General features: G+C 34.9%; 6 protein-coding genes and 1 long non-coding RNA gene across 11 annotated transcripts in view; 3 read left to right on the forward strand and 4 right to left on the reverse strand.

The window, feature by feature from the left end:
* Positions 1-15,517: 15,517 nt before the first annotated feature.
* Positions 15,518-18,810, reverse strand: LOC125656831 (uncharacterized). The gene is made up of 3 exons (XR_007363093.1): positions 18,456-18,810; positions 16,342-16,506; positions 15,518-15,858 (listed from the first exon to the last, which is right to left on the reverse strand). It is a non-coding gene; the product is annotated as an uncharacterized LOC125656831 (long non-coding RNA).
* Positions 18,811-23,210: 4,400 nt separating this feature from the next.
* On the reverse strand, positions 23,211-68,238 carry LOC125653751 (gelsolin-like protein 2). 3 transcript variants are annotated; one of them, XM_056144002.1, is made up of 15 exons: positions 67,890-67,989; positions 60,492-60,541; positions 51,082-51,214; positions 38,545-38,625; positions 36,501-36,574; positions 35,870-35,944; positions 35,305-35,376; positions 34,373-34,500; positions 31,862-31,970; positions 31,106-31,216; positions 29,967-30,053; positions 27,221-27,309; positions 25,702-25,780; positions 25,095-25,190; positions 23,211-23,717 (listed from the first exon to the last, which is right to left on the reverse strand). In XM_056144002.1, exons 3-15 carry the CDS (start codon positions 51,086-51,088, stop codon positions 23,622-23,624), a joined length of 1,104 nt encoding a protein of 367 aa, XP_055999977.1. In that variant the 5' UTR covers positions 51,089-51,214; positions 60,492-60,541; positions 67,890-67,989; the 3' UTR covers positions 23,211-23,621. The 3 variants fall into 3 exon arrangements, with proteins under 3 accessions (XP_055999977.1, XP_048739301.1, XP_048739303.1); XM_048883344.2 differs by lacking the exon at positions 60,492-60,541 and having other exon boundaries at positions 67,890-68,238; XM_048883346.2 differs by lacking the exons at positions 29,967-30,053; positions 60,492-60,541 and adding an exon at positions 29,810-29,896 and having other exon boundaries at positions 67,890-68,004.
* Positions 68,239-75,859: 7,621 nt separating this feature from the next.
* Positions 75,860-81,700, forward strand: LOC125654832 (uncharacterized). The gene is made up of 4 exons (XM_048884920.2): positions 75,860-76,168; positions 77,431-77,661; positions 78,396-78,470; positions 80,491-81,700. The coding sequence occupies exons 1-4, from the start codon at positions 75,871-75,873 to the stop codon at positions 80,976-80,978; spliced, it is 1,092 nt and encodes a 363-aa protein (XP_048740877.2). The 5' UTR covers positions 75,860-75,870; the 3' UTR covers positions 80,979-81,700.
* Positions 81,701-89,753: 8,053 nt separating this feature from the next.
* Positions 89,754-96,555, reverse strand: LOC125656890 (uncharacterized). Of its 2 annotated transcripts, none has more exons than XM_048887512.2 (2): positions 96,535-96,555; positions 89,754-91,791 (listed from the first exon to the last, which is right to left on the reverse strand). In XM_048887512.2, coding segments are annotated over exons 1-2 (1,683 nt in total). In that variant the 5' UTR covers positions 96,537-96,555; the 3' UTR covers positions 89,754-90,110. The 2 variants fall into 2 exon arrangements, with proteins under 2 accessions (XP_048743469.2, XP_048743470.2); XM_048887513.2 differs by lacking the exon at positions 96,535-96,555 and adding an exon at positions 94,607-94,738.
* Positions 96,556-107,953: 11,398 nt separating this feature from the next.
* LOC125654329 (NEDD8-activating enzyme E1 catalytic subunit-like) lies at positions 107,954-131,464 on the reverse strand. 2 transcript variants are annotated; one of them, XM_056143995.1, is made up of 16 exons: positions 131,340-131,464; positions 130,967-131,063; positions 129,701-129,781; positions 127,878-127,960; positions 125,735-125,815; positions 125,009-125,052; positions 123,812-123,876; positions 122,661-122,816; positions 117,665-117,767; positions 116,237-116,350; positions 115,241-115,294; positions 113,776-113,812; positions 112,751-112,832; positions 109,761-109,861; positions 109,114-109,232; positions 107,954-108,291 (listed from the first exon to the last, which is right to left on the reverse strand). In XM_056143995.1, exons 2-16 carry the CDS (start codon positions 131,054-131,056, stop codon positions 108,194-108,196), a joined length of 1,308 nt encoding a protein of 435 aa, XP_055999970.1. In that variant the 5' UTR covers positions 131,057-131,063; positions 131,340-131,464; the 3' UTR covers positions 107,954-108,193. The 2 variants fall into 2 exon arrangements, with proteins under 2 accessions (XP_055999970.1, XP_055999971.1); XM_056143996.1 differs by having other exon boundaries at positions 131,195-131,349.
* A 108-nt stretch (positions 131,465-131,572) lies between these two features.
* On the forward strand, positions 131,573-135,883 carry LOC125654328 (PRA1 family protein 3-like). The gene is made up of 3 exons (XM_048884270.2): positions 131,573-131,804; positions 132,897-133,114; positions 133,344-135,883. The coding sequence occupies exons 1-3, from the start codon at positions 131,626-131,628 to the stop codon at positions 133,481-133,483; spliced, it is 537 nt and encodes a 178-aa protein (XP_048740227.1). The 5' UTR covers positions 131,573-131,625; the 3' UTR covers positions 133,484-135,883.
* A 4,994-nt stretch (positions 135,884-140,877) lies between these two features.
* LOC125655965 (centromere protein P-like) overlaps positions 140,878-144,179 on the forward strand; it is a 22,184-nt gene continuing 18,882 nt past the window's right edge. The window contains exon 1 of the mRNA XM_056144004.1: positions 140,878-141,219. Coding sequence (XP_055999979.1) covers positions 141,164-141,219 — 56 coding nt within the window. The 5' untranslated portion in view covers positions 140,878-141,163. The remainder of the gene's footprint in view (positions 141,220-144,179) is intronic.

Below are 144,179 nucleotides of genomic sequence, written 5' to 3' on the forward strand. Positions count from 1 at the left end.
TACTTAATACCCAAGGACAGAGAAGAAGATTTTCAAAGAAATAATGCATTTTCACTATATGACTTATAGAGCCCCACCCTAGCACCAGAACCCCTGATCCAGGGGCCATGAATTTCACAATTTTTAACAAGAGGTACTGTGAGCAATGCTCACTAAGAATACCCCCCGCTTAACCCAATCTCCCAAAGGGTGTTGGTAATAGGTATAAACTACCTCTTTTCTGAGTGTTGCTACTTCGATGTCCAGTGCGCATGACGTTTGACCTTTTGACCCCAAAATCGATAGGGAACATCTTCATCCCATGGGTAGTCCATATGTATGATATGGTGACGGTAGGTGGAAAGGATAACGCTTTAGAGCCCGGAAACCATATTGCTACTTCAATGTCCAGTGTGCTTGACTTTTGACCTTTTGACCCCAAAATCGATAGGGAACATTTTCATCCCATGGGTAGTCCATATATATGATATGGTGACGGTAGGTGGAAAGGATAATGCTTTAGAGCCCGGAAACCATTGCGTCTACAGACGGACGGACGGACGGACAGCCCGATTCCAGTATACCCTCCACAACTTGTTGTGGGGGTTATAAAGAGGCATCCTTGCTCATCATTACCATGCTATTAATTTGTCTACTTAATACCCAGAGACAGAGAAGAAGATTTTCAAAGAATTTCTACATTTTCACTATATGACCAATAGAGCCCCACCCTAACACAAGAACCCCTGCCCCATGGGCCATGAATTTCACAATTTTGGTAGAGGGCTCAACGCTCATTATAATTATGCCCACAGTTTGGCTTCTTGATGTCCAGGAGTAAAGAAGAAGATTTTTTAAAATTACACTCATTTTGATGGTTTTTGCCCCACCCCTCAGGCCCCAGGGGGGCAGCGACCACGAATTCACAATTTTTGTTCCCCTCCACCCACAGATGCTATATGCCAAAATTGGTTGAAATTGGTTCAGGGGTTTCAGAGAAGAAGCTGAAAATGTTCAAATGTTAACGCACGACGCACGACGAACGACGACATACAAAAACAGATAGCAATAGGTCACCTGAATGAATTCAGGTGACCTAATGATAATTTTACGTGCGACGGAAGCAGAGAACACCGACAGTGTTTTGTTTTCAGGCAAAAACTTTCCGACCGTCAAAAACTGTGTCAGTGTAACGTTCTCTGTTTCTATCGCACATAGAACTACCATTTAAGTATAGATTAACACACACATACACTACCCACAATAGATTAAACAATTAAATGCTTTCTTTGTTGTTTCATCGGGTAATGAGGGTAGCTAGCACTATGTAAGCGGGTTATGCAATTTTTTCTGCAATGATTGCTACCTTCATCACCCGATAAAACAACAAAGAAAGGCTTTTTATTGTTTATGTTCATTTTTCATGTATTATTTAAAGATATAAACTAGAATTAAGATTTAAAATATTATATGGTTGCCGTATCTGTCACGTAAAATTGAACAGCAAATGCACCCTTTGACCTTGGTGACACTCCATATTTGGTAATGATTACACAGACAGATGGTACTAGAAAACCGGATCGAACTAGTTTGCAACAAACATGCATTTATTGTATGATGAAAGTAATGTCAATTTCAAAAGGAATATAAGAGAAAATATTCAGTGAATGTAAATATTAAGTATGCACATGTTTTTACACATTCTGGCATGGAATATATTCAATATAATGAAAAAGAGCCGAATTCAATGTGTATAACTTTCAATTCATCTCAGTAAAATAATCATTTAAGGGCACAACTTCAATATATGTGAAACAATAATGGACATTGATTTATTCAAGGTGAAAAATCAAAGGGTTATATTAAATTACACATCAAATACACCATAATATGTATTAGTAATTAGTTTCAAATGGTTTCAAGTTAAAGACCCAAAAATAATACCGTACTGTTGCTTCACGGATCACTGGATGTGGGCGGAGCTCATCTATGGTCATTGTTATTTACCTGGCCAAGAGATCAGGGTGCTGTGTATATCTTTGATGTACACAGGAAGGGTCACAGTGCCGTCTGCAGTGTTTCCATGGTCATAGTGTTTGTATAATGGTTGTATCCCTATGGCTAGATGACACAGTCTACATCACCCCCTCTTTCTCTCCTTTACTCACAGTAAATGAATAATGAATAATTTCTTTTATAAATATAGAACTATCATAAATTGATAATATGAATTATTTCAATGAGTCACAAGTTTTAGAAATTAATGGGCAAATTATTGTTTGATTTCTGATTGTGTAATTTATAATACATGTATATAGAGGGGGAAATTACAATGATATTAAAATTGTGTTGTTCAGGGGTCTTTTTAAAAACAATTGAATTACAAGAAAATAGTAGTTGTGGACAGGTCAATGCTATCAAAACCCTAGAATACAGGCCTTCCTCAAGATCTAAAGAATGCATCTAGGTACTGGCTGTTATTGTTATGAAAACACCTCTCTGGGGTAGCTCTAGCTGCAGATGTCACTCCACCCACCTGAGATATATTGTTAAATGTTTGATTGACAGACGGCTAACAATTTAGGGTGTGAACTTAAAGTTGGGTCTTTAAGGTTTGCATAATATCTCTTTTGGGGAATTCAAATATTCAGAAAATCAAGTATTTTGATTGAAAATCAGGATATATAAAGTTAAAAGCTTAATGTCATCTACTTATATGTGAGAGTTATGTATTTTGCATCAAAAGATTTGTATCTCTGATGTAAGTAACTTACATTTTGGTGAGTATATACTTATTTATGGTGGGCAGTGTATATACACACAACACACATACCTATACACAACACATACACATACATACATACATACATATACACAACACACATACATACGTGTATACACAACACACATACATATACACAACACACACACATATACACAACACACATACATACATATACACAACACACACACATATACACAACACACATACATACATATACACAACACACATACATATACACACATACATACATACATACATATACACAACACACATACATACATATACACAACACACATACATACGTGTATACACAACACACATACATATACACAACACACACACATATACACAACACACATACATACATATACACAACACACATACATATACACAACACACATACATACATATACACAACACACATACATATACACAACACACATACATATACACAACACACATAAATACATATACACAACACACATACATATACACAACACACATACATATACACAACACACATACATACATATACACAACACACATACATATACACAACACACATACATATACACAACACACATACATACATATACACAACATACATACATACATATACACAACACACATACATACATACATATACACAACACACATACATATACACAACACACCTACATATACACAACACACATACATATACACACATACATACATACATACATATACACAACACACATACATATACACAACACACATACATATACACAACACACATACATATACACAACACACATACATACATATACACAACACACATACATACGTGTATACACAACACACACACATATACACAACACACATACATACATATACACAACACACACATATACACAACACACATACATACATATACACAACACACATACATATACACACATACATATACACAACACACATACATACATACATATACACAACACACATACATATACACAACACACATACATATACACAACACACACACATACATACATACATATACACAACACACATACATACATATACACAACACACATACATACATATACACAACATACATACATACATATACACAACATACATACATACATATACACAACACACATACATATACACAACACACACACATACATACATACATATACACAACACACATACATACATATACACAACATACATACATACATATACACAACACACATACATACATATACACAACACACACACATATACACAACACACATACATATACACAACATACATACATATACACAACACACATACATATACACACATACATACATACATACATATACACAACACACATACATACATACATACATACATACATATACACAACACACATACATACATATACACAACATACATACATATACACAACACACATACATATACACAACATACATACATACATATACACAACACACATACATACATATACACAACATACATACATATACACAACACACATACATATACACAACATACATACATACATATACACAACATACATACATACATACATATACACAACATACATACATATACACAACATACATACATATACACAACACACATACATATACACAACATACATACATACATATACACAACACACATACATACATACATATACACAACACACATACATATACACAACACACATACATATACACAACACACATACAAACAACACTAACATATACAAACATACATACACGTACACACACAACACACAATGCGACGTCAAAGTGAGATTTATTACATGTTACTAGATTATCGGTGTTTTATTTATATCATACAGTGAACAGTTAATTAGATGTCATTCAAAAACGAGAAAACTCTATTCCAGAATGATTTAAATCCTTAAAATGCAAACTTGTTTCCTTTATCTGGGGTTATTGTCGCTTGACGGTCATTATATCAAAATTCTGCAAGAGATTTAGTCACACTTATTGCAATGCTAATGAAACTTAATGACCCTTATCATTTAACATAGTAAGAATGTGTTGCACTTCATCGATACCCTCAAACAAACCCATACAAAAAAGTCCTTACTACAGGACTGGAATGACTTATTTTGATTTCAAACAAGAATGTGTCTATATACTAGGGATGTTTGATATGCAATGTGTATTGCACGATATCTCAAAAGCATTCGACTCAAATAGTGAAATGAATATTACATCCCTTCAAAGTATTCTCCGCGGTTTGAAATACATAATTTCAATCTCTGAATCCATTTCTGAAATGCGTCACGGTACGCTGATTTAGGTAGACCTCTGAGGCACTGACTGATGGCTGAGCCAAGGACTTGTCGGGACTTGTAACGACGACCAGATAAGAACTTTTTAAGTTTTGGAAAAAGGAAAAAGTCGCATGCGGCTAGATCTGGAGAGCATGGTGGGTGTGGCAAGACGGTAACCTTCTCCGACTTCAAAAATTGCTTCACACGCTCAGATGTATGTGATTTAGCAATATCATGAAGTAGACGAACATGCCTAAGTCCTGACACAGGGCATCGTTTATGATATTTCTTGAGCTATTAAGTATAACATCTCGGTAATACCGACCTGTAACACTTTTGCCCATAGGCACCGGAATTTCTACGGTTTTACCATCACATGAGAATATGCAATAAAGAACCTTCTTTGTACTTATGGTTCTTTTGGCAACTACAGACCTTCTATCGTGTTTAGTTAGCCATATTTTGTTTCCAATTTTTCTTACTGGTTTGAAATAGTGAATCCATGTTTCGTTACCAGTAACAATGTTTGCAAATTGTCTTGATTGGATTTGGTAAACATTTTGAGCAATTGTTTAGCGGTCTGTACTCGTACCCGTTTTTTTGGTCATCTGTCAATATATGTGGTATCCATCTGGAAGAAAACTTTCGTAATTTTGTAATTTCAACATACGCTTCAAAATGAAATGCATCCGCGATAGCGATATGCCAACAGCTTTGCCAATATCACGAATCGTGTATCTGCCACCACTTTCAATTGTTTCCCTGACTTTTGAGACATTTGCTTTGCCTGTTAGTCACTGTTCGGCCAGATTTCGTTGCATCTTTGACAGACTCTGTGCCAGTCAGAAATGTCTTTCTCCACCTACGAACTGTCTCATAAGATACCTTATCAGACCCATAAACTTCCCCAAATTCAATAAAAACCTGTATTACCGAATGACCGCGTTTTGTACGAACTTTTATATCAGCTCTAATTTCTTCAATATTCTCAACCCGTTACCCAACCATTTTTACAACAGTGGTCAACAACTGGCTCTATTGAAATAACTAACTGTTTAAAACTATGTGGAGCTGAAGGCTCGTGTTTATACCGTTGGAAAGGTATTGAATAGAGCTATTCATGCGTACCATCACGCACGAAATTGTGCAAAGCGTTATCGCGCTATGGTACAATACACATTACATATCAAACAGCCCTCATACTCGAGACGTTTTAAATTTTAAATCTAAACGAAAACTTATGCAAAATTAAGGTATTATTTTTCTGAGAACGTTATTTGATTACCTTACCCAATTAAACGTAGCAACATCCGCACGCATGTATTATTTCATGACGAGTTGTTTCCCGAGTATCAGTAAGTATAGTGATGGACAGTCAATATATACTGCTGCAGTCATACAGAGTCAATATTATAATGAACCTGAATTGCTGACAATTCGTTGATAAAATCGTCATTCTTCCGCGAGATCCACAAGCTGGACACGATCTTAACAACTTAAGAAGAAGGTAATCTAATTCTTTACAACTTTTTTTTATTATCCTACTGTAAAATATGATGATATTGGTATAAAATATGTTAACAAGCAGTTAAACCCTTCCCTACCGCACCGGTCGATTTGACAGGTAGCGCATAAAAGCAAGATATCTTTGATGTTAGCTCTGGCACTGTCTCCACTATTCTTACTGAACATTTGGAAAAGAGAAGAGTTATAAGCTAGATACCTAGACGATAAAGCTAGAAGGTGTCATACGCTGTGTGTGGAATGTAGAGGAGAATATTTTGAAAAATTGTGAAACGCAACGTTATGACGTTGTGTTTGAGGCAAGGATCCTCCTTGGCCAAAAAAAATTTCCATTTTCAAAATTATATATCACGGGTACTATTTAATCAAATAGAATGAAACATCCAACGTCGATAAAATAAATGATTTTAAATCCCACAATGTGTTGAAATCTATTTTGCAAGAAAATATATATACGAGCGAGATATTGTTTACATATTTTAATGACCCTCGTATAGGTATGTCGTTTATTAATGATGAAAATCAATTTTCTTTTTTATCATTAGCGGATAATACTGTGCATATTTTCCAATTTTAATTTTTACCATTAATAGACAATCCGACAAATATTCTTTAAAATTTATCATAAGTGAATTTTATGCCATTAATGGTTGCTACAATCGTGCGCAAAAACAACTGCTTTGTAAATCGAAGATGTAAGCGGTGGAGGGGGGGGGTCAGTTTTGTGGTGATTAACAAAATTAGCTAACTCATCCTACCTTTCTATATCCGATATTTAGCATAGTTCCATAAAAAACCAGGCTGAGGGTAGTAAGTTGAATGCCTGGGATCATTTCGTGACCATGGACTTATCACGTAAATGCGATATTGTCTGATTTTTACCAGGAATCACACTTAATATTAAGTCTATCATTACTTTTCGTGCATTGTGGATCAAACCATTAAACGAATTTGCTCACAACAAACACAATAAATATGTAATCTGCAGTGTGAATACGTCCACACAAGTCGATATCTTATAGCGGTATCTCACACTGTAACCTATCGGGTGTTGTTGGAACTTAGAACTTCTATCTCTCTATCGACGCTTTTTATAAAAAAAAAAAAAAAAAAAAAAAAAAAAAGTTAATGACCTTAATCCACTATGCGAATCCGACACTTCTAGGTATCGGGTGTTGTGGGTTTTTAGTGCTGTTTTGTATCATTATTCATCCAATGCATCATCTTGATCCGCCTGTATACCTATTTTCCTGTTTGTTTCATAGTTTGTCTCGCCCCCTCTCCCCTTCCCTTCATTTGTTTGCCATGGTTTTCGTACATGTGTCGTTTGACTTGCATTTGTTGGTTGACTCGCCTTACTTTATTTAATGCCTAACATAATATAATTGAACGTACAACTTATCTTCTTTGGTTTCGGCAGTGGGTGCTGACATTGAGTTTATTCGCATTAGTATAATTAACTGCTTGACAGGAAGGTGTCAACCTATTAACAATGTATTCATAAAATCTACCTTAAGATAACGAACAGTGATCAATCTCGTAACTCCTATAAGCAATACAAAGTAGATAGTTGGGCAAATACGGACCCCTGGACACACCAAAGGTGGGATCAGGTGCCTAGGAGGAGTAAGCATCCCCTGTCGACCAGTCACACCCGCTGTGAGCCCTATATCCTGATCTGGTAAACGGAGTTATCCGTAGTCAAAATCAGTGTGCCAAGAACGGCCTAACAATCGGTATGAAACATGTCAGACAGCATTTGACCCAGGTTGTATTGACGAACTAGATGGTTATAACGACCATAGAATTTGCAAAATGCTGACTTTAATCGAGACTGTTGAAACCCCTGTACCATCAACTTATTTGTCAGTAGCTTGCCTTGATTTAAAAACTGACTATATGCAGAACAAGCTCTTGCATATCAAATCAGTTGAGAGATATAAACACCATATGCAGGTGATAATGGAATATTACTACATAAATATGGGAAGTTGACGATAGAGAAGCTGAAATCATCCCGTTTCTCATACAGTTGAGTTGTCAGTTTGCCGTTAATGTCTACTTTCAATAAAATATATAAGTATGAAGCAGAAGTGGACGACTCTGTGGTGTCTTTTATTTCGAGCTCACATGGGTATATCGATTCGACATATAAATGAACGCTATCATTGTTAATAGACAAAACGTCGTCGACATATCTAAATGTCGAATTGAAGGCCACAGCAAGAGATTTCTTCTCGCGTATAAGTTTTTCAATAAATTCTGCTTCTTATGAATATAGAAACAGGTCAGCTAATAAAGGAGCACAATTCGTGCCCATGGGAATTCCAACAGACTGTTGGAAGACCTGATCACCAAAGACCACGAAGATATTGTCAATGAGGAACTCTAGCATATTTTTTATTTCAACTTCAGAGAACTTGTGCGTGGAATCAGAGTGGTGTTTGACAAAGTAAGTTTTTGAATGACTGATCACTAGATATGAATATTTCCTTTTTCCATTTTTGTTGAAGAAGCAACTGTCTGTGGTGTCAAAAAGCCTAGTCTTTAATTCATCGTGAGGAATGGTTGTGCATAGTGTTGAAAAGTCATAGGTTTTGATGTTGTTGATTTGGGAAAAGTTTTGTGATTTCAAGTTTACTAAAAGTTCTTTAGAATTTTTAGAATCCACATTTGATTAATTTTGGCATATGTAATCGCACAGTAAGTTTGAAGTTTCTCCTTCACAGCTGTTAATATTTTCGTGAAGAGCAAAGTTAGGGGCTTGGTAGAGCACTTACTGGATCCATCAATGCCTCTTTATGTAGTTTAGGACTCCACATGCACATCTTTGATGATCTTAGAATCTCATGAAAACCGGAAAAGACGGTGCGACGTCAAAATCATTGATTTTTGTGGTTTTGAATAGTAAAGAGTTCCACATCATGGCAGCATCTATAGGTAGCGGGAATTTCAATTTTTAACGTTTTGAAATTAGTACTGAAGTTTTCTAGGCCGTATATCAAAAGAATAGTATGACAAATCTTTATCATTTAATTAATCCCATCATTATAATGAAAAAATAGTTTTTTCCCTTTAACTGTTCGTGACTTGTCATGTTTACAGTGCTGCTGGTGAACAAACCGGAACCGACGGTATGACGTCATAAATTAAACTTCAATGGCCGCTCTCTTAGCGGCGGGTAATTTAAATTATATGATACATGTAGATTAATTTTGATTCAATCGTTAAGCAAGGATTTTTGTTGTTAAAGATCGTTATTTACGATATCAGTAAGTAGTCCTTAATTCATTTATAAAAGCAACAATGTGGTTAGGGTTGCCTTTCCCTTTAATTCCAGAATAAAAACTTCACTAAGATGGAAAGAACAATTTCTGAAAATAGTTCACAACAGTCTACATGTACTTTGAAACCTTACAAATAGCCCTAGGGAACAATCAATAGCTATTTGAATTAGCTGTTAGGACATTAAAATGATTAATCATGGCCTACAAGCTAAACTGTCAAAAAAATTACTCGAATTTTCATTCCATCTTTGAATTCAAAAAAATGATTTCAGTCATCCTGGGCAAATCCTTGACCATATTCAAATCGGATTAATTACTTACTTACTTAGGCCTGTCGTTCCGTGAGGAACATAGGCCATCGACGACAGTCCTTCAACGAACACGATTCTGGGCTGTTTTTGCTGCGTCGATTCAAATCGGATTGGTAACACTATATGTTCCGCTGCTAGGTTACATTTTCCGCTAACTAGTACATTTTACCGCTTGATGAAAAAAATACCGTTCGTGTGAAATTCCCTCTCTCTGATAATCCGAACATGCACATTAAATTACACAAGATTTCAAACCTGATTATCACACCCTGTAAACTGAATATCACGAGTTTTCACACCAGATTACCACAACCTGGCAATATTATAAAACACGAGTTGTCACATCTGATAATGAAATACTCTGTAAACTAAATCAGTAACAGTTCACAAGTTTAACAATTTATCTTATATTTAGAAAACAAATATTGACAAAATAGCAATTTCTGTTGTAGAAAATTTATATGTCAAACTATGCACTCTTAAACATTTCCAAACGTTTCAGAAATCAACTTTCTCAGTTTAGTCCATAAAGGGGCATGGGCACGATTTGAGATGAAAATTTCCCAATTTTGTTTTTCCATTTTTAATGTTTAGACTGTTTCAATAAGGTATTCCTAATGGTCACCAAAAATTTGAATGTCAGTTCGTGAGATGCATGGGAGATACAGAGCTAATAATTTTTGTTATGTAAACAAGGCTCGTGCCATGTGTTTGTTTACATAGGTTAAATATACCAGTGAAACTTTCGTTTAAAGCTGATTTTTTTTTTTAATTACAAGTTAATTCTTAACACAATTAAACAGTTTCTAGTGTTTGACACATCTCATTTTGTTTTAAACATGATATTTCCCATTGAGCAATATATATGTAAATAAAAACATGGCACGAGCCTTGTATACATGACAAGGTCTTGTGACTGCTGTATCTCACTTGTAACTCAACAACTGATGTTCCAATTTTGGTTGACGATTAAAAATACTTCAATTAAACATTGTAAACTACTGCACCACTAAACGACAGATTGTCTACTTTTTAAATATATAATGTAAATATGTTCAGTTTTATCCCAACCGGTTATAAAGCCTTGTGTTCTTAGTGGAAGAAGAAAGCCTGACACTAGAATACACCCCAGGGTGTCTCAGTAATGAATGTGTGTGTGTACAGTAAATGTAATAGAATACACACAGTAAATGCAATAGAATACACACAGTAAATGCAATAGAATACACACAGTAAATGTAATAGAATACACACAGTAAATGCAATAGAATACACACAGTAAATGCAATAGAATACACACAGTAAATGCAACAGAATACACACAGTAAATGTAACAGAATACACACAGTAAATGTAATAGAATACACGCAGTAAATGTAATAGAATACACACAGTAAATGTAATAGAATACACGCAGTAAATGTAATAGAATACACACAGTAAATGTAATAGAATACACACAGTAAATGTAATAGAATACACACAGTAAATGTAATAGAATACATACAGTAAATGTAATAGAATATATACAGTAAATGTAATAGAATACACACAGTAAATGTAACAGAATACACACAGTAAATGTAATAGAATACACACAGTAAATGTAATAGAATACATACAGTAAATGTAATAGAATACACACAGTAAATGTAATAGAATACACACAGTAAATGTAATAGAATATATACAGTAAATGTAATAGAATACACATAGTAAATGTAATAGAATACACACAGTAAATGTAATAGAATACACATAGTAAATGTAGCAGAATACACACAGTAAATGTAATAGAATACACACAGTAAATGTAATAGAATACACATAGTAAATGTAACAGAATACACACAGTAAATGTAATAGAATACACACAGTAAATGTAATAGAATATATACAGTAAATGTAATAGAATACACACAGTAAATGTAATAGAATATATACAGTAAATGTAACAGAATACACACAGTAAATGTAATAGAATACACACAGTAAATGTAATAGAATACACACAGTAAATGTAATAGAATACACACAGTAAATGTAATAGAATACACACAGTAAATGTAATAGAATATATACAGTAAATGTAATAGAATACACACAGTAAATGTAATAGAATATATACAGTAAATGTAACAGAATACACACAGTAAATGTAATAGAATATACCCCAGGGTGTCTCAGTAAGGAATATTTGTATGTGCAGTAAATGTAATAGAATACACACAGTAAATGTAATAGAATACATACAGTAAATGTAATAGAATACACCCCAGGGTGTCTCAGTAAGGAATGTTTGTATGTGCAGTAAATGTAATAGAATACACACAGTAAATGTAATAGAATACACACAGTAAATGTAATAGAATACACACAGTAAATGTAGTAGAATATATACAGTAAATGTAATAGAATACACCCCAGGGTGTCTCAGTAAGGAATGTTTGTATGTACAGTAAATGTAATAGAATACACCCAGGGTGTCTCAGTAAGGAATGTTTGTATGTACAGTAAATGTAATAGAATACACTCCAGGGTGTCTCAGTAAGGAATGTTTGTATGTACAGTAAATGTAATAGAATACACCCCAGGGTGTCTCAGTAAGGAATGTTTGTATGTACAGTAAATGTAATAGAATACACCTCAGGGTGTCTTAGTAAGGAATGTTTGTATGTACAGTAAATGTAATAGAATACACCCCAGGGTGTCTCAGTAAGGAATGTTTGTATGTACAGTAAATGTAATAGAATACACCCCAGGGTGTCTCAGTAAGGAATGTTTGTATGTACAGTAAATGTAATAGAATATACCCCAGGGTGTCTCAGTAAGGAATGTTTGTACAGTAAATGTAATAGGTCCATGTCTGTCCTGTCAGTGTGCATTACAGGCTGTCCAGCACTCTCTAACAAAAAATTAGGGCTAAATAAAGGGCTAAAATTATGAAAATTTAGGGCTAAAACTAGGAATTCCATAACTAGATTAACTTACATTTGAAAGAAACTCACAAAACAAATAATCTGCGTGCAGGAAGGGCGTTTTCAGCAATCATTGGCTATAACTTTAATAGTCACATCTTTGTCACAAAGTCACAAGCAATAAACAGCTTGACACATGGATTAACTGGACAAATTTAGTTTGAATGTATTTTCAAAATTGCTAGAATAGAAATTTTTTTTTTTAAATAGGAATAGAGAGGGAAAATTAGAGCTTCTTAGGATCTCCCCCTGAATTTAAAATTTTTTAAGGAATTTTAGCAAAACTAAAAAAATTAAGGGCCGCTGGACAGCTTGGTATTACAGTACAACGGGTATTTTCTGCGGCTGTCCATGTTTTGTGTAATTTTGCGGATAGGAAAATTCCTCAAAAATCACAATCGCAAAAATACATTCACATAGGTACATACAGGTAGAGTCCAACTGCAAAAATTAGAAACGCAGTACATAATTTGCTACATTTATCGATCAAACCGCAAAAATTTCCAACCGCAAAAAATATCCGTGATGCAATATTTGTGAGTATGTTAAAAGTGTAGATTTATTGTGTGTACCTATTGATAAATACAAGTTAGAAGTTGGACCCAAGTTTGTGTTACATATGGTGCTCACTTCTGCGTCTTCAAATAACCAGAATGATTGACTGATTGATTGTATCTTGTTTAACATCTCTCTAGAAAATTTTTACTCATATGGAGACGTCAGCAAGACCTGTGAAGGGCTTCAAATTTAGGCCTTTGCTCGGCGTTTATGAACACTGTGCAGTGTAGGTCCTCTGGCGTGCCACACCTACTGCGACACGGGACATCCGTTAATTTTTAAGGTCATCTCCGAGGACCTGTGGCATTCGCAAATGATACTGAGCGTTTGGCGATGGAACTGTCACTACCTGTTTTTAATGACTTAGGTCTGTCTCGGACGGGATTCGAACCCCGGCCTTCTGCATGAGAGGTGAAAGCTCTAACCTCTACTCCGCCGCGGTGGTAAATAACCAGAATGAAGCTTAAGTAAAGCTCAAAAGTGGAGATTTATATTGCTAATTGTAGCTGTTGAGTCGGGGAGGAGCAATGAACACCGAGAACATCCGAACTTCTTCTATTGATTGATATTCCAAGGACAGTCGAACGTCTTCTGTTGTTTGAAAATGTAAGGGAATTCTAACTACTGGAGTAGACATTAACAAGTTGTACAAGACAACAAAAAAAAAACAAGTGCACACCTCTATATGGTGAATAAAAAGTGTACAAATTTTCAGAACATGTACAGACAAAATATCTTGTCTACAGACATACAGACGGATATGGGGATTCCAATATACCCCTTTCTAGACTTAAACAGTCGTCTCTGTGAGAGAAACATGTCATTATAAAATCTAAAACAAAATTATTAAGTCCATAAGGTTGAAAAAACAAACATTCACTTGTAATATGAAGAAAAACTGTCCAATGATAAGGAAAATCATCCACATGACAAAATCGTAGATGTACATGCTGCTTCCAATCAGACGTAACTCTGCAGAAAGGTTTTTTAAAAAAAAGGTGGAAGGGGGTCTGGGGATCCAACTCCAGTGGGGTATCTAGGTCAGGGGGCTTTTTTTTTGTTATGTAAACAAGGCTTGAGCCCCGTTTTTGTTTACATATAGATTGCTTGATATAAAATATCGTGTTTACATCAAAATGAGATGTGATAAACACTAGAAACTGTTTAATTGTATTGTAAATTGAAAAAATCTGCTTTAGTTTAATGAAACTTTTACTTGTGCATTCTACCTATGTAAACAAAAACATGACACCAGTTTTGTTTACATAGCAAAGAATTGTGAGCTTTGTATCTCTCATGTAACTCAACAACTGACATTTAAAATTTTGCTGACCATTAGAAATACCTTACTTAAGCACTGTAAACATTAACAACGGAAAAATAAAATTTGGAAAATTTCAGCTATAAGATCGTGTTCATGTCCCTTCAACACCGCTGTCGTATCTTTGTAACAATAAGCGCGGACATTTTTGCAAGGTCCACATATTTAAAATCAGTGTACATTCTGTTGATTGGGTGATATCGTAATGATTCAACCAATCAACAAGAGAAATACAATGAGGAAATAAGGACCACTATGTAAAATTTAGACTCAAAACCGCATATTACAGAAAATTTATTGAACCTAGAATTTTCCGGAAGCGGAATCATTATAGAGAACAGAGTTTTCCAGACCGGAGAGTTTTCCAGTCCAGAGAGCAGAATTCCACTTTAAAGCAGAGAAAAATCATGTCCGTCCAATATAACACCCAAACTTCATCTGCAAGGGGATTGATTAACTTTAGGTAATAATGCATTTAAACATGTAGCATTGCCAATAGGACAGTCGTGGAGACTTAGTACTTTTGCATACTTTTCCAATGATAAACTAGATGAAAGTGATCATCTAGTTTCCGGTTCTAGTATCAAAGTTACAGATATTCTACGACAATTTTAATTTGTCAACATTCGATTGCACAAAACCAAACCAAACTAGTGGTTCCAGAATGTCCTCGCGGTCAGCAGCATCCATATAATCACACGGTCTGGTATAGGATACAGTAGCTTTACTGGTCCCCTTTACTGCTCCCTTCTCCACTATATCATTATAATGCGCCTGATTAATCCGCAGGAAGGGGAGTATGACCTGCAGTAAAATGAATTCTTTAAAATGAACATTTTCAATGTTCTTTTATAATCCGTTCACGTAGATTGCTGAACGAGTGTTACCCTAACCTTAATCAAACACTATCTAGTTTATCGATCTGTGCAAGCAGATCAAAATGTCTTAGTTTAATCAAACTGGGCTTGAATTAACTTGAAATCAAACTACATGGAGATGTTTGTATTATAAATTGATGAAATGTACCTTTGTTCTTGAGAAAAAAATATTTAAATATATAAACATCACTACATAAAATCTTAACCTCAATAATGCCACATGCCAATATCTGTCATAAAACACATAAATTTGGCCAATTAGAATTTGAGAAGGAGTTGAAATGCTGACACAAAACAACAAAGAAACCCAATGTCAATAGTATCCTCTTAATGACCTTTGATCTCTGACAATCGTGAAATCCTATTCCTATCGACATAGTACTAGCTGAATTTACAACATAATACTTACTTTTGTTCCAATACACAGAAAACCCACTACACAAGGGAAGAAGGAGGGATTTTTCCTTTCCAGGAGGAGCTGGATTCCATGTTGACCTATCACCTGCTTCGACACATCGTTGATGGTGAATGTCTGTTTGTTGTATTTGTCTATGAAAGCATCATACTGCTTAACCTGTCGATTCAATTAACATGATGAATAGAATATCAGGTCAAGAGGTCAATGGGCCACATCGCTCAACTGAGAAGTTGCACTTACTGACATTGGAATTCAAAATTTAATTATGACCACCCCTGACCCTGGAAGTCTCAGTGTGAACACACACTGTGAGGTTGCTTAATACCAGCTTGACACATCATAAAGCCAGTTGTTTTTATGGTTTAGGGATTTATGATCAAGCATGGACAATCAAATGGTCAAAAAACAAGAGGCCCACAGGCCTTATCCTTCAAGAACTACATGTAGTTAACAGTATTAATATAGCTCCAAGGACTATGAAATCTGTAATAATTTTCCAATTCTGCATATCTAAGCTAAATTCTAATATTCATTAGCAATATAAAAACAAGATGATCTAAAATCACACATGCTCCCAGAGAGTGCCCACACTGATGAAATAATTGACATAATAGTTGACTAATCTAGATCAGTATCATTCTATAGTCAATCCGGGGGTTGTGAGATCCTCAATCATGGTACATCCCTTTCTGTTTTTCCTAAATATGCATTAGTTTTCATATAATATCAGCAAAATTAAAAGTTTGTAAAATGAGAAACACATCGAATTAATATGACCATTTTCGTTCCACCTTGGTACCAAACCCTGACCCTGGGATTTTGAAATATACAAATTTGGTAAATTGATAGTAATGTTATAGGATGTGTGACGATGACAGTAAAGTTCTAGGATGTGTGACACATTGACAACAATGTTCTATGATGTGTGACACATTGACAGTACTGTTCTAGGATGTGACAGTAATGTTCTAGCATGTGTGATATTGAAAGTAATGTTCTAGGATGTGTGACACATTTACAGTAATGTTCTAGGATGTGTGACACATTGACAGTAATGTTCTAGGATGTGTAACAATGACAGTATCTTCTTTTACTCGAACAATGTACGACGGTGAATCCTATCACACCTAGATAAGTATATGAAAATTGAAAATCGTCAGAAAACGCGCTATCGTCATTATTTTGAACGGTATCACGACAACTCGACCCAGGTACAACTCGATCCCCTTTTTTCACTCCTATTTTTTTTTTTTTTAAAGAAAACTCATCATTTCCACTGAAAAAGTATTTGTATTTCTTTAAATATAGCGTCTTGTTAACATATTTGAATATATACAACCTGTACAGCTACTGAATCTGTTTCATAGAAGCTAACACACACACACACACACACACACACACACACACACACATATATATATATATATATATATATATATATATATATGACAATCTGAAATATGTAAGGACTCTTCTTTATACAAAAGTTACTGAAAGAGTACAACACAAATCGTATGGAAAATGAAAGTAAGGATTACATCTGAACAATCAGTTACAATGGATCCTGTTTATCATTTCTGCAGTGTACAGCATCTTTCATATTTACCATGATGAGTGAGTTCGATTCAACTTTTTTTTTAAATGGATTACTAAATGCTTTATTTTGGTGTAATTAGTTCAAATAATTGAAAGATAATAATGACCAAATCTTAAACAGCATGTATGCAATGATAGATATTTCTTGCTTACATTTTACATATCATTTGTACTGCACCCATTCTGTAACTTTCTAGCATGTAACCTAGGGTACAAAAGTATCGCCTAAAAACGGATCCCTTATTTCTTGCCAGAGAGAGAGAGAGAGAGAGAGAGAGAGGTCTGAATTTTGATATTGATTACTCGAGTTGTTGATTATGATGGTATTACTGACTAAAAGATCGTTTGGCTGAAAACGTACGCTTATATATGACTACCCTTATTAATTCTGACTAATTTTACCTTTGACACAAACAGGTTTCCTGAAAATCTTAAACAAGCAGAAGTTTTATCCCCTTTTTTGTTTTGTTTATATGAAAAACGGTTCTTTCACGAGCAGAATTACAAACCTGTTAATGTTTTATCTATACTACTTCCAAACTTTATGAACGGGGCATGTATGCGAGTGACCCAAAAAAGTTTTCTTTGAAAAGTTGTAGTCCTTTCCTGACGGCCTTCATCAGGAGATTCAGATGTCAATTACACGATCTTCCTATTGGTCTGGTCGAGGATTAGAAATCAGCCCTAGATCAGCACAAATATCAAGCTCTTATTTTGATGGATTAATCCAAGGCGTTCCACTGCCTCCACCATAGGCTTCTGCTAACAAAAAGGAAAGCATATGGCCACGGTTTCTTCAGGCTCCTTGGTAGCTATAAAATTGACTCACATACACCAGTAAATTGAAGATTCTCGTGAAAGAACACCCCCCCCCCCCACACTCCGGGGGATCCTCACGCTTAACGTTTTCTTGAATGATATATTTTATTTTGTTGACGAATTCGCATTATACAACTGCACGTGCGCGGATGACACATCATTGTCTTACGCACACAAAGAATGCTCTGTTGTTGTTGTTTTTTAAAAACTGTTTTAAAAAAATTCCGTGAAACAACAACTCTATGAAGGCTAACCTGGATAAATCTAAGGATATGTGATTTTGGTAGAAAGCTAGTGTGAGTAAAATACCTTTAATAATTGTGAAAATGATGTGACATTGAATTTTAACCTACTTTAAAGAAAACCTAATCTATCTTCAAGTCATGTTCTGTATATAGATTTCTCATGACAAGACTTTTTATTTCATACCTTGATGTGTGATCTTTGACCATTTCCAGAACAGCAAAGTCACGTTGAAACAAGTTCGGTATATTGTCGTGACCCTCTCAGGTTAGGTTGGAGCCACAAAGTTCCATGGGAATAAAGATTGGGAAAAAAAATCTTTTAAAAATCACAAGAGCAGAGCGAAGGTAACCCAGGTGAGTGATGTGACTGATGGGCCTCTTCTTTTATCTAGTGTGTTTTTATAGTGTTTATAACTTGTATTTATATCCATTTTGGGGCGTTTTACTTCGTCTTATTGATTGCTGCAAAGGGATTGCCCTGACCGCTAAATTGCTCCTTAATCTTAATATTGTACAAATTAAAGCATGTCATTAATTTATAGTACTTAATCTTTCTTACTGCAGTGCAGTTGTGCATATTGTTGTGTTCTCCTCGACTCTTTTAAAAAAGCAATATTAGCTTAAATTTTATTTTGTTGTAAAAATATGCTATTATGATAGTTTTTTCTGTAACTTTAACCATAAATCATTCATGAAATTAAAACTAAGTATGATATTTTATCAAAATAAAGATTTCGGTTCTATTGAATATATAGCATAAAGAAAGGGATGACAATAAGTTGTGTGTGTGTCAGTGTGTTTTGCTTTTGTTTGTACAATCTTCTTTTATTTAATTATATGTCTGTGATATTTGTATTTTTATTACTTTACTTGTGATTTCTTTGTCAAGAACAAGCTCTTCACAGCTGTGTCTTCGAGGATATTCGTTTTAGATGTATGTTGTTTTTCCGTATTTTTCGGATAGATATTCTCACATATCTACTCAACCATTTGTAAATTCCCACCTCTGGCAATTCCAGGGGTCCGTGCTTGTCCAAGTCTCTATTTTGTATTGCTTATAGGAGTTATAAGATTGATTACTGTTCGTTATCTTCACCTTTATAGGAGTTATAAGATTGATTACTGTTCGTCATCTTCACCTTTATAGGAGTAATGACATTGATCACTGTTCGTTATCTTCACCGTTATAGGAGTTATGAGATTGATCACTGTTCGTTATCTTCACCTTTATAGGAGTTATGAGATTGATCACTGTTCGTTATCTTCACCGTTATAGGAGTTATGAGATTGATCACTGTTCGTTATCTTCACCTTTATAGGAGTTATGAGATTGATCACTGTTCGTTATCTTCACTTTTATAGGAGTTATGAGATTGATCACTGTTCGTTATCTTCACCTTTATAGGAGTTATGAGATTGATCACTGTTCGTTATCTTCACTTTTATAGGAGTTATGAGATTGATCCCTGTTCGTTATCTTCACCTTTATATGAGTTATGAGATTGATCACTGTTCGTTAGGTTCACCGCTATAGGAGTTATAAGATTGATCACTGTTCGTTATCTTCACTTTTATAGGAGTTATGAAATTGACCACTGTTCGTTATCTTCACCTTTATAGGAGTTATGAGATTGATCACTGTTCGTTATCTTCACCTTTATAGGAGTTATGAGATTGATCACTGTTCGTTAGGTTTACCTTTTCAATAAATTACGTTAAGATTTGTCTAGTTCCATTTTGTTTTGCGTTTTACCAGCTAGCGAGATACACTAGCATTCAACAAGTCTAGTGTTTAAACATCAGATAGTGGTATATCCGTAATGCAAAATGGTTGCCAACATTTATAAAATATTTTTCAAGGGCTTTTCGCCAGACTGCAGTTTTCTTTTACATCGATGAATATGAAATCAGAAAAAACAACTCTAAATTTCTTTTATTTGTGGAAAACAGAAAGTATGTTAGTAAATTGAAAGTTAGAGAAACAAGAAAAAAAATCATTTGAATTATATGCAACAAGAATTGTCATTTTTTCCGTTGGCGATATACTGCTGGATTTACGCGTACTGGGAGAAATGATTGTTTTGGGAGGAAATATGATACACTCCGATACGTCATGCATTTAAATTACAACCCATATGCTTGCATTACATAGCTGATGTTTTCAATCCTGAATGAAAGTTATTTATTGGTCATCCGTCTATCTACAGACACTTCACACATTTTTCGCTTCTTCGGAACCACGCGCCAATTTCAAACAAACTTGCCTTAGCATCCTTGGGTAGTGATTGATTGCATCTTGTTTAACGTTCCACTCGATAATTTTTCACTCATATGGAGACGTCACCATTGTCAGTGAAGGGCTGCAAAATTTAGACTTTGCTCGGCGCTTACGGCTTTATAGGAAGGAGGGATCTTTATCGTGCCACACTTATGTGACACGGGGCTTCGGTTTTTTGCGCTCTCATCCGAAGAACAGCCCCATTCAGTCGCCTCTTACGACAAGCTTGCAAGGGGTACTGCAGATCTATTCTAACCCGGATCCCCACGGGTAATGTGATTCAAAACTATTCAAATGAAGGGCTAAATCTTTTTCATAGGGGAGATAATTAAGAAATAGTGATATTAAGTTTAAGTATGTAGATTCAAAATGTGTCAAATCATTACCCCCAGTGGTAGGGTGGGCCACAATAGTGGATCAGTTTTAAATTGGGATATATATAGGAAAACATTTTTAAAATCTTATTCTCAAAAGCAGCAGGTTTAGGATTAGTCGTATCAATATACATGCATCCTTCAGGGCAGTGCAGATTCAAATTTCTTCAAATCAATACCTTTGGGGAGGTTTGTGCCACGATATGGTTTCAAAGTTGTACATGAGAATGCATGGGACAAAAAATCTTGTTTTAAGAATACAGACAATGGGGTCAGGGTAGGGCTAGAATTGGGATAAAAATTTACATGATTAAGGGAATATAGGGCATCCCTTTGTTGTGTGGATTCAAGTTCAGTTCAGTTATGACCCCATTAGTTGTGTGGATTCAATTTCTGTTAAAACACGACCCCATTGGTTGTGTGGATTCAAGTTTAAGTCATAACCCCATTGGTTGTGTGGATTCAAGTTTAAGTCTTAACCCCATTGGTTGTGTGGATTCAAGTTTAAGTCATAACCCCATTGGTTGTGTGCATTCAAGTTTCAGACATGACCCCATTGGTTGTGTGCATTCAAGTTTAAGTCATAACCCAATTTGTTATGTGGATTCAAGTTTAAGTCATGACCCCATTGATTGTGTGCATTCAAGTTTAAGTCATAACCCAATTTGTTGTGTGGATTCAAGTTTAAGTCATGACCCCATTGGTTGTGTGGATTCAAGTTTAAGTCATAACCCAATTTGTTGTGTGGATTCAAGTTTAAGTCATAACCCAATTTGTTGTGTGCACTCATAACCCTGTTTGGCTTAAGTGGAATCATAATATGGGTTCATATTTTTCGTGGTAATACAGAGGATAAAAAAACATTCATTTTTAAAATCTTCTGAAGACCAGAAGATGCAGTTTAAATCGGGTGAGCATAGTGGCCCAGGGGCCTTCTAATGGTGATCTGAGAATTGAAGGTATTTTGGCAAAGCAACAAATGGGGATAGAAAAGTGAATGATAAAGATCAATAACTTAATAAATATCTACATAAGCACTGCAGACTACCTAGGTCCCAGTCGAAAACAAGAATATCAGTAAAACTGATGGATGCTTCTTGAACTGCATCTACCCAATGAACTACTTCATATGGCAAATGACAATGATCAATAACTGTTGAAATATTGTTGAAATGAAGGTGGGTTTTTCCCTCCATATATAAGGTATATGTTGAGTGACCTTGACAATTACAAAATGACCTTGAGTGACCTCTGTCTAAAATCAATTTGCCTATTTTACTTGTGTGAGTGTGATACATAATCAATACCTGTTGGAAAACTTGAAATAAGGAACTTTTTCCCTGTATAAGGTTTATTTTCTGATGACCTTGACATTCCAAAATGACCTTGGTCCAAACGTCCCCTGTCCCAAGGAATATTTGTGATCGATTTTGATCAATTTCTGATTTAGGTTTAGGAGATAGGAGCTCAGAGGGATGGATGGACACGATAGTGATTATATGCTCCCCGATAAATTTTCGGGGAGCATGAAAATCAACAGAGACAGAGTACATGTTTGCGATAATATATTTCTAAATATTTAAGATTAACAAATAATTGTAACAGATATTGCACATAAAGTAAATAGTACTTATTAACAGACCAAAGTCATGAAGTCTGTTCACCTGAATCAAAACACATAAATGATATGAGAAAAACAAATAACTTACTGGAAAAAAGGAGAAATGAATTCAGGCCTGTGTCTAAGAAAAGCTTTGAATAAAGTTGGTTTTTCTCTCAGTATGGAAAAAAATCCATAAAATGCATAGAAAAACTAGATAGTATTGCTACAGTACAAAAATATTATTGCTGACTCGTGAGCATTGAGGGCTTTGGCTGTCTAGTCCACTATTCTGTCTTCACTAAGATGAGTCCCGGGTTTTAATTCGGCTACCACATGTCTGTATACGACTTCCGTGACTAAGCACTGAGGGCGATGCGGATTTGTTTGTCGTGTTTACCTTCAGCCAGACAGGTCACACTCAGAAGTGGGTGGTCGGTGTTTTGTAGATATTTCTGGAAACATAAATGAACATGATTTGTCTCATTTCTATTCTGGATCCATATAAATGCACACGATTCATCTCAATTCTATACACAGATCTTACAAAATATCCACAATGCTCGTGTTTTAGTTAATATTACATTCATAACTATTTCCACTGAATAAACAAACTGCTGCAGAAAAAGGGTTTAAACAAATGAGGCTTAGATATCTATAATGATTCTTTGGTTTCGGAACACAGACTGTTCATTATCATCCCCCCCCCCCCCCCCAGCATTCACTGTAATAATTAAGACTGGTCCACATGTTAATCCTCAGGGAGGTGATTGATGAACAACTTAACTCGGAATCTTGTATCATAGATTTGACCTGTACAAGCCTATTCATGAAAATCTATATCAAATCTTGTTCTGGTATCCAATGACCTTGACATGTACACAATATAGATTTCCTAAAATCCAATGGATGCTACTAGCAATAGTGAAAATTGATTGTGCAATTTCTGAGATGTTAAAAATTTACAATAGAAAGTAAGTGTCATATGACACTCCACATTAATGTGTCACATAACACTCATGCATGGACAAGTGTCAATGATACTCCATGGATAAGTACAGATAGTAGTATTAGTTGGCTGAGTGACTATAGTGACCTAAACAATCATAAATCGTATTGTTCACTATAATGAAGCATAAACTGAATTTTCTACACAAGAAAACAATCACTGCAAAGACATGTGTACCGGGTACCCAATGTTTATTGCTGCTACAGACCATACTCGTGCATACAGTTCAAATCCTCTACAACTACCACAAAGTCAGCTACCATAAAGATACCGTATAGCAGTGTTTTTTCCACAGGTCTAGAATTTGGCGATTTGCTGGCTCAAAGGTATGCTAATAATTCTAGCGGAATAAATTTTGGTGGACAAGGAAGAGTTATCTCTCTTGCAAATACCGAAGTCACAGTTGGGTACATATTTGGCAAATAAAATTTTGGCGGAAAGCTATTTAACCGCTAAAATAAACCAAATTATCACTCCGCGGAAAAAAAACGCTATATGGTATCTCTTGCACTAGGAAATTCTGACCTCATGGAGCTATTTTTTCTCACAACTCATTACATTATTTTACAGTTTAAAAAAAAAATTATTTGCATGGCCCTAAGACATTTATTTGAATAGTAAAAGATGCTTATAGCGAAGTGCTGGGGAAAAGCAATTTTGATTCGTTATAAACGTAATTCATTATATCCAATGAGTTTATTACACGTTTTAAAATCATAGGGAATAAAAATCACTTCACTCAAAGCAGGAATTCATTATAATTATGTTCACTGTATCCGTGTAATACTGTACAGAGTTTCAAACAAAACCTATCACTACTCACATGGGCATAAGACATGGCATTCTTTCTTTCTGCCTCCGATGTATCCAGTCCAATCCAGACATACACGGCTCTTTTGGTGTCAACAATAAACACATCCTACGTACAGATTGATATATAGTGTTAATCTGAACAATAAACACATCCTACGTACAAATTGATCTGAAGAATAAACACATTCTTATAATGTACAAATTACTATATAATGTTAATTTGATCAATAAACACATTCTGTGAACAAATTACTATATAGTGTTAATCTGAACAATAAACACAAACTATGTACAAATTATCATATAATGTTAATCTGAACAATACTAGTAAACATATTCTATGTACAAATTACTATATGGTAATAACCGATCAATAAACAAATTCTTTGTACAAAAAAAATTGCCTAAATAATAATGACATCCTAGTTGTATGTTCAAATTCATTATTAAGTCAACAATAAACAATTACGATAACAATATCGAGAAATTTTTCATTTTACATTACAGATAGATGAAAGTATGTCATTAATGTGGGTGTGTTCAGTTATTATTCGTAACACTGTAAATATCCTTGATTAGATATGAAACAACATTCACCGATTTACCCATGATCTTACCTTGCTGTCCAGGTCTGACGTGGCAACTGATCCCGTTTTCTCCACATTAAATGTCATTTTCCCTGAGGCATCAGACAGTCTGTTTGATAAAGTTAAAGGAAAAGATCAATGATCAATCTCATAAATCTTATAAAAATCACAAAATCAAGAACAGGGCATAATATATAGAAGAGGTGGAATCAGGTTCCTGGGAGGAGTAAACATTTCCTGTAGACTGGCCACACCCACTGTGATCCCTCCGTCTTGGTCCAGATAAACACAGTACACTGTGGTCTAACTCAGTAAGAAAAGAACAGCCTAACAATTGGTATCAAACATACCAGACAATATTTGTCCCATAAATAGGTTGTATTTTCAAGCAAGATCATTGTAAAGACCATAGAATTTTTAAAATTCTAAATTTAAACGAAACTGTTGAAACTCATGTAACATCAACTGATTTGTCAGTATCCTGCCTTGTTTTAGAAATTGATCATTGGCAGAACATGTTCTTGCATATTGAATCAGTTGGGAGACATAAGCACCATCACACAAACTCCCTATTCCTGTCAACTGACTCCCTACAATAATCCTGTTAAATTGAATCCCTAATCACTTTGGTAATTTATCATTTAACTAGATAGCTTGTGCCGAGTTGACTTTCGTTTCTGCGAGATGAAACAAGATGCTATGCATAAAATTACTTCCTTCTTTCATTGATGAAACAAAGATGTTATGCATACAACAAATTATTTCTGTCTTTCATTGATAAAACAAGATGTTCACATAAAACAAATTAATTCCTTCTTTCATTGATCTACTTTCAAATTATATTGCATATTGTTTTCCAGATATACCTTATACATACCAAGATTATACTGAAACACCAGAGATACCTTGAACATACCGAGATTTTACTGGAACAGAAACAGCTGCTTAACAATAAGCCAAGTCCTTAAAAAAAAAAAAATTTCAGGGGGAAGTATCCCCAAAATCAAGAATTATGTGAAAAAAGACCCCTGAAAACCCCCAAAGGTAAGATCAGAAGTCTAGGAGGAGTAAGCATCCCCTGTTGACTGGTCAGACCCACTATAAACTGTCTGTATTGATCAGGTAAATGGAGTAATCCGTAGTCAAATTCATTATGTAAATTAAAAATTAAAGAACAGCATCATACTTTCGAATAGGTAAGAAGCACATCAGATAAAATTCAACCCAACAACAGACTACTTGTAAACCAGATCATTAAATAATGACCAAGAATTTATGATGCATCACAATGCAAGAAATCAAATGTGACTCCTTCACAGGGGTCAAGGAGAACAGATTTTCATCTACTCTTCATTTAAATGCATGCATATCTTTTGATAAATTGTATCCATTTGGCTAAAAGAAGATCTTTAGAGAGTTGTCATGCCAATTTCCAGACTTTAGGGAACTTCAGAACTCTCTCAAGTTTTTTTTGCAGTCCTGTGGACTTTAAATTTTCAAGGGTCAACAGCAAAGATGAAAGTGATAGACTGAATTTTCCTTCCCTGACCTGAAGAGTTCCACAGTGAGGTCCTTGGGCTTCATATTTTCTGCTTCATCAGGAACATCTTCTTCTGTAAGTGCATGGTAGAACTCGTGCTGTGTAAAAATTACCATTAAACATCACAAAAACCATTAAACACCACAAAAACCATTAAACATCACATAAACCATTAAACATCACAAAAACCAACAGGAATTGAGATAATAGGAACAATCATTCAAACAATTTCATAGAGACATGCAATCACAATACTCTTACCCATGGAATAATATGCAAGTATTAATCAATACCAGCTACTGTAAATGCTTAGTATCAAAATACCCATGTTCATAAGTATCAATTCTTGCATCAAAACAACTACATGTAGTATCAATACTGCCCTTTGTAAATAGCTATTTAGCAGTATTGCCCTCTACATCAGTATGGTCATCTAAGAATGCTACCATCAATATGCTCTATAGATATCTAATATAAAAATATTCACCTCTACAAAATGCTAGCATCAATACTGACCTCTCATAATAGATAGCATCAATGCTGTCCTCTATAAATAGCTACCATTCACACTGTCCTCTATAAATAGCTAGCATCAATACTGCCCTCTATGAATAGCTAGTATCAATACCGTCCTCTCTATATAGCTAGCATCAATATACTGCCCTCTATAAGTAGCTAGTATCAATATTGCCTTCTATAAATAGCTAGCATCAATACTGTCCTGTATGAATAGCTACCATCAATACTGCCCTCTAAAAACAGCTACCATCAATGTCCTCTATAAATAGCTATAGCATCAATATTGCCCTCTATAAGTAGTTAGCATCAATACTACCCTACATCAATAATTAGCATCAATACTGCCTTCTATAAACAATTAGTATCAATATTGCCCTCTATAAATAGCTAGCATCAATACTGCCCCCTATCAATAATTAGCATCAATACTGCCCTTCACAACTACTGACCTCTCTATAAATAGCTACAGTCAATACCCGCTATAAATTGCTATGATCAATACCTTCTTCAATAAAAATTTAAAATGCTCTCTGGGAAACCTTTGGCAAGTTGGGCAGAAATGATTTTTGAAAATTCTCAGTTATAAAATTGATTTACTTTTTATCATTTAGTCATCAACAATTTCCATACTGTTACAATAAAAATCAGCAAAACCTATGCAAGGGTAAAACACCTTTTAACTGGTGCACAGAACTTTTGAACATTTAACATCATATAACATAAATATTGTCATTTCACTGAATATAATCTTATTATGAAATTTATACATATTTAAATAAAATCATACAAAAAATAAGATATAAATACAAATACAGTAAAACACACTTATAATGAACATGCTTTTCACGAATTCATGCCGATTACGAAGTGATAATTATTCCCCTATGAAGGAAGATACCAAAAATATGATTTATTAAAATGAATATTGGGTATAATAAAGTGTTCTTCGCTGGCCCTGGAGGTTCGTTATAACTGTGTTTTACTATAAAATGAAGTTTGGTTACAACGAAGTGCTTTTTGCTGGGCCTGGGGTTTGTTATAACCATGTTTTACTATACAATGAAGTTTGGTTATAAAGAAGTGTTTTTGCTGGCCCTGGGGGTTCGTTATAACCATGTTTTACTGTATACATCTGTTAGTGTTTGGCTTGGTGTGTATACATTGTATACATGTTTCGTGCTGTCCTTCAATCAGTAATCAACATACATACACATATACACAGTTATATGCTCACACCAAAGTTAATACATCAGCCTGATGTACACAACGTGTGTAAATTACAAATAAATGGTTTAGCCTTTTCTACTTTTTAGCATAAACTACATTACCATATTTGCCTATATAAGTATCCTTGCTACTTTAAATTGTAGTATTTAAACAACGAATAGTAAACAACTGCACAATTTTTTCATATAAATTTTTTTTTATAACTTAATATGTTTTAATATATGTACCAATTTAACTCCTTAGATATTATTTCCATCATTGATTTTGTTTCCGCATAATCGTTTTACAGGTATTTGATATTTCCCAAAACATTGAACTTCCAAGTCAAATATTTATAGACGTAGAAATCACATATATGGGCAAAATTGGTAATAAACACCCGTCCAATACTGTGAGTTCATCATTTTTTGTTGGAATCAAATTCTGTAGATTTCTCAAAACATAAGTTTCATTGATCTGGAATTAAATTCTGCAGATTTTAGAATGTGCAATTTCGTTGGACTTACAGAATCATGTGACAATGTACTCTGTTCTTCTAATTGTTCTTTCAAAATGAGCAAAACTTGTATTTCATGGATCACTTAATTCTGTCGTCTGGCAGCACCGCAAAAACATCGAAAATTGATTCAACAAAAAATGATGAAACGGCAATGCTTTGTGATAGAAACAAACCTGAATAAACCCTGGTTAGTACGCAATATGTGCTGAGTCGCTACAAGACTGGCAATAAACATAAATGTAAGGGAATATAAACAAGACAAAACCCAATAAACTGTAGTTAGTAGTGTGCCACTACAAGGCCACACAAGCAGTCAGGGGTATGACATTTGCTACGGAACCCGCCATACTCACGCTCTTCGACATAATTCCATCATCGAGGACTTCTGAGCGAGCTTTCCCATTACGCTCGTCTTTCAATTTAATGATGTACTGCATAGCCTACACAATGACACATAACTACAGAGTTATTTATAGATCAGAGAGGCGTTTTACTTTCACCATTACTTACACTTTTGGACAATCCCTCTTCTTCTAGGACTTCCGACTTTGCCCGTCCTCGGCGCTCGTCTTTCAAAGCAATCAGATACTGCATTGCCTGGCGTGTATTGTGTTAAAATAGGAACATCAGATGTTTCTCAGAACTTATCAAGAAAATCCTTTATTTTCATGTATTCAGTGCACAGTGATCAGTGTTAATCTGAAGCTTTAAATCTATGAACTGAGAAGGTATGAAATGACAAAAATTATAATCTACCACAGAAAAAAATAGCTTTCATTTGAAATAAAGTTAAGAGTGATTTTTTTCTGTTTTGCATCTGAGGTTCGAATTGAGAAACATATCAGTGTACAGCATAAACACAGCATTATCACAGCTTGTCCTATGACAAGCATTTTGAGTATGTATATCAAATTGAAAACGTGATCTTGTGTCATGATGGTAGATTATCTACATTGAAAACAGCAACTTCATCCCAACATTTTAACAAAATACATTCACCTAAAGGTCCTTGGAATACAAGAAGTGCAGATAGCAGAGTTTTTGAAACCTGACTCTTGCATGCTGTTCATTTTAATAAATTTACCAGTAAAAAAAAACTGTCAAAAAGACTGTCACCTTCTGTTTGTCTAAAGGAATTTTAATGAACAAAACTTTTGAACTGGCAGTTTTAAAAAAAATCTTTTTTTATCTAAATAACATTTTATTCAATATTGAATAGAATATTGCTTAAAAAAGACAACACAAAAGAAAAATTACTTTGAAGAGAAATATACTTGTTTGTTTTTCAAACCCCAGATGCCTACATGTAAATGCAAAACAGAAAGAAAAAACCTTGCCCTGGTTGCTCTGATTATTCACTTATTCCCTTGAAGATTATTTACATATAAATTCCTACTGGTCCCAAAACCCTGCACAAACTACTCTCATTAACCCCGTCTCTGGGCTTTGAAAACATAAATAACTCATAAATAAAATACAGTTGATAATCATACTTAAGTGAATTGCTATCAATTTTTCTAAACCAGAAACTAAATTATGACAAAATTTTATACCATCAAAGTGGAAAATGTAAAATTTATTTTTCACAAATGTCTGATAAACTGGTCCCTAATCACATGATGTAATCTGGTACCCAGTCCGAGACCTACCTTCATCCTTTCATCCTTGTTGCTGCCTCTGCCGTTCCACTGGTAAATAGTGAGACCCAGATCCAGAATAAATACATCACCACTATCAAGGCGACTGGCGGCCCGCGGAACCTGCAGCAGAAGTATACTCAAACCTTAGTTATTACATTTATAATGGGAAAGGGAAAATTGACAAAAGAACTGGATTCAAACCTAGGGCCACCAAATTTACGAACTTAGCCATCTGCTCAGCACTGATCAGATTAGTCTGACCGCCACAAGTGGTGACAAATACAGATTCCTGACCACTGCTTTCTTTTGATATTGATATCCTTTTACATCAATAACTCAACTTGATAAAATATGATTTACAAAATATATATTCAGCCATCACCTACATCATAGAATACTTCTTACGAAAGAGAACAAGAAGTGTTTGTGAAACACTGATGACCCCAGATTACATAACAGTGGAAGTAGGTCAAAGGTCAATGTTGATGTCGCCACATCAACAATTTTGCATAATTGGTGTCAATGGAAAGGTCTTGCCACAAGATAAATACATGCACATACCAAATATCAAAGCTGTAACTCTTAAGATGAAAAAAATATGACCAAGATTAAAGTTTTTTGCCACAGACACAGACAGACAGGCCAAAAACTATATGCTCAAGAATCTTTGATTCACATTATAAACGGTCCTTGCATTAGTCGTCATTACATCACTAAACCGTCCCTGCATTAGTTGTAATTATGTCACTAAACAGTCCCTGTTACCTGTCTGACTTCCACAAGTTTCTTGGTGCCACAGAAGTGAAACAGACGAGCTTCGTATTTCTCTGGGGTGACCTTGTTAAATCCACTTTCTGCTCCACCATCTAGGATTCTGTCAAATTTTACAAAAATACTGTAAACATATTTACTTTAGCCACATTCTTCATTTAATACTGTAAACATATTTCTTTATTTTATTTTTAGTCACTTTGTTGTTTACATACTATAAATGCATTTATTATAGAGCTAATTAATAGTCTATTATAAAATCTGCGTAAAATCTAGAGAATGTTAGCGTTCAATATCCTGAGAATTTATTGAATGCTAACTTTGCATTGCGTAAATTGTGTGCGCCCGAAACATTCCGAATATGAGCGTTCAATATTGATGTTACCGTAACAATGTAAACAAGCCAAAATGGCAGACAGCGGTCCTCCGAATCTGACAGAGCCGGTATTTGATATTTACTTAAACAAAATGTTTAACGGTACATAAATGATGTTGTCCCCATTCACAAAATCAGTTTGCTTCATGCATCAATGACAGGTTTAATATTGAACAGTTAAGAAATGCACGCTGATATTGCACACTCACTTTAGATGCCAATATAGGGATATAATTTAACAACTATATACTTTAGCTATATAATAAAAGGGTTATTGAACTTATATTGGTGAATATTGGCACTCGTTGGCTGTCAAAATGCACTCGCAAGCTCGTACATTTTCACAGCCAACTCGTGCCAATATTCACCAATACAAGTTCAATAACCCTATATTATTTTACCTGAATTCTATTTTTTCCCTGCTCTATAGTCTTGCTCTAATAAAGTCAATATACATCACTATGACACCGTTTTACATCTACATACATAATTTTGCAAGTGTATATATGATTGTGTGTATCAAATTCCAAAATAAAATTACACGGTATATCATTGCACTGTCATGTTGTAAAGTTTGCTAAACTTCTCATTGACAATAGAGTGCGTGACCCATTAAACAATACAATTTGAGAGCAAATGCAAAGGGATATCACTCTGTCATAAAACACAGTCTGAGAAAATTCACAGGACTTCCTTAGTAATTTGAATGAAGAATGCATTGATGCCCTCGATAGTGAACTTGATGCACTAAACTGGGATGTCGTTGATCAGAAAACAATTGAAGAGGAATGCAACTAGGTAATAAAATTAGCTGAGCACTACTTCAAGTGGGTATGTTTATAGTTCTTCAAATCAAAATGCTAATATTAAGTAAACCCTGAATTCATAAGAAATGTTATATAAAGCGTAAAAATTATCACAAAGCTGAGAAATAAAACTGGTGTATCAAAACTGCAGAGTCTGAAATTAGTTTGATTTGCTGTAGTGAAGAATATCTAAATATAACCAAGAAGTATGTGTTATAACAAATACAGGTAAACATTGACCACTAAGATTAGGAGGCTCCAAACAGTGACCCCGAAATCATTTCGCTCAGTTACTGACAAGGTGGACACGGGAAGAAGAGTTACTGAAAACAAAGTTATAGCCTTGAAACTTTTTTGGGACACTTTAAAAATTTGAATACAAAAGTAGTTGATGATGATTTCAGAGTTTTAGACATTGATAGCACATCTAACTTAAATACTGATTAAATAAAGCGATAACACCGAAACAGGCTCTGAGAGGTGTCCAGTCTTTAAAAAACAACAAGGCTCTGAGAGGTGTCCAGTCTTTAAAAAACAACAAGGCTCGGAGAGGTGTCCAGTCTTTAAAAAACAAGTCCTCTGGCAATTCCCTTATGACTGAACAAATTTTAGAAAAACTCTACTACAAAAATGGTATGCATCTTCACAAAAAGAATTTTAATATTCTAGGTAAAACTGGTTTTATCCCTATCTGTAGGAGTTATCTGTGTTATTTTACAAAAATAAAGGGGACACTAGTAACCATGACAACTGTCGTAGTATAACACAACTCTCAGTTGCTTTAAAACTGTTTACCACAATTCTAAATAACAGCTTGAATACCTTGACAGCATGAATCTTCATGTGAAGAACAAGCAGGTTTTACAAAAAACTATAGTACAGCTGATGACAGCTTTAGTTTGTATCTGTATCATAGAAAGCCTCTATACTTTGCATTTATTGACTATAAGAAAGCATTTGATTCGATAAATAGAAATGCTTTGTGTCATAAGTTATTGTACCATGATATTAACAAAAATTTCCTTAAGGTTAAATTAATCCTGAAGGTTATATTCATTCTGTGGGGATCCGGGTTAGAATAGGTCCTCAGCACCCCTTACTTGTCATAAGAGACCACTAAGTCCTTCGGATCAGACAACAAAACCCGCATTAGCAGGTTATGATTTTTTTCTGCAATGCTTGCTACCTCCAATACCCAATAAAACAACAAAGAAAGCATTTTATTGTTTATATATCTACTCAGGGTAGCTTATTCGATTTATGGGTTACGTGATGAGAGATATAAATGATAATGAGAGACTTGTGAGATAATGAGAGACTTACGTAATTGTATCGAAGTAAGACTTGAAGAGATCGGACTCGAATCCCTGGACTTCTCGGTGCTGGATTGGTTTGTCGTCGAGAAACGTGTCGAGTTCTACTGTTTTGTATGCTGCGGTTCCGTACTCATCCTGCAGACAAAAGAAGACGCTATTCACTCAGACTTAACAGCTAGTGTGCTTATACAATGTCATATTGTCTTCTATGAAAACTTGTCTAATTCAGATGTTGTCAAACCTACAAGTCCTAATTACAAACATTAAATACAGACTTGTAAAAGTGTGTCCTAATACGACTCGTTTAACTATGAATACAGACTTGTAAAACCATGTCCTAAAACAAATCGTCTAACAATAAATACAGACTTGTAAAACCATGTCCTAAAACAAATCGTCTGACAATTAATACAGACTTGTAAAACCATGTCCTAAAACAAATCGTCTGACAATTAATACAGACTTGTAAAAGCATGTCCTAAAACAAATCGTCTAACAATAAATACAGACTTGTAAAAGCGTGTCCTAAAACAAATCGTTTAACAATTAATACAGACTTGTAAAACCATGTCCTAAAACAAATCGTCTGACAATTAATACAGACTTGTAAAACCATGTCCTAAAACAAATCGTTTAACAATTAATACAGACTTATAAAACCATGTCCTAAAACAAATCGTCTGACAATTAATACAGACTTGTAAAACCATGTCCTAAAACAAATCGTCTGACAATTAATACAGACTTATAAAAGCTTGTCCTAATTACGACCCGTTAAACAATGAACACAGACTTTTAAAAGCGTGTCCTAATATCATAACTCGTACGACACTAAATATAGACTTTTAAAAGTATGTCCTAATTACGACTTGTTAAACAATGGACACAGACATGTAAAAGCATGTCCTAATTACGACTCATACAAAACGGAATACAGACCTGTGTACTGTATTTTCCGATCCAGAAATGAACGTCGTACAGGAGCTCATCACTGCTTTCTTCCTTGTAGGTCTGGAAAAGGAGCAAATGTATCAGTCAGTCATACATAATAATTCTGTCTATACGTGAAATCTATAGTCATTATCAGTCAGTCGTACATAATAATTCTGTCTTTACATGATATCTATAGTCGCTATCAGTCAGTCGTACATAATAATTCTGTCTTTACATGATATCTATAGTCGCTATCAGTCAGTCGTACATAATAATTCTGTCTTTACATGATATCTATAGTCATTATCAGTCAGTCGTACATAATAATTCTGTCCATACGTGATATCTATAGTCAAATGACAATTTCTGTTTCCATCATTTGGCATGATTTGATCACCAGATACAGTAGGGTCAATGTTTTGTAGTTTGAGAAACATAAACAAATCAAAGGGGGCTTGAACTCAGAATTGAAGAGTTGTTACTCTTTGACGAGGATTAAAATTTGCGGATATGACAATTCCCTGAAAAGAATGAAAATAAAACTGCCACATACATTAATACTCTTACTTACATTCAGAACAATATAGGAATCACCATTGTAGAATTTCCCATAATCCTCTTTTGGCCAGGAGGCTACCTTGAATTTCTAAAAATTTAAAAGAATCAATTAGTAATCATCAAAGACAATTCAAACATCGAAGTCTTGATCCTCAGTATGTTTTTAAATGAATCTCTATCAAGACCTAGTGACCTATACGTGAGGTGGTAGAATACTGGCACATTTAATCCTCTTACCTGGAGGCAGTGGTTCCTCATTTGTTTTGTTCATTCAGATAAAATAAATGGGTATTTCCCTAATTTTTAAGTTTTATTTATGTTAAAGTCACATGATTTCCATTTCCTGTTACATGACTAGATTGCCATCACCCCACCCCAAAAACTATCATAAATGCAAAATATAATCTCCTGCCCTTATCAGAACATCATACCCAATTACCACGACATAATCCCCATTACCAAGACATAATATCCCCCTGACCAAGACACAATAACCCCCCCCCCCCCCCCCCCCCGGACTAAGACATAATCCCCCCATTCCCCAGGGGCTAAGACATAATCCCCCACCCACCCACCCCGGACTAAGACATAACCCCCCCCCCCCCCCCTAGGGGCTAAGACATCATTCCCCACCCATTACTGACCACAATCCGCCAGATCTGGACTCCTGGCTTCTGTCCAATTCCTTTCCATGCCGGCTCTGATTCCGCAGACTCCTCTGTAACAAACAACCAGACTGTAAGTGACAGGTTTAATGCCATGTGATACAGAGAGTTCATAACTAGAAGAATTATCAACTAGGAGAATAATTAACTAGCAAGAATAATTAACTCTGAGAATAATTATCCAGGAGAATTATTACCTGGGAGATTAATTAATTAGGAGAATTATCAACTAGGAGAATAACTAACTCATCATCGCTAGCCACGGTTACCGAGTCCGTAGTGTAAACGGAGTCAATAGGCGTGGCTTGTGACAATTTCAGCTAGGAGAATAATTCACCAGGAGAATAATTAACTAGGAGAATTTCAGCTAGGAGAATAATTCACCAGGAGAATTATTTGCTGGGAGAATTAACTAGAAGAGTTATCAGCTAGAGGAAAAATTAACCAGGAGAATAATTAACTAGGAGAATTTCACTAGGGGAATGATCAACAAGGAGAATGACTATAACTAGGAGAGTTATTAATTTGAGCGTAGATGTCAACGGTGAACTAACACAATTTTAAGATAAACGGGATGACTTCAGCTTCTCTGTTGTTAAACTTCACATATTTGCAGTGTACCAATATTCACTCATCACTTGCATATGGTTTTTATGTCTCTCAACTGATTCAATACATGAGAGCATGTTCTGCATATGATAACTTTTAAATTGTGGCAAGCTACTGACAAATAAGTTGATGTTACAGGGGTTTCAACAGTCTTATTAAAGTCAGCATTTCACAAATTCTATGGCTGGCTATTAAAATAAATTCCATTTTACTTTCTTACATACCATACTGACTCAACAATTTATAACATTGGTAATTTGAATGTCTGAAAAATGACAAGGGTCCATCCTGGGATAGGGGGTGCAGGCATCCAGCTCTGTATAATGTATAAGGCCAAAATAAATATGAATTATTTGGTTCTCAGGCCAATTTCTTCAAAAACAGATGAGGGCAGGCAGGGGTTTTGTCAATTTCATCAAATAAAAAACAGATGAGGGATTTCCTTTTAAATTCAAATTAAATTCACGACTTTTAAACAGTTCCAACTTGGAGCAAGTATCGGAAAAACCTCCCACGGTGTGCCACAGCAGAATAAACGTTGAGCCTTTTCGTATCTGTACAGATATTGACATCATCACGATGAAATATTAGGAGCTTATAACCCCGGAGGCCATTTGCAAAATTTGATCTCTTAACGCAAATGTCTGGATGACCCAGACTTAGTCAACTTTTTACAGATCAGAGTATTTAACATGTGGTCAGGGATTCTGGATTACTTTTTTGCATCAGAAGAGTGCATGAGAGAAATTCTATTTTATTTATTTTTAAAGAACAAAAATGGCTATGCCACATTGTTTAAACAGATGCGGGAGGGCCTGAGAACCAAGCAATTAACCTATTTTTTTGGAGGTCTAATGACTATCTCACAATGAATCCAGGTCATAATATTTCACAATGAATTCAAGTTATGATATCACACAATGAATTCAGGCCAAGATACCTAACGATGAATTTAGGTAATATCTCACAATGAATTCAGGTAATGATATCTCACAATGAATTTAGATCATGATATCTCAACATGAATTCTGGTCATGACATCTCACAATGAATTCAGGTGACATCTCACCATGAATTCAGGTCATGATATCTCACAATGAATTCAGCTCATCATATCTCACCATGAATTCAGGTCATGATATCTCACCATGAATTTAGGTCATGACATTTCACCATGAATTCAGGTCATGATATCTCACAATGAATTCAGGTCATGATATCTCACCATGAATTCAGGTCATCACATCTCACCATGAATTCAGGTCATGATATCTCACAATGAATTCAGGTCATGACATCTCACAATGAATTCAGGTCATGATATCTCACCATAAATTCAGGTCATGATATCTCACAATGAATTGAGTGATGATATCTCACTTTGAATTGAGTGATATTGGGTAACATTACATACTTTTGACCTGTTTCTCTGTGTCAGATCCAAACAGAGCCAGATTGCTGTCTTTCCAGTCATACTGCTTTGCTTTAACCAGACCTACAAAGGAGTAATCCACGAAATAAAAAAAAAACAATTCACTAATCAATCACAACGATCTGTAATGATTTGTCAATCAAACATGCAGAGAGAAGGAAGTGTGCACACCTAACATGCAGGGAGAAGGAAGTGTGCACACCTAACATGCAGGGAGAAGGAAGTGTGCACACCTAACATGCAGGGAGAAGGAAGTGTGCACACCTAATATGTAAGACATATATTTCTTTTAGAGGAAAAGTTATTGCCAAACACTTGATAATCATTGAAATTCCGATATTTAAAATGCAGCGAAAGTGAATAAGACCTTATACTGAGTGATGTGTGCTGAATTAAGTTAATGTTTTGCAAGAAATAGAAACACTAAACGCTTGGAAAACTTTTATAAATATTCTCAGTAAGTCAGTGGGTGGCACTCATATCCTCTTTCATTTGCGTGTATTAAGTGTATTTTCTTTTTTAAAAAAATATGGATTAGACAAAATACAGTCATTTCCGAATAACTTCGACAGATCCATGGTATTCGAGATATCGGTTTTTGAGATATTGAAGTTCAACTGTAGACAATACTGATGAAACAAAAAACTGAAGATTTTCAATTGAGAGACATTAAGCAGGCATTTCAAGTACACAAACATTACTAGCGAATTTTCTGTTTCAACTCAATGGACAAGGTAAGCATCTTGATGACATATAACAAAAGAAATAAGTGCGAAAGACGGTATTGAAAAGGTCCTAGAAAATGTCCAAATATGACACCATCTACCTTGTAACAGAACTGCATGACAACCAGGAATATTGGAACATGAAATAAACTGACTCGAAGATTACGCAGTTCAGATTGAATACCGTGTAAACAAGAAAAATAGTCAAACAGTTGATCTGAGATTAAGATCAATGGAGAACAATTATTGTTAGTGGACTATAGAAGAAAAAATGTCGGACAGAAAGTTGCCAGAAAATCTTGTAAACATCCTTAGGAATGTTTTCATATCGGAGATGGAAATGGAACAGATGACAGTATATGAATTCCAAATAACTAATTTCAACATGAGAGAATAAGACACACACAGAAATGTTCCCGAGACTGATGTGTGTGCAACTCAATGATGAGAATAAAAGGGGACCTTGTGATGAAGAATCAAAGTTCTAAAAGAAAACATGTCAGATATTAGAATCGTTCGACACAATCGGATGAACCAGATGAGATAATGAAAAAAGAAAACAGCTATATGAAGTTCAAAGAAAGTATGCAGAACCCAGTATCGAAACGAAAATTAAGGGAGATAAGCTTGTGTTCACTCAAAGTAATTCAATTTACCGCGAGAAAGTTGGATATTTGCCTACTGCGGGTGATGTGATTACTTGCGATGTGGTCAAGATTGCCATTAGTGTTGGAAAGTCAATAGAAGATAACGGAAACCGGTTTATAGTATATTCATAGACGTAGACTCCTACAACAATGCATGATGGTACAAACGATGATGTGGTAAAAAGACCACCAATGTCTGTCTGAAACAATTTAAAACAAGCGCAAAAAGTTATTTCCAAACTGTATTACAGCGAGTCATTGCCTTGAACCAAACTTATTCAGACTGTGAAATGCTGATAACGCATGATGTGCTTTTTGAAGTATTCCAGAATATATTTTTCCATTAAATTATTTTGGCAAATTTTTTAATTGGCTATTTCCTGTTTTGTTTTTTGCAAATCCCAAGTTTGGTAACAAATCAAGTATTTTTTCCATTTTAAATTGCCTCCAATGTTTTCTTTAAATGCCACACGACACAGGGGATTCGTGTGCCTTAATTTAAGTCTCCTTTTGTTTCAAATGAATATAATACATCTAGTCAATAAAAAGAAAGTCAAACTTAAACCAGTGGTTTTTACCCATGTCTATTGGAGGGAAAAATGTTACCTAAATTTCAATCACCACTTGTGTGCATATAGTCACAGATAGAAAAGACTAATTAGCACATGATATTCCATACGACTGTAATCCTTTTCCTTTTTTTAATAAAGTTGCTTAGTGAAAACTTATTATTATAAGTTATAACTTAATTAATTCAGCTTTTGGTAACCCTTCTACTCTAAAAAAAAAAAAACAACAACAAAAGGCATGTCTTCTCAGGAAGTTTCCATACTTTTGTGTACAATTTTGTTCCCCTTTTAAATGGATTACGTACATTTTTAATTTGACTATCTTCATAGACAGCTTGGGGTCAGCTATATTTTTGAAAACATTCAACTATTTATGGATCAGAATAAGGAAACCAACCAAAAATATATACTTACAGTAAACTAGCAAGGCCTTGATGACATTTAATAAAAGAAGTGTGATGCTCTTATAATTTATCTACAGGATGCACATTTTGTGGATTCTAGATTAGAACACTAAGATCACTGCATGTAGAGTTACAAAGCTTTGTTTACGTGTAGCTCGATCATTTAATGTATATCCTTGTTAACAATAATTGTGAATTGAAAACATGTTACGAATAAAAGGACAAAGATGGAAATTATTGACTGTAGAACTAGTCGTTATTTACACTGGGGGTTAAGTACACGTTTTTCCACGTCCAACATTATGTGGGGTGGGGGGTGGGGGTGAATTTGCGGTAACTGAAATATATTATATAAAGCATTTATAACTATACGCATGGGGAAAATTTACACGCTTATTATCATATGTTACATGTTACATAATCAGTGTAACCCCTCCAACCCCAAAACCCCCGTGTTCATAACCACTTTTACAGGTGCCTAGGAGTAAACATTCCCTGTTGACCGGTCACACCCACTGTGAGCCCTATATTTTGATCCGGTAAACGGAGTTATCCATAGTCAAAATCAGTGTGCTAAGAACAGTCTAACAATCATAACAAGAAACGTTTCAGAAACATGTAAGCCCCCCGTGGTGCAAAATTGAAAAGGGTTATACGTGTATCATTTAACTGCAGATAGTAATACCAAAAAAACTCAAGATATTGAGTGGAAAATATCTTCCTATGTCCACAGTGGATTGCCCTTTGACCAAGTGACTTCAAAATCTATAGGGCAAACCTACTCCTTAGGAAGTAACAGTGTACAAAGTTTGGTGTCAATGAAGTAAATGATTTTTGAAATGTTTGGTGATAGAAATGTATATTGGACTAAGTTTGTATTTTCATATTTTACAGAACAGAGAGTATGTCCAGTTTGACCATTGACCTTGGGTCATCTACTTCTTATGCTGTACCAGTGTACTAAGTTTGATGTCTTTCAATCTAAGGGTTCTCAAGATATTGAGCAGAAAGTATCTTCCTGTTCAGTTTAACCTTTGACCTTTGACCATGTGACCTAAAAATCAATAGAGGTCATCTACTCCTTAGGATGTACCAGTGTACCAAGTTTGAATTGTCAACGAACAGTGATCAATCTCATAACTCAGCCTACAAGGAATACAAAATAGAGAGTTGGGCATGCAAACACAGACCCCTGGATATACCAGAGGTTAGATCAGGTAAGCATTCCCTGTTGACCGGCCACACTCGCCGTGAGCCCTATGTCTTGATCAGGTAAACAGGGCAATCCGCTGTCAAATCAGTATTGCATCAAGACATTAAAACCTTATGATTCTACGTATAGTTAATAACGGCACAGTTCGTCATTAGAGACATCTGCTTAGTCAGCAGTAAACAAGATGGCTATATCCTCCAGGACTTCCTCGGTCAATGATCCACTCGTCTTGTATGCGAGTTCATTTCCTGTAGTACATGCAATAGTCAGCTGTATGACTGTAAAATCTGTTTACTAATGAAACGATTTGATACAGGATAAGTCCATTTCAGGAAATACTTGTGTGTCCTTCCTTCGTAGGGACAGGCAGTAAAATGCTCATTGAAGAGAACAGTCTGTACTGTTAGGCCCAGCACCTTAACAGGAAGATCCCCGGTAATTACCTCATTTAAACAGGACACGCAAACTCGGATAAATCGGCACTAAAGATTAGTCGTAATCTTATTTTTCGATCATCTCAATATAACCCAAGATATAATCATCTTTCCTCTACATGTATTTGCCTATACAGACCAGCAATAGTTAATTCCTATATTGCATTTTTGTCTGCATGTGTTACTTAGTGCTTGTAGCTAACTACATGTAAAAGTAAAAATTATGTACAACAATCTCGATGCATTTTTCCGGTAAAGTCAGTCAGTTTCCTTGACATAAAGTATTCTTTCCTCCTGTCTTAATTTTCATTCATGTCAATTTAATTAACATGGTATACCCAGTCTCCTGTTTGTGTACTGACTGAGAATTCACAATCTGTTGACCAGATTTGAATGACAACCTTGAAGACATAGTAATTTAAAGCTCATTTTGATGAACAATATTTCTCACCACAAATCATCTTATTCCTCTCTAATATAATTAAAAATGATATATGAATCAACAATGATATATTTTTTTAACTTTGAAATGACTGCATGTTTGTCAAATATTACACTAGGAGCAAGCTTGTATAGCAGATTGCAGGAAGCAAATTAAATTCAGGGGACATAATTCTAAGATTATAATCGATTTAGATTTGGAAATAAATGCATTAAGGTCTATACAATTCATTAGCTCTGTTCAATGAAGTCAATCAAATCTGATCTTTTCCATTTAAGTCATGTCTGCAAAACCGATTAGATGTTACATTGTGTATAACCAATCACATGTATAGGAGTTTTATCTCCATTTAAGACACATAAAATTCAAATTATCATGAATCTTTTCTGTGCCATAAAAAAATATAAAAACCACTTCAAATTTTAATTCATGTGATAAATGGTACCAGCTAGCTAATACTCAAAAGTTTTAATTTCCTGAATAACATAAATTTATATGGATCATTAAATATTTACCTTATTGCATCGTGTGTCACACAAATATTGTGATCAATAGAATTTTCACTGTTACTGTACATAATTCTATTCTGAACAAACAAAATTTCATAAAATGTTGTTAAATTAGTCATTTCTAGCTGCCGTCCCACGCAGGTTAAACAAACTCTCTTTGTAAGGTCGAAACAGCATTTCACGATTTACAGACACAGGTTTTCCAGAGTTTATCATTTAGCAAATATCATTATTCTATCCCTAGCTTTTCTCCAGTCAGCCCTGATGCTCTTTGGGGGAGAATATTACATGCCGAATACTATTGTCAAATTACAATATTTTCATGCGACAGTTGTTTGGTTGTTTTTTGGGGTTTTTTGTCATAATAAGCTTAAAGCAATTAGTTTTGTGTGGTAAATAAATTTCTGCATCCTATATACACACAGCTGGCTGTCGGGAATATATTATAGATTGTTGTTTGCATTTTGTTGGGAGTATAACGCAGGTCAGTTAGTACAGGAATATTCTAAATAATCAAATATCCTCTTAAAAAAACTATCAAATAATAAAATAAGGATTGCTTTGAAACCCGGCCTGGATTTCTCAAAATAAATTTATCATAAGTTGAAAGTTCCACTTAAGTCTGAGGTTTTACTCAAATTTTGACTGTTTAGATAGAAGAAAACTCAAACTTAAGTTAGAGATTTTTTCAAGAAATCCAAGCCTGACAATAAAAATGAATAACATGTAAATGCTTTGGACAACTTGTAATTGTTCTACATGTATTTATATAACTGTACAAACAATTTAAGGAAGGCATTTATTAAGATGTGACTGAACTTTCACTGGGTGGGCGATACCGAGGAAGTAAATAATGTATTTGAAATCCTGGTAGAGAAATGAATGTGTTGCCTGATATACACATACATTAAACCTAAGTGTGGCCTTTAGACAGCTGGTTCTTGAAATACAAAAGCATGTAGTCAATTGTGTGTTCGTTTGTTCCATCCATTTTGTCTGAATATGTCCTTAAAAATACGCTGTCAATAATATCAGTTATCTCTTCCAAGACTTTGACCTTGAACAGTTCTAAATCAGTACCAAAAATTATAATTGTACAAATTTGTGTGTGCTCTTTAGATAATTATTGTACATGCACTGAACACTATAATTGATGAAAATTTTCATTTTCAATTCTGGCTCACAATTTATGATTTCAATTTCTTTTCAATCAATTCAAAATATATGTAATTCAGTTTAATCAAGGTTTAATTTTCAATATTTTAAATTTCACAGATTGATCAATATATCATCTTATACAACAAAAATCAATATATGCACCCAGGGGTGCATGAGCCGAGTTGCATGGGATACAGTGTAAAGTAAGGAATGATGTGACATATTTATAATTGTGAAGAACTAATTTCAGTTTTAAACTTTTCGAGTTAATGTCCAGAAACCATATTTATCTGAAGTTTTCAATCTATTTCCGGTCACTGTGACCTTGACTTTTGACCTTTTTTCTCCAAAATCAATAGGGGCCTTGGTTTGCTGGTATCCACCAATATATCCAAGTTTCATTTGATTCAAATTAAAATATTTCGAGTTATCCTCATAAAACCAAACTTTTTTGGAATTTTAAATCTATTTTCGGTCACTGTGACCTTGACCTTTGACCTATTTCTCCAAAATCAATAGGGGTCTTCCTGACCTGGTACATAACAATATCTTGAAGTATCATTTGATTCAGATTTAAACTTTCTGAGTTATCATCCGGAAACCAAATGTTTCTGAAATTTTCATTCTATTTTCGGTCACTGTGACCTTGACCTTTGACCATTTTTCTCCAAAATTAATTGGGGTCTTCCTTACCTGATACCCAACAATATATCAACGTTTCATTTGATTAGATTGTATACTTTTCGAGTTATCATCCGCAAACCAATTGTTGACGCCCAACCGCCCTCCCGCATCACCAAACCAATAGCCGAGTTCAGCTTTGTTGCAACTCGGCTAAAAAAAAAACTACAGACAGTCACATTAAGTTTAAATTACAGGGATAGGAGTGGACTATAATGGATAATTTGTTTCTGTGTGATTGTAACAATATCTGTCTACAGATAATTTGTTCAGTGTGATTATAGCACTATTTGACAACAGATAATTTCTTTGTGTGTGATTATAACAATATCTGACTACAGATAATTTGTTCAGTGTGATTATAACACTATCTGACAACAGATAATTTGTTTGTGTGTGATTACAACAATATCTGACTATAGATAATTTGTTCAGTGTGATTATAACAATATCTGACTACAGATAATTTGTTAGTGTGATTATAACAATATCTGACAACAGATAATTTGTTTGTGTGATTGTAACAATATCTGCATGACTATGGATACTTTATTTCTGTGTGATTATAACAATATTTGACTACAGATAATTTGTATGTGTGTGATTATACCAATATCTGACTACAGATAATTTGTTAGTGTGCGATTATAACAATATCTGACAACAGATAATTCGTTAGTATGTGATTATAACAATATCCGACTACAGATAATTTGTTAGTGTGTGATTATAGCAATATCTGACAACAGATAATTTGTTTGTGTGTGATTATAACAATATCTGACTACATATAATTTGTTTGTGTGTGATTATAACAATATCTGCCTACAGATAAATTGTTTGTGCGATTATAACAATATCTGACTACAGATAATTTGTTTATGTGATTATAACACTATCTGACAACAGATAATTTGTTAGTGTGATTATAACAATATCTGACAACAGATAATTTGTTTGTGTGATTGTAACAATATCTGCATGACTATGGATACTTTACTTCTGTGTGATTATAACAATATTTGACTACAGATAATTTGTTTGTGTGTGATTATAACAATATCTTACTATGGATGATTTGTTCATTGTGTCTGAGGAGTAGATTAGAACAAATATCTGACTTCATGCAGATACTTTGCATATCCTCTACCATCATCAATACTGACAATTTTGGTTGGAAGTTACTCAATTCACTGTATACAGACTAGCCTACACCACTCAGTCATCAGTAGAAATTACTCAATTCACTGTATACCGACTGGCCTTCAGCACTCAGTCATCAGTAGAAGTTACTTAATTCACTGTATACATACTGCAGCCTACAGCACTCAATCATCAGTAGAAGTTACTTAATTCACTGTATACAGACTAGCCTTCAGCACTCAGTCATCAGTAGAAGTTACTTAATTCACTGTATACACACTAGCCTACACCACTCAGTCATCAGTAGAAGTTACTTAATTCACTGTATACAGACTGCAGCCTACAGCACTCAGTCATCAGTAGAAGTTACTCAATTCACTGTATACACACTAGCCTACATGCACCACTCAGTCATCAGTAGAAGTTACTTAATTCACTGTATACACACTAGCCTACATGCACCACTCAGTCATCAGTAGAAGTTACTTAATTCACTGTATACACACTAGCCTACACCACTCAGTCATCAGTAGAAGTTACTTAATTCACTGTATACACACTAGCCTTCAGCACTCAGTCATCAGTAGAAGTTACTTAATTCACTGTATACACACTAGCCTTCAGCACTCAGTCATCAGTAGAAGTTACTTAATTCACTGTATACACACTAGCCTACACCACTCAGTCATCAGTAGAAGTTACTTAATTCACTGTATACAGACTGCAGCCTACACCACTCAGTCATCAGTAGAAGTTACTCAATTCACTGTATACACACTAGCCTTCACCACTCAGTCATCAGTAGAAGTTACTCAATTCACTGTATACACACTAGCCTTCACCACTCAGTCATCAGTAGAAGTTACTTAATTCACTGTATACACACTAGCCTTCAGCACTCAGTCATCAGTAGAAGTTACTTAATTCACTGTATACACACTAGCCTACACCACTCAGTCATCAGTAGAAGTTACTTAATTCACTGTATACACACTAGCCTACACCACTCAGTCATCAGTAGAAGTTACTTAATTCACTGTATACACACTAGCCTACACCACTCAGTCATCAGTAGAAGTTACTTAATTCACTGTATACACACTAGCCTTCAGCACTCAGTCATCAGTAGAAGTTACTTAATTCACTGTATACACACTAGCCTACACCACTCAGTCATCAGTAGAAGTTACTCAATTCACTGTATACACACTAGCCTACACCACTCAGTCATCAGTAGAAGTTACTTAATTCACTGTATACACACTAGCCTACAGAACTCAGTCATCAGTAGAAGTTACTTAATTCACTGTATACACACTAGCCTACACCACTCAGTCATCAGTAGAAGTTACTTAATTCACTGTATACACACTGCAGCCTTCAGCACTCAGTCATCAGTAGAAGTTACTTAATTCACTGTATACACACTAGCCTACACCACTCAGTCATCAGTAGAAGTTACTTAATTCACTGTATACACACTAGCCTACAGAACTCAGTCATCAGTAGAAGTTACTTAATTCACTGTATACACACTAGCCTACACCACTCAGTCATCAGTAGAAGTTACTCAATTCACTGTATACACACTAGCCTTCAGCACTCAGTCATCAGTAGAAGTTACTTAATTCACTGTATACACACTAGCCTTCAGCACTCAGTCATCAGTAGAAGTTACTTAATTCACTGTATACACACTAGCCTTCAGCACTCAGTCATCAGTAGAAGTTACTTAATTCACTGTATACACACTAGCCTACAGCACTCAGTCATCAGTAGAAGTTACTTAATTCACTGTATACAGACTGGCCTTCAGCACTCAGTCATCAGTAGAAATTACTTAATTCACTGTATACACACTGCAGCCTTCAGCACTCAGTCATCAGTAGAAGTTACTTAATTCACTGTATACACACTAGCCTACACCACTCAGTCATCAGTAGAAGTTACTTAATTCACTGTATACAGACTGGCCTTCAGCACTCAGTCATCAGTAGAAATTACTTAATTCACTGTATACACACTGCAGCCTTCAGCACTCAGTCATCAGTAGAAGTTACTTAATTCACTGTATACACACTAGCCTACACCACTCAGTCATCAGTAGAAGTTACTTAATTCACTGTATACACACTAGCCTACACCACTCAGTCATCAGTAGAAGTTACTTAATTCACTGTATACACACTAGCCTTCAGCACTCAGTCATCAGTAGAAGTTACTTAATTCACTGTATACACACTAGCCTACACCACTCAGTCATCAGTAGAAGTTACTTAATTCACTGTATACACACTAGCCTTCAGTACTCAGTCATCAGTAGAAGTTACTTAATTCACTGTATACACACTAGCCTACACCACTCAGTCATCAGTAGAAGTTACTTAATTCACTGTATACACACTAGCCTACAGAACTCAGTCATCAGTAGAAGTTACTTAATTCACTGTATACACACTAGCCTACACCACTCAGTCATCAGTAGAAGTTACTTAATTCACTGTATACACACTAGCCTACAGCACTCAGTCATCAGTAGAAGTTACTTAATTCACTGTATACAGACTGCAGCCTACACCACTCAGTCATCAGTAGAAGTTACTCAATTCACTGTATACACACTAGCCTACACCACTCAGTCATCAGTAGAAGTTACTTAATTCACTGTATACACACTAGCCTACAGAACTCAGTCATCAGTAGAAGTTACTTAATTCACTGTATACACACTAGCCTACACCACTCAGTCATCAGTAGAAGTTACTTAATTCACTGTATACACACTAGCCTACACCACTCAGTCATCAGTAGAAGTTACTTAATTCACTGTATACACACTAGCCTACAGAACTCAGTCATCAGTAGAAGTTACTTAATTCACTGTATACACACTAGCCTACACCACTCAGTCATCAGTAGAAGTTACTTAATTCACTGTATACAGACTGCAGCCTACACCACTCAGTCATCAGTAGAAGTTACTTAATTCACTGTATACACACTAGCCTACACCACTCAGTCATCAGTAGAAGTTACTTAATTCACTGTATATAGACTAGCCTTCAGCACTCAGTCATCAGTAGAAGTTACTTAATTCACTCTATACAGACTAGCCTACACCATTCAGGTATCAGTAGTCAGTTTAGAACATAGACATTTACCATAAAAAAAACTCTCATCATGCAGGCTTGGTTTCAGAAATGTGTGTTTCAAGTGTTTGCATGCAGTTGGTGATATTTCTACTCTCAAGGGATCATGCATGGCTGGAAATGACCGTATCATTCTCAGGCACTTTGTATTTAGTAAATCTTTGGCATCAACACATGTACCAATGACAAAGTAGACACAACTCACAGAATCCAAACATACCATAAACACATGTACCAATGACATAGTACACACAACTCACAGAATCCAGACATACCATCAACACATGTACCAATGACATAGTACACATAACTCACAGAATCCAGACATACCATCAACACTTCAATTCTAATTTAATACTTCTATATTGGTGCATGTACTTCAATGAACCAATTAGTACTGGATAACTTACATTAAAAGCAGACATCACTCTTCCAGAAAAAAACTTTTTAAGGAAGTTAAAAAAAAATCTGATATACAATCAAGAGATTACTGCACAGATACAAATTTGTTTGAACAATCAGTTTTCCATGTTGTTAAAGGGGCATTTATGACTCATTTTGTCACAAAAAATTGAACTCAATGAAAATTGCTCTACATATATAGTTCAGTACTAACACTAGTATATAATTATTTCAAACACTTCTTAACCTCAAAGCAGGCTCATGAATATTAAACAATTATTGTTTTGCAAGACAATAATTCTACCTTAAATATTTCTTTACACTAAAAGCTGTTATCTAACATATAGTTTTATTAACTTAAAGTTTCTCTTAACTGTTTTTGTAAAAAATAAATGTTTTTATTAGTCATTAATATATATCCCTATGCCATTGAAAGATTTTGATTAAAAAAAAATGGTTGCCATCACTTTCACAGCTAACTATATGTCCCTTTAAGGAAATCAAGTGTATACACATTCCTGCAGGAGTCAAGGTCATCAGGACAAATCAACAAAGATTATATTTAAATATAGCTCATGTATAGGACTGAACCAAGTTTTTTATGGGTGACATTCTTTATTTATAAACTGATGTATTTAAAACTGTATTGCAACTGTGACATCTTGTAAATTAATGGGTTTTTTAAAAATATGCTAATAATTAATATTTAATCACTACTGTAACAAAATCGATAACGTTCAACTGGATAGATTTATCCAAGTTATCAGAACTGCCTGGGAATAAAACACCGATCTGTAACCTTTATTTCTAGAACAAAACCCAATAAATTCATTATTACCGTGACATACGAAATATTTTAATCATGAGAAATATCATAACATTTACATAGGCATATTAGTATTTCCTTAGACAGACCAAACACGTACAAAAAATACAAGAGGCCTGCTTATACAATCACTGAGGGATCTAAAAAAAAAAAAAAAAAAAACTAGTAAACTGCAGATTTCAAACTGAGATACATTTATCTCGGGTTTACCACATACCTGTCATGTTGATCACTGCGGCTGTACAGAAATTGTCACGTCTCAACCAACAGGAAGTAATCTTCTCTATATATACACTCCCACTAAATGACTATGCCTGAACACAAGGACTTGTTTCAACTGCCACAGGAAGCTGAAAATGTAGTCACACCATAATTAAAGGCCAACACAAAGTAATGGTGTAGTCACAGTATATAATTAAAGGCCAACACAAAGTAATAGTGCAGTCACAGTATATAATTAAAGGCCAACACAAAGTAATAGTGCAGTCACAGTATATAATTAAAGGCCAACACAAAGTAATAGTGCAGTCACAGTATATAATTAAAGGCCAACACAAAGTAACATTATGCATCACCATAGAACAGACCTTGTACATTGTCATTCATGTTTTAAAACAATTATAAATTTCCATGTTTGCATGTATAAATAATTTGAATTCTTCTGGAAATCCCAATGAGACCTTAGTTAGCTAGGACAATGCATTTATTTACACCCACAACAAACAGCAAGAACTAAACAACAAGAAACAAATAACAAGTAACAAACAACATGAAATGAATAACAAGAAACAAACAACAGAAAGAAACAACAAGAAACAAATAAATAAAAAGAAACAAATAACAAACATGCAAATAACAACAAACAACAAGTAGCAAACAACATGAAACAAATAACAAGAAAGAAACAAATAACCCTTAGAAAAAAGAATGGCATTAAATTTCCATTACTTTTGTAGTTTTATTCTGACCATTGAAAGAACAGTGTTATACCAGTATCACAAATTCAAATAAAACTAGCAATACAATTCTAACCTAGAAAAAGCATTGATTTTCCAGTTTTCATTGAAAATGCAGTGAAAATCCATTGAGACTCAATTGAAACCTCATTGAAATACGCGAATTATGTAAATGAGCTTGAGCCAGTGATTTTCCAGTTTTCATTGAAAATGCAGTGAAACTCCATTGAAACCTCATTGAAATAAGCGAAATATGTAAATGAGCTTGAGCCAGTTAAATGACATCAAAATTAACTGTAAAATCAATGGAAAAATAAATAATAGTTCATAAATATACATTAAAAATCCATTGAAAAATCTTTTTTTTAATTTTTTTTTTTTAATTATTTACTATTAACAGGAAAACTGCTTAATGAAATTTTGTTGACAATGTAATGAAATACAAATATAACAATAAAGAAAAATAGAATCAATTTTTTGTTTTCACAACCCACTACAAGTCAAATTATTTTGTACTTGGCATTTGAAATACCAATAAAACAAATTTCCACATGTGTGCCAACTCATGTTCTATGCAAACTCATGAATTGTACAAAATAGAATGAAGCAAAGAACACATACATAGAAAGTTGAAAAGCAAATGGTACATGATCAGGTAAATGCACATTCTTTTTGCTGCTTATTCTACAACATTGTTTAAGAAAATATAAAACTGGACTTGAACATTCAACAGTTGATCACTGCCATCAACAAAATGATGAAAGCATACATCAAAATGTATTATGTCATAAATACAATTTTCTTTCACATTTTTACATTTTCTTGGTGTATTCCTCTAAAGCCTGTTTCTTCAAGTTTATGTCCATTTCCCGTTGCCCGACCGACCTGGACTCAAAACCCCCGACTGCTTTTAAACTCAGGAACAAAAATTGTTTCTGGTCCAATCTGGATCTTACTATGCCCGAAATGGCTGCTTCCATTGGAGCAACAAGCACGAGTGTGCTACAGTTAACATTTAAGAAATGTAGGAACAACAAGGAAAAGTCCATTTTGCAGATTTCATGTCTAGTACACATCCTATAAATTCAATGTAACACTGAATCAATCAATTTCAGGCTTCTGGCAATGTCCAAGCATTTTCTTTTTATGAGGGGTGTGGCATTATCACATTTGAACTGCTTTTGTAAGTATTCTGTAAAATAAAAAGGTTTCATTTAAGTTTAATGAATTAGAGATAACGAGATCTTCGAGCTGTAGTGAACTGCAGTAATTACTCCACACACACAGATATATATATATATATATATTTATATACTAGTTATCAAGACAACTGACAGTGCCTCTAGGGGCCATATATATATATATATATATATATATATATTATTATTTTATTCATTTATAAAGCACAAAATTACATATAGTTTCTAGGTGCTGTGCAATGCTTGCGCTAATAATCATTGATAATATACTAATAAAAGACCTGAAAGAGCTATAAAGGAAATGATAAAACAATAGAAAGAATTTAAATAAAACATAATAGTAAAATGACAGTGGTTGACTTTGACTTGACAAGATACAATATAGTAAATTCATGAACAGATCAGATATTTCATGTGTATTATTGTTATATTAATAAATTATAAAGGGGAAAAGCTTATCAATTGACTTGAGGGTAAAATTTGTAAAATACTATAGAACTTATCAGTGAAGAAACTTTTTTAAAATGCAGCCTGTCCGAAGACAACAACTGTATCTCAAATTGTGTCAATATCCCAAATTTAATATTGAATATGATTTAGGATTCATAGTCTACTATACCTTGAATTAGCAGTATAGTATTCTATTTGCTGTCGAGTGTGCTGCCAGATATGTCGGAGTAAAATAATGCAGCAACAAGTCCAAGTCCGGCGCCGCCTGGTAATCTTGCTCACATCTATTAACAGGTTGTAGGATTCATCAAGCTTAATCTACAAAAATAAAAAATAAAATAAAAGAAGAATCATAAGACGAGTATTTTTCCCCACATTCATGTAACGTAGAAATAAAATTGTAGTCAGGACAGTCTAGAAATATGTATTTTCAAAAATATATTATGTATATTACACATTGTAATGTTTCATAAATCTAAATTGTCAACGTTATTTACCGTGGTCGTTCCAGAAATCAGGTGGGACATTTCCACTGTCATATTTAGTTAAATCATACCAGGCCGCATGTTGTGTTTTGCCAAAATTGGGTTGCATTCCTGTCTCTTCGATCGCGAAGAGCTTAGTGTTTGTTATTTATATTGTACACCCTTAATTACAGATAAAACTGCCGACTCCTAAGATCTAATTAAGAAACACATCTTTAATCTCGATATTTTCGTCTAACGACATCCATGTAAATCATCGCAGTGAATTGAAATCTGCGCTATGTTTTACTTCCTTCTCGAGACGTCACCGTTGCCGGTGAAGGGCTGCAAAATTTAGGCCCCCGCACTATAATTTATTGTATAGTCTATATAGAGAAGGATCAAATTCGTGACAGGCCCATGTGATTGCACTTGAAATTTATACGAAAGAAATGCTTACCTTTGTTTACACACATCGTAGTCGACATCACGTCTCTGAATCCAACTCTCCCGCCCCGCGCATCATCAAGTAGCTACACTTTGTCACAGTCTCTATACAACAAGTTGAAAGTTGTGAATGTTTGTTTGCATTTTCCAACCGATTCACTTCTTAGAATGGACCACTTCTATTTTCCTGTCATCGGTATAATATATCGCTGCAAACATGTTGATCAAATATATTCACTCGTCCAACACTCCGCGTTGAAAGAAATTCAAATGCCTTAAATGACGTCATGTGGAGTCTGCGCGATCAGCATCCTGAAGAAGCGAGAGGATCAAGGGCGGATCCAGGAATCGTGTCGAAAGAAACAGCCGATTTACCGATATCTATTTAATCTACTGTTTTTTCAGAGGGGGGACCTACCAGATTTTAATATTCTCGATATCGACTTCTTTGAAAATCATATAGCGTGTGTTTAAGAGAGAGAGAGAGAGAGAGAGAGAGAGTCACTTAATACATGGGGCCAATATACTCATAACCTCTACCTAATCTTCCCACTCACTACTACAAAAATAAAAAAGAGAGGCCGGGGGAGGGGGGAGCCACCCATTATAAAGTACGTTGCATTTGGTGGGGGGGGGTTACTACGTTGATACGCAGCATCATTTTGAATGAAGGATGAAGGGGGGGGGTGCCGTGTTTTTGAGAATTATTAACTAGGTTTTTTAAAAAAAAAATTTACGGGGGGGGGGGGTAATTATTTTGGTGTCAATATTCATTCATAACTTCAAAAACTTTTACTTACATAAGGTATATGTTCCGAGTGACCTTGACCTTTCCAAAATGACCTTGGTCCAAAAGTCCCTGTCTCAGGGAAAATTTGTGATCAATTATATCAATATCAATTTCTGATGAAAGGTTTAGAGGATGGAAACTTTTATATAACTTTTAGATTGACTAGACTAAGATATGCTTCACCATTGAAAACAGAAAAACTGTAATAGAAATTAACTGGTGTAACAATGTATATTTATAGCATTGATTATCAAGTTTTAAGAAAAACTTGTGTTTCACTGGTAAATTTAAGGTATTGAAAGTACATTTATCCAAAAACAGGTATTTCAATGGTCATGAAATAACTGTTCTAATGAGCCCCAAAAGCAAATCACTGATAAAATACTGGTATTTCAATGATAACTGCTATTTCAATTGATTTTCAATTTTATTTCAATGGGAAATTTCCAGTTATTTTGGCTAAGGGAACAACAAACAAACAACAAGAAACATATAACAAGTAGCAAACAACATGAAATAACAAACAACAAACAAATAACAAACAAACAACAAGAAGCAAACAACAAGAAACTGAAACAACAAGAAATTTTCAGATCAAGCAAGTGTACACCACTATGATAATCAAAGTTGATAAATTCAAGAGAATGGCAAATTATCATAAATCTACAAAGTATCATATCTTAAACATCAGAAAAGTCATCTAACATAGCATCTCTTGTCATGGTAAACATTTTAAAGTGTTCCAAGGAACACACATTGTTTGAAGTCACTTTACATACGTAGCATCTCTAGTCACGGTACAGCGACTTAGTGTTCCAACAAACTAACAGATCACATAACACAGAATCTCTAGTCACAGTACAGCGACTTAGTGTTCCAACAAACTAATGGATCACATAACATAACATCTCTAGTCACGGTACAGCGACTTAAGTGTTCCAACAAACACACCGTCAGAGTTAGGGTCACCAACATTCAAGTTACATGTAGATCTGTTTTAAACACTCATGTTTCAGATTATTTGTTCCTTATGTATTACATCTGTGTTAACACTCATGACATTTGTTGAAAGAAGAGTCTATTAAGTCAAACAGAAGCATATAAATTAGTTAACCAGTCACACTTCACTGCACACGAACATCAACCAAAGAACCCGGTAGTAAGAAGAATGCTGACAGTGACTGTCCATCCAAATTCAGAAAATCTACCAATTCCATGACAAATTGTAAAGATCTGCGATGTGGCACATGTCAATATTTACAGCAAGGGACCTCCTTTAATTTCAGAGAAAATGTATTCAACATTTATATATATAAGGTCATGGACATTCCAATTTCAGTATTCCCAATTTACAAACTTTATACGGACAATGTTATACAAAATACAGACAATGTTATACAAAATACAGACAATGTTATACAGACAATGTTATACAAAATACAGACTAGCTGTGTTATACAAAAAAGAGAAAAGGAAAAAACATTTTATTCAAAAGATTAAACCCAGTGAGTCTGAACAGTATAATATAATATAATATAATTTCATATTAATTGTTACTTTACATGTATGTGTGCATTTCATAGCCTATCACCACAATTTTCGCGGCAATTTATCCCTCAATCCACTGTGTTGTATATATGGCAATACATTTTAATATTGTTTGTGGGTTTTTTGTAAAATGTCTTTAGATATTAATGAAAGTGCTAACATTTCACTTTTGTATTGCCTTTTATTTTCAATTGAGATATTTATTAAAAGATGGACATTTTAAACAGTCTTCATGTCTGACCACCCACCCAACCCCCCAACCCCCCTTCCCAAAATTTAGTCCCCATATTATGGTCCCTTCCTGTTCTGCAGGGATAATTGTTTGAAGAAAATCCAATGAACACAACATGTGAATGCTTGTCTACTTAACAGACTCCTGTTGAGAAGATATTTTCCTATACATCAGTATACAACATGTGCAGCCCCAAACTTCTTTTGTATTCCTGTTCTGCCTACAAGGACGAGGATGCTTGTAATGAATATAATATCCTTTATCTATACAGGATTGCACAATTAGTTATCATACAAACTAGTTTACATGGTGGTCCTATCTTTAACAATATATACATATCAAAAACATGGTGGCCCTATCTTTAACAATATATACATATCAAAAACATGAAAAATTGAAGATAACATACAGCAATCAATCTCATAAAGAATACAAATTTTGAAAAAGGCAAACACTAGAGGTGGGATCAGGTGCGTAGGAGGAGTAAGCTGTCACATCCACCATGAGCCCTACACCTTCAACAGGTAAACAGAGTAATCTGTAGTCAAAATTAGGATGTAAAAAAAATGGCTTAACAATTGGTATGAAACACATCAGACAGCATTCAACCTTGGTAATGAGAGGTTGCATTTGCATTAAATCTATAACACAACCATAAAATTTGCAAAATACTGACTTTAAACAAAACTGTTGTCATCATGTGCTGGCATTACAAGCAAGTACAACCACAATTACTGTTCAAGATGCTGAATGAAATAAAACACAATTGTCAATGTGTCAGTGGAACATTGATGTTAAGAACTGAAATATGAAAATGTAAACATTGATAAAAATGATCAAATGACATACTGCTGACAAGAAATGGAAATGTCAACATTGTGATGTGAATTAAGCGACTGTCTCTAACATAACATATAATTGGACCTACATGTGGTGAGGCAAAAGAAATTGATGGAAATAGTGATGGAATGAAAAAGTGAAAAAAAATGGTGGAAGATACAATATAAAGCAGACAAAAAAATGGAAAAGTTAAACCTCTGTAACATCAACCACTTTGTCAGTAGCCTTCCTCAATACACCAGTTTCTAGGTACGCTCGAGTTATTTCCCTTTGAAGAACTCTCGTACATAGTAAGGCACGAAACAACTTGTTTACATGCGGGAGTGGGACGAATATTCATCACTGCATAAGTGAATGTATACTCTTAAGTCTCTCATACGCTGTTTCATCACCCGAATTCAACTGATACACAAACTAAGTAATTTAAGTGATAAGTATTCAGGGAGTAATTATAGATACATGGAATCCTTATTATATCACGTAATTTTATTGGTCGTAGGTATCATATCCTGGATATTACTTTCAAATATGACATTGTTTTTATGTTTCTGCTTTAGTAAAACATTTCTTTCAATAGTATTTTGTGTTTCCAATATTTACATATTTAAAAAGAAGCCGTTTTTAATACATTTCATTGTCTTCCTGAGTAACTGACAGTAGGTTCACTCTGTCCAACTTAGGCCCTCAAAGTTCTACTAAATGTACCTCCTACACAGGAGAGCTCTTATCTCGAAACTGGCGTATTAAAAATATGATGACATGCAGAACATGCTCTTGCGTATTGAATCAGTTTGAGAGACAAAAACACCACATGCACATGCAGATGCAGATGCAGGTGACAATGGAATATTGTTCCATTAAAATACAGGAAGTTGAAAACAGAATCCATCCTGTTTGAGCTTTCGGCTGATGTGAGCTTAATACAAAAACAAGAAAGGATCTAATATAGATTTCTGAGTAACTCCAATGGCAACATCTTGTTCCTTTGAGATAACTCCTTTCCATTTAACATATTGTGATCTTTCATGTAGATAAGAATAAAACCATCTAAATGTCTTTTCATATATATATATACCAAAAGATAAAAGCTAGTGTCAAATACTTTGCTCTATCAATAAAAAGTACACCTGTAAGTTTCCCTTTATCAATGTTTTCAGGCCAGTTGTCATTGATAATTATGTAAAGACTAAGTAGTTTCACATGAATGTTTTGATCTGAAACCTGATTGATGTTTAAGATGCTAAAAGGTTATTGTCATACAAATACTTGTAAAAGGTGCTAAAGTATGCTTATGATAGGTAAAACAGAAACAGGTTCATATGTTAACAGAGAAAGTATCATTATATTTGAAAAGGGGAGCAACTCTTGCTTTTTCCCACTCGTTTACAACGTCACCCTCCTGTATGGAAAAGTCCAAAATGAAAATGTCGGCTACAACATCAATATACTAATTTTCAGAAATTTTGCAGACATTTGACCCAAACCTTGACACATTATCAATTTCTTTACACTTTTATTTCTTGTATAAACACTGCACGGACAAACATCTTCGCCTAATCTAATTAAAATTAGCTGTTTTGAATCTGCTACCGCTTCTCAAAAAGTAGATTCAAAACAGCTAATTTTAATTAGATTGATCTTCACCATACCTTCACAGAGATTCTAACTATAAATTGTTAATCAAAACTTTAAACTCCAATGTAAAACTTTACACAATTTTAAACTTCTATGTAAAACTTTACACAACTTTAAACTCATATGTAAAACTAAATAAACTATTATCTAAAACTTTATACAACTTTAAACTCCTATTTAAAACTTTACACAACTTTAAACTCCTTTGTAAAACTTTACACAACATTTAAACTCCTATTTAAAACTTTACCCAACTTTAAACTCCTATGTAAAACTTTAAACAACTTTAAACGCTTTTGTAAAACTTTACACAACTTTTGAACTCCTATTTAAAACTTTACACAACTTTAAACTTCTATGTAAAACTTTACACAACTTTAAACTTCTATGTAAAACTTTACACAACTTTGAACTCCTATATTCAGATCTGAAATGTCTAATTAAATGATTTATTCAATCTGCAACATTACCCTCATTGTACAAATATTCAAAATGTTTATCCAGGCTATGTTCTCTGAGTGTTGAATTTAAAAATTGGCATGTAATGTGAATACAAATGCAAGAAGCATCAAATGAACTGATTCTAAAGGTTCACTCCGACTGCCCATGCGTTATAACGTAGGAAATAATGATCTGTACATTGGTGGGACCTGTCAATGTTTAGACATTTTAAGGTAAATTAGTTCCGTTTTGTGTAAAGATTACAGATTTATGGAAATATTGACAGAATACAAAATATCCCAGAATGCCTCGCAGCTGTTACAGTTACAGGACATCGCACAATTTGAGCGTTTTTAATCGGGAGATTATGCATTTTCACTTCATTACTGATACATGCAAATTTCTAACCCTAATAATTTTCTGATTTACAGCAAGTCAGGTTGAAATTGGCCCTGTCGTTCTGGAGAAGAACTTGTCTAAAGTCAAAAATGTGTAAACTTTATGAACCAACAGAGATTGACTGACGGAGGACAGGTGACCAGAAAAGCTCACTTCTAGCTCAGATGAGATAAAAATGGAAAGAACTTTGTAACTTTCAACATATTTGATTTCCTTCACTGCTTACTACAGCAGTTCCAGTGGTGAATCCCCTTTTTCCATCTTTTCTGAATCTGCCTAATGAAAAAATAAAATAATATTGCCGAGGTGTAAGGTTTAAAATGTGTTACTTTCACATTCTGTCCTCAAAAACTTAAGCTACAATGTGTTTATATGTAAACACCCACATTACAATGTAATATATATACAACATTTAAGTTACAATGTATCTATATATAAACACTTAAAGTTATAATGTATCTAAATATAAACACTTAATTAAGTTACAATGTATCTATATATAAAACACCTAGGTTACAATGTATCTATATATAAAACACCTCAGTTACAATGTATTTATCTATAAACACTTATGTTACAATGTATCTATATATATATAAACACTTATGTTACAATGTATCTATATATATACACTTAAGTTACAATCATCTATATATAAACACTTAAGTTCTAATGTATCTATATATCAATATATATATATATATACACACACACACACTTAAGTTACAATGTATCTATATATATAAACACTTAAGTTACAATGTATCTATATATATAAACACTTAAGTTACAATGTATCTATATATAAAAACACTTAAAGTTACAATGTATCTATATATAAAACATAAAACACCTCAGTTACAATGTATTTATCTTTACAGACTTAAGTTATAATGTATCTATATATATAAACACTTATGTTACAATGTATCTATATATATATACACTTAAGTTATAATGTATCTACATGTATATATAAACACTTACGTTACAATGTATCTATATATAAACACTTAAAGTTACAATGTATCTATATATAAAACACCTCAGTTACAATGTATTTATCTTTACAGACTTAAGTTATAATGTATCTATATATATAAACACTTATGTTACAATGTATCTATATATATATACACTTAAGTTACAATGTATCTATATATATACACTTAAGTTACAATGCATCTATATATAAACACTTAAGTTACAATGTATCTATATATAAACACTTAAGTTACAATGTATCTATATATAAACACTTAAAGTTACAATGTATCTATTTTTAAAGAGACACTACAGCTCATTTTCCACATTTTAATAAAGTGTTTTTAAAAACACGTATTGATAAAATGATAAAACTCATATCGATACTGACAATTTTGAACAATTGGATGCATTAATTTACTCTCAACTGCGCTTTGAAGATCGTCCGGAATTCAAAGGTTTCTTCATGCTGACTCGGACTTTTGAATGCTTATTTACATCACGTGGTTTTGAATGACAGCAAAGGTGTTGTGTAGGAATCCCCTTCAAGGGGACCACACTCACCTTTCAAGTATAAGCTAGATTATTTCCTGCTCATTATAATAAGTAATTATATAAATCATAATTCAACAGAAACCCACCTATGTTCTTATTGACCGATGTTTTTACAACTGGTTAACACTTGTCGTGTTCAGATAAAAATAACACTTTTAAAGCAGTTCTTCGTGGCTAGTCCCAATAGCAGATTTGGGAGGGGGGGGGGGGGGCAGGATCCCCCTCCCCTTTTTAACCACAACTTGTGAGTGAAACTCCAAATTTTGCACCCAGAATGGCCGATTACTTTGGCTAATATTTGACTTTCACATCCCCCTTCGGAAATCCTAGATCCGCCACTGAGTTACAATCGTTTCTCCTAGCTCTTTGTTTTCCAACGGTCATACTGATCCCAAGGTAAATTTTATTTCACGTATGAGTTTTGTCTCATTTTATTTTTATACCTCTTTTCTCATAGAATCTTTCAAAATTCTGGATCTATCGATATCCACTGCACTACACTTTCTCTCACTTGACGACATGCTGCACTGTTTACTGTCTATGCGCATGCGTCTGAAGACCGAAGGAGGAGACTCGATATTTTTTGTATAGGCCATCAAAAAGTATTAATTTTTACGTTAAAACAAGAGTTTGTAACTTTAGATAAGTGTTATTTTCGCAAAGTTCATACATTCAACAATGCAACAAAAATTGAGAAAGCCCTGAGAAAATTGTCATTTCATGATTTTTGCGCAAAATGAGCTGTAGTGTCTCTTTAAACACTTAATTAAGTTATAATGTATCTATATATAAACACTTAAGTTATAATGTATCTATATATAAACACTTAAAGTTACAATGTATCTATATATAAACACTTAAGTTACAATGTATCTATATATAAACACTTAAAGTTACAATGTATCTATTTTTAAACACTTAAGTTATAATGTATCTATATATAAACACTTAAGTTACAATGTATCTATATATAAACACTTAAGTTACAATATATCTATATATATACACTTAAGTTACAATGTATCTATATATAAACACTTAAGTTACAATGTATTTATATATAAAACACCTGAGTTACAATGTATTTATCTATACAGACTTAAGTTATAATGTATCTATATATAAACACTTAAGTTACAATGTATCTATATATAAACACTTAAGTTACAATGTATCTATATATAAACACTTAAGTTACAATGTATCTATATACAAACACTTAAAGTTACAATGTATCTATATATAAAACACCTCAGTTACAATGTATTTATCTTTACAGACTTAAGTTATAATGTATCTATATATATATACACTTAAGTTACAATGCATCTATATATAAATACTTAAGTTATAATGTATCTACTGATTACGATTACCCCATCTCTGATATAGTATATCAGAGATGGGGTAATCGTAATCAGTAATTGTAATTGATTACAATCGATTACATTTTTTTAAGTAATCGTAATTGATTACATTTGTTTTTAAAGCACAGTAATCGTAATCCTAATCAATTACTTTGGCAAAGTAATCGTAATTTATGATTACAATAATGATTACAATGATTACTTTATATTTATATTAAAATAATTATTTAATAGATAACAGTTAGAGCTTATGTATGTTATGTGTGCCATCATAAGATTTATCCATATCTATATGATATTATACTTACAGTATTTGCATGTATTCAATAGCAACTAAGGTCTAAATCTGTTTAAATTAAACTTAATAATCTGAACTAGTATACCCTGTATCATTTACTGTACATCTCATTGATCTATTGTTACTTGTTTACCAGTTATCATGTTACCAATACTTATGAAAGACTGTACATAAATATATAAAGTGTATTATACAATGTATCTTATTAATAAAACCAGTAAATATTTGTTGTTTTTCTTGTTCAAAAGCATGTAATCATGATTACTTTTCACAGTAATCGTAATTGTAATCAATTACTTTCAAAATATGTGTAATCGTAATCGTAATCATAGATTTTCAAAGTAATCGTAATCAATTACATTTACAATGTAATCGCCCCATCTCTGATCTATATATATATATACACTTAAGTTACAATGTATTTATCTATACAGACTTAAGTTACAATGTATTTATCTATACAGACTTAAGTTACAATGTATCTATATATATACACTTAAGTTAAAATGTATCTATATATAAACACTTAAGTTAAAATGTACCTATATATACAACATTAAGTTACAATATACCTATATATATATTTAAGAAATGAACATCACTTTTGAGCTGTTCATGGTCAGTATGAACGGATTTGGATTTGAGGCAAATTCTGTGAATCGCGATAGCGATTCACAGAGAATTTGCCTCAAATCCAAATCCGTTCATATTGACCATGAACAGCTCAAAAGTGACATGTTCATTTCTTATATTTATATTCATTTACTAAAACACCGTTTGTTTACATTGCTTCTATTTTGTTGCATAGAACTAACACCTAGCCTCTGTCACAGTAGTTATTGTGACGTACGTCAACACATAGACAAGACGTCACATTTCGTCTCACCCTGCCTTTTATCAACATTGAAAGGTGCACTGTATTTTGGAGGTAGGAGACCGCAAGATTGGGATGATAATCCATGTAAGTTTACAATCTTAAACCAAAGGTGTGACTTACGAGATCTTTGTAACAGATGTTCTGGGTTTTTTCAAACCATTACGCTCTCTCAGTCGCGTGCTTTAAGCTAGTTCATAATCCGTTCATAGTCAATGTGAACGGATTGTGTCGCACGCTGAAATTGGTTGGTTCATAGAGGAAAATGTGATTTGCAATATAAATATATACACTTAAGCTATAATGTATCTATTCATAAAACACAAGGTATCTATATATAAAACAATATTAAGTTACAATGCACTTATACAAGACATTTTGTTCAAAAAATTATCTCATTTTACAATATACCTATACTGGCTTGATCTAAACCAAATAGTTTAAGACAATTATCAAAATATTTTTGCTCCATTAATTCAATGAAATCCACACATACAATCCATTACAGCTGTTCAATTGATACTCTTACATTTCTAAGTAAATTTTATATCATCAGCAAATACTCTATATTAAATATTAATTTAGCCTGAAACCATGTTTCAATATTTGATACATCTGTTACCGAAGTTTTTAAAAGTGATGTATTTAAGTTTATTCAGCCCTATTTAAGTTTACTCAGCCCTATTTAAGTTTACTCAGCCCTATATCTATAAAGCTGGGTCAATTATATCATTTTTAGCTTAAATTAAATGTACAAAATCATGAATCAATAGGCTAGTGTCTTAAAGAAATTCTATGCTTATGTCACCCTGTAGATTTCATGTAGCAAAATAACCACCCACAAAAACACAAACCAGTAAATGAGATATATATACCATTGAAATAAAAAAACATCTTTTTAAAAACATTAGACCCATAAAGACAGATTTTTTTCCTGGCAATTGATTTGAGATTAATGACTATTAACGAATTTCCATCAAGTGTAAACAAATCCAGGATTTACTTAATTAATCAATTAAGTATGAATATCAAATAATTTTTATTTAGAGTTTAACACGGTATAATAATCATTAGACCAGATACTGAAACTTAATTACTACATTCAATTCCAGTTTATAATAGGAATGAAAAAAACTTCACATTAATTTATCAATGAAATAAATAGTAGGAGTTTAGAATGAATACATATATGTATGTAGGTGGGCCCTAACAAATTAATTTTAAAGTAATATATATGCTGTTGAAGGAATTTACTTAATATTTGTTATATACAGTGCTCCCTCGATATATTGCCCCCATTATAATGCCACCCCTGCTTATTGCCTGAAAATCCTAAGGAACAGATTTCCTCACATGTTAACAACCCTGTTATAATGCCAACCCTGCATAATGCCATATGCCACTGATTTTCAAAAGCAAATGGTCAAATTTTATCATGTTTACCCTCTATAATAATGCCATTATCTAACACCCATCAGTACCAACACCTGTACTTCGATAGCAGTGTGGTGAAATGTGACAGTCTGGACAAGGTATTCAGGTGCTCAGTTTAATTACTAAATAATTGCTGAATTAAACTCAATATAATCTAATTGTTTATACAGAATGGAGTCCAAATACCTTTTTGGTATTAAATTTCTTTTAACTGTTGAGTGTTTTGTCCTTAATGGTGAATTCATTATACTGCCACCCCCGCTTTATTCCACAAATTCATCTTGAACAAAAGTTAGCAATATATCGAGGGAACACTATGTCTCTGATTAGGCCAAATATCAAATATATGAGTTTAATTGCAATTTCATTGTTTATGTTTGTTTATCATTATACTGCCACCCCCGCTTTATTCCACAAATTCATCTTGAACAAAAGTTAGCAATATATCGAGGGAACACTATGTCTCTGATTAGGCCAAATATCAAATATATGAGTTTAATTGCAATTTCATTGTTTATGTTTGTTTATCAATTTCCTCCCTTCCTTAGTTCCTAGTCATCTTATGAACAAATTGACCTAATGTAACAGGTCCAGTCCAAAGACTATTTCTACCTACGTAGGTATTTAAACCTATACTGCAGGTAGCTATTTTTACCTACTTTTTCCTTTACTTGCATTTTGTGGCCAAACGCAGGAACGGCGCAATATGGTGTGTACCAAATTTCTTGATTCACTTAAACTGACAATGAATACCACAAAAATATTGGACAAAAAATGATTACTTTCTAACCTTGCATCAATAACAGCACCCAGTTCCATTTTCTAGCAGCTTAGGATCATAGCTACGTGATAAAAAGTCTAGAGTGTCTTACAAATCTGTATTAATTTGAAAGTTTACTTTCATGCATTTTTACATTAAAGATTTTTGGGGCGAATTTTCATGCATTTCCTCTGCATTCTCCACCCTCGTAAAGTATTCAAATTTACACTCCGAATTTTGCCGTGCACATGCACAACATGCTATATAAAACGACTGACCTGTTTAAAAGATGCGCCTTAATTACTATTTATTTATATTTTCAAAAATAGGTAAAAGTAGGTAGAAGTAGCTACTTTAAGTAGATTTAATTACCTAGTTAGCTATTAATAGCTACGTAGGTAGAAATAGTCTTTGGACTGGACCTGTGTAAATCAAAGAATTCATTTGGGATGGCCTTACACAGCTCTGTCCAGTGTGGCCATGAGGAGAAGCCACAAGTTCAATTTTTAAGACAATATTTTACCCCCACTCCCCACTGAAGCTACACATCTTGTGAAATATATATCATAAAACATACATGATAAGTAAAAGCTGCATTTTGTTAAGCTGTCTAGCAGTACAGAAGTCCTCCCTATTGAGCATGAAATTTACATTAATTCAAGGAGTAATATAATAGCACATTATTTATCAGGAATCCAAATGCTAAGCTGTGATTCATAGCACATCATCACCATAAAACTGTATAAATCTATGAAAATTATTACTGAGAGAGTTAGCTCTTCTGGTCTACTCATTATCAGATAATGCAATTCATCTTTCTCACGTACTATATATTAGTGTAATGTGCCCCAAAACTGTACATACTGTCCTTCATGAGAATAAACAATTGTCATTAGCTGACATCCTAATGGAAAATATAAATAGCAGCAATGTCACGTATTCTAGTCCTTAATAAGTCGCCTGTCTATCGCCGAGTGTTGTTCTAGCAGAAGTTAAAAAAAACCCAGATATCTTTCTATTAAATATGGGTATAGTCTACGTGGTGTTTTTTTTTGGGGGGGGGGGGGGGGGGGGGGCTTTTTTTCTTTTCTTTTTTTTTTCCTTTAGTCTAGGCCAGTAAGCCTAAGGTAAGTTTGAAAGCCTTCAATTTCAAAACAATTTTGTAAATATCATTCACTTTCCATTCCTAGAATTATCATCCATTTTCTTGGGCTTTACAGAATGACTTGGCATTATAGTGTAGAAAATTTCAAGTCAACAGAATCAGGAAGGCTTCAGATTAAACAGAGTAAATTCGGAGCAATGATTATAATTTTGGTGACAGTGACAAGTAATGACAAAATGTATCTCACCTTTCCTTTTCTGAAGTTGCCCTTTAACACAACTGTTGGGACCTGCCCCTTGTCAATTGCGAAATTTCACGCTTACTTGTGCAGCGTTGGTCGAGTGCGGGAAAATATCGATTATTTGGACGATTTCATGTTGACAGTTGGGGTAGATAATGAGAACAACGAGGAGGGGGGGGGGGGGAATCCTCAAATGCAATGTAAATCGTGTGAAGTAGAGTAACTTAAAGAGCGGTAGATCTACTTGGTTTTTTTTGTTTTTGTTTTGTATTTATTTGAATAACTTTCAACCCATTCATAATCACAGCCCTCCTTTAATTTGAACTCACCATTCACAAAACACGGACAAGTCACCGACGCACGGAAATAGAAAAAAATCACGGATTCATTTTGCACGGATAATAAAATTGTCCGTGCATTTTTTAAAATCAGTTGATTTGTGACTTCGAATATATTTTGAATTGTTTTGTGTACACCCCAGGGGATATCAGAACGTTTCAGTTCAATTTTTGGCTCGAATATTACTGTGTTCAGAGCTGTACTGTTCGTCAGAACGTTTCATGAAATGTGTATGTGCATTTATATTTGTGATTTTTTTTTTATGATAAAGGGATATTTACTAATCCTGTCTTTTACTGAGGTGAAATTGATAGTTACGTTTCTTTTAAAGTTAAGTTTTAAATTCCCGGTCTAATTTCCTTCTAAGGAATCTTAACATTTATATGCATGTTCCATGTGAAATCTGATTGGATCACAGACAATTATATACAGTTATATTGTTTGGGTTTGGGTTTGAATTTACTACATTATAACCCAAGTATATTTTGCATTATCAACATTTGGGTGTTTATAACCATATTTCAATTATCTACATACATTTATTTACATCTCTGAATTCATGTCACTTCACCTTTCATCCCCGTGCCTTGTACATACTTGCCAAATATCTTGCACACATCCTTTTATTTACATTATCATATTTTTGCAGTTATTTCCCCCCCGCTACAATAAGGACCCAATTGTGCTTTCATGGGATGCTTAGGTGCAAATCAATGCAACGATACTGTGTTAATAGGGCCGTAAATTAACCTTCAATTTGGAGGAGGCAGAAAATTAGGCGGGGGTCTGGGGGCCGCCCAGGCCCCCAGACGCTGAGCACATTTTGTGCACACTAAACACGTTTCGTGCAAAATCCTTGATTCTAGGGCCTTCTAAGATGTTACTTGACTAACTCATTCTAAAAGAAAGATTTGGAATGCTTTTTAAGGGAGGTATCATGTTCTTAGTTATTGGAAACAACATAAATTCTAATGAACTTTAAATTTTAATTTTTTTGGCTCAAAAGTTGGAGGAGGCAGTTGCCTCCTCCGCCTCCATGTAATTTACGGCCCTGGTTAACCATTATATTTATTTAATTTGAATGTCTAGTCTCAGAAATAGCATGATATCTAAAGATCATACCGGATATGGAAACACGTATATATATTTCATTGCTCTTGTCAGTTAAAATGCTATTTGTATCACCCTGTGTCATACATTGATATTTAACCTGAATATAAATATATCTATATATCTGTCTATAATTTCACTGATAGAGACGTCGACTTTATTAAAACAAATATTTAAAATGCATTCAAATGTAGACTAGGATCATGTTAGGCATATCGACGGCGTTTAATCATTTTCATTCATATGTAGATTCGATATGTCCTATTGAATTCGAAATAAAAGAAAAACACCGCTCTGATTCCACGCACAAGTACTCTGGAGTTGAAATTAACATGCTGGAGTTCCTCATTGATTATATCTTTGTAGTCTTGGTGATCAGTTCTTCCAACAGTCTGTTGGATTTCCCATGGGCACGAATTGTGCTCCTCTCTTAGCTGACCTGTTTTTATATTCTTATGAAGCAGAATTTATTCAAAACTTCTGCATGAGAAGAAAAAATCTTGCTGAGGCCTTCAATGCTACATTTAAATATATCGACGACGTTTTATCTTATAACAATGATAATTTTCATTCTTATGTCTGTTCGATATATCCCTGTGAACTCGAAATGAAAGACACCACAAAGTCGTCCACTTCAATATATATTTCATTGAAAATAGATATTAACTACAAACGAACAACTCAACTGTATAATAAACAGGATGATTTCAGCTTCTCCATCGTCAACTTCCCATATTTATGTTGCAATATTCCATTATCACCCGCATATGGTGTTTATATCTCTTAACTTATTCGATATGCATGACCTTGTTCTTCGTATGATCAGGATTTAAATCGAGACAGGCTACTGACAAACAAGTGATAATGCAGGTCTCATTTAAAGTGAGCATTTAGCATATTCTATTATCGTTATAACAATCTAGTTTGCTAATACAACCTATCATCGGTTCAAATGCTGTCTGTTTTGTTTCATGCCGATTGTTAGGCCGTTCTTGGCACACTGATTTTGACTACGGATAATTCCGTTTGTTTGATCAAGATATATGGCTCACGGCGGGTGTGACCGGTCAACAGGGAATGCGTACTCCTCCTAGGCACCTGATCCCACCTCGGGTATATCCAGAAGTTCGTGTTTGCCTAACTGTTTATTTTGTATTGCTTATAGGAGTTACGAGATTGATCACTGTTCGTTATCTTCACCTTTCATTGTCTTTTACATCTGCTTCGTACTTCATCGTCAACTTTCCATATTTATATAGCGATATTCCATTATCACCAGTATATGGTGTTTATATCTATCAACTGATTTGATACCCAAGAGATTATTCTGCGTATGATCAGTATTTAAATTGAGACAGGTTACTGACAAATACATGTAGGTTAATGATACAGGGGTTTCAACAGTCTCGTTTTAATGAATTCAGATTTTGCAAATTCAATGGTCGTTATAACGATCGGATTCACAAATACAACATGTCATTGGGTCGAATGTTGTCTGACGTGTTTCATATCAATTGTTAGATCTTTACGTACGGATTACTCTGTTTACCTGATTAAGATATAGGGCCCAGGACAGGCGTGGTTGGTCATCAGGGGATGTTTATTTCTTCTAGGTACCTCACCCAGTGCGTCCAGCGGTCAGTGTTTGCCGTACTCTTAATTTGTATTTTTATAGGACTTATGAGAATAATCACTGTTCGTTATCTTCACTTTTTTTTTTTTTTTTTATCTAAACGTAGAGTTGAAGACCACAGCAAAAGAGTTTGTTCTTCTCATGTAGAAAGTTTTTAATAAATTCTGCCTTGTAAGAATATAAAAATAGATCACCTATTAAAGGAGCACAACTCGTGCCCATGGGAATTCCAACAGACTGTTGGAAAATTTGATTACTAAAGACGAAGTAGATATTATAAATGAGGAACTTCAGCATACTTTTTCAGTATCCAGTGTAAGTTTCGTCCACACGAATGATTCACTCTGTGCATCTTCTTAAGCCTCTGAATTTGATGTTGTGGTAGAGCTTACCATTCCGATGCAGTGCCCGTGTCAGTTCATATAGATTAAATGTTTGAATTGGTGGTTTCCTTTAACGAACTCGACGATCAGTGATGTTCAAAATATGCCCAGTGGGGTTCAAATCTGGACTTCGAGCAAGCCATGGTAGTGTCGCAACTGACTCTCTTCGCAAAAAATCCTGCACAAAACGAGCACGATGTGGTCATCCATGAACACTGACCTTGGGTGAAGAGGGTGATTGTCAAATTGAGACACAACACTTGTAGCAAAAAAGAATGTCTCTTTAGTAATAGTATGTATATACTATAGGGTTGTCATTAACTGTGATAAGATCCAGCTTACAGTCGTAGGAAACACAACCCCACATCATAACTGATCCACCATCAAACGGAATCGTCTTCACAATATTTTGTTCAGCATATGCAGTTCTAGGTTGCCGCCATACACACATTCACCACCATCCCCACCCCCCACTCACCCACCCATCCCGTGGGAAACCGGGTTAGAATAGGTCCTCAGTACCCCATTGCTTGTCGTAAGAGGCGACTAAATGAGGCGGTCTTTCGGATAAGACCGCAAAAAACCGAAGTCCGCTGTCACAGCAGGTGTAGCACGATATATAGATCCCTCCCTGCTCAATGGCCATAAGCACCGAGCATAGGCCTAAATTTTGCAGCCCTTCACCGGCAGTGGTGACGTCTCCATAATTTATAAGCGAAACATTCTAGAGAGGGACGTTAAACAATATTCAATAAATCAATCACATTCACTCCTCTGTGATACATAGCAAAAGACAACCCTTGTCCCACCAATGAACTTTTCTCCAAGAGGCTAGGTTCCAACCATCACATGTGTGTGCTGCTTTGTGGTAGGGCGTAATCAATAGTCTCTTTACATGTCATATATACCAGTAATGAGCTCGACAGTAAATTCATTTCAATCATTTTAATATGGAAACAACCAGTTATGTAATCCAAACTTTTCCAAACTTCCAGTTGTAAATTAAATCAATTATTGATATAAAAAAAACTACAAATATTTTGTTGTTTGCAAGAAAATTTGTCACAAGATTGAAAATCAAAACACCTTTTATTTCCCCTTCCTTTCCACACCATAGAATTTCGGGGTTTTTTAATATACATTTTCCTGTGGGTCGCGACCACAGGCAATTATATCGCTTGGGTTCGAATTTACTATTAAATAGTAAATTCAATTTTAAGAGTACTCTTTAATAGTAAATTCGATCCCAGGGGATATATTTGCCTGTGACTGCGACCAAGTTCTTAAACAGTAAGCATCGGTTGATTGTTAGATTAGAGTATGTGTGCCTCATGTGTACCTCATGTGTGCCTCATGTGTAACAATAGATTTGTTTTTTAAGTGTACGTGTACTTCTCTATTTTTCATTTTGAAATGATTCTCAATTCCAGAAGCATCTTGTTGTATGGTCTGTGATATATCTAAAGCATTTGATAGAGTTTGGCACAGAGGTCTTTTATCTAAACTACACAGTTATGAAAATTTCTGTGGTGTAGTAGTTATCTCTCTTGCCGGACTCAAAGAGAAGAAACACTGTTTCAAAAATGCACACTACTTTCATAAGACCAGCTTTAGAATATGCCTCTGTTGTTTGGAATGGATGTAGCTCATCTGATAGTGATCTGTTAGAAAAACTCCAATTATTTGCAGCACGAATTATTACTGACCTTCCTGTACTAGTCTCTAGAGATTCTCTATATTTAGAAACTGGTTTAGAACCTACGGAAGCCGATAGGTGCCAGGGTATAGAATTAATATTTATTTAACTGGCGGCCGCCACTTAATTTATGGCCATATTTATCGCCGGTTAATTCATATGGCGGCCGCCAGTTAATAAGTGGCTGCCGCCAGCTAAATTAAGTGGCGGCCGCCACATAAATTCAGTGGCGGCCGCCAGTTAAATAAATATTAATTCTATACCCTGGCACCTATCGGCTTCCGTAAGAACCTCAATCTTCTAGACGAACAAATGTTAAATTAGTTACCATGTACAAGATTCATAATAACGAACTTCCACAGTATCTAAAAGAAACAATACCTAGTAAAATAAACATTATGTCCACACATAATATCCGTTATGCAGATAATTATTTAATACCAAAATGCATCTAGCGAAGATGACCAAAATGCAGACTTGAAGTTTACAAAAAAAAATATTTTTAAATGATTTGTACCAGACGCTGTATCAAAGTGGAATTCTCTTAGTATCGAATCAAGACAGGCTTCTTCAATTAAACAATTTCCTAAAAAGTGTTAGCTGTAATATCAGCAATCCCAAACCCCCTGTATATTTTTCATATGGTTCTCTGTTGAATATAATTCATACCAAACTGAGACACACCTGTATTTTGAATTATGATCTTTATAAACGCAATATTGTTGATTCTCCATTATGTTCCCGTGGCATGCGTGAAGGGCATGATTATGTTATTCGCTCTGCGGAGCGAATCAGTTTGACATGCCTGGTTTATACGTGTTAACTATTGACTTTTTATAATCATGCTATTTATTCCGTTTATAAAAGCAAAAATCATCCATTCACATTTACAGAATAAATGCTATAATCAGTGGCGGATCCAGGAATTTCATAACGGGGGTGGGGGGGGGGGGGGGCGCAGTAGAAGGCTAGGGTTGCCTTGAAGCTTTGTACTGATGGGGGTGCAGGTGGCGAAGCCCCCCGAAGCTAACGAAATTGTGCGCCGGCGCTGGATCCGCCTTTGATAATTAAGTACGTAGAATACATGCTAATTCGTTCTGCGGAGCGAATAACATGGTTATGCCGCGTGAAGACGCATATCACTCTTTCTTTATTTGTAAGAAATATTCAATTGCTAGATACAAATTAATGGATAGATTGCTTAGTTTAATGATTTGGTTATTATTGATACACATCTTCTACTTTGGGGTGATTATTTCTTATCTACCGAATTGAATAATTGTATGTTCAGACGTATATTCAGGGAACTAAAAGATTTGTCTGTTGGTCATATCACATGTCATTGTTTATCTAAGAACACTTGTCATATATTTTATATATTCTCTAGGTCTATATATTATTTTTTAATGACAATTGTGTGTTATATGTGTAAGACTCTAAAGTGCGATGGTCGCTCCAAAGTGCGATGGTCACGCCAAAGTGCGATGGTCTGCGCCAAAGTGCGATGGTTTCTTAACGTTACGGACGCCAAAGTGCGATGGCCACGCCAAAGTCCGATGGTGCGGAGTTCAGTAACGTTTGTGACGTCACGTCACTGTGACGTCATTCTTTCAAAATGAAACCGAATGAATGCAACACGGACGACAACAACGGCAAGGTTTACACTGTTGAGGATAGTGAGAACGGCAAAGTACAGATGTTGTCGAACTATTTGCTTCGCCCAGGCATTCTTTAATTCATGATCATTTATTACTTGTGACATACACTTAATAAAATCCTGGGAATATGCTATAACGCAAAACACTCTATACGATTTCACGTTGGAAAGTTTTGAGTTTAATAACACGACAACTAAATAGTAATGAAATAAGATGAACTTCTTATTTTTTATGCGTGGACTTTGCACTGATATTTTAGTGAAACAACACACGGTTGGTACAGTCTGTACCAAAACACTGTCGTTTACAAACCAATGGATTTCGGCGTGCCACACCATCGCACTTTGGCGTGTCAGACCATCGCACTTTGGCACATGAGTGTGGACCATCGGGGTTTGGCGTGTCACACCATCGGGGTTTGGCGCAGACCATCGGGGTTTGGCGTGACCATCGCACTTTGGAGTCCCATCGCACTTTGGAGTTTTACATATGTATTAGATTAGAAAGAGAAGAATTTTAAAGTTGTACGAACTTGTTTCCGATCTTTTTGTACAATAAAATACGTTCAAATCAAATACAGAAGCATCTTGTAAATCTATATAAAATCAACCCCCATATGCATTTTCAGTACTTTGATTAATCATGTACCTTATAATTTTCCTAATTTTCCAAATTTCAGGGCCGTAAATTAACCTTCAATTTGGAGGAGGCAGGAAATTAGGCGGGGGTCTGGGGGCCGCCCAGGCCCCCTGACGCTGAGCACATTTTGTGCACACTGAACACGTTTCGTGCAAAATCCTTGATTCTAGGGCCTTCTAAGATGTTACTTGACTAACTCGTTCTAAAAGAAAGATTTGGAATGCTTTTTAAGGGAGGTATCATGTTCTTAGTTATTGGAAACAACATAAATTCTAATGAACTTTAAATTTTAATTTTTTTTTGGCTCAAAAGTTGGAGGAGCTAGGAGGCAGCTGCCTCCTCCGCCTCCATGTAATTTACGGCCCTGAATTTCTGTAAGATGTGAACGACAAATCTAGATATTCCTAGCACCCTGACTTGAGATGCATTATGCGTGTTGATTACCACAGTTTTGGTTTAAAAATATAGTTGACCATTGGGTACGAGTTGGTCAGGGTACGAGTTGACGGGATACAGTTTAGAGAGAAAAATGGCTTCCAGCTGCACTGAGATTGATGTGCTGGAAAACGTGAACTCAAAACTTCTTAATTTCGCATTTTTAAGACTCGGAAAAAAGTGCAATGCTAGTGAAAGTCTTTCGTTCGCCAGAGCAGTGTGCAATATTTCTTCCATAAAGGAAAACGAGGTGTTGACAGTGATGAATTTTGACACATTATTCAATCGTGGTGTAAATGTTCTGAAAGACATGAAAAGGGGGATTACTGTGAATATGCAGCAACATGACAAGACTGCAGTTGCTATCCTTACTAAATTTTTAAAAGAAATCGGTAAATGCTTTACATATAGATATCGAATGCGTAAGTTGTGAATCGAGGTTTAGTATGTAGATTAGGTAGATGGAAAATTGGGCAGGCATAGCCTACATACACGTGCATCTCTTCACAAACCTTCAATGTTTTGATTTTGAAAAATGTGTAAATACTGGAACCGGTGAAGGTATACGCTTTGATGGACGTTTCAACTCCCAATATGCTTTTGATAACAGTTTGGGGCGAGATCAAAAGTTCAATGTCTGACAAAAAACTAAATTTATATACTTTTTACAAATCCCCCATCCCCCCCCCCCCCCCCCCCCCCCCCCCCCCAACACACAGTCACACAACCCTTAAAACTAAATATGATGAATGTTGAAACTAATCGATTAACAAGTAAAAAATACGAGTGTAAATAACACTATGTATACCTTTTACCTATACAGTCAAATCATACATGTGTAACTCTGATTATGTCAGCCTGCTTTTCTCTTAACTGGTACCCTATTGTGACAGCTTCTCCCAAGACCAGTTTAAGTAAACCCAGGACAGGGGACATGTTGAAACAGGATTAAAAGCAAGTAAATGTTAATTTCCTTGTGACAGTTTTGTGCATTGCTGTTAAATGTTTGAAAGCAACTTGCCTATTGCGTAAATCCAGGCACAGCTGAGTCAAAAGGTCGATCGAAGCATTTACACGTTTTCCAGAATCAAAACATAAATGCTTGGGAAGATAAGTTGATGAAGGCTATGCCTCTTGACTTCTCGAAAGAGAATATCTGTATACCCTTTCTATGGGTGGCCCCTTATGGTACATTCAACATTGTATATTCCCATCAAAGCATCCATCATTTGGGAATTTTTAGGCATGATTTTGGGAAAAACACTTGCTTTTCCTCATTGGGAATGGGGCCGAATTTCAGCCCTCTGCAGACCCTTTTAAAAAAATCCCAGATTTCATTCAGACTATTTTTCCTTAGATTCAGAGTAGTGTTGAACAAAACATATTTTTGGATGACTGAGCACAAGATATGAATATTTCTGTGTGTCATTTTTATTGAGGAAACAGCTGTCTGTGATGTCATAATGTCTGGTTTTCAATTTATTGTGAAGAATGGTTGTGTTAAGTGTTGGAAAGTTTTAAGTTTTGATGCTGTTGATTTTAGAAATGTCTTTTGAACTTTTCAGTTTGCGTTGAAAAGTTGGTAACTTGTCACTTTTGCTTTATTAAACCATACCAATCATATTACTAAATACACAATTTTTGTATTTTGTAGAATTTCATGAAAGAAGTTTGATGAAGGTGTTAGGTAGAGAACAGATTGAGAAGGAGAGCAAATCAAACTCCAGGAGAGAAAATGAAATAACGGTCACTTTAGCGGAGCATCTGCTCGGAAGGCTTTCACCAGGACAGTCATATGTTATCAATTCCAGGGCGAAAAGTAGAGAAACATGTAGCTGTGGTGAAGATCATGAAAATAATCCCACATATAGAAATACTGGCATAGGTATGTTTTTATTCTGTACAGAAATACTGACATAGGTATATTTATATTCTGTACAAAAACACTGACATAGGTATGTTTCTACTCTGTACAGAAATACTGGCATAAGTATGTTTCTATCTAGACTAGTACAGATATACTGATATAGGTATGTTTATTATCTAGTACAAAAATACTGGTATAGGTATGTTTTTTTGTACAAAAACACTGACATAGGTATGCTTCTACTCTACAGAAATACTGACAGATATGTTTCTATCTAGTACAGAAATACTGACATAGGTATGTTTCTGTTCTCTACAAAAATACTGACATAGGTATGTTTCTGTTCTCTACAAAAACACTGACATAGGTATGTTTCTGTTCTCTACAAAAACACTGACATAGGTATGTTTCTGTTCTCTACAAAAACACTGACATAGGTATGTTTCTCTCCAGTACAGAAATACTGACATAGACATGTTTTTATTCTGTACAGAAACACTGACATAGGTATGTTTCTATTCTGTACAGAAATACTGACATGAGCATGTTCCTATTCTTATGGATTGATCTAGTCAAACTTGATGGTTGATATTTAATAATTTTCATTTAGAGATGAAGTCTCCAATTTGAACAATTTATATCAATTTTTAAAAAGTTTTCTCACTGAATCCCAGGTACAGATGAGGGCTACAACACAAATGGAGTTAGTTTTACATAGGTAATATAAAGGAAAAGGTTTTTGATTATTGCAGGTCACGAGGATGTATGGCATGGTTTTGTTGATGTCGTGTTAGAGAATGCAATAGCTTCAGCAGAGAAACCCAGAGGTAATTTTGATGGTTAGGTTGAGGGTCAGAGGGTGGGGGGGGGGGGGGGGGAAGGGTGAAATAAAGTTGTTACTGTCAAAAGAAATCACTAGCCCACCCTGGTTTAACATTTTTGTTAGCCCGGTCATATGTTTAACAGCCACATGCTAGCATTAGTTAAACACTGCATGATGCTCAGTTGCTACAGGTCACAACACGAAGTGTCAGATCACCCAATCAGACACATGTGCCTCTGGTGAATTAAATATGTACGTTGTTACTGTAAGAAACAAAATGAGGTAAGATGCACAAATCTTCATGACTTTAGAGTACAATATATCACTTTGTTAGGCCATGGTTTGAACGTTATAACCTCCCGGTTTACACTATGCAGTAACTATTGTATATACATGTATTTATTATTGTTTTCCTTGAAAATCTGTTTTCCTCAAAAATTTGATTTCCTTGTAAATAGTTAATCCAGATGGCTATTTGGTTTTTTGGTTGCAAGTGTATTTTCTGATCATGTGCAGTCTATTCAATTGTTTTGAAAAATATTACATGTGTATGTAAAAAATTAAAATTCTTATCCAGACCTTGCAAAGTGGGCATGGTTTAAATCCACACTATATGAAATGTGTATTGATAATTGTACCACTGCAGGAAGAAGTCAAATATGTTACACTTCTAATAGGTGTTAAAATTCTTTTCTGAAAATACATTGAATCTTTCAAACATCTAACACATAAAAGACACCGCAGAGTCGTCCACTTCTGCATCATACATAGATATTTTATTGAAAGTAGACATTAACGGCAAACTGACAACTCAACTGTATGACAAACGGGATGATTTCATCTTCTCCATTGTCAACTTCCCATATTTATGTAGCAATATTCCATTATCACCTGCATATGGTGTTAATATCTCTCAACTGATTCGATAAGCAAGAGCTTGATCTGCGTATAGTCAGTTTTTAAATCGAGGCAAGCTACTGACAAACAAGTTGATGGTACAGGGGTTTCATTAGTCTCGATTGAAGTCAGCATTTCGCAAATTCTATGGTCGTTATAACGACCTAGTTTGTCAATATAACCTATCATTGGGTCAAATACTGTCTGACAAGTTTCATACCAATTGTTAGACCGTTCTTGGCACACTGATTTTGACTACGGATAACTCCGTTTTCCTGATCAGGATATAAGGCTCACGGCGGGTGTGACCGGTTGACAGAGGATGCCTACTTCTCCTAGGCACCTGATCCCACCTCTGGTGTGTCCAGGGGCCCGTGTTTGCCCAACTATCTACATTGTATTGCATATAGGAGTTATGAGATTGATCACTGTTTGTTATCTTCACCTATCACTGTGACCATGCCTGGAGTCATCGTTAAAACTTGGAGATTCTTCTGGTGGCAATTTACAACTAAAACTAAAGAAGTATTTGAGAAACCATTCCAAAACCAAACTATCTCAATGTGACCTTGTCCTTTGACCTTCTGAATTCAAAATTGATAGAGGTTACTCTTAAATGATGGAGACTCTTTGGAATATTTATTTCTAATGTTCATCATGTCCTATGTTAAAGTGACCCATTTTAATCTCTGAAGGGGGGACTCAAATTAGTGTGGTATACAAGTATACTTTGCAGGAATAACAAAATACAATTTGTGATAGCTAAACAATTAGTTTATTTCTTCTGTGCTCAATTTGCAACAAATAATTTGTTGCATGAATCTTTCAAGAGTGTGATTTTTCTTCTTTTCAGAGGAAATTCTCTCAATTGCTCAATTTAAAAAAAAATTAAACACTCTGAGTTTGATTTTAAGTGACAGAAAGTTATATTTTTTCAGGTGTGGTGGGGTGTTTAACTCCCTTTTTGACCAGTTTTCCTCTGATTTCTGAGGAATTGAGTCACAGCCCTAATCTTTAAATTCACATAGAAAATTAATTATGCAACAAATAGTAGAGAGAGAAAAAATGGTGAAAGCAGGTGACCTTGTAGATCCCTCAAGTATCTCAAAGTTATATTTCATTTGCAGTTATTGATGAAGACAACAAAGAAGGAATGGATGAGTTTGATGGAAGAACACAGACAGGAGACCAGTCTATAGCAGAAACAATTTCATTTTCGTTCATTCAAAAAGCTTGCCATCCAAGCTTTGAAAATCATCTTGTACCAAATATTATGATAGACTCAGAAAGGTTTAGAATTCTTATGTATGATGCAGATAAGGACATTCTTCTCTGTGGCATGGATTTTCCTATTTTTTATGAAAATCATCTAAATATTACTTCTGTTGTTATCCTGTGGCTGGTTCTGCATTATAGGATATTTTGTTCAGGAATAAATGATACACCAGAAGAGCTGGAGAAAGTGAAATGCAATTTTACAGAAGTAGCAGGAGAGAAATTGGAAATTTACAGAAAATCTTTAAAAGCAGGTGTTGCAAACTTTCCAACTGTTAAAAAAGAGACTAGTGTTTTTCCTTCATATGAAAGTATATTGTTTGGGAAGCGCAAATGGTAATTGGACAGCGTAGTGTTTGGGAAGTGTAAATGGTGAAGAGAGAACATAGTGTTTGGGGAGTGTAAATGGTGAACAGAGAGCATAGTGTTTGGGGAGTGTAAATGGTGGAACAGGTAGCATAGCATTTGGGAAGTGTAAATGGTAATCAGGCAGTGTAGTGTTTGGGAAGTGTAAATGGTAATCAGGCAGCATAGTGTTTGGGGAGACCTGAGTGTAAATGGTGAACAGACAGCATAGCGTTCGGGAAGTGTAAATGGGAAACGGACAGCATAGTGTTTGGGGAGTGTAAATGATAAACAGGCAGCATAGCATTTGGGGAGTGTAAATGGTAAACAGGCAGCATAGTGTTTGGGGAGTGTAAATGGTAAACAGGCAGCATAGTGTTTGGGGAGTGTAAATGGTAAACTGGCAGCATAGTGTTTGGGAAGTGTAAATGGTAATCAACATTATGTTTGTGAAGTGTAAATGGTAGTTGGGCAGTGTAGTGTTTGGGGAGTGTAAATGGGAATCAGCATAATGTTTGGGGAGTGTAAATGGTTAACAGGCAGCATACTACATTTAAGGAGTGTAAATGGTAGTCGAGCAACATTCTGTGTAAATGTTGGATTGAGAATAATAAATATTGCAATTTTTATTGTAACTTATGCATTGAATTTTCCCATATATATCTATGATATCCAAATTCTCAATAAAGAGCAAATATGATTGCCAAAGTATTATTTTCTGCGAGTTGAGTATGTATATATATAGTCAAAACTACTGTTACATGTATTTAACATATTGCCAGGGTGGTTTTTTTTTTTTTTTTTTTTGAGTCTGCTCGCGAAGCGAGATGCTCCTTGCTACATATATCAACGGCGTGCAAATTTATCGCGTATCACAAACTTTCTGTTTATTCTTACACTGACAGCAAATAAATCCCGGGGTTGGATGGGGCCACAATAGGGGATCAAAGTTTTACATACAAATATATGGGAAAATCTCAAGAACCACTGAGCCAGAAAAGCTGAGATTTATATGAAAGCTTCCTGATATAGTGCAGATTCTAAATTGTTATAATCATGGCCCCCCAGGAGTCGGATGGGGCCACAATAGGGGGTCAAGTTTTACATACAAATATATAGGAAAAATCTTCCCTAGAACCACTGAGCCAGAAAAGCTGAGATTTATATGAAAGCATTCTGATATAGTGCAGATTCAGGTTTGTTAAAACCATGGCCCCCTGGGGTAGGATGGGGCCACAATAGGGGATCAAAGTTTTACATACAAATATATAGGGAAAATCTTCTTTTCCGAGAACCATTTGGCCAAAGAAGTTCACATTTACATGAAAGCTTTCTGACATAGTGTAGATTCAAGTTTGCAAAAACCATGGCCTCCAGGGGTAGGTTTGGGGCCATAATAGTGACTACGGTTTTACATGCAAATATATATGGAAAGTCTTCTGATATGGACCAAGGTGACTCAGGTGAGCGATAAGGCCCATGGGCCTCTTGTTAAACATGCGACGTACGTGTGTATAAATATATCAACTACAAAAATAGATTCGTAAACATGAAACAAATAACTTGTAAGTAAATATTTCAAAGTGAAGAGAGTAATATCTCGCTTTCTTAGGTTGGAAAAGCATAGTAAATATTTGAAAATGGTATTGGTACGACCGATCATACTCTCCTCTTCGAAAGTGTGTCAAAGCCTAAACCATGTGACTATTTCTGCGGGAAACGCACGTTTAGTTTGTTACGTTTTCAGTCAGATATAGATAATCACATTTACGGTGATTTACCGTATTTGCCGAATATATTTTAATACGCATCCCCTTTTGCCAAGTTTTGGGGACTGTAAATTGTGGAAATACCATTGTTCGTGTGTACAATCGCATTTGGCTTCACGAGAAATCTTTGTGGAAATAATGCAGGTTCTCAAATAAGCATGCTATAGAATTTGTATACAGTGCAGCAAATTTGTTTTTTTAAGAAAACGGCAATCTTGTCCTTATACACACTATGACCATAGCAGTATTTTCGGGGAAATACTGTTAATTTCAGCAAAGCACGAGAGTTCGTAGCAATAAAGTTTTAACAGACTCAATATTTTCTTTGTGTAAAGTTCATATATATATATATATATATATATATATATATATATATATATCAATTAAATAGTCGATGCGACCGTTTAATGTTTTGTAATCAAAATATCACCCAAGCTTCGAAAAATGACGTACCAAGCTGCGATATAACGACCCCCTCGGTAATTATAAACATATCAAAGCCAGTAATTTAATTGGTACTAAATGAAGAATTCAAACATAACCCTCTAAAATTTCGCCGCATTTAGATGGGTAAGTACATCAGTCGTTTACTGCAAAAGAAAAGTTAAAACTTCTCAGACCCATGAAAAACGTGCAGCATGCAGAAATCTGACAAAATCAAGTGACAAAGGACGTGTACATAAAACATGTGCTAGTCACGGTATCATAATATCATGGCAGTTTTAAAAATTGCATGATGATAATTTTAATTGACTGTTTCATAATGATTAGTTACAGGGTGTAAGATAATTAAAAAACAAAAACAAACAATTTTACGCTTTTCGATAGGTAAACAACGCGGCGAAAAATCATAGTGCACACTTCATTGACTAAAACAAAATGAGTCAAAAACCTTTAGTGGTATCTATAATGTGTCCCTTCACATAAAAAATATTAAAAAGTGCGTGTTATATTTGGTTAAATAGGAGTGTAAATCAACAAGCATAATGCATTATTCCGATTGTAGTTTTTTCTAGAGTTATGGAAGCCCATTAATGTCATGGAAATAATCAGTAGTTACATTTTCCGAAGTACGGAAACCCATTTCAGCCATATTTCTACATTCATGTGACTGTATATATATATGAGATTCTGTAAACAATTACTTATGCCCCCTTTCAAAGAAGAAAAAAAAGGGGAGGGGGGGGGTTGCTTTGCACTTGTCGGTCGGCAGACCACATGTTCGCTCAATATCTTGGAATCATTCACTTGATCGTTATGATATTTCAAATGATGGTTGGTTATGAGTAGAAGAGGACCCCTATTGATTTTTAGGTCAAAAGGTGAAAAGTCAGTCCACTCTGGACATAGGAATATACTGTCCATTCAATATCTTGAGGATCCTTTGCTTGATAGACATCAAACTTGGTACATTCCAAGGAGTAGATGACCCCTTATGATTCTAAGGTCATATGGTTATCTCGAGAACCCTTTGCTTGACGGACACCAAACTTGGAATACCGGTACATCTTTTTAAAAGTAGATGATCCCTATTGATTTTCAGGTCACATGGTTAAAGATCAAGGGTCAAACTGGACATAGTAATATATTGTCTCCTATATTTCAAAAATCAGTAGCTTGACTGACACCAAACTTGGTACACTGGTACATTCTATGGAATAGATGACTCCTATCTATTTTAGGTCACATGGTCAAAAGCCAAGGGTCAGTCCATTCTGGACATAAGAAGATATTGTCCGCTCAACATCTTGACTTGCATTGGTTTGGTACTATTATCAATTAAATGATGCATGTGTATAACCGTTTACAATTCTGCACCACGTTGGGAGTGGGGTAGCTGCAATAATGTAGCCCTATCCAAATTTTTTTTTATTCTGACGTTTTCGGGATAGGGCTACAATTCCATAGGATCTCCGTAATGGTGCAAAATAATTTTATGAATAACCGATAATAAACTCTGTGTCTTAGTCCCAAATGTTGTTTACACCAAAAGGAGTACCAACTTTGTGCTCGGGCATGTCTAATAAAGGTGTTTTTCATTAAATATAATGTACAGCATGCAAAATTCTTCGTCTGCTCCGCCATGCTTGTTATCGCGAGATCTCGCAGGTGGATCTAATGAAAAGCCTAAACATTGACAATCAGCGCGAAAATGTAGTTACTCGAGCCATTCCGACAAAGAAAGGAAAATCATATTGTTGCAGAAAGAATTTACACTCTGCTGTTCGGTTTTTAACTTGATATTGAATTCAAACCTTCTCAATACCGACGAAATAGCTTTCGCCTCCATACTTGTCCATTGATGTAAATACCACCTTATATGGCATATGCAAATGACTTGACAACCGGAAGTTGAAACTTCAGTACATCAAACATGGCGCACAGATATGAATCGAGAAATTGGAATTTATCGAAATTGTTGAAAACGGTAGAATAGAGCCTCACAAATCTAAAGTTGCAGGTTGTAAATTTATATATTGACTAAGAAACATAGAATATCATTTTATTTACGTAAAGAAAGTCAGGAAATGTTTAGAATGAGCGCAAATGTTGCGGGAGTGAATCACTCCCGCATTTGCACCATTACGGAGATCCTAAGGAGTTGTAGCCCTCTCCCTAAAAAAAAAAAAAAAAAAAAAAAAAAAAAAAAAAAATCAGAGAGGGCTACATTATTGCAGCTAGGAGTGGGGGTATTGTTGTATGTTCGTATTGTTTGACAAACATTTCTTGTTTTCTTTATTGTTTTGATGGTAGCATTTTATGACTAGTTGATGAATGAACTCTCAAAATATGCACGGATAGTCAGTACAGTAAAAAACAGCGATGTTTCTTACAGATGTCAACTGCATAGTCATTGACTAAAGTTTAAGGAATTGATTTGCTAAACTTTTTTGTTGGATGGTATCTTCTTACAACCATTGTGGTGCTTATTTGAGGGTTTTCTGTTGTGATATAAAGTACCATAAGACTACATAATGATTTTCTTCCAATTCTTAGCATTTGTACATCATGGGTTGTTTAGCACAATCATCAGTTAGCAATGACTCTTTACATCCATGTTGGATATGTACATGTAATTGAAAATGGCAGTGGTCATGACTTAGTCAAATTTAGTCACCTTACACAGTTATGATGCATTAAAGTAAAAATCCTGTTAAAATAAGCGTGCATATGCGAACTCACACACACAATGTTCGTCATCCTTGATTACTACTATCTTGCTCCTTCAAGATTACGTATTCCAGTTGACAATGAAGAGCGAGTCGACTCTCAGACCCTTCAGGCCTTTGATTTTTTTTTAACTCACCAGAGAGCCAAAGGCTGAAGTGAGCTTTTCTGGTTACATAAATCGATGTCTGTCGTCCTTGTGTCTGTCCGTAAACTTTTATTATTCTGGAGTTCTTCTCTGGGCCAATTTCAACCATGAAAATTTGCCATAAAGCATCCTTGGGTAAAGGGGATTCAAGTTTGTTCAAATGAAGGAACATGCCTGATCCTTGAAAAGGGGAAATCAAGAAAATGATAAAATAAGGGTTGAGTCATTGAAAATTCTTCCTTCTCGAGAACCACAGGGCTAGATTGATTGATTGTATATTGTTTAATGTCCCTCTCGAGAATATTTCACTCATATGGAGACGTCACCACTGCCGGTGAAGTGCTACAAAATTTAGGCCTACATTTATGCTCGGCGCTTACGGCCTTTGAGCAGGGAGGGATTTTTATCGTGCCACACCTGATGCGACACGGGGCCTCGGTTTTTGCTGTCTTTTCCGAAGGACCGCCCCATTTAGTCGCCTCTTACGACAAGCAAGGGGTACTGAGGACCTATTCTAACCCGGATCCCCACGGGATTACGGGGTAGAAAAGTTGAAATTTACATAAAAGCTTCCTGATAAAGTGCAAATATTTTTTTTCAAATCGTGACCCCTGGGTGGGGCACAATAGGGGATCAAAGTTTTACATGCTGATATATAGGGGAAATGTTTCTTTGATTGATTGTATCTTGTTTAATGCCACTCTCGAGAATTTTCACTCGCATGGAGACGCCTGGAAAATCTTTAAAAATCTCGAGAACCTCTGGGCCAGAAAAGTGGATAACTTCATGAAATCTAATTATCTGTGTGCATTTCCCTATGTGTAGTGTATATTTGAGTGTTTTCTCAGAAATTTGTGAGTAGGTGTGGCACGCTAAAGTACCCCAGCTGCTCAATGTCATTTTAAGCGCCGAACATAGGCCTAATTTCAAAGCCCTTTACCGGTATTGGTGACGTCTCCATATGAATGGAACATTTTGAAGAGGGACTTTAAACAAGACACAATAAATCTTTCCTAGTCGTTGACACCCACATCGTCGCCGGCGACAATTTGGGGTTTCTTATGCAACACCCCAAATAGTCGCCGGCGACGATTTGGGCATATCTCACACCCCCAAATGGTCGTCCCCCTTGCTACAACTATTTGGAAACCTCATTTACATACGTTTATAATCTCCTTCTCTCCTCTTTCTTATTCTTATGTGGTCCAGCTATGACCACAAAAGGTTTTCTGGACCCTATAAGAATTTTAATCTTCTGCTTGTTCTGTTGTATATATTTTTTTAAAGATTTATTATGATCATAACATTTGTTATTGTTGTTTTGGTTGGTAGTGGTATTGAAAGAATTGTTGTTGTTGATGGTGGTGTTGTTGTCATTGTTGTCTATATGAATTTTTTCTGTCCAGTTCTCCAGAGAGAGAGAGAGAGAGAGAGAGATGTGTCTGGCAATAAATCGTTTTGCCTTTTGTTGTCAGATCATTTTGCTGAACATTGGGGTTTGTTAAGTCATGTGCACCGCAGATTTGTTAGTGACCTCAGATTATGTTAGATTACGCCTGTTAGCCGCCATTTGGACACTCGTGAAAACCTCGGAGAAACACCCACCTTTATTCTTTATTTCTTAATATTTTTGGGTTTTTTTAATCATTGCGATGTCCCCCTCTCTCCCCCTCTTTAAATAAGTAAGTTAACAAACAAGCAAACTAACACATAAATGAACCCTTTGTACTCAGTCCCATATAACCTACACACAAAATGTTAGCTCAATCGGTTCACAAACACCAGAGTGACAGTCGAAAATAGTTCGCAGCTCGCAGTGCTTTGAGCTCGCAATCAAGAGATTTCATGTGGTTCATAAACACCAGAAATATTGCAGAGTTGCTGAAAAATTGTGCACAGCTTAAAAGCTCTCAACCCAGAATTCTCATTTTTGAAAAGGCATGTCAGAGGGTCACTTGTAATCTACATACAAAATTGCAGTGCAATAGGTCAACAAACACCAGAGATATGGTTGCGGACAGACAGACAAATAGACCAAGTGAAACCTATCTATCCCCATATAAGAGGGTGTACAATAAAATAACTTCTGTGTAATCTATCCTCAAAACAGCGGGCGAAGATTTAGGACGGGCGACAAGATTACACTATCATTTACACATGTACTATAGTACATCCCAAATCGTTGACTGTTCTAAATCGTTGCCCACCAATATTTCATTTGCGTTTTTAGGAAAGATTACACAGAATATATTTTATTGTGCCCCCTCCTATATGCAGGATCGAAGGGTGGTTTCACTTGGTCTGTTTGTTTGTCTGTCCGCACTCATATCTCTGGTGTTTGTCGACCTATTCAAGCTATTGGGTCGAAATTTTGTATGTAGATTACAAGTGACCCTCTGACATGCCTCCCCAAAAATGAGAATTCTGAAATGAGAGTTTAAAGCGCCGCGAGCTATGTACAATTTTCAGCAACTCTGCCTCTGCAATATCTCTGGTGTTATGTGAACCGATATGTTGGTTACATGTGTTCCTGGCATGTGCTTCCCGTAACATGAAATCTCTTGATCGCTAACTCAAAGTGCCGACAGCTGTGTTACGGCACGTTTGGTCGCTTTGTGACACTCAGTCGCCCGGCGACGATACGTGGGGCACGTTTGGTCGCCGACGACCATTCGTGCAACACGTTTGGTAACTGGCGACCAAACTTGCCGCAAATATAGTAGACAGGCGACCGAATGTGCCGTGAGGGAAGACACGAATGGTCGTCAATTTTAGGCCCATACCGAGCACGAATGGTTGTCATCCAAGATTCCATCCCAAATCCCATCTTTGCTTTTGTTTTGCAAAAAGGTGTGTTTATTCGTTCGTGCGTGTCTGTGTGTATTTGAGTGACGGTACACATACATGTGCGCATATGTGCATGTGTGTGTATGTGTGTGTGTGCATGTGTATGTATGAGCATTCATGTGTAATAGAGTTTGTTTAACACACGCACATACTTGTGACACAAGTCATCATCACCCTACAACAAAAGGCAAAATGATTCATTGTCGGACACCTCTCTCTCTCTCTCTCTCTCTCGGGAGGAGTGGACGAAAGAAATTATATAGACAACAATGACACCACCACCACCATCAACAACAAATACAACTCTATCAATAGTAACAACACCACTACCAACCAAAACAACAATAACAAATACATGCACTGTGATCATAATAAATCTTTTTTTTTTAATGTATACAACAGAACAAGTAAAAGACGAAGTAGAAGATTAAAATGTCTTGCTTATAGGGTCCAGAAAACCTTTGTTGTCATAGCGGGACCATAAATGAAGAAAGAGATGGAGAGGAGGAGTTAACAAACGGGGCCAGTTTGTATGTAAATGATGTTTCCAAATAGTTGCAGCAAGGGAGACGACAATGTGGGATGTGAAGTTATGTCCAAATCATCGCCGGTGACGATTTAGGACGGGCGACAATTTGGGGTGTTACATAAGAAACCCCAAATCGTCGCCCGTCCCAAATAGTCACCGGCGACGATTTGGGATGAGCGTCGATTTGGGGTATAACAGAATCAAATAAGCTTTTGGCGTAAATTCTCAAAGGAGAGGGAGTCAAAACTCAGAACGAATTAAGATCCGCCACTGAGGGACAAGTTTTACTTAATGCTTTTCAATGAAGAGGTCTGTAGCAAATTTTAATGAATCTAAAGTTAAAGAATGTGTAACCACCTCATGGTATAACATGCTTGATCCGTGTTGCTCACGGAACTATATGGACTGTAACAAATAATGTTCTGACAATAGACAAGAAGAAAATGTCTATATATTGACTTGGACATCTGTCGTTTTCCTGACGATGTTGAGTTATTTCTATGTTGACGGGTTCTAGTGAAGAGGCCTCTGACGATGTTTAGTTATTTCGATGTTGACGGGTTCTAGTGAAGATACCTCTGACGATGTTGAGTTATTTCGATGTTGACGGGTTCTGGTGAAAATGCCTTTGACGATGTTGAGCTAGCACTTAGATGTTGACAAACTCTAGTGAAGATACTTCAACACATGTACAGATTCGTCTTCTTTCAGCCAAATATAATCATTGACGTCAACATCACAAATATCCAAATCCCTCTCATTGTCAGATTTTAAACTGAAACGGAATTGTTTGTTTAGGGTTCCTTGGATATCAATAATTCGTATGTTATTAGTATCCCCTGACCGGAAGCAGACAAGGTTTGCAAACCGATCACACACTATTCCCTTAATCCCCTTCAGTTCACCTTTCAGTTCTATCTGATTTAGGAATTCCCCCTTTAGACTCATTATCCAGATACAGCCAGAATCTTTAATGAAGACTTTCTCATCCTCGCCAGTGGTGATTCTCTCTACATCTTTCGTAATTTGAGCGACCTTGTTTATCATTTTGCCGCTGTTAGTCATATGCAACACCTCGCCCCGCCCGGTCGAATTCCGAATGCCGACTAGAACATTTCCACGCTTGGTAGACGCCAAAGGACCTACCTCCAGAGTCGGAGAAAGGCGGGAAAATGTGGTAACACTGAAATTTAATGATACTTTCTGAATGACTGAAGTCCTGTCTATTCCGTATCCATTGCTACAAAGAACATCACCAGAAGTGAGTACAGTTAAGTGTACTGCACTTTGCGACATCTGAAGACACTTCACTGTGTTGCCAAAATTGTCCACCAGACGGAGCTTTTTGTCTTCCGTCCCTATCCACACCCTTCCATCGTCACATCCGGCTATTGACCAAATATACTTGCATCCAAGAATCTTCATCGACAAATTTATATCAATTTCGTCTCTGAAGACGGGTTTATCAATATCGATATCGAAAGAACTTGTCGTCTGCAGAGTGAAAAGATCCGTTTTCATAATTTTCAAGAGAACTTTAATCAGAATCCCTTTGTATTCATTTGGTTCCCTTAACAACCTCAGCATTGGAAGCTTGGGCAACTCTAAGGCGATATCTTCCCTGAGTTTGTTGCACTCCGTCTCGATTTTGGTTTTTAGGTTTGTCAGATCGTGATCATTACAAAGATCCAACTCATTTCCGAGAACTCTGACGGAATATTGAAGTCTGTCTTTGAAATCATAGGCCTTTTTGTGCTGCTTATCCATAGTTATTATATCATTGTTCCTTCTCTGTTCCACATTATCGTGTATCTCTGAACGTAACTCTTCCAGTTCTAGTTTTAAATTTTCGAACATTTCATCCACTTCCGTTAGTTTTCGACCGATCCAGTCCTCATATGTTTCTTTGTGAGTTGACAGAGTCTGGAGTGTTTCTGAAATGGTGTGGGCTTCTTTCGATTTTGAATTCAGTAAAAGATACAAATTCTGTCTCACTGACTTCGCATAATCATCGAGTGCCACAAAGTCGTGGGATTTGTGAATTGTAGTTAAACACAATACACAAATCTGTCTGCTGCACGTGCGGCACTGAAATTGGCATGACTGCGCATGTTCTGTGCACTGGAAATGGACGGTGGTTCGTCCTTTAGCTGCAGTTTGGTTTTCGGTGATTGGTAGGATCACGTGATTTTTACATAGTGGAATTTTTGTGTGCGTGCGCTTACATTGAACACACATATTGTTGACGCAATCGCGACAGAACCAGTTGACGTTTGCTTCCGATTCGCAAAAATCACAGCATACTTCCACAGCTACCTGTTTCGATAGCGACATTGTGGCGAAAAACCTGCAAGAAAGGTAAAAGTTAGCTGTTCATAATGTCAATGTATATTTACAAAACTATCTAAAATTGACATGATTCCAATTAATGTACGGTTTGCTAGGATTTATATATTCAAATGTGATTTATGATGGATTGGTTGCATATCGAGAATATTTCACTCATATGGAGATTTAGACCTATGCTCAGCGCTTACGGCCTTTGAGCAGGGAGGGATCTTTATCATGCCGCACCTGCTGTGACACAGGGTCTCGATTTTTGCGGACTAACCCAAAGGACCACCTCATTTAGTCGCCTCTTACGACAAGCAAAGAGTACCGAGGACCTATTCTAACCCCGGTCCACACGAAACGTGTATGGATCCAGAACAGTTGTATGTTGTAGCATTATGAATCATTCCTGTTATAAGTACTTCGTTGTTAGCTCGAAAATACGGATGTACATTTAATTGCTGTTATAAAATTTAGAAATTCATTTCAAAATTAAGGATTATCTCCCTCACGCATAGCTCTTATCCTTAGACGAATTTGACTCCACTTTTTTGGCACACTGTTTTCCCTATAGTTGTAAAACTTCATTGTTATTTCGGATTTCAAACATTTCAATTGAGCATCACTGAAGAGACATTATTTGTCGAAATGCGCATCTGGTGCATCAAAATTGGTACTGTATAAGTTTTACATAAAGTAGTATTACAACTAATTTCTTTATCTATTTCATGAAATGCAAAACATGACTCAGTTGACATTCTTCGAGACTTTACTCTTGATTAATATTTTTATGTCAATTTGTCTGTTTTCAAACTGAAACCCTGCGTAAACCATTCGTTTTCTTAGGTTTCCGCATAGTTTACACACAGTTTCCGTACCATGGAAACCATGATTTTCATGCAGTGGCTGAATTTGAATCAAGAAGACGTCCAGTAAACACTGTTCTTTTTATGTTTCACGTTCAAGTGCCACGAAATAATACTGCATTATAACGACCTTGAAATATTCAAGTACATATAAAAACTATTATACACAGATGACAGTTACGTCCTCCTCTTGAGTGTGTTCAATAACATTGATCAAAGTCTGTGCGTAGTTGTGTTGTCTCTCCCTTAGCATTGAAAGTACAAATAGTACCCTGACGTTTAAGGAGTATACATGTATATACATTAATCAACAAAGGAGAGAATTATCTGGTAATCAACAAAGCATTATCTGGTAATCAACAGAGGAGAAAATAATCTGGTAATTAACAGAGTATTATTATCTTGTAATTAACAGAGAATTATTATCTGGTAATCAACAGAGGAGATAATTACCTGGTAATCAACAAAGGAGACAATTATCTCGTAATCAGTAGATGAGATAATTATCTGGTAATCAACAAAGGAGATAATTATCTGGTAATCAACAGAGTATTATTATCTGGTAATAAACAGAAGAGAGAATTATCTGGTAATCAACAGAGTATTATTATCCGGTAATCAACAGAGGAGAACATTATCCGGTAATCAAAAGAGTATTATCTGGTAATCAACAGAGGAGATAATTATCTGGTAATCAACAGAGGAGATAATTATCTGGTAATCAACAGAGGAGATAATTATCTGGTAATCAACAAAGGAGATAATAATCTGGTAATCAACAGAGGATATAATTATCTGGTAATCAACAAAGGAGACAATTATCTGGTAATCAGTAGAGGAGATAATTATCTGGTAATCAACAAAGGAGATAATTATCTGGTAATCAACAGAGTATTATTATCTGGTAATCATAAGAAGAGAGAATTATCTGGTGATCAACAGAGTATTATTATCCGGTAATCAACAGAGGAGAACATTATCCGGTAATCAAAAGAGTATTATTATCTGGTAATCAACAGAAGAGAGAATTATCTGGTAATCAACATGAGGATTTAAGCATTATCCGGTAATCAACAGAGTATTATTATCAGGTAATCAACCGACGAGTTAATTATCTGGTTATCAAATGAGGAGAGAATGGTCTGGCAATCAACAGAGAGAACTTATCTTTGTAGCACCTGCATTATGGCAAAGTGACATGCGCGTGTATCGTTCTTCATAGTCTAACAGGAAAAACTACATGTACAACAAATTAACCCTCGTAAACACAACACTGGGGCACGATAAACTCTAATTTTCGCCTTGAGCATCACTGAAGAGACATTATTTGTCGACATGCGCATCTGGTGCATCAAAATTGGTACCGTATAAGTTTTACAAATAAACACAAAACCAGAGTATAATAAGCTGTATATAAACACAAAACCTGGGTACAATAAGCTGTATATAAACACAACACCTGGGTACAATAAGCTCTATATAAGCAAAAAACCAGAATAAGATAATGTCCATGTTTAAAACCACGTAAACGCAAAACCAGAGTACGGTAAGTTTATATTAAAACCAAGGTATCATAAGTTCTATATTTAGGCCTAATGCAGTGATGACAGAGTCAGTCAATAGCAATTTATAAAAAGAGGTACATTTAGTTCTCAGTATACTACGCACTGGATACTCCTACGTGATTACAGATTGTCAGAGAAATCAAAACGACAAACCCGAGAACACAATCACAGTTATCTTAATCCTCACCAGGAACTGGAATATTAGTGTTGTCATGGAAACGACATTAGTCGGTCACCTATAACCACCTGTAAATCATTGTTTGCAAAACAGCTAAAGAACTAGTTACATCAAAGGTAAGGCAGTAGATACATGTATCTATCATATAATGAAAGCACTCCCTTCAAGAACTTCTACGTGTAGACTTACACTGTGAAACATGAAAAATGTACCCTACTATACCTTGCTTGGCAGCACAAAGATCAAAAGAAACTTAAAGGTGTACGATAGCCAAACAGTCGCAATCATGTGACGATGAAAATATGTAACTGTCATACAATTTGTTTTCTTCCTACAAGTCACGTGACTTTTTACCGTACGAAAATTTCCGTCTTCCTTGTCAAAGTCTGATCATGTGATCAGAATACTCACAAAATGTGTATCATCTATCTAACAGGAAGTGACATACTTTCTGGTTATTGTATTAGAATTTTAAATAATCTAAAATGATGATGTCGAAAATGACGCCTCTGGATTTCAATACGGACTTTGTTCTGCGTGAAAACGGGACCAGATGATTTAGTCATTAAACGGAAGGATTTCAATATAACCGCTCTTTCTTGTCAGATCAAAATTCACTCCGAGTTTTAAAAAATTGTAGACAATTTTCGACATCGTTGCTGGCATATTAGTAGTATATATGTGAGAATATAAGCGCATCAAGGATCAGGGATCGAAGCTAAAAATAATCTCAAAATATGACTCAAAACCAGATGTGAAGCAAAGAAACATGCATTAATCAATCCAATTAAGATTCTAATTAAAGATCATACAAAAGAGGAGATTAAAGAGGATGGAAATTAACTTAACATTTCCATTGGGTTACTAGAACTTAAACTTTCAACACACTTTAGGAGTTGGTATTTATTATCAATATAATTCAATTTATTAGTTATGATGTTCCTGTCATTTTCGTTTTATGTGAAAGTCGAGCGTCATGGATCGGTAAAAAAAAAAATCCAGATGTGACTCAAAACAGATGTGAAACAAAGAAACATCGTTTTAAATAATCCAATTCACGATTCTAATTAAAGATTAAATAAACCCAGATTGAAGGAGACAGAAATCATTTTAAGATTTCCTTTGAGTTACTTGAACTCGAGCTTTCAACATGCTTTTGGAACTGGTATTTATTATCAATATAATTCAATTCATTAAATGTGATGTTGTTGCCATTCACTTTTTGTTGGAAAGTCATTTCCTTCTTTTTGGAATTTTGATGCACTCCGTCAGAGCCAATTGTAGGACTATTTCATCTAAAATCAAATGTTTTTATTAATTCGATTACTCTATAGCTAGTAACGAAAACAATACTTTACAGCTTAGGATCCACCTCAAGTGTGAATTGCTTTGTGCATAGTTAACGCAGAGATAGATAGACAGTCGTTACAAAAGAGATCTCTGGTCAGCGCGGCCAGTGTTACCGAGTAATACGGGGCAGCAGAGAGTTTTTGAATTAGCATTCAGTGTAAAGCACCATAGTACATGTAGATGCGACATGCTTTTGGAATTGGTTTTTATTATCAATATAATTCAGTTCATTAAATCTTATGTTAACTCCATCAGAGCCTGCTGCGAACGTCAAGTGTCAAGGGTGGAGACTTAAAAAATTCCAGATGTGAATCAGAGAAACATTGTATTAATTATTCCAATTGACAATTCTAATTAGAGATCAAACGAGAGCAGATTAAAGGGGACAGAAATCACACTAGGCGATCGTTAATGAAAAATATTCATGAGTACATGTATATAAAATTTGTGCCAGCTTGCAAGCATTCAAAGTGAGTTTATGGGACCATCGAAATAACGTGGTGTTTGTCTACGAAATTTGCGGCAATACATTTCCTTGTAAATCAAATTTGACCAAATACATTCAAAATATTCACGACAAGGAAACAAACGTGTGTAAATTGTGAAAAACAGTACCCTCAGCGCTTTATCCCAACACACAAATAATTTGGAAGTACTCTGGTATTGTTTGTTATGAAAAACTTTCACTTCACATTCAATCGATACATGGTGACGGGAAATACCAGTGTTTATCTTGCCACGAGAAGTTTACGAACAAACGGAATTCAAAAATTCACAAATGCAAAGTAAGTTCAACTTACATTATAAATGACCTTGTCTCGAGCTCTGGAGTGCATCCTCCAAGGACATGATGCGTTGTAAGGCCTCCAACAGTGTAGCTTCCAATGAAGTTACCGGTTAATCCTCCCACTCACGGGAGACTTCCAGGGGATTGTGTCCTACAACGATTTTCTTTTTTAAGTATTCTGTTTTTATAAAATGACCAAAAAAGTCATATCTAATTTCTTTTTCTTCAATTCAAATCAAAACACACTTACGGACGTTACATCGGTCCCCTCCACGAGAGCCTCCTTGAGAAGCGCCGTCTTCTCACTGTCTGGCGATTCTGTGAAAATGGAGAGTAAAATTAATCTTTCATAACAAAAGAGAAGAAAAGGGGGGAAAACTTAAACTCCTTAAATTCTAGAATATTTTTTTTCAAAATTGTTGATAATTAGAAATTAAGTCTTACTGAATTTGATTAGGAAACACTTACGGGAGGAGTGATCCTCCGTGTGGGGCCCTCCGCGCCTGATTTTGGCGAGGAAATGATGATCGGGCTCTGCGCGTTACTGTACAAGGAGTGCATCTAGATAAATATAAAACATACAATTTCTAGAAAATTCTATTGAAAGAAGAAAAGAAAGTCCATACACGTTGTAATATTTTTTTTTAAAAGTGTCAAAATCGAGGATTACTACTATCACTACTAGAAAATCACAAAAAGTCCTTACAAACAATCAAACATATTGGATACGACATTAATTACAAAATAATTTGTCTAAACTGGTAATCTGTTGACTTCGCATTTCTCATATGTTTGTGTGTAGCACCAATCAGAGGGGTACTACTTTAACATATTCGTCTACCAGACAATGATTTTATAAAGGGCTAAAACGTCAAACTAATTTCAATGAAATGAAAAACACTGTACCTGTATATACCAATGTAGATAACTCATAAGTAATATCAGATATTTGTTTTACGGATTTCTTACAAAATATTGCAAAGTCAATTTGAATATGAAATCTTAGATCCTTGCTCAGGCTGTTACAAAATTTATCCAAGATGTACCCCAAGGAACCTCCCAAACGCATCATGAACTGTTACGGAATACACCAGCCGTTATACGACGTAATGGAGAGTGATGTTTTGAACTTGATCACGAAGCAAAGATCGTCCACCATCTCCACTGAACAAGGAAACCTCTCCAGCGCCCAGGCATAAAAAGTGCAAAATGCCGCCGCCGCAGAGAAGCCATAAATATCCGCCTTCTCCGCTGAAATACACGGATAACTCCGTTTACCTGATCAATATATAGGGCTCACAGCGGGTGTGACCGGTCGATAGGGGATGTTTACTCCTCCTAGGCACCTCTGGTGTGTCCAGGGGTCCGTGTTTGCCAAACTATCTATTTTGTATTGCTTATAGGAGTTACGAAATTGATCACTGTTCGTTATCCTCACCTTTCATGGAAAGTAAACGGAGCATTCCGCAGTCTCCGCCACAGAACCACGGATCTCCGCCAAAACACATGGAAAGTCAACAGGTGTTTTCGCCGCCTCCGCCGCGTAGACATCGCTCTCCACCGCCTCCACCGGGGGTTAGAAATCGATCGCCGCCACCTCCGTCGGGACAAGTAGTAAACAAAGGGAAAGTTGCACGGACTGCATCGACGATTCATGTAGAACAACCCGCCATTCTAACACCACCCAGAAAGAGATCATGCCCATGCTTTTAAAACATATTTACTTACCACGGCTTGATCGTCCCGGGGAGATACTGGCGAAGTTTTCATTATAATAGGCCTAGCTGATTCTGTTTTGCTTGCATTTTCCATCTGAAATAGGTGTATTTCTTATACTTTAAAAAGAATATTGATGGGGAAAAGTTCGTCGATGCATAATTTTCTGTATTGTACCTCATGTACTATTTCCATTGTGATTTGAGCGAATAAAATGGATGAATGAATGACTATACACAAAGAGTGGGTAACTGAAAACTGGCAGTGGAGAGTAGATCGAGCATATTAATGGCATTAGTCATATGATTGGCTTTAATGAAGTTTATTAAAATGAAATGCCTCAATAAAAGAAAACGTACACGACTGAAAAGAACGTCAGATTTAATATAATGAATACCAGTTCCAAAAAGTACGTCTCTTCTACTATAGTGCTTTATACTGAATATTTAAGCATTCTCTCTGCTGCCCCATATTGCACGGTCACACTGGCTGCGCTGATCAGAGATCTCTTATGTAACGGTTGTCTATTTATCGCTGCGGTGACTGAGCTCAGAGCAATCCACACCGGAGTTGGATCCCAAGTCGCAATGTGTTGGTTCCGTTAATAGAGTAATAGAATTAATAAGAACATTTGATTTTAGATGCATCAAAATTCCAATAAGAAAGAAATGTCTTTCAAAGAAAACGTGAATGACAGGAACATCACATTTGATCTGGACGGGTGCAGATGAAGACCTTAAACAATTCCATAACACCGCGATTTTTTCTTAAGCCAGAGAACACTTGGGTATTTGCTGTTGCTGCCATATGTAGGACAGTCCGCAGTCGTTTAGAATTTCTTTTATATAATTTTACCAGGGGTTGTTAATTTGTTTTAAATAAAATAAAGAGTTTTGATGATAAAAAGAAAATCGTTGTAGGACACAATCCCCCTAAGAGTCTCCCGCGAGTGGGAGGTTTAGCCAAATCGAGGGGAGCTAACCTGTGGGAGGCCTTACAACGGATCATGTCCTTGCACTCCAGAGCTCGAGACAAGGTCATTTATAATGGAAGTTGAACTTACTTTGCATTTGTGAATTTTTGAATTCCGTTTGTTCGTAAACTTCTTGTGGCAAGATAAACGCTGGTATTTCTCGTCACCATGCATCGACCGATTGTGAAATGAAAGTTTTTCATCACAAACAATTCTACAGTACCTGCAAATTGTTTCTGACACACATTTGTGTGTTGGGATAAAGCGCCGAAGGTACTGTTTTTCACAATTAACACACGTCTCCTTGTCGTGAACATTTTGAATGTGTTTGGTCAAATTTGATTTCCAAAGAAATGTATTGCCGCAAATTTCGCAGACAAACACCATGTCATTTCGATGGTCCCTTAAACTCACTTTGAATGCTTGTAAGCTGGCACAAATCTTATATACCCATGGATGAGTGTTTTTCATTAACGATCGCTTATTGCGATTTATGTCCCCTTTAATCTGCTTTTCTTTTATCTCTAATTAGAATTGCCAATTGGAATAATTAATACAATGTTTCTTTGGTTAACATCTGGATTTTTTTTTTTAAGTCTCCACCCTTGACACTTGACGTGCGCTCTGATGGAGTGAACATCAGGTTTAATAACCTGAATTATATTGATAATAAATACCAATTCCAATAGCATGTCGCATCTAATATGGTGCTTTATACTGAATATTAATCTAAAAGCTCTCTGCTGACCCGTATTACTCGGTAACACTGGCCGCGCTGACCAGAGATCGCTTATGTAACGACAGTCTATCTATCTTTACGTTGACTATGCACAAAGCAATTCACACTTGAGGTGGCTCCTAAGCTGTAAAGTATTGTTTTCGTTACTAGAGTAATCTAATTAATAAAAACATTTGATTTTAGATTAAATAGTCCTACAATTGGCTCTGATGAAGTCCATCAAAATTTCAAAAAGAAGGAAATTACTTTCAAACAAAAAGTGAACGACTGCAACATCACATTTGATAAATGATATTGATAATACATACTAGTTCCAAAAGCATGTTGAAAACTCGAGTCCAAGTAACTCAAAGGAAATCTCAAATTGAATTTTGTGTCTGTAATCTGGCTTTGTTTGATCTTTAATTAAAATCGTTAATTGGATTCATTAAAACGATGCTTCTTTGGTTCACATCTGTTTTGAGTCACATCTGTAATTTTTTTTTTACCGATCCATGACGCTTGATGTGCGGACATTGACTTTCACAGAAAACGTGAATGACAGGAACATCATATTTAATAGTTTGAATTACTGTATATTGATAATAAACACCAACTCCTAAAGTGTGTTGAAAGCTCAAGTTCAAGAAACCCAAAGGAAATGTTAAATTAAATTATATCCTTCTTTTGTATGATCTTTAATTAGAATGTCAATTGGATTAATTAATTCATGTTTCTTGGTTTAATAACTGGTTTTGAGTCACATTTTGAGATTATTTTTTAGCTTCGATCCCTTGATGGGCGTATATTCTCACAAATATACTACTCATTGCGAATCGATCAATACTAATGAGAATAGCTGTGCCTCAATGAATGGTGCATAAGGCATATTTATTTGAAACAAAAATATTTTATTCAAGATTGGGCAACCGAATATGCCTATCAATACTCTCTTAATAGCGGGTCCATTATGACACAAATCAGAGTATAATAAATGAACAGAAAGGTTTTGTTTGATTTACGTCCCGTCATTTAATTAACTCACATTAAGACGCCATAAGCTGTAGGTAAAGTACCACAAATTTAGACCCATACTTAGCGCTCTGGGGTCGTAGTTGTGGGGGTTTTGTAACTCGCCAACACCTGCCGCGACAACAGAAGGTCACACGCGACTTTACTCTAAACCCATTTTTTGTCTCCTCGATATGAAGAGTTCTTGTATGATCTCCTGAAAACTGTTAAATTTCATATTGTAGTAATATTACTATACTTCAAATAATAACCTGTTTAGCTCAGTGGTTAGACCACCTAAATAGCAATGCAAGAGTTCCGGGTTCGATATCTGAATACTCCAAAGATTCTTTCTTACTACAATCAGGTTGGGGAAACATAAATTCCGCTGTAATGGTGGTATATATCAATATTATAGTGAGATCCCGCTATATTTTCAATCAGCCATAGATAGCCCCGATTTTATCAAATTACATATAGGCCGATTAAAGTGCAAGTCATGATGGGCATAAAAAACGAACATTGGCATGCTTACATTTTATGAATTTTATTAAATTTTCTACCGTTGCGTTTAATAATGCGAACATGCTTTTTAAAACGGGAAGTTAAATTTTTAACATAGTATTGGTGATTGCGGCAGTATTCAAGCATGACTGAATCTCACTTTCTCTCACACATGTGCACAAATTGTTCCTTGTGTAACATGTAGCGGTCACCCAGCCATAATAAAAGCTAGCTCAGTAGAGAGGCAGTATAAGTTTCCTTTTATACTGTCCGCTATGCCACCCCCCTTTTCACTCTATCTGAAGCAGACCTCCCATCAAACATCAGTCACTACGCTGCCACCATTTTGTTACGTGTAGCGGTCACCCAGTCAAGTGATGATCACACTCGCCGTTGCTTAACTTGTGTGATCAAGAGAGACTCTACCACATTGATTATTAAAAAATCTAGCTCACTAACGTGGCAGTACAAGTTCCTTCTTATACCGTACGCTGTACTAACTTTCAACTCGCATTGGAAGAGATTCGTCGAATTTACCGAGGAAAAGGTTATTTCAGCCTGCTTCGTAATCTCGGCTGAGATTCGGCTTGGTTGAATATTTGAACTAACGCCTTCACCGAATCTCGGAGCAGTCCTTCATAATTCATGTCTGGAAATTTACTCTCCGCTTCGACCGGTTCTAGCAATTAATGTACACTTAGGTGACACTACTGTTCGCTTCAAATAAGTTACTTGACTATTAAACCAAATCTGTATCACTATTAATACTGCATCACTTACCGTCTAGGTTAATCTCAGCGAGATTCGTCGAGGCTGGATATTTGGACTGACGCCTCTTCCGAATCTCAGACCAGTGTCACATAAAGTGATTCGGGAAATCTTGCCTGAACTTCGGCCGCTTGTTGCGATTAAAATGGGTTAAATTGAATTTCTTGTCCGCTTCAACTTTTCGCCTCAGTCATCCTATTAATTCTCTATCACAATGAAACATGCATTTCTTACCTTTACAAGGTGTAAATCCCACAGTAATTCAAGTTGGCTATTTTCGAAGCCATTGCAAACGGCCACCATTTCATATTTTACCTTCTCAACACTGAAGAGTTCCGATAGTTTAGGACGCCTTCAAATAGATTGATTAAATATTACACAGTTTTCTTTTTATTGCTTTTAATTTTTATGCTTAAATGCTTTGTACAAAGTAATTGTCAACCAGTAAGAACTGTATTTTCAATCATAGTACAAATTGTCATGAAGAAGTATATCGGAACTCTTCAGTGTTAAGAAGGTAAAATATGAAATGGTGGCCGTTTGCAATGGCTTCGAAAATAGCCAACTTGAATTACTGCGGGATTTACACCTTGTAAAGGTAAGAAATGCATGTTTCATTGTGATAGAGAGTTAATAGGATGACTGAGGCGAAAAGTGGAAGCGGACAAGAAATTCAATTTAACCCATTTTAATCGCAACAAGCGGCCGAAGTTCAGGCAAGATTTCCCGAATCACTTTATGTGACACTGGTCCGAGATTCGGAAGAGGCGTCAGTCCAAATATCCAGCCTCGACGAATCTCGCTGAGATTACGTCTAGGTATGTTAAATTCCATAAAATATACTATTACTAAATTTTCCGTTCAAATGATGAGTTTCATGGCGCAATATTTTAACTCCCGAAGTTGAAGAGTTCCTATAGTTTGTTTTTTTAAATTAGCAATATACAAGACGGTGTGTGGATATGCACTGTATCAGTAACTAGATAATACAGACTATAGGAACTCTTCAATTTCAGGAGATATTGTGCCATGGAAGTCATCATTTAAGCGGAAAATTTAGTGACTCTTCATTTTAGGATTTTTATACTTAAACGGTAAGCAATGCAAAGTTAATAGTGATAGAAAGTTAGTTTAATAGTCAAATCACTTACTTGAAGCGAACAGTAGTGTCACCCAAGTGCACATTAATTGCTAGAACCAGCCAAAGCTGAAAGTAAATTTCCAGACAAGAATTATGATGGACTGCTCCAAGATTCGGTGAAGGCGTTAGTCCAAATATTCAGCCAAGCCAAATATCAGCCGAGATTACCTGCATCGATGTGAATTTAAATTATTTAGGTTCAAATTTGATATGAAATTACTCAACCCCCTATTTGTAGAGATAAGATGTCTTACCCAAATTAATTTCGAAGACTATAAAATGATTTTAAATTTATTATTGTTAGGCTGTCATCCTCATATTTCTTGAAAAATACATCCTTCTTTACTCTGTGGGTTGAGCAACCCCACACAAAAGAGATTATAGCTTTTTAATATCTTTACAAAAGGCAATACATGTAGATAGATTAAGAATGGCCATCAGGATATGTAAAGGTATCTCTTATAACGAATAACAGCAACTAATGGGTACAAACTCACGACCTCCCACTCACGAATTGAATTGTTACAGTGTAAATCATTAGAATAACTTGTTACACAGTGTAAATCATTAGAATAACTTGTTATTTCGGATTTCAAACATTTTGGTTGAGCATCACTGAAAAGACATTATTTGTCGAAATGCACATCTGGTGCATCAAAATTGGTACCGTATAAGTTTTACATTGTTACAGTGTAAATCATTAGAATAACTTGTCACAGTGTAAATCATTAGAATGACTTGTTACATGGTGTAAATCATTAGAATGACTTGTTACACACTGTAAATCATTAGAATAACTTGTTATACAGTGTAAATCATTAGAATAACTTGTTATACAGTGTAAATCATTATAATAACTTGTTACACAGTGTAAATTATTAGAATAACTTGTTACAGTGTAAATTATTAGAATGACTTGTTACATGGTGTAAATCATTAGAATAACTTGTCACAGTGTAAATCATTAGAATGACTTGTTACATGGTGCAAATCATTAGAATGACTTGTTACAGTGTAAATCATTAGAATAATTTGTTACAGTGTAAATCATTAGAATGACTTGTTATACAGTGTAAATCATTACAATGACTTGTTACAGTGTAATTCATTAGAATAACTTGTTACACAGTGTAAATCATTAGAATGACTTGTTACAGTGTAAATCATTAGAATGACTTGTTACACAGTGTAAATCATTAGAATGACTTGTTACAGTGTAAATCATTAGAATAACTTGTTACACAGTGTAAATCATTAGAACGACTTGTTACACAGTGTAAATTATTAGAATGACTTGTTACATGGTGTAAATCATTAGAATAACTTGTTACACAGTGTAAATCATTAGAATAACTTGTTACACAGTGTAAATCATTAGAATAACTTGTTACACAGTGTAAATCATTAGAATGACTTGTTACACAGTGTAAATCATTAGAATAACTTGTTACAGTGTAAATCATTAGAATAACTTGTTACACAGTGTAAATCATTAGAATAACTTGTTACACAGTGTAAATCATTAGAATAACTTGTTCCATGGTGTAAATCATTAGAATAACTTGTTACACAGTGTAAATCATTAGAATGACTTGTTACAGTGAAAATCATTAGAATGACTTGTTATACAGTGTAAATCATTAGAATGACTTGTTACACGGTGTAAATCATTACAATAACTAGTTATACAGTGTAAATCATTAAAATAACTTGTTACACAGTGTAAATCATTAGAATAACTTGTTACACGGTGTAAATCATTAGAATAACTTGTTACACAGTGTAAATCATTAGAATAACTTGTTACACAGTGTAAATCATTAGAATGACTTGTTACACAGTGTAAATCATTAGAATAACTTGTTACAGTGTAAATCATTAGAATAACTTGTTACACAGTGTAAATCATTAGAATAACTTGTTACACAGTGTAAATCATTAGAATAACTTGTTCCATGGTGTAAATCATTAGAATAACTTGTTACACAGTGTAAATCATTAGAATGACTTGTTACAGTGAAAATCATTAGAATGACTTGTTATACAGTGTAAATCATTAGAATGACTTGTTACACGGTGTAAATCATTACAATAACTAGTTATACAGTGTAAATCATTAAAATAACTTGTTACACAGTGTAAATCATTAGAATAACTTGTTACACAGTGTAAATCATTAGAATAACTTGTTACATGGTGTAAATCAATAGAATAACTTGTTACAGTGTAAATCATTAGAATAACTTGTTACACAGTGTAAATCATTAGAATAACTTGTTACACAGTGTAAATCATTAGAATAACTTGTTCCATGGTGTAAATCATTAGAATAACTTGTTACACAGTGTAAATCATTAGAATGACTTGTTACAGTGAAAATCATTAGAATGACTTGTTATACAGTGTAAATCATTAGAATGACTTGTTACACGGTGTAAATCATTACAATAACTAGTTATACAGTGTAAATCATTAAAATAACTTGTTACACAGTGTAAATCATTAGAATAACTTGTTACACGGTGTAAATCATTAGAATAACTTGTTACACAGTGTAAATCATTAGAATAACTTGTTACACAGTGTAAATCATTAGAATGACTTGTTACACAGTGTAAATCATTAGAATAACTTGTTACAGTGTAAATCATCAGAATAACTTGTTACACAGTGTAAATCATTAGAATAACTTGTTACACAGTGTAAATCATTAGAATAACTTGTTCCATGGTGTAAATCATTAGAATAACTTGTTACACAGTGTAAATCATTAGAATGACTTGTTACAGTGAAAATCATTAGAATGACTTGTTATACAGTGTAAATCATTAGAATGACTTGTTACACGGTGTAAATCATTAGAATAACTAGTTATACAGTGTAAATCATTAAAATAACTTGTTACACAGTGTAAATCATTAGAATAACTTGTTACACAGTGTAAATCATTAGAATAACTTGTTACATGGTGTAAATCAATAGAATAACTTGTTACAGTGTAAATCATTAGAATAACTTGTTAAATAGTGTAAATCATTAGAATAACATGTTACACAGTGTAAATCATTAGAATAACTTGTTCACAGTGTAAATCATTAGAATAACTTGTTACAGTGAAAATCATCAGAATGACTTGTTACACAGTGTAAATCATTACAATAACTAGTTATACAGTGTAAATCATTAAAATAACTTGTTACACAGTGTAAATCATTAGAATAACTTGTTACACGGTGTAAATCATTAGAATAACTTGTTACACAGTGTAAATCATTAGAATAACTTGTTACATGGTGTAAATCATTAGAATAACTTGTTACAGTGAAAATCATTAGAATGACTTGCTACACAGTGTAAATCATTACAATAACTAGTTATACAGTGTAAATCATTAGAATAACATGTTACACAGTGTAAATCATTAGAATAACTTGTTACACAGTGTAAATCATTAGAATAACTTGTTACAGTGAAAATCATTAGAATGACTTGCTACACAGTGTAAATCATTACAATAACTAGTTATACAGTGTAAATCATTAAAATAACTTGTTACACAGTGTAAATCATTAGAATAACTTGTTAAACAGTGTAAATCATTAGAATAACATGTTACACAGTGTAAATCATTAGAATAACTTGTTCACAGTGTAAATCATTAGAATAACTTGTTACAGTGAAAATCATTAGAATGACTTGCTACACAGTGTAAATCATTACAATAACTAGTTATACAGTGTAAATCATTAAAATAACTTGTTACACAGTGTAAATCATTAGAATAACTTGTTACACAGTGTAAATCATTAGAATAACTTGTTACAGTGTAAATCATTAGAATAAGTTTTTACACAGTGTAAACCATTAGAATAACTTGTTACACAGTGTAAATCATTAGAATGACATGTTACACAGTGTAAATCATTAGAATAACTTGTTACACAGTGTAAATCATTAGAATAACTTGTTACACCGTGTAAATCATTAGAATAACTTGTTACACAGTGTAAAACATCTTTAAGTTAAGAATACAATGCTACACAATGCATATTATCAGAATATACGTAGAACAGTGCATATCTTGATACACAAAATGTAAGGCTAACGATATGTGATTTGCAAGAGAAAAAAATGGACCAGAAATATGATTATGGCAGTTTTTACTCCACAGTGTAAGTTTATAAATAGATTGGATGAATGTGCAGACTCTTTTCTCTGCTCCGAGCCTTTAAGCTTGCTAAGTGAGTGTCACTCAGACTCTTTTCTCTGCTCCGAGCCTTTAAGTTTGCTATGCGAGTGCCACTCAGACTCTTTTCTCTGCTCCGAGCCTTTAAGCTTGCTATGTGAATGTCACTCGGACTCTTTTCTCTGCTCCGAGCTTTTAAGCTTGCTATGTGAGTGCCACTTGGACTCTTTTCTCTGCTCCGAGCTTTTAAGCTTGCTATGTGAGTGTCACTCAGACTCTTTTCTCTGTTCCGAGCTTTTAAGCTTGCTATGTGAGTGTCACTCAGTTACTCATTTACAGCTTACTATAATCGGACAAAATGAAATAAATAAAAAACGGGATTTAGTGAATACTTATACAAATGAAATAAACAAAGTTTTACTTCATAAGCCTACAATAAAATATGCAGGTTTTATTGTAAAATAATTATGTATATACAATTACATTAGCACTTAGACGACAGAAATAAATAGAAAACACCGTGAAATGCCACACCCCTCTGTATTACTGTGCAGTTGTTCATTCAACATCTATCTATTTAGTCTTTAGTATCCCAGTGATGTATCTTCCACGTCACAATTAACAAAGCATAAATCTAAACTGTCCCATGATCCTCTCACTCCATGCTTGATCCCAGTTGGAGTTTAAAGGTCAAGGACGATGGGGTTGTAGGGTCAGCAACATACAATTCTTGTCCATCCGCAAGTCCTAACTCTGAAACAAAGAGACCATACTGTGAGAATACCAGGTATAATACAATTTGTTTTACAGGATGATTTACAATGGTGAAAACTGATCCAATCACAGATGTGTAATTTAAACTAAACACATATTTTGGCACCAAAAATACCCTCAATTCCGAGCATTATCTCATTTCAATTTTCCTTCTGATTTAAAGCATGTCCAAATTAGTGTACACTATGACTATGACACTGACACTATAACTATGACACTGTACTCTATAACTATGACACTGTACACTATAACTATGACACTGTACACTATAAGTATGACACTGAACACTATAACTATGACACTGTACTCTATAACTATGACACTGTACACTATAACTATGACACTGTACACTATAAGTATGACACTGAACACTATAACTATGACACTGTACTCTATAACTATGACACTGTACACTATAACTATGACACTGTACACTATGACACTGTACACTATAACTATGACACTGTACACTATAACTATGACACTGTACACTATAACTACGACAATGTACTCTATAACTATGACCCTATAACTATGACACTGTACACTATAACTACGACAATGTACTCTATAACTATGAAAATCACTGTACACTAACACTTGAACAAATATCAAAGTGTTTCATATTTAAATTTCCATGAAGGGCATTCTTCCAAAATTTTGACATGATGATATTAATAAGATAACAAATTGAACTCCTTTCCTCTATGCTAGAAAAGATATGTTGAGAGTTATTTCCTTACCTTGAAGAGATTCCCTGTGCTCTGGGCTTGACAATTTAATAAGAGGACTTTTCCTTACCTAGAAGAGATTTCTTGAGATTTTCTTTCGTCCGCTGTTCTATGGATTTCACGGTCTGCATGTAGAGTGTTTTGTTTTTACCGCCTATTGAGGTGGTAATTCCAGGTGATTTCATCTGACTGTCAGACAAACATAGTACATGTAATCAGACCTTGTCTTGAACTAAACTACTAAGTTCTTTTCCATGCAGTACTTTTAGTACTTATAAATATCGTGAAATGACTCATAGACATTTTAAAAATTGCGAGAATACGAATTTGCAAGTGCTCTACTTATCAAGAGCTTTTACATGTATCTTACCAATATAAAAATAAAAGCGGATGATTTTATTTCACAAGTGGTGCTTCTCACAATATTATGTGATAATAAATTTCTCACTTGTATCTAGGAATCTATAGTACTGAATCTGTTTTCACATTCATGGCAAAACCATGTACTTGTTTTAAAATTACTTCATAATTTGAAGGAAAAAAATTGGAAGATTATTCATATCCCTACCAATATTTCAAAATGCCAATAAATCAATGTTCTTTTTCATTTTAACCAGGGTTTCCCTATAATGTTCTTTTTCATTTTTCATTATAAACAGGATTTCCTTATAACTGTTACATCAGTAACACTACATACTAACCCTGAACTGTACTTACTAAGTGGCACTTTCCACCAGATAAGTCACGACATCCTGAAGTTTGTCGTTTTCAGAGAATGTTAGAACCTGTGGTATATTACTACAAGCCACACAGTCTTCCTGTTTAAAAGAGATTTCATGAGTTACATTGGCCATGAAGATGAAATATCTAAATTTCTTATATGACATACATGTAGCAATTTAACCTTGAGATTATTGATTATTATTCAAGGTCATATGAAGGTCACAATTATGAATGGTGCATGTACAGATCAAATTCCAAAATCCAAGGTGAAATAGTAAGAGAAACCTGATGAGAAGGAAAGAAGGAGGAGTAGAAAAATTGAAAAAGAAAATGAAAAAAAAATAAATACAGGTAAATTTCGGTATTTCGAACACCGATATGTCGAATACCACAGATGTTTCGAAGTGAGTCGACGGTCCTGGCCAGTTTCACTATACCGGTATTTATGATTTTAAAAAACCTGGTATCTTGAACACGGAAATCTCAAATGCCTGGCTTATCTCAAAGTAGATTTACTGTCTAAAAACACATAGTTATCTCGAAGTCCAAGAAGTTTCTCGCTCCATTGACTTCACACCGGAAGTACACAATCATCCCGTTATGCTAATTTTACGGTCTGTTGGACGTTTCTGTTAGGTCTATCACGGGCTTCATGGAACTATTGCCAATAATCATGCTTTTATTAGCCCCAAGGTGTTTGGAGTTGATCATGAAATGCACACTTATACATAAGATAACATGATAATTCAACAAGCAGCTTGGGGACGAGTACTGAAATAGGAATTTACTTTTGTCGTAATACACGTTTACACATGCTATTACAAGTCGAAGTAAACACTAAACACATCAAAGAGATATAGAAATAAAAAATTAAACAAAAAAGACCTTCTTGTTTAGCATAAATATCAGCACCAAAAATTCGAAATCTTCAGTATCTGATAAGCAATCTACATGTAATGAATGACCCGGTATTTGACCCGGGGAATAGTTATATTATCTGGCAGTGGTATAAAAAGGACTCTTAAAGTTCGTACAATCGAAACAAAGTTTCAGGCTATAACAGAAGTCTGATAAAAATAACCACAGATTCCATATTTCCGTCTTCCTCATTATTACAGTGATCAGTTTATAATATACAAAGTGAAACACAAATCCGGGTATCAAAAATTCTGAACCAAACTTGATAACTGATTATCGCTATGGTAAACAACCGAAATTCGTAAAAATGTAAGTGTTGCAGTATCAAAAGTAATAGATTATAAATGCAAAATGCAAACGTATTAAAAAAAATCCTGAACTTCAAACAATAACTTTTACCGCTTTTAAAAGGGGTATTTATTTACCTGTCAAATAAAACATGTAACATAAAACATTACACAGAATAGGTGTCAAATTCATTAACTTCGATTTCTCGAACCCTCAGATATCTCAAAGTTTTTCTTCGGTCCTTACAAGTTTGAGATATCAAAGTTTATCTGTATATATAATTTGTTTTTGTTAAAGTGTCTCCTCAGCTCCCCAAATTGAAAATGCTCCAAATTACACCCCCCTCTCCTTAATGTACTGCATGGTATGGAGGAGAAAGCATGAGTAGGAACATAGAAATTATGAACTGCACTTTGTGCATTGTGGAAAAAGATGGAGAAAAGATTCACATTGATGTGACCAATGTCATTGTTGTATACGATACAAAAATAATGACTGTTATACTGGAGTACCAAAGGAAACTGAGCATACCCTTGTACATACAACAGCTATAAAACACCCCTCTTTGATCCACTGTAAATTGTAGGAAAATAATAGATCCCTGGGTCATAACAATGTAAACATCATTGAATGATAATGAAGTATTGTACACAATTTCAAGACTATCAGATAAGACATGTAGGAGAAGTGTTCACAAGCTATCTTACATCCTCCACTCCTCTTAGATCCACTATAACTTTAAGGATAACAATTGGATCCTCCTGTCCCAATACTACGAACATCTACAAATGGCAATGAAGCATTGTACAAAATTTCAAGGCTACCCAATAACCCATATACTAGGAGAAGTGTTCACAAGCTACATATATTTTACATCCTCCATCCTTAGATCCATTATTATAACTTTTTAGAAAAAAAGAGGGAAAAGGAGAAAGCATGAGCAGGAACATAGACATTATAAACTGCAAAACAAAAAAACTTTTTAGAAAAATAATTGGATCCTCGTGTCCTGGTAATATGCACATCTACAAATGGCAATGAAGCATTGTACAAAGTTTCAAGTCTATCTGATAAGTCATACAGGAAGAGTAATGTTCACAAGATTTTGTTACAGACTAATTGCCAAACAAAAAAGTACAAAAGGAAATCCCCCCCCCCCCCCCCCCCCCCCCCTGAAGAAGGGAGACATTAAGTTCAAAATATGAAGACAAAGAAGAATAGCAAGAAAAAGACAACAAATACAGAGAAGACAGAGAAAAAATCTGACAAAACACTAGGTCTGTGTTGAAAATGAACAGAAGTAGTCAGAGCCATTGTCAGTTTTGAAAAGTAGCTAAAAGGAAAACTTCATCTGAAAAGTTCAAATATTGTTGTATCATGCCATACATGTATGTCTTGTTTACAAGGATATGTGAAATACGTAGGGTGATCAAAATGTTTGCAAACTATCTCTTTTTCTATATAACCACAGTTCAGATCAGAATGAAATTTGGCACACATAGTAAAAATATTGTGAAATGTCTGAATCACACACACACTAAACTTATAACAATGTTGATGATTTTAACTGATGAAAACTTGGGGTTCCTCCATTATCATCTGTGTGACATTGTAGTGAAACATCGATGAAGTCTTGCTTATGTGTAGAGCAGAATAAATGTCATAATCAATGATACCAAATTAAACTTAAATAGAATCAGAATTTAACATGGATCATCAGACACCCCCCCCCCCCCCCCCCCCCCCCCCCCCCCCCCCCCCACCCCCGGGGAACTTACCTTTTTAGAGGCTTCAAATGTGTATGTATAAATCCCTGCAGTGTCATTGAAATTCATGTAATTATTTAATGGCAGGCAGCAACTGAAAGACAGAGGAGAAATCATATTACTGATCCTAACTAAAATATGAAAAAATCAAAGGACTGTTTATAGAAGAATATGTGATGACTGTGGAACACTTATAATGCCCCTTGACTTGATAAGATATACACAGACATGATTTATTGACTTGATTAGATATACACAGACATGATTTATTGACTTGATTAGATATACACAGACATGATTTATTGACTTGATTAGATATACACAGACATGATTTATTGACTTGATTAGATATACACAGACATGATTTATTAACTTGATTAGATATACACAGACATGATTTATTGACTTGATTAGATATACACAGACATGATTTATTAACTTGATTAGATATACACAGACATGATTTATTGACTTGATTAGATATACACAGACATGATTTATTGACTTGATTAGATATACACAGACATGATTTATTAACTTATTAGATATACACAGACATGACATATTGACTTGATTAGATATACACAGACATGATTTATTAACTAGATTAGATATACACAGACATGACATATTGACTTGATTAGATATACACAGACATGACATATTGACTTGATTAGATATACACAGACATGATTTATTAACTTGATTAGATATACACAGACATGATTTATTAACTAGATTAGATATACACCAACATGATTTATTAACTTGATTAGATATACAGACATCACATGATTTATTGACTTGATTAGATATACACAGACATGATTTATTAACTAGATTAGATATACACCAACATGATTTATTGACTTGATTAGATATACACAGACATGATTTATTGACTTGATTAGATATACACAGACATGATTTATTGACTTGATTAGATATACACAGACATGATTTATTGACTTGATTAGATATACACAGACATGGTTTATTAACTTCAGTAAATATACATATTGAGTCAGTGAACTTACCTTGAAGCTATTTTAAAAACTTCAGTTGCACAAGTTGCTGAAATTTTAAATAGAATAAATATTACAATTGTCAAAAGGCAATAAAATAAACTAGGTCCATGGGCCACATCACTCACCTGTGTCACCTTGGCCCTGTCATTGTTCAGCTGTAGTGATTTCTAAAATATTCTTTTATCCATATTTATTCCCATGAAAATTTCTGACCCCATATTGTGGCCCCAACCTAGCCTAACAGGAAACAGCATCACAGAAAATGGATTCAAATAACACAGAGATGCCTCAAACTTTTATGACTGACATGATCTTGCTGTTCTGGATAAGGCCAAGGTCACAAGGTTTTTGATCATAGTATGATAGGAACACCTTGCCATAAGAAACCTATATTGAGAATATAAAATATATATCTTAAATAGTTAAGGAAATATTGAATAGGTATGATTTTTATGAAAAATCGGTCAAGCTACACAAAATAATAAGGTCTTGCCATAAAGAACCTATATGCAAAGTACAAAAGTCAATCTTAAATAGGTCAGGTGATATTGAATAGGTCAGAGGTTTTTTTAAAAAGTAGGTCAAATTCCAAGGTCAAAAGATCAAAGCCATTGTGTACATGGTCTTGACATAAAGAATCTATATACAAAATATGAAAGCCCCACCTAAAATAGTTTTGAATATATTTAATAGGCTATGTTTTCTTAAAAGTAGGTCAAACTCCCAAATTCAAGGTCACAAGGTCAAAGATCATGATATGAACTAAAAGGTCTTGCCATAACAAATATAGGACATATTGTATAGGTCAGATTTTCATTAAAAGTAGGTCAAGGTCACACCTCACTGCATCAGATGAAATGTCTTTCCGTAAAAATTGTATATACAAAATATGAAAGCCCTAGCTTTATAAATAGTTCAAGAGATATTTTCAAATATTTTTCTCATAAATCAGTATATAACACTTTGATCCCCCATTGTGGCCACATCCTGCCCCCGAGGACCATGAATTGCACAAAGTTGGATCTACTCTAACTCACAAAGCTTTCATGAAAATGTCAACTTTTCTGGCCCAGTGGTGTTTGAAATGATTTTTAAAGATTTTCCCTATATGCTCACATGTAAAACTTTGATCCCTTATTGTCCCACTGAATGCCCCAGGAACCATGATTTGAACAAACTTGAATCCACATTATATCTGGAAGATTTTGTGTAAATTTTAACTTTTCTGGCCAGCGGTTCTTGAGAAGAAGATTTTTAAAAGAATTTTCCTATATATTCACATAAAAAACTTTGACCCCCTATTGTGACCTCAACCTATCCCCAGGGAATATGATTTGAACAAACTTGAATCTGCTCTATATCAGGAAGTTTTCATGTAAATGTCCTATTCTTATCACACAGACCACATTCGTTATCATGGCACCACAATAGACCACACTCATTTTTATAACATGTTCTGAAAGAAAATACATACCTGCTATTATGGCATTAGTAGAGGCAACAGCTGGAATTATTCTCTTTATAACGCCTGATAAAAAAAAACCAAATGATGAACACAGAGGTCATCTTCGCTAGCCAAGATTTTTGGTCCACTTCTCTCATTTATGGGGAGCAGAATGGACTGAAAACTCTTGGCTAGCAAAGATGCACAGAGGCACAAAGTTACAATGCGTGAGGAAAATCAAATGATAAAGTATCAAACATATAGGAATGAAAACACACAGCTCTGATTATTTCACTGCATGTCTGTCGCAAGTTATAACTGCAGTCATTAGAGCTATATGGACCGTGGATATTGCCCTGGATAACTCAGTGGTTAGAGCACCTGACTAGAAATGCAGGGTCTCAGCTTCAATTCCCAGTCCAGCCATAAAATTTCTCCTTTCCTGCTACACAACAAAGACATCGATCCACTGTGTTATTTTACTGAAGTTTTGCAGGACAATTCACAGATTAACATTACACATGTCAGCAGGGTTTATTTATTCTGCTGAGTGAACTCACCCTGTGTAGGTCTGCAGTTAACTCCCTTGATGTTATATTCCATGGCTTGTTCTATAGATTTGTTCTAGTTAACTCCCTTGATGTTATATTCATTGGCTCATTCTATAGATTTGTTCTAGTTAACTCCCTTGATGTTATATTCATTGGCTCGTTATATAGATTTGTTCTAGTTAACTCCCTTGAAGTTATATTCATTGGCTCGTTATAGATTTGTTCTAGTTAACTCCCTTGATGTTATATTCATTGGCTCGTTATATAGATTTGTTCTAGTTAACTCCCTTGATGTTATATTCATTGGCTCGTTCTATAGATTTGTTCTAGTTAACTCCCTTGATGTTATATTCATTGGCTCATTGTATAGATTTGTTTTACCGAGTGAACTCACCCTGTGTAAGTCGATAGTTAACTCCCTTGACGTTATATTTCTTGGCTCATTCTATAAATTTATTCTGCTGAATGAACTCACCTTGAGTAAGTCGATAGTTAACTCCCTTAATGTTATATTCATTGGCTCGTTGTATAGATTTCTCTAGTATCCATTTGATATGATGGGGATCATCTCCATCAATACAAACACCACCTAAAAGATAAACCAACATCTGGAAAAAGGCATTCAATATAATCTCTATTTACTTTAAGAAAAATAGGTACTCAGTTAAGGTAGCTCACTACATTAAAGCTTATACTCTTTATGACACAATGTCACAAGATGGCGATTTAAATGTTTTGTGACATTATTTGTATCGATCATAGCTCAGTGGTTAAAGCATTAGGCTGGTGATTCGCAGATCTCGAGTTCAAATCCACCAGAGTCTTTTGTTCATATGTGTTGAAATAATTTTTTTGAAAATCATGTTTTTATCTAAATTTGCATATTTTCTGCCTTTTTGGCATATATACTTATTATATATCATCATATGTTTTATGATTAAATCAATTCGTATTGATTTGAGAAACTAATTCAGGGTGTAGTGAGCCACCTTAAGGACAAACAGCATCTAAATGGTAAATCAACATCAGAAAATGTTAGTTTAATGCTAGAAAAAGATTCACTGACCTTGAAAAGAATTTAGAATTTGAAGTAGTTTCACAGATAAAAATTCTTAAATTGCGTAAGATTTTATGAAAAATGTAGTCCACCCCAAAATCATGGTATAACTGTATGCTTCAGTCTTAACCAAAATTTCAAATTTAATTTACTTTCATTGCATAAAATCATGACATAATAATGCTTCAACATGCAAACAACTCTATTTAAAAAACAAATTTTTTTAAATCCTTATTTAAATCAAAATCTAAAATTTTACAGAGTTTACCCAACCACCCTTACTTCCAAATGTCTGATGTTTTTATCATAGAATTTATTCTATAGCACTTACTTCCGAATGTCTGATGTTTTTATCATAGAATTTATTCTATCACACTTACTTCCAAATGTCTGATGTTTTTATCACAGAATTTATTCCATCACACTTACTTCTGACTGTTAGCTGCAGATCTGTAACTCTCAGGGGAATATTGGGACAGACCAGACTGGTCCCAGCAAGCTACAAATCTGCAGCTAACTGAATATCTTACATTTCTAAAACAGAAAATATTCTATGACACTTATCTCCGAACGTCTGACAATTTTAATACAGAGCTTATTTTAAAACACTTATTTCCTACAGTCTGATGTTTTTAACACAGAGCTTATTCTATGACACTTATTTCCTAAATTTGATTTAACACACAACTCATTCTACGACACTTTATTTCCAAGTCTGATGTTTTTAACACAGAGCTTATTCTATGACACTTATTTCCTAAATTTGATTTAACACACAACTCATTCTACGACACTTTATTTCCAAGTCTGATGTTTTTAACGCAGAGCTTATTCTAAGACACTTACTTCCGAATGGTTCCTCTTTGGGCCACATTAGAATTCTGACATACTCGATACAGTGTTCCGGTAATCTCGGCGTATGGGCTATGGTACACAGTGGAAAATTCACCTGATAAATAAAATAAATACCACATTTAAATCAACCTGCAGGGATAGTAGATTTGTATTTAATTATAATCAAATTTTTCTATGCTTATGTTTGTGGTTAGGTTTCTAGTTATGATTGAGTTATGCTTGTGGTTATATTTGTAGTTATGTTTGTGGTTATATTTGTAGTTATTGTTGTAGTTATGTTTGTATTTAGGCTTGTAGTTATGTTTGTAATCATGTTTGTAGTTATGCTTGTGGTTATATTTGTAGTTATGTTTGTGGTTATATTTGTAGTTATGGTTGTGGTTAGGATTGTAGTTGATTTTTTAGTTATGTTTGTGGTTATATTTGTAGTTATGGTTATGGTTAGTATTGTAGTTGATTTTTTAGTTATGTTTGTATTTAGGTTTGTAGTTATGTTTGTAATTTTATTTGTAGTTATGTTTGTGGTTATATTTGTAGTAATGGTTGTGGTTATGTTTGTAGATATGATTGTGGTTATATTTGTAGTTATGTTTGTGGTTATATTTGTAGTTATGATTGTAGTTTTGTTTGTGGTTATATTTGTAGTTATGTTTGTTATATTTGTAGTTATGTTTGTGGTTATATTTGTAGTTATGTTTGTGGTTATATTTGTAGTTATGTTTGTAGTTATGTTTGTGGTTATGTTTGTAGCTATGTTTGTGGTTATGTTTGTGGTTATATTTGTAGTTATGTTTGTAGTTATGTTTGTGGTTATGTTTGTAGCTATGGTTGTGGTTATGTTTGTGGTTATATTTGTAGTTATGGTTGTGGTTATATTTGTAGTTATGTTTGTTATATTTGTAGTTATGGTTGTGGTTATGTTTGTAGCTATGGTTGTGGTTATGTTTGTAGTTATGTTTGTATTTAAGTTTGTAGTTATGTTTATAATTATCTTTGTAGTTATGTTTGTGGTTATATTTGTGGTTATATTTGCAGTTATGTTTGTGGTTATATTTATAGTAACTGTTATGGTTGTGATTAGGTTTGTAGTTATGTTTGTAATCATGTTTGTGATTATGTTTGTAGTTATGTTTGTAGTTTTGTTTGTAGTTATGTTTGTAGCTATGTTTGTGGTTATGTTTGTGGTTATATTTGTAGTTATGTTTGTAGTTATGTTTGTGGTTATGTTTGTAGCTATGGTTGTGGTTATGTTTGTGGTTATATTTGTAGTTATGGTTGTGGTTATGTTTGTAGTTATGTTTGTGGTTATGTTTGTAGTTTTGTTTGTGGTTATATTTGTAGTTATGGTTGTGGTTATGTTTGTAGTTATGTTTGTGGTTATGTTTGTAGTTATGTTTGTGGTTATATTTGTAGTTATGTTTGTGGTTATGTTTGTAGTTATGTTTGTAGTTATGTTTGTAGTTATGTTTGTGGTTATATTTGTAGTTATGGTTGTGGTTATATTTGTAGTTATGGTTGTGGTTATGTTTGTAGCTATGGTTGTGGTTATGTTTGTAGTTTTGTTTGTGGTTATATTTGTAGTTATGTTTGTGGTTGCATTTGTAGTTATATGTGTGGTCATGTTTGTAGTTATGTTTGTGGTTATGTTTGTAGTTATGGTTGTAGTTAAGTTTGTAGTTATGTTTGTATTTAGGTTTGTAGTTATGTTTATAATTATCTTTGTAGTTATGTTTGTGGTTATATTTGTGGTTATATTTGCAGTTATGTTTGTGGTTATATTTATAGTAACTGTTATGGTTGTGATTAGGTTTGTAGTTATGTTTGTAATCATGTTTGTGATTATGTTTGTAGTTATGTTTGTAGTTTTGTTTGTAGTTATATTTGTGGTTGTATTTGTAGTTATGTTTGTAGTTTTATTTGTGGTTATGTTTGTAGTTCTGTTTGTGATTTGGTGGTTTTGGTTGTCTTTTCAAACAAGGTTTGCAAACCACTGTGTATGGAGGATAACAAAAGCTAATCCTTGTTACTGATAACAAACATTCAGAATTTCACAGATATCTCCATTGGTGGTGGAGAGGAGTAGTCATCGCAAACATTCACACTTTCCCAGACATTTTTAGATAATCATGCCACTTTAAAAAGAAAAAAAAAGAAATCAGCATATTCATTTACTCAAGCAGCTGGTTTCTCAACTCTCAATCATGACAGTCCAAAGAAAAATTACAATAAAAAATGTCTTTACTTTCTTAACAAAGATAAAGCATGAGACAATTCCTTTTCATAAACATGCCCTAACATACATATACATGTAAACGCACTCACAACTTTAAATTGATTTGTTGGGGAAATTCTGTAGGCACTTCATAATGACAAGTTCACAAATTTAACTGATCAGTGAAGTAGAGATTCAATAGGAAAGAATGACAAGTAGATGTCCATTCACAAGAAATACATGCAGGAACATATTCATTCCCAGTATTGTATATAACTCAGCTCGGTGTCCGCAAAACCACCAAAACTGATGTCCTCCAACTCTGTCACCAAACCACCAAAACTGATGTCCTCCAACTCTGTCACCAAACCACCAAAACCGATGTCCTCAAACTCTGTCACCAAACCACCAAAACCGATGTCCTCCAACTCTGTCACCAAACCACCAAAACCGATGTCCTCAAACTCTGTCACCAAACCTGATGTCCATTCACCAGTAATATATACAGGAACAATAATACATGTATATCCATTCCAGTATCAAAACTGTTATATATAACTCAAATTCTGTGTCACCAAACCACCAAAACTGATATCCTCAAACTCTGTGTCACCAAACCACCAAAACTGATGTCCAGGAAAGAAAACATTGATTCTTCCAATTAGAATTTTAAAACATTTTTTTATCAGTATACCATAATTAATCAGTTTTAAAAATTTATCGTGATGTAATCTGTTTAATAACAGTGCATAGGAAAAAGCTGTTTAATTTTGATATAATTATATCGAAATTAAACAGCTTTTGCCAATGCACTGTTATTAAACAGCTTAAATATCAACATACTGTTTTATCAATGTACCATAATTATATAGCTTTCATCATTATATATGTATGTGTAGGTATTTGTATATATGAAATGTACACTGTATGTTTAGGCATGTGTAAATCAGCACTGCTTACAGAAAGCTTAGAGAAAAGGTGAAGATAATGAACACCGATCAATTTCATAACTCCTATAATGAAATACAAAATTAAGAGTTGGGCAAACACAGACTCCTGGACATACCAGAAGATGGATAAGGTGCCTAGGAGGAGTAAACATCCCATGTCAACCAGCCACACCTGCTGTGAGCTCTATATCTTAATTAGATAGAACAATACCATCTCTATACTGTCAGCTACCACTGTGAGAGAACATTTGCTTATTGATCAAGATGTTGTGGGTTTAAATCCGGGCTGTTACAGACATTCATCTAATAATGAATAGCATTTGATGTAAAACTCCAGCATCTTTTGAATGCTACGTGGTCAGTAGTGTTGGCACTTCACTTACAGCTGGTGATATACTGTACATTGTTATGATATATGCCAGCTAATGCATGTGTCACTTAATTTGCTTGTCATAGATACCATGGTGTCTTGTACAAACTGTAAATAATGATCACAATGTGTTCAACATTTCTGGTCTCCTATATAGCGTCCTTTGAAATGTTCCCTGTTCCTAGTTCTGTACATGAGCCCGGCTTTCAGTACTTTGATTTTATATAGTGTAAGAGAAAGGCAGAATAATGTTAAGCATATAGAAGATATCTCTATTGTTAGCAGCATATAATGGGCTTGCAAAACAATGCACAGGCGCATACAGAGGAACAGATAATGCTTTATTTGGAATACAGTGGTGCACTCATGCATGACAACTTATCACTCTATTGTGTTACCGGTCTCTGTTATTTAATGAAAAAAAGAAAGAAAACCTAGTGAAAAAAAAGAGAAGAAAATATATACATTAAATCTATTTATAGACATTCAGATTATATTCTAATATGGATATACATGTAGCACAAGTGTAGATTTCCTACAATGTTTCAAGATTTGATTCAAACTACAAAACCTCTAACCACAGAATTCAGGTCAATATAAGATACACAGAATTCAGGTCAATATAAGACACACAGAATTCAGGTCAATATAAGAAAAATCCATCCAGAGAGTATATCATAATTTTGTTCTGCTATGTAAATTAATCATTCATCGATTTCATGAAAATTAATAAAAAAGTTTTTCAAATCTATAATAGAATGAAATCGTATTTTAGTAGAAATATGAAAATCCAGCTTTGGGCTAAATGCAAGAATAAGGAAAATTTGTTTTGGTTTGTTTGTTTGTTTTACGTCCCGTAGAGAATTTTCACTCATACTGAGACGTCACCAGCTGTAGGTGAAGTATCACATTTTGATTTATGCTTAGGGCCGTAGCAGTGAGGATTCTTTAACCTGCTAATGCCTGCCGCAACACAGGACCTCAGATCATATCCGAAAGACCCGTGATTCTCACATCTAAATGCCGAGCATTTGGAAAAGGAACAATCACTACCCATGTTTACATCTTAGGTTTGACGTGGCCATGGCACGAGCGGACTCGAACTCAAGACGTTCCAGTTACAAAGCGAATGCTGTACCACTGAGTTACTGTGACCAGAAGAAGGGAAAATTCACCCTGGACGTATGTTTTAGAAAAAATAAAATCTGTGCTAATTCAAAAATATATACACTGTATAACATCTTAATTAGTTTTAGCAATAATAAGATCTATACTATTTCTGTCTACACTATATAACATATTGATTTTGAGTCTCCCTTGCCCCCGTGTCCCATCACATTTTAAAGTTTGTTCAGCCCCTGGTAAGTCACAAGAAATTGGTTTCACAGTAAACAATATTCATTATATACAGGTAAAATATCCAAGTTACAGATTTCTATTTGTTGCCATGGTTACCTGAGGAGGGTAAAGGTCCAGCGTACACTCCACACATGCGGTCATTCCCGGTAAGATAACTCTGGCATTTCCCTTAAACCCCTCCGTACCGCCATCCACCATTGGCACAATCGAGCTGGGATCCAGCTCGCCATCCTCATATTGCAACAAACTGATCTACAACAAAATGTCATATCATACTCATATTGCAACAGACTGATCTACAACTAAATATATCATCCTCATATTGCAGCAGACTGATCTGCAACAAAATGTCATATCATGGAGATTCCTCGGTCCAATTACAGTGACTTGTGTCTCTTTCGTCAGGACACTTCTAGTTCCAGGAAAAAATTTTCTATATAGATAAAGGGTTGGAATAACTTAATCACATATACATGTATTAAAGAAATCTAGATAACGTGACAAAAATTTATTCTTAGAAAAAATGTCATTCAGAATCCAAACAGTCCAGATTGAATCCATGACATCTTGATAGATAAATCTTGACTGTCTGACTTCTGGAAACAAGTAAATTCTGTCTCCTCTCACAATCAAGAGAGATGCCTTGTCATTCATCACTTTGTTTGTTACTCAATTCAGGAAGTATAAAGACATGCAAAATCATACTTTTATTCTTCTTGGTTGAAACAAAATAACAACCTTGTACTTGCATTAAATGAAAATTAACCTCATTGGCCTCAAATTTTGCTTTGATTCACATTTCACATTTCTAGTCCTGGAATGTAATTTCCCATCAAATGTGATATACAACCATTAAATGTGATATACAACCATTAAATGTGACATACAACCATTAAATGTGACATACAACCATTAAATGTGACAAACCATTAAATGTGACATACAACCATTAAATGTGACATACAACCATTAAATGTGATATACAACCATTAAATGTGATATAAAACCATTAAATGTGACATATAACCATTAAATGTGACATACAAGCATTAAATGATAACAACAGTCACAGGTTTACCACGATCTTCCTCTTCAATGGAATCTACATTGTGATAAGACTTACTACCAACATTCCGTTAATCCATCATCGTGCTACAATGGAGTCTACATCTTTACAAGACTTACTACCAGCATTCCGTTTATCCCTCGCCGCGCTACAATGGAATCTACGTCTTACAATGACTTACCAGCATTCCGTTTATCCATCGCCGCGCTACAATGGAATCCAACCCGCACACCACAATGTGGAATTCTGCAACGTCAATAAAATTAACTTGATTCTCGTACACTGCAGTATTACTACATTCCAAACTCCAGGGACAACTAGATGACTGTGGCCATTTTTACAAAAAATCTTACGACTAAGATGAAAATGTTGTCTCTGCCTTATACTAAAGTGAGTGCAACTATGTCCTCAGTAAAAATAGACTTTCATCACCAATGAATATACTTAGTTTTGCTCATTCAGAAATAATATTAAAAGAATAAAGTGCACCGCCACGGCACATGATACGCCCGTCACATATTGTTAACAGTATAGATTGTACCCATTAAAACATTTTTTTTTAATATCACCTTAATTAAATGTCACAGTGACCTTAAAGTAGGATGCGACACACCTTCTACCTAAGATGCATTAGTTGACCAATTTTGGTGATTCTAGGTCTAATAGTTTTCAAGTTATGAGCCGGACAAGTTTTTGCCATATATGGCCATATCTTCTTAATGAAAAGTCACAGTGACCTGGTTTTAATGTGCGACACACCTTCTACCCAAGATGTATCTACAGACAAAGTTTGATGATTCTAGGCCTTGTAGTATTTAAGTTACGGGTCGGACACGAAAAAGCTAACAGACGGACGGACAGACGGATATCTTCTTAATGAAAAGTCACAGTGACCTGGTTTTAATGTGCGACACACCTTCTACCCAAGATGTATCTACAGACAAAGTTTGATGATTCTAGGCCTTGTAGTATTTTAAGTTACGGGTCGGACACGAAAAAGCTAACAGACGGACGGACAGACGGACGGACATGAACGCCATACCATAATACGTCCCGTCTTAAGACGGGCGTATAATTACAGGGTTTTAAAATTTTCATCTTAATCGTAAGATATTTTGTGAAAAAGGCCACTGAACCTTGAAACAAACATATCAGCACAATCTAATTAAATCTAAATCTTTTGATTCCCTCACCTATCATCACTACAATTTTGTGTAGCAATCGTAGGTGAGTGGACCAAAAGATCTTATTTTATAAATAGATTGGTAAATTGTAGGTGAGTAGATCAGAGGATCTAATTTTAATTAGATCGTAGGTGAGGGGATCAAAAGATTAAATTTTAATTAGATTGATAACAGTAATTAATGTCTATACTTACGCCTGTAGAAGGATTCGTCAAAGTCCTGAATTTTACAGTAATGTCTTCAGAAAGTTAAGAACAAACTCATAATCCAACATTGCGAATAACATTCATGTACATCATAGAAATATTCTTAAAAAACCTGAGCATGCATATTAATTACAGATCTAGACTTGCATTTATCACTTTGCATACTAAATCTGGATTCATTGAATCGTTATGTATAAAAGAAAATAGGTGAAGAGAGCGTACAGTGATTAATCTCATAAATCCTATAAAGAATATAAAGATTGGGAGTAGGGAATTCATGAACCTCTGAAAACACCCGAGAGACATATTCACAGTACTGGATCTGACACAAACACATTTACTTTACTGGATCTGACACAAACACATTTAGTACTTTGCTGGATCTGACACCGAGAGGCATCTCTACAACACTGGATTTGACACAGAAAGAAATCTTCATAAAACTGGATTTGACACAGAAACATGATAAACAGTTCTGGATTTGACACAGAGAGATGTTAACAGTTCTGGATTTGACACAGTGAGATGTGAACAGTTCTGGATTTGACACAGAGAGATGTTAACAGTTCTGGATTTGACACAGAGAGATGTTAACAGTTCTGGATTTGACACAGAAACATGTTAACAGTAACTGTTCTAGATTTGACACAGAAAGATGTCTTCAAACTACTGGAATTACCAGTCAACAATTTAAATTTGATTTGATCAGGATACGGTACTACTTTACATCCTGGAACTCTCTTGTTTACAAACTCTGTTGCAACCTCCGCCTTAGATCTTCCAACGTCTTTAGCTCTGTAAAACAATTAACATCATTTAAATCTCCTCACGTCTTTGGCTCTGTAAAACAATTAACATCATTTAAATCTCCTCACGTCTTTGGCTCTGTAAAACAATTAACATTATTTAGATCTCCTCACGTCTTTGGCTCTGTAAAACAATTAACATTATTTAGATCTCCTCACGTCTTTAGCTCTGTAAACGATTAACATTATTTAGATCTCAAGTCTTTGGCTGTGTAAAACAATCAGCACTACATATAATGTATTTGTATCCAGTTGTATTCAAGTTAATGATCAAATCCAAATTAAAATCTTCAATACTGACATTAACCTACAACAGTGAAGATGATTTAAATGTTTATTTGTGAATGTACAAATACAAGTTTTACTCTGATGGCATCCAGACAGGATTGTCACTATCACGAGAATCTGCGTCCTAGACGGAAAAAATTCATCTGGAACACAAGTTTGTCTGATATGGCGAGTCCTGCGGACGCATCACAACTCGTAATAGGAAAATATATAGGTAAAACGTTACGCTCTAGTGAACTGAGATAATACCAAGGAGTTCAAAGTGTCCCAATCCGACTTGTGTGTTTAGTGTCAGTCAATTAGGTGTGAATTAGAATATTATATTAAAAAGGTGATTAGTTAAGATGCAAAATGAATAACATTTTGCCACTGCCATTTATTCATTTTTATTTCTTATTTATTTATTTATTTTTTACAAATCGGGATCTATATTTGAATATAAGTGTTTGTCTTCCAGTAGCCATTTTTATTAGAATCAAAAGTTGTGTGCGCGTAGTTTGTAAACTTTGGTAGGTTTTACAGATTGTCGGCAAACAAAACTAGTACGCATCTATTTTATCACAATAATAATTTGATTAGAATGTTGTTTAATATTGAATTGGGTTGTTGTGATGATAGGTGATTCGGGAAAGTAATTCTGTTGGCGTGGACAATTAGTCATCCGAGGCCAAGTCGCAAATGATTAACAATCAATCTTAAAATTGATATGTTTTGTACTGCTTCCATTTTGATTGTCTTATATAACAAAGACTCATTAAATATGCATGGGACTCATCAAAATTTCATGGACTCGAACAAATTTTCGTGGGACTCAAGCTGCTTATAAACCATGAGTCCAGGACTTGTCTTCAAGAATTTCTAGTGACAACCCTGCCAAAGATGAACACATTCATGATCAAAACGTGGATGATTTCAAGAGAATTCATTAATATTATAAACATGATATTTTCAGGATGCTTTTAGAGGTCACCACTTCAAGCAATCACTTTGTGAAGATCGCAACTGTTACAGATTTTGATTACATCACCAGATTATTCAATGCAGATATGACTGTATATAGAATTACATTATTTAATGCAGGTTTTCCTATATATAGATATAAAAGATCATTCATTGAAGATTTAACTGTATAAGGAATATATTATTTATTGCAGATTTGACTATAGATAGAATAGACTACTTATTGCAGATTTGCCTAAACATAGATAAATTATTTAATATCCAGCATTAACTTAACCTGGAAGAGACAGCTGATTCTCAGTTTTACTAAACCTGGATAGAATTTTAATACAGGTTTTACTGTACCTATAATATAAATAGCTTAATGCAGGATCATCTATACCTGAAATAGAAGTGTCTAATGTCTGACTGTACCCAGAATAGGCTGTTTAGTGCGAATCTGACTTTACCTAAATAGAATTGTCGAGTGCACAGAATATGCTGTTTAGTGCGAATCTGACTACACCTAATATATGAAAAGTTTAAGGACTAATTGACTGTACCTGAATAGGCTGTTTAAGGTGGAATTGACTAGACTAAATAAACTGATAGGCTGTTAAAGGTGGAATTGACTAGTGTAAATAAACTGATAGGCTGTTAAAGGTGGAATTGACTAGACTAAATAAACTGATAGGCTGTTTAAGGTGGAATTGACTAGTGTAAATAAACTGATAGGCTGTTTACGGTGGAATTGACTAGTGTAAATAAACTGATAGGCTGTTTACCGTGGAATTGACTAGTGTAAATTAACTGAATGACAGTACCTGAATAGAAATTGCCTGTTGAGATTGGAGACATCTATGGTATCCATATCTATAACATCAATGTTCTGAAACCCAAGTAATGCCTACAAAAATAAAACACTGACATCAAGTTTCCTACACTTAATGGTTGTAGCATTGTTATAAAATTCAATTCAATAGAATTTATCACAAGAAGAAATTTCTGTGAGTTTGTACAATCAGAATCAGTAATTGAATGAATTAACTGCTGCAAGTCTTTGAATCACTGTCAAAGAAAAATGTACACATCTACATGTACACACAGTGGTCAGCCTCTGTGAATGACTTCATTACAGTCCCAGGTATCATTCACAAAAATTGTGGATGGAATGCCAGAATGGAAATTACAGGGCCCCCTACATCAACGACATGGGGCCTTAATGGATTCAAATTGTGTTTTAATGAGCCAAATTGTGCCTAGGTTATAAATTAATACAAATGAACAAGTTACATGTATCTCGGTGGGTTTTTTTTTTCTTGTATGAAGTATTGGACAGGAGTTAGGCTACTGTTACAGTAGAAAATTCTTCATTTAGAGGGATGTTCCAGGCATCTGATTCACAAAAATAAGAAAAATCAATAAATATTTTTTTGTCTTGGGAGGAAAAGGAGGCTGAAATTGATTCCATTCCATACTGAAAAGATTCAAAATTTCTTTTATTCTGTTATCAATATTTCCCAGAAAATGTAGGCAGATGAGGCAAGTTAGACATACTAAATCTAGAACTATTAAACAAACCATAATTCATGAATTATTAAGAATTGAACAGCACTTTTGAGCTGTTCATGGTCAATATGAACAGATTTGGATTTGAGGCAAATTCTATGAATCGCGCTAGCAATAGTGCTGTTCAATTCTTGTATTTATATTCAATTACTAAATCACCATTTGTTTACATTGCTTCTATAAGTCATGAAATAATTTGTTGCATAAAAGCAACTCCTAAGATCTGCTTATGTCACAGTCGTATTGTGGCATACGTCAAAACATAGACATGACGTCACACTTCGTCTTACCCTGCCTTTTATCAACATTGCACGGTGCAGTGTATTTTGGAGGTAAGAGATCACAAGATTGGGATGATAATCCATGTAAGTTCATAATCTTAATCCGAGGTGTGACTTTGCGAGATCTTTATAACGCATGTTGTATTTTTTTCAAATCATTACACTCTCTCAGTCGCGTGCTTTAAACTAGTTCATAATCCTTTCATAGTCAATATGGGCGGATTGTGTCGCGTGCTGAAATTGGTTGGTTGATAGAGAAAAATGCAACTTGTAATATAATTTATATTAAATCGTGAATACAGTAAAATTAAAATCATCGTGTTAATATTTCCCATCTACAGTAATTGATTCATGAATTATGAATACATGTACAATCATCAAAGTGTGAATGATCACTGACAGTCTGATTAAAATCAAACCTCTCACTTCGCTCGATATACGGATAGTCGCTGCATGACTATCCGTATATCGAGCGAAGTGAGAGGTTTGATTTTAATCAGACTGGATCACTGACTACTGTTAATGATCACTGACTACTGTTAATGATCACTGACTACTGTTAATGATCACTGACTACTGTTAATGATCACTGACTACTGCTAATGATCACTGACTACTGTTAATGATCACTGACTACTGTTAATGATCACTGACTACTGTTAATGATCACTGACTACTGCTAATGCATCAAGTTTGGTTCAAACACCAGCTGTAGAATATTTTTTAAATGAATTTGTGTAAATGGAACAAAATCAATGTTTATCAAATTGATTTCTGAAAAGTTGCCTCATACTTACTAAATCTTTCAGAAGTTCACATCCAAGACCCCCTGCCCCAATCACCAGAATTTTACAGGTCTCCTGGAGAAACTTCAGAGTCTGAAAACCACAAATCAGTAAATATATGTATAACTACAGCTCTAGGCAACAGAATTCTGCAGGTCTCCTGGAGAAATTTCACAGTCTGAAAACCATGAATCAGTAATTATATCATATTTATAACTACATCTTTAGACACACCAGATATTTACTGGTCTCTACCAAAAACTTCACAGTCTGAAAAGAAGAAATAGCCCTAGGTATAACCCGATACATTAGAGGAAATGAGAGTTACTGGTTAGGATTAATGGAATGCTTGTAATTCTGGTTAGGATTCTTCCTGGTTGAAAAAAGAAATTACATCACAGGTTACTTATAACTTGCTAAACACTAACACTGAATATGACGTCACAATGCACTGTTTACATCAATACGCAATTTCCGAGTTGCCCAAGAGTTCTTTCCCTTTGTGTAACTCTTACGCACAGTGAGACGCAAAACATTATATCGTCCACAAGCGGTGGGTACAAATGCTTATCGCTGCCGTGATATATTGCCTAAAGGCCGATTATCAGACATCATGCAACCACCCAAACTGCAGGGACACACAATATTAGTTAGTTTATTAGTATTTCATAATAAAATAACTCAAACAAAAATCGATAATCACCATTTTTCTTTGATTAAAATATCACTCGTGCAGAAGAGGAAATAAAAAAATAATTTCGTATTTAATTTAATGGCCTAATTCAGTCAAATATTATTCTTGACATAGTCAGTTTAATATATACCAATGGGTGATATAAACAAAATTTACGCTTTCATTACTTTTATCCGTATTAACATAGGTAGTCTATAATATATGTATACATCTTGTACCCACCCAAGCATTCAACCGAACACTGAATGTACCTCTATCACAGAAGAACTGATATCTCGGAAGTTGCGTATTGCATTATATTTCCCACGTTCAATGATAAGGCATATAAAATGTTAAAGTCGTATAACAAGAGCTCTGTCCTCACATGTTGGGTGCTAACTTTGGGATATGTTTTGTCCTGTTATGGATATAGATACTAATGCCAATACTTTTTGCTTCACCTTCAAACATGGTCACGCAGTGAGATATACCATGCAGTTAGTACAGCAAATATAGCTTTAAACAACACTCCTGGAGTTCAATTTATGATTTAAGGACCAGAAGTATTACTCGTCTGACTACTGATCTATGTATTCCATGTGTACCTCTGGACTTGGCTCGAAGTCTGGGTGGGCAAAAGGTCCAGTTCTTTCTAGCAGCTTCTGAATGTGGCTCCATCTTCCTGGCCAATCCATACTGTGTCTGAAATATACATAGAATAAGGAAATTACCATCGCATTGTTACACGTGAAATGGTTAGATGGTTAAATGAAAAGATATCCAATAAGACCAATGTGGACACCAAAACTTCCTGAAAAATCTTATAGCCTCACAACTTCTCGCATCTGTTTCACATTGAACTGAAAAGACGAGTGATCTCAATATGCATATTTTCTACTGCAACACAACCAAGACTAGACTCTCAATAGAATCTCTTCGGAGAGCTGAATAACTAGATATTCATTAACAAATCCTCACCTTTCAGTATGTGTCAATGTTACTCCTAAACTTCACAGCATTACTGTATCTGCCTTACCTAAAGCGCTCACAAGATTAAGATATGAATTGTTTTGCTTATATCAATTAAAATATTCAACCAAAATTTATAAGTCATAAGCTTTTCACATCATTGGAACTTCTTTTAACAGAATATAAAGAAAATATTTCGATCTGATTTTGTATTTCCATATCAGAAATTGTCTTTAAATCTGAAATGTTCCCCTTGTGATATAAGCGGTCGTAATTTGTCAGCAAACTTTTCAGAATGGTAGACGTTCAGTTTGCTCCGCTGCGGAGTCTTAGCGACTTTCTGCTGGAGTCGGCGCGCTTTCAAATGCCGAATGTGAAGGATCCTGACAAATGGGCGAACAGGGTGATGAACAACCTGTATTACTACCAAACAAATTACTTTCTGATGACGCTTCTCGTTTTCCTCATCATCGGGTAGGGCCACCTCATCTGCATCAACGTGTAAATCTCAGTCGGCTCGCCTTTGGTACATAGGCGAGGTTTCAGCTTGGCTGTAATAAATCGGCGATATTTTAGCTTGGCTGTGATTCCCCAATGCAGAATTCTGCTTAGCTGTAGTTTTGAATGATGCTTACATGAATGTTGGTAACAATGACCTGGCGGTCCAGGATGAGCAAGAAATCTAAGATCTTATATAATTTCCTAGGCAATACCTCAAAGATCAATTTGAAATTTTTAGAACATGCATAAAAAATTGTCTGCACTGCAAAATGATAATTAGATATCCTATATATATGGAAAATATTAGTGACTTAATGATTCTAAGTTGGTAAAATGGCTATAATAATGAGATCTAAGAGAGATTTTGAACAAATTTTATTTACTGTGGGGGAGTGACTATGTAGTGCTCTATAATTTCAATGAGTGATGAAATATGCATTTATCATATTAATAGATTGACAGTAAATAGAGTGTAATTTTGCAAATCTATACAATTTCAAGATATTAAGCTGGACCATTCTGCTGTAAATTTAAAGCAAAGAATTATGAATTGACTAATGCAAATGATTCTGGTTTGTCCTGAACAATTAAATCTGGTTTTACTGGGCTGGGTTTTTTCTTCTTTGAAAAATGGGAACTTTTATGAAATAATGCTTAAGATTTAATGTCCTTCCTCTGCTATCATGGCTGTGATTTTCACACATTTGTAATCATTGAATATTGGCAGTTCACTTCCCAGTTTACTTAAGACTTAAATGGAAGCCTCATTAGCCATAACACACTGAAATTACATTGATATGCAGATCCACCCATATCTTGCAGGGATTATGTCAATGTACAGACCAGCCAGTTGAGATTAAACTGATTTATCTTCTAAATAAGTCTTTTTTTATGAGCTGAAAATATGATTCTTTTATTGTTTAACATATATTTTCTAAACACATAATATTTTCTTCCATCAGGCCAATGTTTTCCTTGTTCTTTGCTTTACACATGTGTTTATTCGTCATTTACAATTCAATTTTAAGTCCTTGCTCTTACAAAAGCATAAAAATCTTTTTTCAGAATTCTTCACCCAGTGAAGATGGTGTGTGGGTTTGCTGCAATTGCTGCAGCTTTTGGAGTCTTTGTTTACTGTACAAACAGTCAATGGACGGCACGACGATTCAAGCGGAACCACCCAGTCATCAGCCTCATTATCATTGTGGCAGCTGGCTATCTTCTGGTGTATATGTTTGGAGCAGTCATTGTCTTCATGTTTGGTATAGCCTTTCCATTACTGCGTAAGTCTAAACACATCTTTCTCAGCTATTGGTTGTAGTTTGAGTTTAGACCATGTTTTAAAGTTTATTTACAGTTTGTGTATAGATATTTTCAAAGATACAAGTGTTTTGTACTTTCTTGAAAATTCTATTAATTGATGCTATGTAAAGAAATCTTCACACTGAAATATGCGTCGGTAACATGTATTATTAATCACTTAATGAGCACACAATTTAACATATTTTTTAGTGACATTGATCCATGCTTCTCTGAGAATGCGAGGATTAAAAAACAAATGGACCAACAAGTTAGAGACTGTTGGGCTGAAACGTACACCCATGGGTATCATATTAGACGGTCTCGGACAGGAACAGGAAGTAACAATATAAGGGTTGGAGAAGGAAGCAAGGGGCATTTTGGGGACAGGAAGTGGAAAGTCAGAGGAATCATGGGAATTATATAACACAATGCATAGGAAATATTTGAAGATGAAGTGTGTAATTTTTTGCGCATAAGTTGTTGATGGAATTTGTTTTATCCATGACTTACAGTCAATTTTGAATTGGAGATTGTGCAGCAAACATTTCAATGAAATACATATAATTTATGTTAATATTTTTTCTTATTGTTTGGACACCATATGTATTTACCTTAGTCCAACGTTTAGTCTCCTGAAGTATGTGTATTCAGTGTTAAATGTTGTTATACCATATATTCGTGCCATATAGCTTTCACTCATGCAGGCAGAAATTTTATTTGAATATTTGTAAGAGATTTGTCATTAAATGCTATGTTACTGTAATTGAAAATTGTGTAACATTTGTTTTATTTCAAGAAAAACTTGATTAGCATCTAAGATGGCCAGAAGTTAAAGGGACTGACTCATGATTTTTCGCCATATTTTTTCATTTTTAATGATCAAAATCTACTGTCTAATGTATTTGAAAAGGCTCACAAAAACATTAAGGTTACACATTATCACAGAAGCTCAATTTAGAGAGTTTATTATTTCTTTTGTAAACAAAGACTGCAGTATGTTATTGTTTACAAAGTTTTCAAAAGAAATGAATATTGATCTAAGTTTATTATATTTATCACATTTCAAGCATTCTTTAGGTAAAATGTGTCGTCTAAAAGTTAAATTGGTAAATGTGAAAAATTAAGCTGCTTTAAATTACAAAATTAACATCACTGCTTGTTTGTAAACATAAAAAGACTCGGGTCTTTCTTTACATAACACAGAGTTAAGGCTAAAATATTGCTCTTATCCTTGCATTCAGAAGGTCAACATTTTGGCTGTCAACTTTAAATGGGTTAAATTTTTGATATTTAACGTCAAAAATTAAAAGTTTTTTATTCAAAAAACGTGAATCTGTCCCTTTAAGATAATCTAGGTATTTTTTTATTTAGGTTCCAAGGTATTGATGATTTAAGTCCCCTGATATTGAATTAAGTCCCCTTATATAAGCACTTGCTGCTCTTCAATGCCTGTCATGGCATTGGTTTTATGCATGTATGTGGTACTTTTGTAAAAGGCATAAAAAAAAGTATTCAGATATTTGTATGTTGTGCTTTGAATCTCTTTACATACATATGAGGCTGACAAACACTGTGCAATAATTTGTTCATGAACCAATCTTTTCATGATTTAGTGGAGTTTCTTCACTTTTATTTTTGTAAACATTAAAGCTGAAATGAAGAGGAAATGCTTCATCATATAAATAGAGATAAAATGTTTATTAGTAAAACCTATCAGATGTTACTCTAGGTTTTCTTACCATTCGCCAGATAAAATTCTGATATTTCATAATTAGCAAAAACAATCAACATTTATATCACATGTTTAAACTTTTTTTAACTTTCATTACAGAGAATATGATTTTGATTTATGAATATGCATGTTGTTGACATAGAATTTCTATCCTTAAAGGGTATGCAATCCAAAGTAAATACTCACTCTGTACAGATAGATATGAAGCAATTTGCAGTTCAAATATTAGTGCACGAAATGAATGCAATAGTATACAGTTATTTCCGTGGGGTCAATTTTTGTACATTTGGGGAAAGTAGTATATTTATGTAGTGCTGATTGGTTGAAGAATTGTCAATCTGTATGGCTCTTTATTTTCTTCTGTTCATGTAGTATATGAACTTTTGGGTATGTCTGCACCAACAAAAATTGCACCTTCACACTCATGAAAATTAGCAATTTTGCCCAAAATTAGCAAATCTGCTATGGTGTTGTGCATACCATCTATGCAAAAGCTAACCATTCTATCATTCAGATAACAAAGCTATGGTTTGATGAAAATCTATAAACTGTGACATGGACTGGATACTTCCTGTAGGCAGTGATTGTGTGCTGGTGTTTTACTGTGAGGATGATTGGGTTATTGCATGCTTGATTTGATGCTGATGCTTAATGCTACATTTCCAAAACAGACATCTACTTTTTGATATCAATATACTGGTATAGTTTCAATCTTGCATCACTATTTAATATTGGGTATATTGATATGAATTTATTATCTATATTGTGAGTTGCTTAAAAAGAGTGTCCATTTTTTGTATGTTTCTACATTTTGATTTCTAATGGATCCAATGGCATTGGTTTACATCTATTAAGGGTTTCTAGGATCAGGACCAAATGTCAAAAGTTTTGATTGATGCTTTAAATATTGATGTTTGACTTTTTTTGTTGTGTCAAGGCATTGATCAATGTGTGTATTTAAGCTGTAGAACTGAATTTCAAATCATAATGGAACAATTTAATAAATCCAGTGAATTTTTATCATCTTCAGTTTATTTCAAAGCCATTTCACAGAAATAGTTCAATTTGAATTTTAAACAAACTAGAACATTGACAGCGTTGAAAAATAAGGAAGAAATTTTGTAGAGATTTTAGTCCCATCCTTAGGTCCCTAAAAGGAGAGGGAGACTATGAAATTCAAAATTTTGTTCTTCCACCCTAGATGATATGTGCAGCAGTTTTGAAGAAAGAACAATATGTGATGAGGCCTCTACCCACCAAAGTGGACATTCATGCATTTGATACACTCATTGTCAAGCAGGACATATTATGTTATGGTGCTGTCCATGTGTCCAGCCAAGGTCATGTTTTCCAGACTTTTCAGTAATGGATGCATGAAGAAGCATAAGAGTGAGTTTGTATTTCAGATGGTTTGGTGCACCATGACCTACTTTAGGGCTAAACGTACGCCAAACAGTTTTCCACACTTTTTTTCATTTATGGATATATATATATTGCCCTGAAATTTAGTCACAAGCTTCCTCTTGGAGGAATACAAGTTTATTTTGCATGTAGGTCAAACAGTTTTCCAGATTTTTGTTGTTGTTGGTGTTATGGATACATGTATTGCCCAGATTGATTGATTAAATATTGTTTAACGTCCCTCTCGAGAATATTTCATTCATATGGAGATGTCACCATTGCTGGTAAAGGGCTGCAAATTTAGGCCTGTGCTTGGTTCTTACTGCCTTTGAGCAGGGAGGGATCTTCATTGTGCTTCACCTGCTGTGACACGGGATCTTGGTTTTTGCGGTCTCATCCGAAGGACCGCCCCATTTAGTCGCCTCCGACAAGCAAGGGGTACTGAGGATCTATTCTAACCTGGATCCCCACGGGATTGCATTGCACAGAAATGTAGTCGCAACCTCCCTCTCGAGAAATACAAGTTCAGTTTGCAGTTCAGCTTAATTGGTGCTCTGTGACCAACTTTAGAGCTAAAAGTATATCTAATAGTTTCTCGGGCTTTTTCTCATGGATGAAACTTGTCCCCGCTGTCTGATGGGTGCATGATGTATCATTTGTGGTAAGACTCCCAATGCAACTCGGTTGTTCTGCTGTCTGATCAAAATGATGTGTAACTGAAATTAGATATAGGCTATACATAACATTTTGCTGCTATATTCGATGTTTTGAGAAAATGGCTACTTTTTGTGCAGACTGATGGATGCTCCCTGAACTGCAACTAACCAATGAACTACATCATATGATGAATGACTCACACAATGGTCAATAACTTGAAATGAAGGTTGTTTTTTCATATACAAGGTATATGTTGGGTGATGTTGACCTTGAGTGACCTTTGTTTGGAAGTCATTTACCGATTACTTATTTGTATGTTCAAAAACTGATGAAATAAGGAACCTTTTCCTCATGTAAGATATATGATTTGAGTGACCTTGACCCATCCAAAATGACCTTGAGAGACCTTGGTCTAACAGATGAATAACATTTAAAATATTGTTAAAATGAAGGTTTTTCATATATAAGGTATATGTATTTACAAAATCACAATGAGTGACCTTTGTCGGAGAGCCAGTTACCTGTTATTTATTTGTGTGATATATGATCAATACCTGTTCAAAATTGTTGAAATAAGGAACATTTTCCTTAGATAAGGTATATTCTCTGAGTGACATTGACCTTTACTAAATGACCTTGGTCCAAAAGTCACTGTCCCAAGGAATATTTATGATCAATTTCTGATGAAAGGTTTAGGAGTTGAGAACTTTAAAAAAAAACCTTTTGAAATGTTTTGAATTACCTTGACCTTTCCAAATTGACCTTGGGATATCTTGGTACAGAAGTCCTCATCTCAAGGAACATTTGTAATCATTATATCAATTTCTGATGAAAGGTTTAGGATATATGAGCTCGAACGGACGGACAGACACAACAATGACTAATACATATGATCCCCCACCCCAAATTCCTCGTGTTCAAAAGGTCAACATAGAAGTAAATGACGGCCCCGTGTTCTAAAGGTCAACACAGAAGGAAAAGTCAGAGGCCAATACACAAATATCAGAGCCATGTTCTAAAGGTCAACATAGAAGTAAATGTCAGACCTGGTTCTAAAGGTCAACACAGAAGTAACTGTCAGAGCCGTGTTCTAAAGATCAACACAGAAGTAAATGTCAAAGGTCAACACAGAAGTAACTGTCATAGCCGTGTTCTAGAGGTCAACACAGAAGTAAATGTCAAAGGTCAACACGGAAGTAAATGTCAGAGCAGCGCACTAAAGGTCAATACAGAAGTAACTGAATATGCCGCGTCCAACTAGGATGTGATGAATTATCCGGTTATAAAGGATTTTTTTATAGCTACATTGTTTTGTGCAGTAACACAGAGTGTAATGTCGTAAGCCCGTGGTACATGTCTCACTGACTTTGTTGCACACGTGATAAGTATGGGTATCCCAATTTGGGTGTTCTGATCAGTTTTTTAAACTGGTTGTACAATCTAATTGCTCAATTTAAAGAGGTATGAGGAACGGTATTTGATGCTGTAGATGTAACATTTAAGAATTAAATCACATGACCGTTTCGTTTGTCATGGTTCTAGTTGGTTGAGATGACGTTCTCCGATCTGCTATGGAATTCATTGGCCGAGCAGAAAGGTGGACACGGGAGTAGTCACAGCACTAGTGTGACAGATCGTTTCTGTGATACAGGGAAAAGGGGTGGGTTCAGCACCACCCCTTGGGGTACACCGGATAACACCGGTGAATCTCGGGAGGCTTCTACCACAACTCAGATGTGCCTATTTCATAAGGGGTAGAGCAGCCTGTCACGAGGGATTTAAATTGGCCACCTCTTCACTGATAGACAGTTGTATTTAACAGAATGACCCTTTAAAAAATATTCAATGGGGGTGTTGCAACACCACCACCCCCGTAATCTCTCTCTCTCTAGATCTGCCACTGATACAGGGGCAGATCCACTAAGTAAACATTGGTTTAGGAGCTCAGAGTATCACAGTTTTCCAGATATTCTGAGAAGTGGCGAAATATTTCAAGCATTCTGACACATCGCCAGGGGCGGATCCAGAAATTGTGGTTACGGGGGGCGCCACTTTATGAGGCAGTGGGTCCAGGGCGAAGCCCTGGTGGGGGTCCAGTGGGCGAAGCCCCCGGAAGCTCCTGGGTTTTACAGATTTTATGGGGCTTGAAATAGTTCTCCTATTTAGTCGTTTGTACTATTTTCTATCATTTTAATAAACCTTTTAATAAGGTGAAATTAATAAAATGACCCAAATTTTAAGGGGTTTTTGGAAAAAATTAAGTTCTCCCAATAAAGTAATTCAAGAAATCAAAAGATTTTGTCATTTATTTCTCCGGGAGTGGAAGAAATTATTGCTTCTTTTATCGTTTAGTACATTTTCCGAAACAAGATACCGCGATTTACCTTAAATTTGAAAATTTTAGGGGGACCGAATCCGCCACTGATCGCAGTATAAAAGTTGTTTCAACATTTAGTCATCTCCGCCAATCCATTGATTATTTGTAAGTAAAAAAATCAATAAATTAGACACACAGAATAAAATGAACAGGCCCGTTTGCCTTCTTTGATAATGGTAACTTCAAAGTTATACCGCGAGATCATGTATTACTTGACACCCCCCCCCCCCCCCCCCCCCCCCCCTATCCTTCAGTTATCGGAGCAGTAACATTTCAGAAAGTGGCTATGCACATAGAATTTTATGCTTCTAAACATTATTTTGCATATATCTAATTCTATTATGCATAACATATCGGGATTACGCAGCAAGCAGAACCCGCCTTCTCCCAAGGTACATGTGAGAAATACGGAAGCCAATAGGTGCCAGGGTATAAAATTAATGTTCATTTAACTGGCGGTCGCCACTTAATTTAATTTGAGACCGCCACTTATTATCAGGCAGCCGCCACTCATGGCGGCCGCCACTTAATTCATGTGGGGCCGCCACTTAATTTAATTGGAGACCGACACTTATCATCAGACAGCCGCCACTTATCATCTGGCGGCCGCCACTTAATTTACACATGGCGGCTGCCAATATCAAAAACAAATAACTCATATTGCTGAGTGATTATTTTGAAAAGATTTAGAATAGTACAAACACACAGCTAGATCGTTTTTCAAAGTGTAGAGACAGTCGGAAGAGAACTTGTCTTCTACAATTGTTGACAAGCAGAACAGAAACAAAACAAAAAATCAGTTCAGTTTTGCCCAAACTTCATACTCGACAAGAATTGGAGGTAGGGGGCTCCGTTCGTCCTTTAATTCATCAGTTAATTCATTATTACATTTTACCATTCATTACTACCACCAAAGGAATGGGATGGGGGCTAGTCCGCCAATTAATCTTATTTCACATGTGAAAATAACTTAGTTTGCATAGGGGGAAGAAAAAAGAACGTTGTCACGTGTCTGATACTTTGGTATATTAATTAAGTTCAGTTCAGTTTATTAGCACAAAACCATACGGTTTACAGGCATGTACAAATGAAGAGTTGCTCGGGCGCGAATCTGTCGACATCTGATATCGTGAACATTTACATAGAGTTGTAAATTAACAGCACAATCGAAAGACAATAAAATTGTATATCACATACATAGTGCTAAGTATTGGAGATGGAGATTACAGGGATATTGCACCCCTTTGATCGAGAGAGAGAGAGAGAGAGAGAGAGAGAGAGAGAGAGAGAGGTTGAATATAAAGTAAGTGGTGGCCACCAGTTAATCTATGTGGCGGCCGCCAGTTAAATTAAGTGGCGGTCGGCAGATGATAAGTGGTGGCCGCCAGTTAGATTTTAAAAGTGGCGGCCGCCATATAAAATAAGTGGCGGACGTCAGTTAAAATGAATACTATACCAGCTGGCACCCATGGCTTCCGTAATAACCACTGTATACATACACACATATATATATATATATATATATATTAGTAGTAAGTAACATCTTTGTAATGGCAAATTCAATGAAGTGCATTTTAACTTAGAGAAAATAGAGATTTTATAACATAAACCTCTATAATCTTTTATTACTAGACAGCGAAGCAACAATAAAGACTGAAGGTTGCGCCACATATTTTTTCTGGATCTACCGAAGTAATGAATGCATTTGAACAGTCTTACATTTTCGTTATATATAACAAATGTAAATTCTTTAAAGTCTACTCCTCCCCTAAAAATCTCATAACCATTTATAATTCCGGATTATTTTGATTTAGCCAATACAGTTTTAAAATTATTTATCATTTTTATTTTCCGGTGTTGACAATGGCGGGAAGTTTACAATTTGGAGAAGATTATCATGTTGGACAAGAAATTGACTTGTAAGTAGAAGAAATAATATGTTTTACGGCGTGACCGTGTTTGGGGGCGAAGCAAAAAAAAAAGTTTTGGCATTAGTATCTATATTCAAAACAGGACAAAAACAACCCGGTTCCCTGTTTTTGACTGCCTGGTGTTTTCATCATTATCGTATTTTCCCATAATTTCTAGCGTAACTTATGGTTTCTCGATTGATCGATTCTTTACATATATAGGCCTAGACAGGTTGGGAACACGTCCTCTGTAGCGAGATATTCTCGCTTAAACGCGATTATCCCTCTCTAACGAGAGTAAATATATCCCGTACAACCGAGAAAAACACCCGTGGAATACATCTCTTCGTGTTTCACGTGAAAAGAAGAAAAAGTGCTAATATGTGTGATACTTCTGCAAATATAATATGTTTTACGGCGTGACCGTGTTTGAGGGCGAAGCAAACAAGTTTTGGTATTAGTATCTATATCTATATCCAAAACAGACCAAAAACAACCCAAAGTTAACAGGATTTGATCCGCCTATATATTGAACGCGGTAAATATAACTCAACTGATGTAAACAGTACATTGTGACGTCATATTCAGCGTCGTATTTTAGCAAATTTACAAACATAGCGTCTGAACCACAACAAACATGGCGTTAATGGTGGAGTGATTATAATATTATTAAGAAAATAAGATTTACATGCTTTTACGAATTTTTGTAACATCTCAGAACGACGTGAACTAGGGTAGACGAGATTCAAAATGGAGAAATACATGTCCACGCGATAGTATTCGAATCGACGCCATTAGTACCAAAGTTTTTAAGTTCCATAGGTATGGTTTAATTTTTCATTGTTTTCCTATATTTTCCTTTTAAACATGTATATACGTGTTACCTATAGGGAGATCTCCGCTCTCACGGCCCTTCGGGCCGTGAGAGGGCTTCGCCCTCTATTAATCAAAACAAAAACACTCACGATATGTATTGGATTTCAGACTGCTTCTCTCTTACGCAGCAACTTTGATATTAAATTTCTTGACTCTGTTGTCAATTTCATAGAAACAATTCGCTTCATGTTGAGTGTGTGTCGCACTTATTCAGCATTGCACGGGATTTGCCATTATTTTCAATAAAGACGCCAAAACACTTGTTTATGGTAATGTTTATTTCTCGCTAAAGAGGGATAATCGCGTTTTAGCGAGAATATCTCGCTATAGGGGAAGTGTTCTCAACCTGTTAGAGATCTTCACTGTTGTTTACATTGAAGACCTTTACATTTAATACTGCCAACTCGCTTGCTACACTCGCAAAGCTCAATGGTTGTTGTTTACATTGTAGACCTTTACAGATAAAACTGCCTACTTTTGTGGAATCTGGATTAATTGATAACAATATGATTAATTCTAATACTATACAGTAAAATATCTGTATCTCGAATATGGTTTGTCTCGAATACCCCGCTTGAGTCGAAGTCGACCGCCGGTCCCGGCCGTTTTCCCTATATAAATGATTTTAAAAACTTCTGATATCTCGAACACGGTAATCTCGAATACTCCGCTTATGTCGAAGTATTTTCAAGGTCCCATGCCCTAATTTCACCTGGCTTATCTCGAAGTGCAGTCAATTTTCCGGTCTGCTTACCATACCTGGCGTCGTTAAAACACACGTCTCCGCCCGCGGCTACATCAATTATAATTAATGACCGCTAATCCACACTCGCCTTTTCCGAGTAGTCACGGGTGGCCATAATTGTTTCAACAGCTCCGGTGATTAGTGAAGCCTTCCAACATTACGGATTAAGTCCACCGCCAATTATGAACCGACACGCCCGATTCCAGGGATGGTGTTTTGACTGATACACGCTATATCATTAACATGTGGGTTAGATAAACGCACAAAATTGTCGAAGTGAGCTTGAAGTTAATGCTCATAATAACGATAATGCATTTAATAATACACGCCTCATCATTAAAACTAGAACATAGAAAACACGAAAATCTTCAAAGTGAACAGAAATTAAACACTTTGGATCACAACAACATATAAATAGAGACCCGTGAAATGTTCATCATTCGACAACATGTCTCAAGACAGTAAAGACAAGCTGCTAATCCCTGGCATTAAAAGAAAGTTAAAATCGCATACCATAGAAACTAAGATTCAAGCTATTGCAGATGTAGAGAAAGGAATTGACAGTAAGGTGGCCATCGCTAAAAAATACGAAATCCCTCCAAACACATTATCAACATGGATAAAAAATGCTGAATAAAATAGCACATGCGTATTAGCTGTACTTAATAAGATATTGTATTTAATAAACATAAAAAGTTCTTTTTAAAAATCCGTCTTTTTTGTTTCTTACGTGATAGGTTCTTTCATTACAACGCAATAGCTACATCCTAGTCGGGCCTAGACATCAGTAAAGTAAGCATACAAATTGTACGATCATCTTAATTTTGAAACACATTGTGAATGTGATGTTTATAGATATGGAGAAAAAAACACCGAAATATTTGCCTTTGAAATTCCACAATATCAATCAACTTGCATTATAAGAGACGGCAACGGGATTGTTGTTTATAATGCAAATCCCATACTATGCATCATATATCCCCCTTCAAAAAAAAAATTCAAGATCGATTTTGGATATCTCGAACCCCCGGATATCTCGAAGTTTTTTCGAAGTCCCTTGAACTTCGAGATAGAGATATTTTACTGTACTTTTTATATATTGGGCCAATATGGGAACACTTTCCCTATTGCGAGATTATTTTTCACTAAAACACGATGTCATCCTTCTTTAGCGAGGAAGTCTTACGCCAATATGGCGTGACCGTTTTTAAGCGCAAAGTAAAAAGTATAGGCATTAGAATCTATATCCATCATGTCCATAACAGGACAAAAATATCCCAGAGTTAGCACCTAGTAATAGGAATCGGTGATAATTTCATAATCGATGATTGGTTGACTAACTAATTAT

The sequence above is a fragment of the Ostrea edulis genome, chromosome 7, assembly GCF_947568905.1.
Source record: "Ostrea edulis chromosome 7, xbOstEdul1.1, whole genome shotgun sequence".
NCBI classification, from domain to species: domain Eukaryota; kingdom Metazoa; phylum Mollusca; class Bivalvia; order Ostreida; family Ostreidae; genus Ostrea; species Ostrea edulis.

Excerpts from the sequence above, each read along its gene's own strand:
- LOC125653751 (XM_048883344.2), bottom strand. Across the intron at positions 31,971-34,372 it reads TCTTACTTCGATACAATTAC|AATCCTAGATGGTGGAGCAG; the intron begins GTAAGTCTCTCA and ends AAAATTTGACAG. Across the intron at positions 25,781-27,220 it reads CTCACTGTGGAACTCTTCAG|ACTGTCTGATGCCTCAGGGA; the intron begins GTCAGGGAAGGA and ends TTTATCAAACAG.
- LOC125654832 (XM_048884920.2), top strand. The coding sequence starts at position 75,871 with ATGGCTTCCAGCTGCACTGAGATTGATGTGCTGGAAAACGTGAACTCA. Across the intron at positions 76,169-77,430 it reads TAAATTTTTAAAAGAAATCG|AATTTCATGAAAGAAGTTTG; the intron begins GTAAATGCTTTA and ends TGTATTTTGTAG. Across the intron at positions 77,662-78,395 it reads ATATAGAAATACTGGCATAG|GTCACGAGGATGTATGGCAT; the intron begins GTATGTTTTTAT and ends TGATTATTGCAG.
- LOC125654329 (XM_056143995.1), bottom strand. The coding sequence starts at position 131,056 with ATGGATTGGCCAGGAAGATGGAGCCACATTCAGAAGCTGCTAGAAAGA. Across the intron at positions 125,816-127,877 it reads AACAGGCAATTTCTATTCAG|AGCTAAAGACGTTGGAAGAT; the intron begins GTACTGTCATTC and ends ATTGTTTTACAG. Across the intron at positions 117,768-122,660 it reads TGGACCTTTACCCTCCTCAG|GTGAATTTTCCACTGTGTAC; the intron begins GTAACCATGGCA and ends TTTATTTATCAG.
- LOC125654328 (XM_048884270.2), top strand. The coding sequence starts at position 131,626 with ATGGTAGACGTTCAGTTTGCTCCGCTGCGGAGTCTTAGCGACTTTCTG. Across the intron at positions 131,805-132,896 it reads CTCGTTTTCCTCATCATCGG|AATTCTTCACCCAGTGAAGA; the intron begins GTAGGGCCACCT and ends ATCTTTTTTCAG. Across the intron at positions 133,115-133,343 it reads TATAGCCTTTCCATTACTGC|TGACATTGATCCATGCTTCT; the intron begins GTAAGTCTAAAC and ends CATATTTTTTAG.